This window comes from Labrus mixtus, chromosome 3 (assembly GCF_963584025.1).
Source record: "Labrus mixtus chromosome 3, fLabMix1.1, whole genome shotgun sequence".
Lineage (NCBI taxonomy): Eukaryota > Metazoa > Chordata > Actinopteri > Labriformes > Labridae > Labrus > Labrus mixtus.
The window spans coordinates 32286362-32428212 of record NC_083614.1 but is presented as its reverse complement, the minus strand read 5'-3'; the positions used below and the strand labels follow the sequence as shown (position 1 = coordinate 32428212).

Below are 141851 nucleotides of genomic sequence, written 5' to 3'. Positions count from 1 at the left end.
TCTAGACAAGTCCTCTGCAGACACTGAAACAAAGAGCCGCTGCTTATGTAACAGTGAGTACATTGATGTAAACTGCAGCCTGCTTTTCTTTTTCTGCACAGCATCATCCAGTCAGGTTGGAGAGGTTAACCTTAATCCAATAAAAAAGAAGCAGTGAGTCACTCAGGGAGGATCATCACAGCTGCAGGTTTCTTCTCACAGACACCAGAGACGTTTTAGTCTGCAGCTCTGACCCTGAGAGGACGGGTACAGTAAATCTGTCTCTGCTGTTTGAGCGACAGACGGTTTCTCTGCAGAACAAACTCAGGCTGGAGGAAGAGCTTCACCGATTCCTCGTCTGAGTTCATGTTGGTCCACGCTGCTCTGAGTCGTTTTGAATGTCCGTGACGTCCTCGGCCCTCATCTGCTGTTTATTCAAAATATCTGCAGCAGCTGTTTGTTTAATGTATTCTCTTTTCAGGTTAAGTGGTTATGCAAACACAGCGAGGAGGCTGGAGGAGGGAAGGAATATCCAGAACAAACCTTTAGACGACCTTCAGAAGGTTTTATAAAGAAGATTTGTTCATTTTAGCTTCTTAATCATTGCAAATAAAAAAAAACAATCATAATGTGTGAATTATCCAGAAGAGAAGGGAAAAGTGGAAATTTAGTTTCACTTTAAGATAGAGCAGAGCCTATATTTATGGCTGAAGCCCCAGAATCGTATTTATGTTGGATGGATTCTGCATTGATTTGAAGAGGAACTTTTTGAGAAAACAAGCTCCTTGTTGGAGTCCATTTCTTTGGTTCCTTCAGAAAAGGTCTGCAATAACACAAGACTCCACACTGAGTCAAAAAGCAGAACAACTTCTACAGGAAGCAATGACACCAACTTGTCAACTTTAGCTTATGAGACCCCAAAATGGACTTCATAGCTAAGAAGTAAAGCCCGACCGATTAAACAGCCAGCCGATCATACCCACCAATATTCACATATCCAGTGACTATCGGTTTTGGCTAATTTTATTGCAGTAAACACCGATATTACTGGATATATCCATCAGTCAAATAGCATTTAATTTGAGTTTAATTGTAGTACGCTAGCAGTTCTCTGTCACCAACAGAGGGCACTATATGGATTACAACAAGCATCATCACTCTGCAGAGTGTCGAGAAGTGATGCACGTACATGCTCAGTTACTTTCCAGTTGAGTGACCATCTTGTTTTCATTTTATATCTTTTCCACAAGTGTTTGATAACTGCATTTGAGGAATCAACACAATAAATGTGTAAATCTCTGCGGATGGAGCATAGATCCAAGAAAGATATCGGCCGATATGTCTGTATTTTTTTTCCACCCCAATATTGGTATCAGTCATTCATATCGGTCGGGTTAAGAAGTGACAAATGGACGGACCAGGACTCTTAATCACGACTATATTTATCTAAAAACAATCAGCAGTAACTCGAATGCAGCTCTGTTGTTTTTCAGGGACTTTTCTCATAAGTCAGCATTACTCTGTTAATGAGCCCTCTGCCTGCTTCTCATTTGTCGTCCCCTGGAACCATTAAAACACAAATCAAATCTGAACATTGTGCAAAGTGTTTTGAAGGGATTCTAAGGAGGTTATAAAACGACAATCAGAGAGAGAAAACAGAGTCATAAAAGCAGCGTTAATTGGTTTATGTAGAGATAATGAACCGCAGCAGACGGACCTCGCCTCGACATGTCAAACCTCCACACAGCTAACAGACTAATAATGTGGTTACAGACTGTAAACATATATAACCACAGAGACTCTACATGTGCTGATGACATCATATGTCATTCCCTCAGGGATTAATAAAGGATATAAAAAAAAATACACATAGTGAAGTCATTTGGGGAAGTTTTCTTGGTTAAGTCTAATTTCTGAAGGTCTCTAAATGTTCTGTATTGTTAGACAGTTTATTCCACCTCAGTGCTTCACGGACGCATGATCATCCAAATATTTATTAATCTTACCCGAGGTCAGCTCGCTGTAGCAGCAAGCGCGGTAAATCAGACCCAGACTTCCCTCTCCCCAGCAACGTTTTACAGCTCCTTCTGGGGGATTCTGAGGTGTTTCCAGGCCAGACGGGAAATATAATCCCTCGAGCTAACTCAGGGTCTACCCCGGGGTCTCCCCCCAGTTGGGCGTGTCCGGAAAACCTCCAAAGGGAGGCGTCCAGGAGGATCCTAATCAGATTCCTGAACCACCTCAACTGGCTCCTTTAGATGTGAAGGAGTAGCGGCTCTACTCCGAGCTCCTCCTGAATGTCTGAGCTCCTCATCTCTAAAGCTGAGCCCACACACCCTCCAGAGGAAACTCATATTGATATCTATCAGGGAATAAAATGTGATTATGCTGCCAGTTTGAGTTTGAGAATGATCCTGATAAAAACACGAAAAGAAAGAAAACTGTTTGTTTGTTAAACTTGAGAATAAAGCTTATTGACATGCTTTAAAGTCCTTCACACCAAAGTTTCCTGCTAAATCTGTGCAAATGAATCAAACAGAAACAGTGTAACGCACAGAACACCCACCAAGGGTTAAATCCTCCCCTAACTGCGCTGCAGAGTCAACAGTGTGTCTGTGCATCGGTTATATTTGCACATACTTGAATGAACCACTATGCAGTCATTTAGGGGAAAACTGGCTTTTTAAGCAAATCAGCCTCATTACAAAAGTCGTCATACCCAAACATCGGCGCTAACGGCCACGCTCAGAGTGCAAAAAGTAGCAGCTGCTGAGAGTTGGCGGTAACTGCGCCACAGTATTTATAGTAGATGTGAAGCTCAAACTTTCCAGTGAATAGGAAAACAATTCCACCTCTGTGTGACTTCAAAATAAAAGCTCTATAACTAGGACTTTGAGATTACAGCTCCGTCAGCGTGAGAGTGCAGCTCCATGCAGACTGAAGGCGCAGATAGCTGATGTGTGTTTTTAGATGTTTCTCAACTTAAAACCTACAGAATGATCCTGCAGTGATCGTGCAGCTTCTGTCAAAATACGCAGAAGAGTTAATCACCTGATTCAATCTGTACATTGCATTTGTTTAACACAAACTTTATCTCCTTTCCTGCCACTGTGACTTTTCACTCTCGTTCTACATATCTGAGTTTAAGGAGCTGGATGAGGACAAACAGAACGTGCTGTATGTTGGTATGTGAGGGTTTGGTATGTGAAGTATGACTGAGCCTCTGAGCTGCAGCTCGACAGTAAAAGCCCCCGTTTCTCTGGAGCAACCTGCTCGTCCGCCTTCGACATTCAGGCAGCCTCACAGCAAGAGATAAATCAGTGAATGAACCTCATAAACCTGGAGGATGTCATCTCCAGGACACCTTTAAACCAGGACAGTTAAAGAGAACGATGATGGAACTATGATGAGACAGAGGAGAAGTTTGTCATCCTCTGGCAACAACAGTTTGTTTTTGTTTCAAGTCATCTTTCCGGGCGTGAACTAGAGCGACGATCGCTCACTCCAACGAGCTCCTTGGTGTGTCAGGGCCTTAAGAGACAACAAGGTCGTGTAGTCTGACCTCAACAGAACTTCTTCTTTTGCTCATTTTTCAAAATGTTTTCACTCAAATGTATCGTGCAGTTTTTGCCTACATTTGTGATCAAACACTTAAAGAAAACAGAACCACCTTAGCAGAGGTATGAAAGGTTTCTGCAGTGTTTGATTACAGAGTTTTTGTTAAACGGAGCGTGATCCCCTCAGGCCAAAGAGAGCAGAAGTTTTGTTTCACACAGGAAACATCAGCAAAGTCAGCGAGAGCAGCTTCTGTGTGGGGGCCGTCGTCTGCTCACTGAAATAATCACAGGACTCGATCTGCACGCTTTATCGTTATCACCTCTTGTTGCACAATCTGCACGATCATAAACAACACGACAACATCTCAGTGAGATCTGGGACCAAAGACTGTGAAGTGCTTCTTTCAATAACTCAAACCTTAGAGTCTGATTTATAGTCAAAAATATCTCACTACACTTCATTTAAGCCAAATTGTTCTGACGAGTCCAACAACATCTTATTATTTATTTAAGATATTACAATTGGAAAGAAAGGCCTGAAGTGTCAAAATGTCCGACGATCCCCTACCCACTCATAAAAAGCAGTCCAGGTCTTTTATTCTGCTTTTTATATCCTGACATGTGTTGTGGTGTGTTTGTGGACTCGTGGTAACGAGATGTTTTGGTCTGGATTTTGGAAGAATACACATGGTCAGATTCGAGCACAGGGAGAGTCAAAAATGCACACGTAAACAAAAAGAAAAAGGTGACAAAGAAAGAGCCGAACATGAAACATGACACCGTCTGAAGATGAACACAGTCTCACAGCAGGTCTGGGAAGTAGGCACAAAAATATGAAAGTAGAAGTCTGTGCGTGGGTTTAAAAAAATCCCTTTTTTATGTGCCAGTTGGCGTGAATCCAATGAAATGTCGACTTCACATGGAAACATTGTTCATACCCGGAACAAGAAGAGTTCAGGAGGTTGCACAAGGTGGGTTCATTCCAAGCAGCAACCCCCGGTCTAGAAAAATGAAGCCAATGAGGAAAATCCTGCAGTTCCTCGAGTGTCCACTAGAGGCTGGCTGCAGGAACACAGGAAGTCACATACACACCCATTCTAAAAAGCCTGTTTTTACAGCAGAGATTAACATGTTTACAGCCTGATGTTGATGTTTTTAAACCTTTTTGAACACCTTCTGAAACACGGTGACTCTTAGGGCGCACTAAAACTCCGATACGTGCTTTGGCCCTGGCGCAGTTGGAAGAGATGTGCTTCGGCACGATACAGTTCATGACTCAGACTCGACCGAGCGCCCCTTATGTTTCTCACTCCTAAAAAACACCAGAGAGACCCCACACACACACACACACACACACACACACACACACACACACACACACACACACACACACACACACACACACACACACACACACACACCACCATCCTCCTTCTCTGACATTATTTCCTTTTTGTTTTGCTTACTTCTTTGTTAAGTGGCTGTGGCTCAGTGGTAGAGTCGGTTGCCTCTCAACTGGATGGTTGGGGTCCGATCCCCAGCTCCTGCAGCCACATGTCCGATGTGTCCTTGGGCAAGACACTTAACCCCAAGTTGTTCCCACTGCATCGTCTGCGGCGCGTGAATGTGTATGAATGGATGAGTTAATACTGATGGACTCTTTACTCAGCAGCCTCTACCATCAGTGTGTGAATGTGTAGGTGTGACCTGCGGTGTAAAAGAGCTTCGAGTAGTCAGAAGACGAGAAAAGAAGTATACGAGCTCAAGTCCATTTACCACCTGGTCAGAACTATAACAAACTCGACACCAGAATCAACACCACAGCAACGAACAACAGAAGTCCAAGACCCCCAACGTTGGGACATTTCTCGTTTTCTATTGTAAAAATTTGCAGGCAAACGTTGACAACATTCTGAAGAGGAACAGATTCACTCCTCTCCTTCACAGTTGACTCATAAAACAGATGTAGTGTCAGTGTTTTTTTTCCGGACACTATCAACCGTGAAAATAGCAGAGATCGCTTTGTTTTAAAACATGTGGTATCAAAAAGGTCTTACAAACTTTACACCTCTTGAAACATATGTAAAGTTTACATGCTCCAGAGAGTTCAAACACGGATGAACTGTGGAGGATTCATCGGGTCCGTTTAAAGTGTGAGGTTCAAAGAGGAGCCTCTGTTGTGTGTCGTCAGCCAGGAAACTCTCGAGACACAGAACAAGTTACTGCACGGCAGAAAAATGTCTGACAGAGACACAATGAGTGTGTGTTTGTGTGTGTGTGAGGAGGAGGAGGGGCCTGTGTGTGTGTGTGTGTGTGTGTGTGTGTGTGTGTGTCTTTGGAAAAATATGAGTGTGTGTTCTGTCTCTAATTTCCTTTTGTTAAGAACACACACACACACACACACATAAAGTCCCTCCAGTCATGTGAAATTTAATCCACCACATCAATTAATCAATTAGTCCTCCTGACCTGGTTGTTCACACATGCACCTCACAGCAGGAGACTATCCCTGTCAGACATGGGGGGGGGGGGGGGGGTCTCCTGAGGTAAGACGGACCAGCAGGGTCCTCTATAAGACGCTATAATAAGAATATGTGTCTTTCTATCAATTCTACGTGTAGTTGAACAGAATCTCAATGTGAACTAAAGAGACTAAATACGCTGCCAGACTCGCAGCGTATTTGAAACGGAGCAGAGCGTTGTGGCGCTGCTGGCACGCTCCGCAGACGGACCGCGCTTGCTGTGGAAACACAATACTTGACTGGAGTGGAGGCGTAGTGTGCGGCGCTGACGGGCCGCGGCGTGCACGGACTACGTGGAGCATGAATGAATGAAACATCACAGAATCATTAAAGAGCACTCAGTCCACCCGCAGCACCATAAACATGGAGCCTGCTTCCTGGAGATTTGCTCATTAAATCAGAGACAGAGATAAACACGGGTCGAGGATCTAATGGATGCTCGTCTCTGTGACTTTTATAGAACGAGAGCACACAAACAGCGCAGGGAGACTGGAACAGTAATTGCACTTGGAAAGGTTACACCAACAATCATCGCTCACAGACGCACAGGTCTTACTGCCCTGATGTGATTACACTCTCTCTCTCTCTCTCTCTCTCTCTCTCTCTCTCTCTCTCGTCACTCAGGAGCTTTTTCTGAAACAATAACTTATCCGTGTGTCACCGACCTTTTTATGACCCGCAGAGCCTGTTTGACTCTCGCATACCGTCATACCTGCACGAAGTAAGAAAGTGTGATGACCGCCCAGGGCAGCACTTCTGCAGAAGCTCCTCGTGTTTGTACTCAAAATACAGAGAATGCTACCGTGACCTTTGAAATGTGGGACGGAAAAACCTTCATCAGCACTGAGATCAACGTTTTCAAAGGACAAGAACTGAGGGCGGGGAAAAGCAAGTGGCAACCCATCATGGTTCTGGACCACGCCCATAAAAACTCAAATCAGGGCTGTCAAACAATTTACACATTTATTTTTTGGGCATTTGGGCTTTTTTGTGCCTCTAATGGAGAGATAGGACAGTGGATAGAGTTGGAAAACAGGGAGAGAGAGAGAGTGGGGAACGACATGCGGGAAGGGAGCCTGAGGTGGGATTTGAACCTGGGGCGCCTGCTTGGAGGACCATAGCCGCCATACATGGTGGCGCACTAACCACTGCGCCCCTCAACAGTTAATATTTTTTTTAAATGCCATGTGGACACAGATGTTTCAGATGGCAGCAGATGTTTCAGAGCTTCCTTCCCTTTTATTTTTTATGTAAATTTAGTGGCAGCGTTTTTTGCAGCTCATCAATGCCAGTTACGGCGTGCCAAGTTGTCTGAATGGCGATTGAATGGCAGGACATTTAGCCGTGTGTGCATTGTGTTCAGTCGGTCAGTAAACAACAGGTGGGTTTCCAGTGTCCAGAGTCTGTGCGGCAGCAGCTTCCTCTCTTTGTGGAGTCAGATTTTAAGAGTGAGGGAAAGTTTCACAGTCCCGCAGCTCCTCTGAATATCTGAGCGGTTGTGTAATGGCAGCTGGAGGCAGAGTGACACAGCATGAAGAAGGGCAAGAAACTAAAGACCGCCAGATTCTCTACAAGTGCTGCGATCACGAGCGAGGACTTACAGCTTTGTGGGGAAAAAGGAAACATTCAAACATTTCTTAACAGATGATGTAATGCTGCACTGAGCTAAATATTGTGCTTTGAAAGCGGTTGGAGGGAAAAGACGTTTTTTTTTTTTTTCGGTTGCTTGGTAGTCTTGCAAACACGCAGGTTTCACTTCCTCCCGACTGAAAACACATGCTGCAGCTCAAAACCACAACTCAGTGACTCAGTGTGGTTTTTAAGACGTAGCCGCTTTAGAGACGAGTGCAAGACAACGATGTCACGATGCCAGAATGTTTAACTTTGGTACAGTATCAACACCTGTTTTGTTAACATGGTAACTAAAATATAAGTCTCAGGCTGTTTCTAGTTAACAGCTATGATGGAGTCCCTCCTCTCCTAAGCGCCTGTCCTATGTTAAAGATGTATTTATCTTTAAGTTTCAGCACCTGGAGGAAACCTTTGCCATCCAGCTTGTGTGATCAGGTCACCTATCTGTGGAGATGGTCACCCTGAGCAGGAACCAACCGACCATCACAGCCTGTGTGAAGGAACTTGAGCCCCAAAAGTCAATCCAACACACGAGGTCTTAAAATGAGGCCAAAATAGTTCGCTTATGAATCATTTTTAACATCACAGTCCTAGTCTATCCTGACTAAAAGCATCAGGTTGTAACAATTACATGAATAATGTTTGAACACTGATCGCAGCACCAGCTCACACAGGAGCTTATCCCTCCCTGACCAATCAGAAACAAGCAACAATTTAAGACTTACTGGTACCCATCGAAGTGCATGAGTCACTGAGCTGTCATGATGAGATGAGCTGTGGTTTGAAGGGGCGCTGTTCAATGATGAATAATGCAGAAACTCCACGGAGAAAACAGCAGATGTTTCCTCTCCTTGTTCAAAACGTGGACTACAAACATGAGGCATCACTCTGCCAGGTTCTAAAGCTGCTCAAACGGACAAATATCAAACATCATCACTGTGAGTAACATCTGTAGCATTCGTCATGTAGAGTTCTTGCTCTCTTGGTCCTGCTGACTTTGTTGTTGCTGTTAAGTTTTAGTTTGGAAAATACACCACAAAGACCCATAAAACACAGACACATGCTGCCGTCTATAAACTGCTCGGTGTTTTTTTGGACCAGAGAAGGTAGGCGGTTTTAAGACCCCCCCCCCCCCCCTCACACGGCCGTTTTGGACGCCCCTCGGTTTACCAGATATGAGAGCAGTTATCAGGTCAACAGGTGTTGCAGTGATGGAAGCGGGCAAGAGAAGTGGTTCAGATAGAAGTGATTGTACCCGACCTAAAAAGCCTCTGCATGTTTCTAATAAGCTCCACGAGCAGAAACGTGCTCAAACTAGGATCAATATTGGAGATGCTTTTGAAAAATGGAGAGAGGTTAGAACACAGAAAGGTTTACAGACCCATGCAGAGCTGGATAAACACTGAAGCTTCAGAGTCCACCACATGGCGACCTGTGTGAGCATCGACTCTAGAGAGGAGGGGGGGGAGACAGCTCTCTATGATGTTTAGAATTTAGACTGCAGTACCCATTTTAAACACTAGGGGTCATAGTTACATATTGCTCCTTTAAGTCTGACAAACATTGTAAGAGTTTCTTCATTTTTAGGAAAAATATAAAAGCCCTGATTCACACAATATTTTGCCTTTTTTGTACACTGATATCGGGAAGAGATGTGTAGGCACCAGCTGAACAGCTTCCTGGAGGGTTGATGATGATGATAATGAGTCAGAAATATAAAAGAAAAATGTGACATGGGGCATCTGCCTCCACCTAAACTGCACCGCTGACAGCTCATGAATCATCGAGCAGGATCGCTTCAACCAACCAGCCAGGCACCTACCCAACCCTGAACCCTGCCAAAGAAAATTCAACAAACTCTCCCAAACACACCCACCCCACCCTGAAACCTCCACACACACACACACACACACACACACACACACACACACACACACACACACACACTATTTAGAGCAGCAGACTGAGGGAGAAAAATGTTTCCAGCATGCACAGTGTCACTGCGATGAGTTAGCCCTCCGCTACGCTAACCATCAGCCAGGAAAAACTGACGAGAAAAACATGAAAACACAGACACGACTGAGAGCCAGAGAGGCTTTTACACAGAGAATAAAACAAGATTAAAAACAGCCAAGACAGTCTTTTCAAGGGGAATTCCAGTATATCTCGACAAAACATGAAAAGATACAAAAAGTTGTGCGATTCCATCAGTTACATTTCTACAGCCTGCAGCTGGGAAACAGGCTGTAATGGCATGAGATGTAGTCAAAGTCCGTCCTCTTTAAGTTGTTGTTTTTGCCCCTGACTAGGCTCAGATTGTTGTTCTAAGTGTCTGACAACATTACAGAAAGTTATCCCTGCAGAGATAGACCTCTCAGCAAGGGAAGGATGCTTTTATGCAGCCAGAAACAACAGTCAGAAGCGCTCTCTTCCACCGGCACCAAACTCCATTGAAGAAAACAATCAGCAGGATACTGAAGTTACTGGTCTACAGCCGCTTTCACTGGGAGCCCTTTTCAGACTACGTTTCGGCAACAGCGTCACACATTAGCTAAGCTGTCATCACGTCTTTGTACAATCATGTAAGAGTCAGCGATAGAGTAATATTGGCGTCCTGGACATTCAGATTGAGGCCGGAAATGTCACAGGGGCGTAAATATCGCGGCTTGAAACGGCAGTCAGTGTTTGTGGTATGAGTGTACTGACAACCTGCACTGATTCTAGCCCTTCTTTGATGTCCTGCATTTATATTATATTCTATATATTCTATATATATTATATTTCTATTTTACTGTATATATGTGTATTAGTAATTTGAGTGTTTATTGCATGGCCTTGCGGAACAGTCTTTACATTTCACTGCACATCTGTATGAGCATGTGACAAATACAAATCTTGAATCTATATTTCTTGTGCTTTTTTTTTGATGATGAGGACATATATGGGTCTAAAGTAAAGTCTAGAGTAAGTAGAGGAATAATCTGCAGCCGTGTCGAGGACCGAGCAGAGGTGTGTCCTGTGACATAAAACAAGCAGATACACCGATCGTTTCTCCACGCCACAGGACCAATGTGCCGCAACACAACAAGTTTTCTTTTTTCCCCGTTTACAACACGAGACACTCCTCATGCCCGTTACCATGGCAACAGCGGAGTCCAGCGTCAACCTTCCAGACACGTTTCTGCATTCACGTTCACCTCAGTTGACTTTGATCGAAACCAAAAGAAGAAGAAGAAAAATAAAAGACCTCCAGATTATTCTGCGTTTTCAATCACCTTTGTGGGTTTTTTTCTCTCTCTCTCTCTCTCTCTTTGTGTTCTTTTGTTTTTTTTGTCCTCTCTGCTCTTTTTCCTCAGCTCTCTCTCTGACTTTTCACCTTTTATTTTGTTTGTTTACAACGGTGTGGATTTCCACTGACCCCCCCGGTCTGTTGTTCATCTGACCCAAGAAGCAGCAGCTGCAGCCTTCATCCTGCACACACCTCATGGCTGCTGGAACGCTCTACTCATCAGTTTCCTTAGGTTTGGTTTCTTTCTTTCCTTTAACACGTATGAAATACTTAAAACATGTAAAGATCCAGTCAGTAAGATGTGTAGAGAGTGAAATGATAAAGGTATCTTACTATCTGATCATTAAGGAAACATGCTATGTTGAAGTGCTGGCTTCTCTGACAACAATGCAGCAGCCAGTATGTCCTCCTTCTAACTTTAGATTCTGCTCCTGAATGATCTGGATTTGTTTGGACCAGAGAAGGTAGGCGGTTTTAAGGCGAACCCCCCCACACGGCCGTTTTGGACGCCCCTCTGTTTGTCAGATATGAGAGCAGTTATCAGGTCAACAGGTGTTGCAGCGATGGAAGCGGGCAAGAGAAGTGGTTCAGATAGAAGTGATTGTACCCGACCTAAAAAGCCTCTGCATGTTTCTAATAAGCTCCACGAGCAGAAACGTGCTGTAGAGAGGAGCATCGACTGTAGAGAGGAGGGGGGGGGGGGGGGAGACAGCTCTCTACAATGTCCATTCATGAAAAGTAGAAATATCTCTATGATAATCTTTGCAATAAATTTGAATATTGAACTAAGTTTACCTCTTTAACGATTTTAAAAATGTCTAAAAAGTCAGCTCAGTCTTTAAAGACGAGACTTTTCTTATGGGAACTGGTGCCCTGACTTGTTTTTCTGAAGATGAATCAGCAGACAGAAGAGTAGAAATGGAGAATTATGGAAAAAGAGAAATGGTTTCAAACTTTGTGCGGACATTATCTAAGGAAAGATTGATTTCTTTGAGCACTGATGTGACCAAAACATGGACTATGAATTCAAAACGAACTTACTGGAATTCCCCCACACCTGCTAACTTATCACAAGTAAGATAAACATCTTCAGTAAAATCAACTTAGTGTTGAAATGTTTAAGAGGTGTGGTTTTGAACTCTCTTAATGTTGGCACACGCAGGCCACTGTCCTTTCATGCCCACCTGTTGGCTCTGCACCTGTCTGCTCTACTTTAAAGACTTGTCATCCACCTCAGCAAAAAAAAACATCTTTTGTCGTGTCACAGATCCACCCGTGGACACACCCTGCAGCGGAGGACAAAAGACACAAACATGTCCCTCCACTCTCTCCCGGCTCACCTTTCTCTCCCCGCAGGACTGGAAAGACTCGAGAGACCTGATCAGACTCAGGGGGGAAAAAAACCCGACAACTGCATCAAAAACCTCGTCCTGAGTTTACAATCAGACAGACGAGCCCGCCTGGGGAGAAGGAAAAATGTGAATCTTTGAGGGATTATGTGTGTGTGGAAAGACGAGTGAGAACCGGAGTGACAGGTTCCACATGACAGATTTAGATCTCTGAACGAGCTCAGGTGAAATAACCAGCTGTTAATTTACAGAGAAACTCTCAGCGTGGAGGTGCGAGACACAGAAAACACTCAGATTACTTAGAACATAAAAGTGAGATCCACAGAGCGCAGAGAAAAAGAAAAGCGCGCATCGTGATGATGAATAAAAAAAAATCCAATCATCGCTGACAATCAGACTTAGAGCCCCAGAGCAAAAAACGAGACACAGAGGCGGAAGTTTCCGGTGAAATCGACAGAAACGACCCGGTGTGTGTGTGGAAGGAAACGCGGTTAGAGCGCGGTGAGGACGCGGTGAGAGCGCGGTGCGTCCTCGCCGCGTCGCGAACATATTTAATGGATTTACCTTTGATGTAGTTAGATTTGGTCTCATCCAGCAGACTGGACGCGGAGATCCCCATGGTGCTGCTGCCCGAAGAGGATCCACAGGTAGGCTTTAGTCCACAGGTCTCATCGATCTGAAGCAGCACAGGAGGAGGAGGGAGGAGGACACGCCCTCCTTCACCTCCTCCTCCTCTTCCTCCTCCTCTGTGTGTTACTCAGTGACGCTCACACAGAAAAAAAAAACTGCTCATCTTTCTTCCTCAACCTCAGTCAAAAGGGTTTCCTCATTAAATCCATTTTAAACTTTTATTTGAGTCCAATAAATCCGAAATTATATAAATATGCAACAAACATCCTCTAATGTTTGGATTGGATTAATGGACCTTCTGAAAGGTGCAGAAAGTCTTGTAACAGGGGCGTCTCTAGAGTCTGTTGGGTCCTGATGTAAGGGGGCCTCAGGGGGCCCGTCCAATCAGAGGTCATCACCATGAAGTTACGCAAAATTTAATCAAAAAAAAAAAATGTTTCAAAATATACATGTGCAGACATTTAAAAACCAGAAGAATAGTAAATAAATAACTTGTTCACATTCGAGTAATTTTATATTTACAACAACCACAGTAGCTTCAAATTAGGGGGCGCCGAAAAATAAACAGGATGTTTTAATGTTGTTTCGGTGTCTGACTTCCTGTCCTGCTTGATCTGCTCTGTGGTAAATTTAATGCTCTGGATACAGACTCATTGAATAAAGTGAAAACCACTCAGCGGGGCATCTGGTGGATTTGAACAGTTATTAAGGAGGTTTCCTGTCATTGCAAACTTTGCACATTCATGTTTAGCCCCCGCTGCGGTTCAAAGGTTGTCAGCCCCCTACTGGCCTGTGGCCCCGAGCAGGTGACAGCCTAATTTATTTTTGGGGGTGGGGAGTTTGTTTTTAATGGATTCATTCCTCTCTTATAACCAGCCGTCTAATGACATTCTTAAAAACTTTTTGACTAACTACTTAGTAACTAACTACTATTTTTATCTTATTTTACTTCTTACTGTCCTTTTATTTATGCTCTTATCTTAACTCCACTTCATTTTTTATCTTACTTACTTTGTCTATTTTTGTTTTATATGTATATTTACTTTTTATTTTTATTAATATTATTGTTTTTTTTTATAATTTCTTCACTTGTTTCTTTTCCTGCTCTTACCTTCTTATTGCTGTTCTCTTTTGATTTGCTTTTAGCTCTTTTAGTTTCTTACATCTTTTTAAATCTTTGGTTCCTCTTGGTCTCAGCTCGTGTTGTTGGGTTCTTGTGTTGCCTGGGTTCTTGTGATGGTTCTTGTGATGGTTCTTGTGATGGTTCTTATGATGGTTCTTGTGATGGTTCTTGTGATGGTTCTTGTGATGGTTCTTGTGATGGTTCTTGTGATGGTTCTTATAATGGTTCTTGTGATGGTTCTTGTGATGGTTCTTATGATGGTTCTTATGATGGTTCTTGTGATGGTTCTTATGATGGTTCTTATGATGGTTCTTGTGATGGTTCTTATGATGGTTCTTGTGATGGTTCTTGTGATGGTTCTTGTGATGGTTCTTGTGATGGTTCTTATGATGGTTCTTGTGATGGTTCTTGTGATGGTTCTTGTGATGGTTCTTATGATGGTTCTTATGATGGTTCTTGTGATGGTTCTTATGATGGTTCTTGTGATGGTTCTTGTGATGGTTCTTATGATGGTTCTTGTGATGGTTCTTATGATGGTTCTTATGATGGTTCTTGTGATGGTTCTTGTGATGGTTCTTATGATGGTTCTTGTGATGGTACTTATGATGGTTCTTGTGATGGTTCTTATGATGGTTCTTGTGATGGTACTTGTGATGGTTCTTGTGATGGTTCTTATGATGGTTCTTATGATGGTTCTTGTGATGGTTCTTGTGATGGTACTTATGATAGTTCTTATAATGGTTCTTATGATGGTTCTTGTGATGGTTCTTGTGATGGTACTTATGATGGTTCTTGTGATGGTTCTTGTGATGGTTCTTGTGATGGTACTTATGATGGTTCTTGTGATGGTTCTTGTGATGGTTCTTATGATGGTTCTTATGATGGTTCTTGTGATGGTTCTTATGATGGTTCTTGTGATGGTTCTTATGATGGTTCTTGTGATGGTTCTTGTGATGGTTCTTATGATGGTTCTTGTGATGGTTCTTATGATGGTTCTTGTGATGGTTCTTATGATGGTTCTTATGATGGTTCTTGTGATGGTTCTTGTGATGGTTCTTGTGATGGTTCTTGTGATGGTTCTTATGATGGTTCTTGTGATGGTTCTTATGATGGTTCTTATGATGGTTCTTGTGATGGTTCTTGTGATGGTTCTTGTGATGGTTCTTGTGATGGTCGGGTTCTATATGTCTGTTGGGTATCGTGCACTTTGGGTTCTTTTCTGTTGAATTGTATTTAATTATTTTTAGTATTTTACATTTGTTATGTTCTTGCTGTTGTTTCTGTTCTTCTGTGTTTGGTTTAGTTTGTTCTTGTTTTTGCTGTTTGTCAAAGCACTTTGTAAACCTGTGTTTTTAAAAGGTGATATAGAAATAAAGTTATTATTATTATTATTAATAAAGTTTTTATTAACTCAAACTAAAAGTCCCTGGAAGGACTCTAAACATATCTCTCGGGTTAACAAAAACAAAAAAAAAGTGATACCAATTACTGGATAATTGAAGATTGCTAGGAAATAGGCGATAAACTGAATATTCAAGATTAATAAAAGGTCGTCCTGGTTACAGTAAAACAAACCGACTCCCTTGATAAAATCTGGAATATCAGGAGATAGTAAAAATACCGAATGGTTCTTCTCTGTGAATTATTTGCTTTAGTGATTTTTAAATGTTCTATTTTAATGTTTCTTTTCTTTCCTCTGTCGTGATGCTTTAGATGTCTTGTGTGAAGCACTTTGAAATGCCTTGTTGTTGAAATGTGTTATATTAAATAAACTTGCCTTGCCATCGATCATTAAAATAAAAAGATTGTATCATTTGTAAAAGACCGAGAAGGATCAAACATTTTGACCTCCTCTCTCTTAAAACGCTGAATAAAGACGCACACAGTCTTCACGTTTCACAGAGAAATCAAGCTTTGCAGAAAGACTTTATTCCTTTATTTTACAATTAATAGAAAACAGTGAGACAACGAAGCAGCTGGAAAAAGAAAACATGACGTTCCTAAAGTCATGGATCTTGATCTGAAATAAATAGAAGAGCGGAGGATCAAACGCTCGCTCGCTGCAGGACCAAAGAAAAGCAGAAGATCAGTGCAGTCAGAACTTTTCTTAATGTTTCACACAGACGGTAAAAAGTGGAGCCGAGTCGTCCTCACTCTCTCATATTGTCTTCTCCACGCTCGTGCTGGTGTGCGCGGCGTTGGAGGACGTGGGGACGCTGTACTTGGTGAGGACCGACTTAAACTGCTCCAGCGAGGCGTCGGTTCGAACCCCCGTCGGGTCGAAGTGAGTCCGACCTACCCTGAAGCCGGCCTCGGTCAGGTACTGAATAAACTTGTTCAACCTGCACAGAGAGTTCAGGTAGGTTTGTCACTGGAACACACTGGAGACACAAAGAGGTCAGGGGTCAGAGGTCAGAGGTCACTTACTTTGGCATGTTCATGCCTCTGATGCTGTGGCGGTGGATGCTGTAGTAGAAGGGCGGATGCTCCAGAGACGCATCAGACTTCAGCTTCTTCACCACGTTTCCAGACTCCTCCCCGCTCTTCCTCTTCCCTGCAGAGGAACCAATCAGAGGATTAGAGCCGCACGGAAAACTAGACCTGATAGGATGAAGACGCTCTGCTGAACATTTATCTTAAACTCTAGTAGAGATCCCAGAGTTTAAAAAAACAGAAGAGTTTAGACGTTTAAAGAGGCAGATGAAACATACACAGAGAGTTCAAATCTCATCAAATGAAGAAGAAAACAATGGAGACGTTAAAGGAAGAATGTGCGACTTTTTGATCCAGTAGATGTCGTCTTTGAGCTCCAGCATGAAACCAAAACAAACTGCTGTTAGGCCACGCCTCCTCCATACTGAAGCCTCCGCTCTCCTCCAGAGACACACCTCCAACCACCTCTCCACTCAGGTTCACAGGAAGGAGTTTAGCGCAAGCAGCGGGCAAAAATAATCCTTTTGCTCCAGCTGCGATCACCTGTGTCCTGCATTGTTGTGTTAGCATGCTAATGTTAGCGCTCTTTAGTTAGCTCGTAGCTTAGCATTGCATGTAAACTGACACAGAATGAGCGTGATCTAAAAACTCTGACTAACATCCAAATAATCAGTGAGTATGTTCTTCTTCTTCTCTCTAGTTCTTGACTAAAACAGCTTTTATACACAAGGGGAGGAGCCGGCCGTCCCGTCCATGTAAACACGGCTCTGACAACAACACAGCCAGCGGGACTCGAGCTTCTCCCTCATTGTAGACAGTCAGGACTCAGAGACACATTTACACAGGACAGACTTTATGATATATTGATGTGGAACATGTTTCATTCCTTTAAAGGGGATTCAAAAATCTCTTCAATCGAGGCTTTTCACTGCAGAGCATCTTCATGGTTCAGTGCCTCAGAAGCTACTAGCTACACTGCCCTCTGGAGGACGCTTGTAGAGCTGCAGCTCAGTGCTGTAAGGAGCCGCTCTCTGTATTCTTGTTACTCTGTGATTGGTTGGGGGAGACTGACTGATGCAGAGCGCTGTGAGGACATTAAAGGTCTAATTAAAGCGTCTTCCTCTTTAACAAAAGATGCTCTCTCTTTTCTGTCATGTTATCACACTTGGTCTTTTAACCCCCGATACAAGTAAAAAAAAAAAATGGCCCTGGCTTTAAAAACAATCCTCAGTCAGAAACTTGGAAATCTCAAACTCGACACTCGCTGACTCACAGACTTTTAGACGCGTTCCCCGTTAAGTGTGTGAGGGTTTAATGCCGTCTCACTTTCAGGGCTTTCACACTTGCAGAAAACTCCAGTGTGTTAATGACAAAAAAATGTGACGTCATGATAGTGCGTCCCGTTACTCGAGCCCTCACACTGCGGAACCGGACGCCGTTAAAAGTCTGTCAGGGTTCAGTGCTCGGGATGCAGGACGGAGAGCGGGATCTACCATCGGACTCACCGGACTGATCGGCAGGACCCGACTCCTCTCCGCTCGGTGGCGTCTTAATGACGACGCCGCACTCCGCTGCAGAGAGGAAACAGAGAGTCATCTGTAAACATGAGCACCGTCAACGGATCACAGATGCAGGTGCTGGACGGCGGATTCCTTTACCCTGGTTGGTGAGAGCCGACGACTTGAGCACGGTGCACTCGGACTCACAGATCAGAGTCTTCACGAGCCCCTGGATGTCGTCCATGCTGTGCTGCACGGCTGCTGACAGCATCCTCCTCAGGAAGCCCGTGTTGAACAGGGGACCACACCTGGACACACACACACACACACACACACACACACACACACACACACACACACACACACACACACACACACACACACACACACACACACACACACACACACACACACACACACACACACACACACACACACACACACACACACACACACACACACACACACACACACACACACACACACACACACACAGGGATCTGTGACTGTCACACATTCACATGACATCAAACACTAATGGAACGCCCAGCTGGTGGAGCAAGAAAGTCTTCCTACAGCTGCACGCTACAAAGCTACCTTTTCAATAACGTTAACCATCACTGGAGAAAATGTGCAGAATGTCCCCACAAGGATAGAAAAATCCCTGAAGCATCTCCCTCCCTGCACTCTCCCTGTTTCTCCCCCCCCCCCCTTCTGTGCAGGTAGCTGTGTACCAGCGAGGGTTAACCTACAGGTGTGTTAAATGTGCATGTGTAGCTCGCTAATACTGCACACCTCTGCACAGTTCACTGTCGGATTGAAAGTATCTTAAAGGTTATTTCACGTCTGTTATTTCCTGTTTTTAAGCTGCAGAGTTACAGATACTGGGTCGTAAACTTGCCGATGCAATGACGGTCAAACATTCAAAGATGGACGTACAGTAGACCACGAGCCGTCACACATTTGTTTGTTGCAAGATCTCATCTTTTTTTTGGGGGGCTTTTTGTGCCTTTAATGTAGAGACAGGACAGTGGATAGAGTCGTAAATCAGAGAGAGAGAGAGTGGAATGACATGCAGGAAAGGAGCCACAGGTAGGATTCGAACCCGGGCCACCCGCTTGGAGGCTAGCCTCCATACATGGGGCGTGCACACCAACCACTGCGCCACCAGTGCCCCCAGGAAAAACTGTTTCTATAGGGGCGCCGAATGGCCTAGTGGTTATGACACGCCCCCTAAATGCAGAGGCTGTAGTCCTGGCTGCAGAGGCCGCGGGTTGGAGTGCGGCCTCCGCTCTCTCCCAGCTAACACAATCTGTCTCTCTTCGTCGCCCCCAACATGCAACTAAAAAAAATCTCCACTCAGTGTGTCGTTGTCTAACGTCGCTGTGTGCACAGATACTGAGAGTTTGTTTTTACCATAACGGTCCCAGCTGCACCGCTGTCCTTCCAGGCAGACTCCCGTGACAGTTACAGGGCAGCGTGTCTGCAAGAAAAACACACAAGACGTCGTGGTTACTTTTTCATTTCGTCTTCGACCTGTATGAACGGTAACACCTGCAGCCCCTTTCAAAAACATTTTCTACCTTTCCTTTTATTCATTCACACTAACCACTGCACCACCAGCGCCCCAAACATGTTTTTTTTATTTTTAAAGCAGTTTCAGGATTTTGTTTAAAAACTCAACATCATGTACGTTCTCTTCCCTCAGAGACTCACAGCCCGTCATTTTTTATTATTATTATTTTTCTTATAATTATTTTTTCTTTCTAAATCTTAATTTAATTATCTTTATTCTCTTCGTACCTTTTCTTTGGATTTTTCTTTATTTTATTTCATGTATGTATTCTTGTGTTTAAAAAATGATATATAAAAATGTGTCAGGATGAACAAAACTTGTAATGAAGTAAAACAGTAAAATAAAGTAATGAAAAAAAAAAAAAAAAAGAGAGACTGACCGTCTGTCATGTTTCCCAGTTTCAGGAAGACCCTCTCCTCACACCACTGACAGTGGACGAGTTTACGCAACTTCTTGGCCGACTCGTCCGCCTGCGTCGGCCCTCGGAGGACTCGGACCACCACCAGGACGAAATGCTCCAACGCCACCGCCAGCAGCACCTCGATGCCTTTGTTACAGCGAGCCGCCGCTCTGCAACACACACACACACACACACACACACACACACACACACACACACACACACACACACACACACACACACACACACACACACACACACACACACACACACACACACACACACACACACACACACACACACACACACACACACACACACACACACACACACACACACACACACACACACACACACACACACACACACACACACACACACACACACACACACACACACACACACACACACACACACACACCACAGAGAGGCGGGGATGAAGTGATCGCAGGTTCCACATGAAAAACAGGACGGATGAAATCAAGAACATTCAGGCGGCTACCTGGCCACCGTGGCTACGACCATGCGCGCGGCGAGCTCTTTGTAGTACTCGGTGCGTACGATGTGGCAGCCGTAGTGCCGCAGGGTGACGTTTGGAGACTTGGAGTACAGGGAGCCCGTGTCGGTGGACGTCACAGAGATGATGCCCAGGTTCCGGACGTTTCTGAAGGCGGCGTCCAGGTAGTTCACCGCCGTCCCGTACGGATCCAAGTGACTGAAAGAGTCAAGACGTAGAAGGTTATAAAATCACCGTTTTTAAAAATGTCGGTTCTTTTGTCCGCACCAGAGTTCGTTTCAGCGTTCACACAACCTCAAACCTGGAGGTGGTTTCAAACGGCTCAGGTGTGAATGCGCCCCGCGTGATTAACCGCCCTCGTACTCACATGTAGTCGAAAGACCGCAGGTGCATGATGACGTTGGCGTCCATCTTGGCGACCTCCACCGTGGCGATGGTCGCCCCTTTGACCTCACCGGCAGCGCCATCAGGCCCCCCTCGAGGCGCTCGCGGGCTACCGTCCACCCGCATGTTGTTGAGCTCGCAGTTCTCCTTGATCATCTTGACGCACGTGTCGCTGATGTCGGTTATGGTGACTTTGACGGCGCTGCGGAGGTGCTTCGCCCACTGGAGGCCCATGATCCCTGAGAAACAGACAGGAAGTGTAAATCAGCACGAGAGGGGAGGGGTACATGGAAAACTCTGGTGACTTCAGGCTGTATCGGTAGCTGGAACTCTAAAATAAAAAAACACTCCTTATAGATATAATGTTGAGAAACGACTTCTGGAGGACAGCGTGAAGTCAGACCCCCCTCTGGGTTTGTTGTTCTCGGCTCTGTGTTCACGCTGACAGGACGGCGCCTCCTTCAGCCTCTTTATGTTTCACTCAGAGGCTCAGACATGTTTTTTTTAAGATTTATTTATTGGGCATTTTGTGCTTTTAATGGAGAGATAGGAGGGAGAGAGAGAGAGAGAGAGAGAGAGAGAGAGAGAGAGAGAGGGGAATGACATGCGGGAAAGGAGCCACGGGTCGGATTAGAACCCGGGTCACCCGCTTGGAGGACCACGGCCTCCATAAACGGGGCGCACGCTCCAACCACTGTGCCACCAGCGCCCCAAACATGTTTTTACCTTCTTCACTTGAGCCCCTCCCTCTCTGACTGATTACCCTGCCGCCACGCTGGGGAAGAGAGAGACGGGCCCCCGCCCACTCAGGGTCACAGGGGAACAACTGAGCAACAGACTTTACAAACTGAAGGAGAAGTGAAAAACAAACAGGTAACAACTTTGAGATGTAAAAGGTCACATGAAATGATATCAGAGTTTTGTTTTACGTTCATCAGCACTCGTCTGCTGCTCTTCGTCTCACAGAAACTTGCAGGTGAAACAGGAAGGGAGGAGGGGAGCTGAGGGATGAAGGGGGCGTGTCCAAAGTGAGCGTTTGTTTTGGTCTGAATCTGCTCTGTAGTTACATAGTTAGCCCTTAAAGTAAATGTTTTGTTGTTCCAAAAGTGTTCGAAGTCCAATAACAAGAAACATGAATCTGTGGCACCAGTGGCCCAGCGTGTCTAGTGCGTCCTTTTCTCACCTGTGGCTCCGAAAGCATCGAGACACTCGAGCGGGTTTCTCTCCTCGGCCAGCACGGCCAGCGAACAAAACACCAGCTGCCTGAAACGTAAACACACCAACACACATTCAGCTTCAGGAGGATTTGGGTCATCCCCATAAATCTGCACTTTCATCTTTTGCAGAACGCCTCTCACCTGTTGGGCCTCATCTTGCGGTTGAAGTAGGTGTCGCTCTTCTGCGGGGTGGTGTGGTTCGGGAGGAGCTGCACGTTGGTCCCAAGTTCTTTCATGATTTCAAACGCCTGACCGGACGGAGCTGCGGAAACGATAAGCACATTCAGTCACACACAAAACGACAATCTCAGCATCGCTCCTCTAATAAATTAGTTAACCTCTGGAAGGTGATGATGACAGGTGAGGTAACCGCGCTCGGGCCCGGTTTGGCCTGGAGCCGTGTGAGCGCAGGCCAGAGGCGGACTGGGGAATTAGGGGTGCCAGACTTGATGTCACATTCTTCATCAACATGGGTGGCAAAATGAGTTTTGTAAATGTTAAAGGCACTTTTTCAGATTTTGGTTGAAATTGTCTTTAGGTCCTGACAGAAATTAATAACTCAGGTTCTCTGAAAAAGGAACAAATAGAATCCGTCATCTGTATCAGTTTGTAAGTCTGTAAAAACTTCCACCAATCTGATGAACCAATCAGACGCCTCCCTGTCTCCCTGCTCGTTCTCTACCTCTTGTAGCTCACACTCAAAGAGCGTCACAGTTTATACTGTGAGTTTACGGACCGCTGAATGAGACATGAGACGACGTAGTTTCTACACACTGCAAGAGATGAGCTGAGGTCCGCTTCTGGAGCAAACGGCGCTCGTGCATGTAAGTGAGGGGGCGTGGCTTTAGAGGGAGCACAGAGGGGAGGGGTTGGGTGCAGACGGAGCACTGAGGGAATGCTACTTTCAAAATCATGCTAGTTTCTTTAAAATTACCAACCCTGCCTTTAAGATACTTCTTTTATGTCACGTTTTGCACATCAACACTTTGCTCAAATATAACTCGTAACAGAGACATTCAGCACCTGAACGCAGAATAAGTGCGGCCAGCATAAGTTTTATAATTCTCCCTCAAAGGGCGGCGATATTAGAAGCCTTCCTTGTTTTCTTTTTTTAGCCCGTCCCTTGCGATACAGACACAAAGTATGTAACCAAGTTATCGGTGCTTTAATTACCCGGCTCCTCAATCTGTGCGTCTGAGCTCCCGGAGTAGCTGGCTTCAGTCTCTCCTTTGTTGACGTGTCGTTTCAGGTGGCTGACCATGTCGGTTTTCCGGGCGATGGTGACAGAACACACGACACAGTGGTAGTGAGCCACGTGTCTCCCCGAGGCCTGGAAGGAGGGAATATGGTTCAATAAGTGTGACTGAAGCTAACTGACAGATTAGTGATGTGAGAGTTAAAATCCCACCGTTCAGACGGAGATGTCTCGAGGACTTACGGAGCGGCGAGCGTTGAACTGCTTACTCCTCTAGAATTCATGTGTTTGTCATACCACGATCTAAAATCTGCTTTTAGTGCGATCGAGATGTGAAGGCAAACCAGAGTCTGTGAACCCTGAACTGAGGGGGGACTCTGAGTTTTCAGTCTAAGCAATGGAGGTCACTCAAACCCAAGAAAGAGGGGTCGGCTCCGAGTCAGTTACTACGGTAACCAAGTCTGTGAACCGAACCTGGTCAGGAGCAGATCCTCTCCGTCTCCTCCCTCTTACTCTTGACTAAAACAAACTCAAATCAGCTGCTTTGGAACCAGAGACTCAAGAGTTCCCCACCTGAGACTGAATCAGCTCAGAGGGTTTAGACTGAGAGTGTGTTGAACTATTCTTTCAAATTGAGAATCTTTATCTTGTGTATCTCGTGTTTGAGGTCTCACCTGATCTCCGCTGAGGCTGGGCTTCAGGTTTCTGCAGGGCAGGTGACAGATACACATCCTCTGACCTGTAACAGGTGTAAAAATATGTTGTGATATTATCAGTATTGGACAGACGTCCTGACATTCAGATGGATTAGATACTGTCACCTAGTGTTTAAAACCGGTACTGCAGTCCAAATTCTAAACATCATAGAGAGCTGTCTCCCCCCCCCCTCCTCTCTAGAGTCCATGCTCACACAGGTCACCATGTGGTGGACTCTGAAGCTTCAGTGTTTATCCAGCTCTGCATGGGTCTGTAAACCTTTCTGTGTTCTAACCTCTCTCCATTTTTCAAAAGCATCTCCAATATTGATCCTAGTTTGAGCACGTTTCTGCTCGTGGAGCTTATTAGAAACATGCAGAGGCTTTTTAGGTCGGGTACAATCACTTCTATCTGAACCACTTCTCTTGCCCGCTACCATCTCTGCAACACCTGTTGACCTGATAACTGCTCTCATATCTGGCAAACCGAGGGGCGTCCAAAACGGCCGTGTAGGGGGGTCGACTTAAAACCTCCTACCTTCTCTGGTCCAAACAAATCCAGAGCATTCAGGAGCAGAATCTAAAGTTAGAAGGAGGACATACTGGCTGGCCAAAACCCATCAGTGTTCATCGTTTGGTGTGTAACGACTTGACTGTCTGACCTTCTTTTGGCGTGAACTGGAAGAGCGAAGGTGAGGCAGGACCCGATCGCCTGTCATCACATTCCTACCTTCAAACTCAACGTAGACTTTCCAGTGGAGGTTCTGCAGGTGTCGGCGGAGCTTGTGGCTGTAGCAAGCTTTAAACTTCTCCTCGGGACACAGAGGGCACGACTTACGTCCCGCTGATGACAAAAACACAAAAACACAAAAACACAAAGCTTGTAAGTAACGCTTCACTTATAAACTTTCCCGCTGTCTGGGGCCCTGGTTGTTTTTGGGGTTGATCACCAACAGTTCCAGGTAACGGGTCAGACCGTCGCCCCTTCATGTCTATGTGTTGCTCAACTGAATATTAAAAAAAGAAAGTAGGTCTGTTTACAAACTCAGACAGAGGAGGAAAAGGATTTAATGAAGAACCAAACTCACCGCCGTTCAGGTCAACCAGCATCTCAAAGCCCTCCAGTTTAGTCTGGATGGAAATGTGTCGCTCTGCTTGGAGAAAAAGAGTTGACTTATGTTGTTAATGTGTCAGAGATAAGTTGCCTCTGAAGAGTCAGTGAACACACATGAAGCTGATACACAGAGGCAGCTCTCGGTTCATCACCTGGAGTCGTGGTTGAGGGTTTAGAATCGCTGTCTGAAGCAGCTTCATTCTTCGCCGTCTGATCTGCAGTTTGATCATCAACTGAGGGAGCATCTCCAGCAGCTCCACCTTCACAGAGAGAGAGAGAGAGAGAGAAGGACATGATAAAGGTATCTTACTATCTGATCAGACATTAAGGAAACATGTTGAAGTGCTGGCTTCTCTGACAACAATGCAGCAGCCAGTATGTCCTCCTTCTAACTTTAGATTCTGCTCCTGAATGCTCTGGATTTGTTTGGACCAGAGAAGGTAGGAGGTTTTAAGGCGAACCCCCCTACACGGCCGTTTTGGACGCCCCTCGGTTTGCCAGATATGAGAGCAGTTATCAGGTCAACAGGTGTTGCAGAGATGGTAGCGGGCAAGAGAAGTGGTTCAGATAGAAGTGATTGTACCCGACCTAAAAAGCCTCTGCATGTTTCTAATAAGCTCCACGAGCAGAAACGTGCTCAAACTAGGATCAATATTGGAGATGCTTTTGAAAAATGGAGAGAGGTTAGAACACAGAAAGGTTTACAGACCCATGCAGAGCTGGATAAACACTGAAGCTTCAGAGTCCACCACATGGTGACCTGTGTGAGCATGGACTCTAGAGAGGAGGGGGGGGGGAGACAGCTCTCTATGATGTTTAGAATTTGGACTGCAGTACCGGTTTTAAACACTAGGTGACAGTATCTAATCCATCTGAATGTCAGGACGTCTGTCCAATACTGATAATATCACAACATATTTTTACACCTGTTACAGGTCAGAGGATGTGTATCTGTCACCTGCCCTGCAGAAACCTGAAGCCCAGCCTCAGCGGAGATCAGGTGAGACCTCAAACACGCAAAGCCGTCCGCAGATAAAGATTCTCAATTTGAAAGAATAGTTCAACACACTCTCAGTCTAAACCCTCTGAGCTCTGAGTTGATTCAGTCTCAGGTGGGGAACTCTTGAGTCTCTGGTTCCAAAGCAGCTGATTTGAGTTTGTTTTAGTCAAGAGTAAGAGGGAGGAGACGGAGAGGATCTGCTCCTGACCAGGTTCGGTTCACAGACTTGGTTACCGTAGTAACTGACTCGGAGCCGACCCCTTTTTCTTGGGTTTGAGTGACCTCCATTGCTTAGATTGAAAACTCAGAGTCCCCCCTCAGTTCAGGGTTCACAGAGTCCACCACATGGTGACCTGTGTGAGCATCAACTCTAGAGAGGGGGGGAGGGGGTTCTTAATCTCAATGAGACTTTCCTTCTTTAAATAAATAAATAATAAATACATGTTTTGAGTGTAAGCCAAATGTAGACAGTGGTTGTTTTCTTCAGGTCTGAAACTAAAACAACCTTCTCTTTGTGAATAAAATAAATAAACATGCAGTTGGGCTCTGCTGCGGTCCTGTAGTGCAGCTCCGCGATGAGACCGTGCAAACCGAAACTACAAGTACAACTCAAATCTAACGGTGTGATAATATAACCAGTCTAAAGCTGTACTGTTGAATGTAACAGCTGACGACAACACATTAGCTTTCCTGTTAGCCCGCTGCAGCCATTAGGTAGCTGTTATTGTTGACTATTTAGGCCCTATGGCGGAGCTCCGTGGTGAGGCCCTCGTTTAGTTCAGCACTTACCAACTTAAATTCTGAGTGAATTCACTACACACCAGTGAAAACGATAAAAACTACGATTAACCCCCCTTTTAAAGGTCTCAAATGTGGTGTTTCATCGCGTACGTGCTGGAGTTAACTCACGTTTAATATCGACGTCCTCCTGGTGTAGCTGAGCAGCGTCTGCCTCTTTCAGCTCCGCCATACTGTCTCTACAACAACATACGCAGGAAGAGTTCTGCCGTGCGTAGTTTACGTAAAATGCGTAGTGTACGTAAAATGCGTAGTTCTGAGACGTAAGTGGCTCCTGAATGAAGCAGCAAGCACATAAAAAGTGAGTAAGTGGCAATTTCTACAGGCCAACGGGGAAATGATAAGATATAAGATGTCAGATTAATTGTTTATTAATTGAAAAGAAACCTTTTATTTTGAAGCGGTGAAGTTCTCTTTTTCTACCGGTAAGTGGAAGCAAAGCGTCATAATGCAGACGGGTAACAGCTGCAATGGTATCAACAAAGCCAAACACACTGCACAGTCTTAATATCTATTACATACTATGACACACGACACCTTGACTATTTTCAGACACTAAATATATAAAGTCACAGGAGAGCCTATAAACTAATCTGTAAATTAGAAACAATAGTTGTGAGAAGTAATTTTTTAACTTGTAAATCTCAAACTTGAGGTTAATGCTACTCGAGCGTTAAAACTAAACCGGATCATTTAGGCTGAAGCCTTATTAGGTTATTACACCAAGCCCTTTACTTTTTTTGTCAGCTCCCTTTAAATGTATACAAAGCAGAAAAAGAAAGTAACAGGAACTAAGTATATGTTGTGCATTATATAGGCCTAGCCAAAATCTCTTATCTGGCCTGCTGGTGGTACCTACAGTCTCTAAATGTACTATGGGAGGTAGAGCCTTCAGTTATCAGGCTTGTTCCTGCTACAGTCTCTAAATGTACTATGGGAGGTAGAGCCTTCAGTTATCAGGCTTGTTCCTGCTACAGTCTCTAAATGTACTATGGGAGGTAGAGCCTTCAGTTATCAGGCCTGTTTGTGGTACCTACGGTCTCTAAATGTACTATGGGAGGTAGAGCCTTCAGTTATCAGGCCTGTTTGTGGTACCTACGGTCTCTAAATGTACTATGGGAGGTAGAGCCTTCAGTTATCAGGCCTGTTTGTGGTACCTACAGTCTCTAAATGTACTATGGGAGGTAGAGCCTTCAGTTATCAGGCCTGTTTGTGGTACCTACAGTCTCTAAATGTACTATGGGAGGTAGAGCCTTCAGTTATCAGGCTTGCTCCTGCTACAGTCTGTAAATGTACTATGGGAGGTAGAGCCTTCAGTTATCAGGCCTGCTCGTGGTACCTACGGTCTCTAAATGTACTATGGGAGGTAGAGCCTTCAGTTATCAGGCCTGCTCGTGGTACCTACGGTCTCTAAATGTACTATGGGAGGTAGAGCCTTCAGTTATCAGGCCTGCTCGTGGTACCTACGGTCTCTAAATGTACTATGGGAGGTAGAGCCTTCAGTTATCAGGCCTGCTCGTGGTACCTACGGTCTCTAAATGTACTATGGGAGGTAGAGCCTTCAGTTATCAGGCCTGTTTGTGGTACCTACGGTCTCTAAATGTACTATGGGAGGTAGAGCCTTCAGTTATCAGACCTGCTCGTGGTACCTACGGTCTCTAAATGTACTATGGGAGGTAGAGCCTTCAGTTATCAGGCCTGCTCGTGGTACCTACGGTCTCTAAATGTACTATGGGAGGTAGAGCCTTCAGTTATCAGGCCTGCTCGTGGTACCTACGGTCTCTAAATGTACTATGGGAGGTAGAGCCTTCAGTTATCAGGCCTGCTCGTGGTACCTACGGTCTCTAAATGTACTATGGGAGGTAGAGCCTTCAGTTATCAGGCCTGTTTGTGGTACCTAAAGTCTCTAAATGTACTATGGGAGGTAGAGCCTTCAGTTATCAGGCCTGCTCGTGGTACCTACGGTCTCTAAATGTACTATGGGAGGTAGAGCCTTCAGTTATCAGGCCTGCTCGTGGTACCTACGGTCTCTAAATGTACTATGGGAGGTAGAGCCTTCAGTTATCAGGCCTGTTTGTGGTACCTACGGTCTCTAAATGTACTATGGGAGGTAGAGCCTTCAGTTATCAGGCCTGTTTGTGGTACCTAAAGTCTCTAAATGTACTATGGGAGGTAGAGCCTTCAGTTATCAGGCCTGCTCGTGGTACCTACGGTCTCTAAATGTACTATGGGAGGTAGAGCCTTCAGTTATCAGGCCTGCTCGTGGTACCTACGGTCTCTAAATGTACTATGGGAGGTAGAGCCTTCAGTTATCAGGCCTGTTTGTGGTACCTAAAGTCTCTAAATGTACTATGGGAGGTAGAGCCTTCAGTTATCAGGCCTGCTCGTGGTACCTATGGTCTCTAAATGTACTATGGGAGGTAGAGCCTTCAGTTATCAGGCTCCTCTCCTTTGGAATCATCTACCTAGACTACCAGGGGAACTGGCACCTTGAGCTCCTCTCTCTCTCTCTGTGCATTCACATCATATCACTATCTGTAAATCTTAGTTACTAACCACATATTAACCTTGGAGCTCCTGAGCTCTCACATCTTGTAGGTTCCTCTTGTATATATAACTATAAATGTATATATATATATAGAGAGAGAGAATAAAATGTATTTATTCATTCATGTTCTATACATAGATCAGCAGCAGTCCATTTATGTATTAAATGCTATTTAATAATCCATCTAGAAATAATTTTACTTTTCTTTATTTTTTGTCTCAAAAACAAACATTCATATTTATAACTATTAAATAACATATTTGGTATACGTCATTGTATTTCTCTTAATTAATTCTTCATCATGCTGTCATATCTATTATTCTTTTTATTATAGTTTAATTGTTTTTTCCACTGCTCCTGATACGTCATGTTTGAAGATTAAAGTCCACGTAGATTAAAGCTCCAAAAAGAGGAAACAAACTTAACCACCAATTTATATGAGGTCATACATTTGTTTTCGTTTCAGACAGATGAGGCGTCAGGTTTTCATTCCCCGAAAACGAAACTCATGGCGCGGGAACGAGGAGGGAAAGGCGCGAGTCCGCGTCGCTGTATTCGCGCGGACTCATTCGCTCTTCCTCACACACATCAGAGAGTCACATTTTTCTCTAAATATCCGTCATGCTTCACCCATTTCCTTTAAAGATGTATGACACTGAGGTTCTTCTACAGCTGTTTGACTTCGCTTCCATTCTGCTGAAGGGCGAAGTGCTTCAGCGAAGTCTCGTCTGTTCGCTCCTCTGCACGCTGCGCGACTCCGAGAACGCCCCGCCTCCTAACATCTGCGTAGACTATATATGCGTGCTCGTGAATGTCCTGTTATTTTGTTTCTGCAAACTCAAACTACAGCAGGAATCCGCCAAACTGACCAAACTCATAAAGACTACGGAGAGAACTACAGCTGAAAAATGAGGTGAGGTTTTGATTCTGCATTGTTTACCATGGTAAGAGATCATTATGATGGTTTTGGGTTTTAGGAATTCATGCATCATTGATGTTTTTTTTTGTGTCACAAAGCCACACAAATTTATATTTTGGATCCTTAAAGTCCATGAAGATGTTTTCAAGTCCTTCATTATTTAATTTTTTTTAAACTACTCAGCTTTTTAATAAGTACACTGAAAAAAGAAAATAGTTGGACCAACTTAATTGAATTGTTTCAATTGGTAACACCTAAATTAATTAAGTTCTTTGGAATTAAGTTAATAAGTCCAATTAACACAATTGATTAAGTCAAATGTACTTAATAATTTAATTGTTATCAAATCAACGTTTTGCATTAATCCAATTTAAGATTAAGGCAAGCCAACTTAAAGTTTTCAGTTTTTCCAACTCAATAATTTGCATAACCCAAAAGTAAAATACTGCTCCTTTCTAACCTCTAACTACTCAGATCTTTTTAATAAGTAGAAGCAGCAATTATTCATGACTCACCATGTATTTGTTGACTTATTAGTGGGAATGCTGTAATACAGCATTCCCACTAATTAGCAGGAACTTTATTATTATTATTATACTTCCTTGTTTTTTTCGCCGTGCTTCTACTTCAACCGTTTGTGCTACTTTCACCATTCAACTATCATACTATTCAGCTTCTTCAAGACATGATGGCTATGACTTCACTTTTCAACTACTTTTACTTTTTAAGTTATTTCACTTTTCCCACAAAATTTTACAATTTTTTCCCCCATTCAAATGAATGGGAACATTTTTCACTTTTCCACTTTGGCTCCGTTCCGCCTAGAGACTTCATTTTTGCTTTAAAACGTTCACATACTTTTCCACTACTTTCACATACTCATCTTGCTATCTTTTATACTTTTCAAACTGTACCTCCAACTGTTTTATGATTTTTTAACTGCGTTCACATTTGTTGAATGGGTGTGTGTGTGGTGGAATGTTCAGGCTAGAGTGAGTGACATCATCGCTAGAGTGGGACAGAGTTCTGAGATAGTTTCAAAATCTCCCGAACAAATTGCTCTACTGACCACAATGTTCACCCCACACATATAAATTATAAAGGTAGGGGATACACTGCTCAATAGGGAGATGTTTTCCCCTTTTTTTCATTGTCTGACTGCATCCAAGCAGTCTTTATGCAGTATCTTCTACTTGTTCTACCACTTGTACTACTTTCTTCATCTTCTACTAATACTTCTCCTTCTACTACTCCTTTTACTCCTTTTACTCCTTTTACTCCTTTTACTCCTTTTACTACTTTTACTCCTTTTACTTCTTGTTCTTCTGATTTTACTACTTTTTCTTCTTCTACTACTCTTCTTTTACCATTTCCTCTTCTTCTACATCTACTTTTTCTTCATCTTCTTCTAATCCTTCAGCTGTTTCTGCTAATTCTTCTTCATTCAGCAGTGTTTTGCAAAACATTTCAGCGGTCAGCATTCCCATGCATTTTCCGCAGGTAAATGCAAATTGTCTAGTTTATTACTGTTGTCTGAAATTTTCATATTGCCTGGCCCTTGTGAGTGTCATCGCTCAAAAAGACCACACGAGGGCGTCAGTGTGACTGTCTGATTTATTTCAACACATCAAACAGAGGCGTGCAGCCAGGTGGGACAAACTTGTCTCATCACTACAAGAGGCACAAAACAGCTACAGGCCACGAACACCTGATTAAACATCAGCCAACATTAGTCCAGTCATTCTGGCATTGCGTCACGTATGATGCAGTCGTGCTGTAAACAGTCTGAATGAGTACACAGAGGTTGTGACGTCATACATTGGCTTCTGCCAGGACTTTATTTTCTTTACATGCACTCTGAGAGTAGATTTATATACACTAAGATTTCTTTCTCATTGTCGACTGCACAGCTCCTACATTGCACCTTTTGTACATTTTGTGTTTTTTAAATTGTATTTTCATTTTTAAATTCTATTTGTCCCTGTGAAGGACACTGACATTTTAAGCTTGTGCCACCACTTGTTGCCCGAGTTGTCCAGCAGACTCTGCCGCAGTTTTACACCCCATCCATCATGCTGACCAAAAAGTGTATTTTTCACAAACCAATAAAAGGTCAAAGGTCCCCTTAGGTGGGTCCGGCCCACAGCAGAACAGATTCATGTGTTGGTTTGAAGCAGACTCTTGTGGTGACTCTTTTGTTGGAGTTCGTTATGTTTCCTCTGATAATATGTGATGCACACATCGCTGCAGGAGTCATATTTGTCAACAGAGCCCCCCCAAAACTGCGTTATACCTTTTGTAAACCCTCTGTATAAATCCGTAAGTCCGACCCTGAAGGATGAGTCATCTGTGTTTCATGAAGAAGAAGCTGATGATGTTATTTTATTTTCCTATTCCACAGAAATATCAAATGAACATTGGTGATCTGATCTAAGCCTATCATACTTCAGGGTCCGTTGTATTAACTTAATGATGATATGTTTTGATGTTTTTTTTATTCTCCAGTGCCTCTAAAAGTCAAAGAAATTCTGAGTCCAAGCTGAAGGATCTGCAGTGCCACTTCACCTGGGCTCTCGACCCTGAGAAGTCCCGACTTCTACGTTTAAAGGACAAGCTTGAGGACATCGGCACCGAGAAGGGAAATCTATGGCTGGGCCACATTTACAACCTGCAGGGGTTTATTGAGCATAAGCTGGGGTTAAATGAAGAGGCTAAGAGTTTGTTCCAGAAGGCTACGGAGGCACTCAACAAGCTGAGAAAGGCAGATGAGGGTCCTTGGTTAGTGGTGAACTACGGGAACCTGGCCTGGCTGCACCACCACCTGGGAGATCAAGCAGAGAGTCAGGCTTACCTGTCAAAGGTTGATGCCCTGATGGAAAAATACCCATCTCCATCCCAGGACGACCTCCATCCAGAGATCTGCGCTGAAAAGGCCTGGACCCTGATGAAATTCGGTAAAAAGGTACAGCCGCAGGCTGCAGATCTCTTCGAGAAAGCCATCAGGATGCAGCCGGACAGGGTGGAGTGGAACGCCAGCTATGTCTTAGGTTTAGCGCGTGCCAGTAAGCACAGCGAAAGTGGGGTAGACGCTAACTCCCTGAAAAAAATGGAACGTGCAAAGAATCAGAATCCAAAGAACTTGTACCTCGCTGCTGTCTACCTTATGCAACTTGCCAAGAAAGGACAAAAAGTTGAGGATGAAGCACAGAAGTTGGCAAGTCAGATCTTGAAAAATCCGGTCAGCAGCTACAGCGGTATAAAGCCATTACTGAGACTTTACACAAACTACATATCTGTAGATGAGGCCATTGATTTGGCAGAGGATGCTCTGAAAAAACATCCAGATGAGCGTTATCTTAAGAGATGTGTTGCACTCTGCTACAAGTGGAAGATCGTGTTTTTTTTCAGAGAGAGTCGCCCAAGGCCAGGCATGACAGAGAGGGCAATCAGTCTCCATCGAGAGGTTATTTCTCTTTACCCTAACTCTTCATTCGTCAAGAAAATTGATCTTGCAAGTGTGTACGCAAAGTCAGACAAGGCTAAAGCCGAGGCGATATTCCAGAAACTGCTCCGAAGGGATCTGGAGCCTGCAGAGAAACAGGTGCTTTACAACCGCTTTGCAAAGCACTTATTCTCTGATAAACAGGATTACCAAAAGTCAATGCAGTTCCACATGAGGGCTGCTTCGATAACAGTCGAGTCCTTCTTCCGTGACGACAGCATCGAAGCTCTGAGGAGAACAAAAGACACAACAAAGTGGAACCGAAGGAGTAAAGAAATAGAAGAGTTTCTGGCTAAACTGAAACTGTAGTGTCCTCCAGAAAAATGGAGGTAGTGTATCACCTAAAAAAAGATCAGGAGCACTCGCAAAAATGAAGCTAAGGCGGTTTATGAAAATCATACAATGATTTCAAACAGTGAAGTTTTACAGCAGCCTCGATTAGTTTCAGTGTAATTAAGCTTTCTTTGCAGGGAACGCTAAAATACGATTTTTTTTTACGTTTACAAATCGAGCAATGTTTGACAAATTCATACCGACATGTAACAGGAGTCTCTGCTGGCTGTGTTATTGTCGGTGCCGTGTAAACATGGACGGGACGGCCTTGAATGTCATGCAAGAGTTTTTAGATCACGGTCATTCCGTGTCAATTAACATGCAATGTGAAGCTACGAGCTAACTAAAGAGCGCTAACATTAGCATGCTAACACAACGATGAAGGACAGGTGATTGCAGTTTGAGTAAAGGACAATTTTGTCTGCCGCTTATGCTTAATGGTGTTTAATTACGGTGCGATCCATTTTATAACTCAGTTGTGGGAATGCGAGGGGAGGGGGGTTGGAGGTGTGTTGCTGGAGGAGAGCGGAGGCTTCAGTATGGAGGAGGCGTGGCCAAACAGCAGTTTGTTTTGGTTTCACACTGGTGCTCAAGGGCGACATCTACTGGATCAAAAAGTCATACATTCTTCCTTTAATGTGATGTCCTCGGAACGAAATGCTGGTTAGCATGTTAGCAGTTAGCTACAGGCACTCAGTAGTTTTTGTATTGATCCATTGGGACACTTTTTCTGACCTCCTCCGTCTGAATGTTTCATAAAAGATGATTCCCAGATGTGAAAGTGAAAGGGTGCAGCGAAACATGTAAATAAATTATGAATATGATGTATCCTTAAAACCTGTGTTCATGCATTTTTAAATATTCAAGAATAAGCAACTTTGATTTGGTTAAACTTTAAACAAATTCATGTTAAATTTTAAACACAGCCACATAAATCTGCACTGTGAGTTTGTTTTATGCATTTAAATGACTTGATAGAGTTTTGACCCAAATGGATTTCATGTGGTTTGTGTTCCTGATTGTTTTTACGTCGTCTAATTCTTGACTTTGCTGATAAAAAAAGCTCTCTGAATTTCCTCTGACGTGATGAATATTTGCTTCTTGATAACCCTGCGTTGCTTGGTTTTGCAAAAAGAAGTGAATTTGATGAATATTATTTTTGGATGAAGGTGATTGTGTTCATGCTGTGATCAAATAAACATGTTCACTAATAAAACTTTGAATGTTTGTCTTTGGATGTTACAGTTCTTACAGGAGTGTTGATGTTACATTAAAGGCGCAGTGTGTAAGTTCCACCACCAGGGGGCTCTCCAGCAAAACAATAACAAAAGATGACGTCGAGACTGGAGGGGAATCATGGGAGTGATAATCTCTGTTTCAGCCCTGCTCAGAACAGACTGTTTCTGTGTCTGTACCTTTAAATATGTTAATGAGCTGTGTCTGACCACGCCCCCTCTCTGGAAGGGCTCGGGTGTACTCAGGCTTTCTCGCTCCATGTCCTATTGTTTATGGTGAGAATGCAGACTCAGAGGGCAGAACAAACACCTAGCTGTGGGAGTGTCACCCATCTGGGGGAGGGGCTACTGCCCTTTGTGATGTCATAAAGGGAAAATCTTCAAACGGCCTGTTTGAGCACACATTTTCTGAAAAGTGGAGCAGGCAGAAGACGAAGAGGATGGACTTTTGTCATCATTGGGGGGTTTGTAGACGGACTAGAGACACGTGTTAGAGAAACATGGTGAAGTGGATTTTCCAGAATCCACTTCACCATGTGTGACCTTTAAAATATTAAACTTAAAAGTTAATGTAACAAGATAGTTTTCTCATGAACCTGAGTGTTTTTTTCAGTTTAATCATCGCAGCCAAACAACACCGAGGATAACCTTTGATGAGTCTGTGTTTTGTTTAACAGAAGTATTTGGCTGTAGGTTTCTGTTTCTGTTCCTTGGAAAGTTAAAGTCCTGATTAATGAATAACGAAACCCACACAGGCGGACGCTTGCAGCGCACCTTGTGCAAACACCACACGGGGCCAAAATAGATGAAAGAATGCCAACGAGGTTTTTATTCTTACAGGAAATATTCTCCCAAATTAAGAGGCTGGAATTGAATATCAATCAGAGATAAAACATTAAAACCATAAAAACACATTGAAGTAAACATGAAAATACAAAATCATTCTCGACATCCTTCAGTCGGCCTTCAGGGCGAACACCACGTCGTCCTGGCTGACGTTGAGGCGGACCCGCTGCAGGACTCCGAGGCGGCTCGGCTCCAGCAGGAGGATCCTGCAGGCTGACACACCGCCAGGCCCTCCGACACGCTGATGGGCTGGAGACCCTCCACCCGACACAGAGCCTGGTGCTGCACAAACACCTGACAGACGAAACACAGGGAGAACTCAGCAGGATATAATCAGGAGAATTCACCTGGAGCCAGTGGGAGGGGCCAGTGGGAGGGGGGGTGGTGACGTTTATTCCCTGTGATCGCTGCACGACCATAGACTGTCAATTAAAAACATTATACAGGGAAATACGTTTGGTTAAACTGGTTGGTAACTTGCAAAATCTTTCTTTAAGATCAGTATGGGAAAAAAATTGTGATAAAATTGTGATCGTGATATGATATTTTTTCCATATCGCCCACCACTAATACATTTTTATGGGATTTACCTCCACGTATTCTGTTACTCATGAAGCACTGTTTTTTCTTTTGCGGGGTGACATAAGCCAACAGCTTTATGAAGACCACATACATTTGTTTAGTAATGTTCTTTTCCCAAATTATTTCCTGAAAAATGTCTTTGACCGGATAAGGGGGTACTTGGCTGAAAAAAAATCTGAAAGGGGGTACACAAACCAAAAAAGTTTGAGAACCCCTGGCTTAGACTACCAGGGGAACTGGCACCTTGAGCTCCTCTCTCTCTCTCTGTGCATTCACATCATATCACTATCTGTAAATCTTAGTTACTAACCACATATTAACCTTGGAGCTCCCGAGCTCTCACATCTTGTAGGTTCCTCTTGTATATATAACTATAAATGTATATATATAGAGAGAGAGAATAAAATGTATTTATTCATTCATGTTCTATACATAGATCAGCAGCAGTCCATTTATGTATTAAATGCTATTTAATAATCCATCTAGAAATAATTTTACTTTTCTTTATTTTTTGTCTCAAAACCAAACATTCATATTTCTAACTATTAAATAACATATTTGGTATACGTTGTTGTATTTCTCTTCATTAATTCTTCATCATGCTGTCATATCTATTTTCTATCTTTTTATTATAGTTTAATTGTTTTTTCCACTGCTCCTGATACGTCATGTTTGAAGATTAAAGTCCACGTAGATTCCAAAAAGAGGAAACAAACTTAACCACCAATTTATATGAGGTCATACATTTGTTTTCGTTTCGGACAGATATGAGGCGTCAGGTTTTCATTCCCCGAAAACGAAACTCATGGCGCGGGAACGAGGAGGGAAAGGCGCGAGTCCGCGTCGCTGTATTCGCGCGGACTCGTTCGCTCTTCCTCACACACATCAGAGAGTCACATTTTTCTCTAAATATCCGTCATGCTTCACCCATTTCCTTTAAAGATGTATGACACTGAGGTTCTTCTACAGCTGTTTGACTTCGCTTCCATTCTGCTGAAGGGCGAAGTGCTTCAGCGAAGTCGCGTCTGTTCGCTCCTCTGCACGCTGCGCGACTCCGAGAACGCCCCGCCTCCTAACATCTGCGTAGACTATATATGCGTGCTCGTGAATGTCCTGTTATTTTGTTTCTGCAAACTCAAACTACAGCAGGAATCCGCCAAACTGACCAAACTCATAAAGACTACGGAGAGAACTACAGCTGAAAAATGAGGTGAGGTTTTGATTCTGCATTGTTTACCATGGTAAGAGATCATTATGATGGTTTTGGGTTTTAGGAATTCATGCATCATTGATGTTTTTTTTGTCACAAAGCCTCAACAACAAAAAAATGTCGGATCATTAAAGTCCATGAAGATGTTTTCAAGTCCTCCATTTTTTTTTTTTTTTTTAAGCTACTCAGCTTTTTAATAAGTAGAAGCAGCAATTAAACGATTGGAAATTATACTGCGGTCAAGCCAGCCGCTCCTCGAGTTTACATGGTGAAGTGATCCGCCCCTAAATCTGAGGTTCTCACGTATTCTGATCTTTATGGTAAATGCTCCGGACTCCAGAGCGAGCAGGAGTAACAGACAGAGAAATATGGAAGCGATTAGTGATCAGAATTCAAATGATAAAACTAATTTGAAAATTCAAATGCATTAACAGAAATGCTTTTTAATTTTAAGAATATGAGTGTATTATTTGACTCAAAAATAAAATGATGCTTAATTTATTTAATTTGAATTTTAGTTTTCAACTTCAAAAATGCACATTCTTTGACTGAATTAAAATGAAGAAGAAAATGACATTTGCTTTATCATTTTCAAAAAATGCCCTGCTAAATCTGTATCATAATTCAAATGAAAAAGCTAATTTTAAAATGAAAATACAGTAACAGAAACATGTTTTAATTTTCAGAATATAGGTGCATTATTTGACCTATATTTAAAATGAATATTCAGTCATCCAGTTTGCATTATACTTTTACTCTCTATGTATGCATATTGTATGACATAATTCAAATGAAAACGAAAAGGTCTTTGGCTTTTCGTTTTCAAACTTGCCGTGCTAAAAAGTGATCATAATTCAAACCAACTCGAAAATGAAATGGCAAAGTGGACGGCGCAGGAAAGTGACGTCAGACTCCAGCTCCCAGGCAGGCGAACGTAATGTTTACAGTCTATGAGGCCTGTCACCCGTTCTGCCCGCTCGCCTCTCTCTCTCTCTCTCTCTCTCTCTGCCTCTCTGCCTCTCTGTCTCTGTCTCTCTCTCTCTGCCTCTCTGTCTCTCTCTCTCTCTCTGCCTCTCTGCCTCTCTGTCTCTGTCTCTCTCTCTCTCTCTCTGCCTCTCTGCCTCTCTGTCTCTGTCTCTCTCTCTCTCTCTCTCTCTGCCTCTCTCTCTCTCTCTCTCTCTGTCTCTCTCTGTCTCTCTCTGCCTCTCTCTCTCTCTCTCTCTCTCGCTCTGCCTCTCTGTCTCTCTCTCTCTCTGTCTCTCTCTCTCTGTCTCTCTCTCTGTCTCTCTCTGCCTCTCTGTCTCTCTCTCTCTCTGTCTCTCTCTCTCTCTCTCTCTCTGTCTCTCTCTCTCTCTCTCTCTCTCTCTGCCTCTCTGTCTCTCTCTCTGTCTCTCTCTGTCTCTCTCTGCCTCTCTCTCTCTCTCTCTCTCTATCTGTCTCTCTCTGCCTCTCTGTCTCTCTCTCTCTCTCTGTCTCTCTCTCTCTCTCTCTCTCTGTCTCTCTCTCTGTCTCTCTCTCTGTCTCTCTCTCTCTCTCTGTCTCTCTCTCTCTCTCTGGCTCTCTCTGCCTCTCTGTCTCTCTCTGTCCTCTCTCACACATTGAGTTTTCAGGACAAACAGAGCAAAGGTTTTTACACTGTGAGCTTCAAAGCGGCAGGTGGTCCACGTAACTCACCATCTGGTGTAATGGTAAACTTCAGCCAAACTTCCCTGACCAAACCTCTTGTGACTAACTTTTTAGATCGCTGTGGTTCCCACATTTCTTGGATCCCAGTAGAGGTGGGCGATATGGGAAAAGTATCATATCACAATTTTTTTTTTGGCAAAATCACGATCACAATTTTATCACGATTTTTTTCATACTGTACTTTAGACAAATTTGTAAGTTACTGACCAGTTCAACCAAACTTATTTTCCTGTATAATGTTTTTAAATGCACAAAAACTGCGCTGACAAGTTTAATCTATTTGAAAAACATCTTTGTAGGAGGTCTGGAGGTCTCACCCAGAACATCTTTAGCAACAGAAATGTCTTTCCCTCAATTTGATCAATATTTATGCACAATTTGAAGGTTTTCCTCACCACTTTGAAATTATGATTTAGTTATGTGTCCTCTTTTTATGTTCATCAGGAACATTTTCACACAGTGATGCATTCATTTAAAAACATGTAGACTTCGAGTTCTTGTGTTTCTGTTCTATTAGCCCTGCAGAGTTCCTACAGCTGGAGCTTCATACAGGCTCTGCAGCCTTTGTTGGTTTTTATGACATTATTGTACTAACTTTAGTTTGGTTTATATATAATCAAACATAATACAGAATGTGTTCATTCTGTGACAGATGATCAAAGTAAGTTTTACTGACAGAAGAGTTTAATTCATAGAGGGGGCGGGACATTGTTGATTGACAGACAGACAGTCACCATGATTACTCACTCTCACCTGCCTGCTGCTTTGTAACGTTGTTTAGTGTAATCCCTGTAGGTTCCGTTATCACAACAGGTGAGCTGCGGGTAGAGAGGCTGGATAAGTAACTTATAAGTTAAACTTACAAGTTTTGTTTTCACCGCTGCGGAGCAAAAAAGGAGTGTGATCTAATGTGATAGAATAAACACATTAGCCTGGTTCTACGATCTCTCTGCTTTGGCAGATCGTCAGCAAGTTAAAATCCTTCACGATCTAAGATCGTTATATCGCCCACCACTAGATCCCAGACATGAAAATCACATCAATGCGTTCGGCCATTTGTCCCTTGCTCACAAAATAATTATTTAGCCACCAACTCAATTTAAGCCCTTGAAATGAGCACTCAATAGGGAGACGTTTTCCCCCTTTTCTCATTGTCTGACTGCATTCAAGCAGTCTTTATGCAGTATCTTCTACTTGTTCTACCACTCTACTAATACTTCTCCTTCTACTACTCCTTTTACTCCTTTTACTTCTTGTTCTTCTGATTTTACTACTTTTTCTTTTTCTACTACTACTCTTCTCTTACCATTTCCTCTTCTTCTACATCTTCTAATTTTTCTTCATCTTCTTCTAATCCTTCAGCTGTTTCTGCTAATTCTTCTTCATTCAGCAGTGTTTTGCAAAATATTTCAGCGGTCAGCATTCCCATGCATTTTCCGCAGGTAAATGCAAATTGTCTAGTTTATTACTGTTGTCTGTGCTTTTCATATTGCCTGGCCCTTGTGAGTGTCATCGCTCAAAAAGCCAACATTAGTCCAGTCATTCTGGCATTGCATCACGTATGATGCAGTCGTGCTACAAACAGTCTGGATGAGTACACAGAGGTTGTGACGTCATACATTGGCTTCTGCCAGGACTTGTGTGTTTAAATTTATTTTCTTTACATGCACTCTGAGATTAGATTTATATACACTAAGATTTCTTTCTCATTGTCGACTGCACAGCTCCTACATTGCACCTTTTGTACATTTTGTGTTTTTTAAATTTTATTTACATTTTTTAATTCTATTTGTCCCTGTGAAGGACACTGACATTTTAAGCTTGTGCCACCACTTGGTGCCCGGGTTGTCCAGCAGACTCTGCCGCAGTTTTACACCCCATCCATCATGCTGACCAAAAAGTGTATTTTTCACAAACCAATAAAAGGTCAAAGGTCCCCTTAGGTGGGTCCGGCCCACAGCAGAACAGATTCACGTGTTGGTTTGAAGCAGACTCTTGCAGTGACTCTTTTGTTGGAGTTCGTTATGTTTCCTCTGATAATATGTGATGCACACATCGCTGCAGGAGTCATATTTGTCAACAGAGCCCCCCCAAAACTGCGTTATACCTTTTGTAAACCCTCTATATAAATCCGTAAGTCCGACCCTGAAGGATGAGTCATCTGTGTTTCATGAAGAAGAAGCTGATGATGTTATTTTATTTTCCTATTCCACAGAAATATCAAATGAACATTGGTGATCTGATCTAAGCCTATCATACTTCAGGGTCCGTTGTATTAACTTAATGATGATATGTTTTGATGTTTTTTTTTTCTTCTAGTGCCTCTAAAAGTCAAAGAAATTCTGAGTCCAAGCTGAAGGATCTGCAGTGCCACTTCACCTGGGCTCTCGACCCTGAGAAGTCCCAACTTTTACGTTTAAAGGACAAGCTTGAGGACATCGGCACCGAGAAGGGAAATCAATGGCTGGGCCACATTTACAACCTGCGGGGGTTTATTGAGCATAAGCTGGGGTTAAATGAAGAGGCTAAGAGTTTGTTCCAGAAGGCTACGGAGGCACTCAACAAGCTGAGAAAGGCAGATGAGGGTCCTTGGTTAGTGGTGAACTACGGGAACCTGGCCTGGCTGCACCACCACCTGGGAGATCAAGCAGAGAGTCAGGCTTACCTGTCAAAGGTTGATGCCCTGATGGAAAAATACCCATCTCCATCCCAGGACGAGCTCCATCCAGAGATCTGCGCTGAAAAGGCCTGGACCCTGATCAATTTCGGTAAAAAGGTACAGCCGCAGGCTGCAGATCTCTTCGAGAAAGCCATCAGGATGCAGCCGGACAGGGTGGAGTGGAATGCCAGCTATGTCTTAGGTTTAGTGCGTGCCAGTAAGCACAGCGAAAGCGGGGTAGACGCTAACTCCCTGAAGAAAATGGAACGTGCAAAGAATCAGAATCCAAATAACTTGTACCTCGCTGCTGTCTACCTTACGCAACTTGCCAAGAAAGGACAAAAAGTTGAGGATGAAGCACAAAAGTTGGCAAGTCAGATCTTGAGAAATCCGCTCAGCAGCTACAGCGGTATAAAGCCATTACTGAGACTTTACACACACTACATATCTGTAGATGAGGCCATTGATTTGGCAGAGGATGCTCTGAAAAAACATCCAGATGAGCGTTATCTTAAGAGATGTGTTGCACTCTGCTACAAGTGGAAGATCTTGTTTTTTTTCAGAAAGAGTCGCCCAAGGCCAGGCATGACAGAGAGGGCAATCAGTCTCCATCGAGAGGTTATTTCTCTTTACCCTAACTCTTCATTCGTCAAGAAAATTGATCTTGCAAGTGTGTACGCAAAGTCAGACAAGGCTAAAGCCGAGGCGATATTCCAGAAACTGCTCCAAAGGGATCTGGAGCCTGCAGAGAAACAGGTGCTTTACAACCGCTTTGCAAAGTACTTATTCTATGATAAACAGGATTACCAAAAGTCAATGCAGTTCAACATGAGGGCTGCTTCGATAACAGTCGAGTCCTTCTTCCGTGACGACAGCATCGAAGCTCTGAGGAGAACAAAAGACACAACAAAGTGGAACCGAAAGAGTAAAGAAATAGAAGAGTTTCTGGCTAAACTGAAACTGTAGTGTCCTCCAGAAAAATGGAGGTAGTGTATCACCTAAAAAAAGATCAGGAGCACTCGCAAAAATGAAGCTAAGGCGGTTTATGAAAATCATACAATGATTTCAAACAGTGAAGTTTTACAGCAGCCTTGATTAGTTTCAGTGTAATTAAGCTTTCTTTGCAGGGAACGCTAAAATACGATTTTCTTTTTTACGTTTACAAATCGAGCAATGTTTGACAAATTCATACCGACATGTAACAGGAGTCTCTGCTGGCTGTGTTATTGTCGGTGCCGTGTAAACATGGACGGGACGGCCTTGAATGTCATGCAAGAGTTTTTAGATCACGGTCATTCCGTGTCAATTAACATGCAATGTGAAGCTATGAGCTAACTAAAGAGCGCTAACATTAGCATGCTAACACAACGATGAAGGACAGGTGATTGCAGTTTGAGTAAAGGACGATTTTGTCTGCCGCTTATGCTTAATGGTGTTTAATTACGGTGCGATCCATTTTATAACTCAGTCGTGGGAATGCGAGGGGAGGGGGGTTGGAGGTGTGTTGCTGGAGGAGAGCGGAGGCTTCAGTATGGAGGAGGCGTGGCCAAACAGCAGTTTGTTTTGGTTTCACACTGGTGCTCAAGGGCGACATCTACTGGATCAAAAAGTCACACATTCTTCCTTTAATGTGATGTCCTCAGAACGAAACGCTGATTAGCATGTTAGCAGTTAGCTACAGGCGCTCAGTAGTTTTTGTATCGATCCATTGGGACACTTTTTCTGACCTCCTCCGTCTGAATGTTTCATAAAAGATGATTCCCGGATGTGAAAGTGAAAGGGTGCAGCGAAACATGTAAATAAATTATGAATATGATGTATCCTTAAAACTTTGATTTGGTTAAACTTTAAACAAATTCATGTTAAATTTTAAACACAGCCACATAAATCTGCACTGTGAGTTTGTTTTATGCATTTAAATGACTTGATAGAGTTTTGACCCAAATGGATTTCAGGTGGTTTGTGTTCCTGATTGTTTTTACATCGTCTAATTCTTGACTTTGCCGATAAAAAAAGCTCTCTGAATTTCCTCTGAAGTGATGAATATTTGCTTTATAGATAACCCTGCGTTGCTTGGTTTTGCAAAAAGAAGTGAATTTGATGAATATTATTTTTGGATGAAGGTGATTGTGTTCATGCTGTGATCAAATAAACATGTTCACTAATAAAACTTTGAATGTTTGTCTTTGGATGTTACAGTTCTTACAGGAGTGTTGATGTTACATCAAAGGCACAGTGTGTAAGTTCCACCACCAGGGGGCTCTCCAGCAAAACAATAACAAAAGATGACGTCGAGACTGGAGGGGAATCATGGGAGTGATAATCTCTGTTTCAGCCCTGCTCAGAACAGACTGTTTCTGTGTCTGTATCTTTAAATATGTAAATGAGCTGTGTCTGACCACGCCCCCTCTCTGGAAGGGCTTGGGGTGTACTCGGTCTTTCTCGCTCCATGTCCTATTGTTTACGGTGAGAAGGCAGACTCAGAGGGCAGAACAAACACCTAGCTGTGGGAGTGTCACCCACCTGGGGGAGGGGCTACTGCCCTTTGTGATGTCATGAAGGGAAAATCTCCAGACATTTGTTTTATTTTCTGTTGTTAATTAAAAGTAGTGATTTCAGTCGGGACTTTAACTCTAGATTAAAAATTGATTCAATTAATCCACGCTCGTTTGTTTTGATTTGGAGGCGGACGTGAAGTGACGATTTACGTTTAATTTCACACAGCATTGTGGGTAAAATACAATTAATTTCCTGAAAGCACGCATCCGATCCATACTGCATGAAACCCGGAAGTTAGTATCCATACTGAAATGCTCAGTATACTGCGGTGGACCCAAAAAATGCCTACTGAATGACCATGAGAGTTCAGTGTACTGAAACTCCCTACTGAAAAGTACATACTGAGTACTGAACTGTGGATATTCGGAAAGGGCCCAGGTGTAGGGTAGAAATACAGCGGCAGGGGCCCTTTCCGAATTGTAGCCTCGCGCAGCAGACCCAGCTGCAGTCAGAGAGCAGAGAGGAGACCCACACCACTCTGCGTCCAGACTGCAACGAATGCAATAAGCTTTAGTTTTGTATTTATTTGCTTTGATTACATTGTTTAAGTTGAGAAGTACATTTACAATAAAAGTGCGCTATATGCTACTTTTTCAGTCATTATTGGATTTTGCGTATAATAATGCGATTAATCGTGATTAATCACAGAAACTCATGCGATTAACGCGATTAAAACTTTTAATCGTTGACCAGCCCTAGTTATAATATCTCCGTATTTGCAGCTGGAAGGTGGCCTCCTCCAAACCCAGCCGCCGAAACTTGGCGATGATCGCTCTGAGGAGAAGCTGCTCCTGCACGGACGCACACCTGCAAACAGAAAGAATCGGTCACTTTACCTGCTGCGTCACACCTCCACAAATCAATCCCTGCGTCTTCAACATGCCCAGGATGAAGGCTCACTTGATGGCATTGATGTAGGCGGAGGAAAACATCTCATTCAGCGCCTCCATCACATGACTTTGACCATGTGTCACAGAATAATCACATTTTGGATTATGTTCGAAGTCTGCATGTTTTTAAATGAATGCATCACTGTATAAAAAAAGTACCTGATGAACCCTAAAATAGATTTAAAGACACAAAAGAGCACACAATACTAAATCATTAATTTAAAGTGGTGCATAAAAGCCTACAATTCTACATACAAATTTATCAGAATGCAGGGAAAGACATTTCTGGTGTTAAAAATGTTCTGGGGAGATGTCCAACAACAAAGACAATTTTAAATAGACTAAACTTATAAGCACAGTATTTGTGCAGATATGAGCCACTGTATCCGAATTGCCAAGTACCTACTCAATCTGTCAGTAGGCAGTACCTACTATCCGTGCCGTATACTGTTTAGTACCTACTATTCAGTAGGCAGATATTTGTTCCTACTTCTTCTGATTCAGTCAGTAAGGAAGTGATGTCATTTATGTTTTTTTTTTGTTTTTTTTAGCTTTATTCAAGAAGAGTAATGCTCATATACAGTCAGGTAAACAAAACAATATCACAATGTAAATCAAGTAAGAGGCAGATTAAATAACTAAATAACATACAGATTTCACATAAAGAAAAGTACAAATGAAAGACAGTAATATACAGAATATAAAGTAAAATTATGACATGCCCTCGCACCCCAGTGCATGTCGGGGAACATGGCTAAGCAGCAGGCCGTCCGGTTCGATTTGTGTAAAAGTCGTAGTACTGGCATGTTGAAATAGGCAATGTAATGAAGATCACATAGAATTTTGACTTAGCGCAGTTCAGGCTGGCACTGTCATGATAGCTATGAAATTTGGAGGAAATTGAGCATTGTATATAGGATGTAGTACTTACTGTTTGCTGTAGGGGGCACTATGGTTGAAGTTGACTATTGTTATGTTAATGTGTTCAGAGGCCAACCTTGATCATACAATTTAAATGAGATCAGACAAAGTATCCGAGATGCAGTACCGCCTCTTTCCAGTGGGGTTGCTATGTTAATAGCATAATTGTATTAGGTTAGATATGATCAGGCCAGTACTGACATTGTTCATGTGAAACTTGGTGAAAATCTGACATTGTATATGGGAGGTAGTACTTATTCTTTGCAGTAGGGGGCACTATGGTTAAACTTTATTTATAACTTTATAAAAAAACTTTATAAGGATTATTAGGGCCCGAAGCACTGACAAGTGCGTAGGACCCTCTTGAAACCCTAGGAATTATTATTTTTCTTCTTCCTCCACTTTAAATGTGATTTTGAGGGCCTGAATGTGCGTGAAAACTCACCAAACTTCCACGGTCATCAGGTCTCGCGAATATTTTGGTGGTTTCGTAAAAAAAATTCGCAAAATGGCTCAGTGGCGCCCCCTTGAAATTTTCAAAATGGCCTCCCCATAGAGGGTTTTTTTACGTACACTCACGAAAATTGGTACGCATATTAAGCTTCTCGGGACGGACTAAAAATCATCTTGCAGCTTTTCAAAAAACCCAACAGGAAGTCCACAAATTAAAGTTGAATTTCATAATAATCGCCGATTTCAGCCTTCCTATTTGAAGGATCTTGGCCGAGGGCGCTCATCCGATCGGCGCAAACTCAGTGTCAGTGTGTTCTAGACACGTTCAACATATCCCGTTGTGCTCTGCATGTTATTTCGTCAAAGGGCGTGGCCGTGGTGTGTGTTCAAAGTTTGATATGCATTTTGGCAACTTGCCAAAAAAGTAAATGCTTATATCTCTGCCATGCAGTGTTCAATCATATTAAAATTTGTTATACATGATACAGGACCCGCCCTGAACACATCCATGTTTGAATTTTATTGCTTAGTCACAGCGCCACCTGTTGACAACAGGAAGTTACTTCTACTCAATTAGCATTAGCCATTGCTACACGGTAGCTCAATTTCCCCTCAAAATTGGTGTGGACCATGCTAACACCTTTCAAGCTCAAACGCCTACGTCCAACGCTGTTGCCATACGGACGCGTCGCTCGCCATCAAACAGGAAGTACTTTTTTCACGGGCTTAACATAGTCATACTGTCCTGGAACTTCATACATATGATCCTGGTGGTAAAGTCAAACATTTGATACCGTTTAAATGAGTGGGCGTGGCTTAATGGCTCAGTGGCGCCCCCTACAATATTTCAAACATTCAGCCCCCGCAGCACGTTGAACCTACAATTCTGAATTTTACTATTCCTTTCCAACATGACAAAACCTACAAAAAAGCCTCTTCAACCCACGCCCAAAACTCAAAAGGAAGTCCACAAATCACATCGCCATCAAACAGGAAGTGGCTGTAACTCTTATATACTTTGTCTGATCTTCTTGAAATTATATAGGTATGTTCAGGGTTGGCCTCTGAACACACTGACATTACAATAGTCAATTTTAACCATAGCGCCTCCTACTGCAAGGAATAAGTACTACACAATGCTCAATTTGCTCCATATTTCATAGCTATCATGACAGTACCAGTCTGAACTGCTCTACGTCAAAATTTTCTGTGATCTTCATTACGCTGCCTATTTCAGCTTACCATAGTACGACTTTTACACAAATCGGACTGCAAGGCCTCCTGCTTAGCCACGTTCCGCTGCTGCTGCACTCCCGCGGTCGCAACACACCCCGACATGCACAGGGGTGCGAAGGCCCTTCATCACCGCTTGCGGTTTTAATTTGTTATTATTTTGCTGGAGAGCCCCCTGGTGGTGGAACTTACACACTGTGCCTTTAATGTAACATCAACACTCTAGTAAGAACTGTAACATCCAAAGACAAACATTCAAAGTTTTATTAGTGAACATGTTTATTTGATCACAGCATGAACACAATCACCTTCATCCAAAAATAATATTCATCAAATTCACTTCTTTTTGCAAAACCAAACAACGCAGGGTTATCTATAAAGCAAATGTTCATCACTTCAGAGGAAATTCAGAGAGCTTTTTTTATTGGCAAAGTCAAGATTTAGACGACGTAAAAACAATCAGGAACACAAACCACATGAAATCCATTTGGGTCAAAACTCTATCAAGTCATTGAAATGCATAAAACAAACTCACAGTGCAGATTTATGTGGCCGTGTTTAAAATTTAACATGAATTTGTTTAAAGTTTAACCAAATCAAAGTTGCTTATTCTTGAATATTTAAAAACACATAAACACAGGTTTTAAGGATACATCATATTCATAATTTATTTACATGTTTCGCTGCACCCTTTCACTTTCACATCTGGGAATCATCTTTTATGAAACATTCAGACGGAGGAGGTCAGAAAAAAGTGTCCCAATGGATCGATACAAAAACTACTGAGCGCCTGTAGCTAACTGCTAACATGCTAATCAGCGTTTCGTTCTGAGGACATCACATTAAAGGAAGAATGTATGACTTTTTGATCCAGTAGATGTCGCCCTTGAGCACCAGTGTGAAACCAAAACAAACTGCTGTTTGGCCACGCCTCCTCCATACTGAAGCCTCCGCTCTCCTCCAGCAACACACCTCCAACACCCCTCCCCTCGCATTCCCACGACTGAGTTATAAAATGGATCGCACCATAATTAAACACTATTAAGCATAAGCGGCAGACAAAATCGTCCTTTACTCAAACTGCAATCACCTGTCCTTCATCTTTGTGTTAGCATGCTAATGTTAGCGCTCTTTAGTTAGCTCGTAGCTTCACATTGCATGTTAATTGACACGGAATGACCGTGATCTAAAAACTCTTGCATGACATTCAAGGCCGTCCCGTCCATGTTTACACGGCGCCGACAATAACACAGCCAGCAGAGACTCCTGTTACATGTCGGTATGAATTTGTCAAACATTGCTCGATTTGTAAACGTTAAAAAAAAAATGGTATTTTAGCGTTCCCTGCAAAGAAAGCTTAATTATACTGAAACTAATCGAGGCTGCTGTAAAACTTCACCGTTTGAAATCACTGTATGATTTTCATAAACCGCCTTAGCTTCATTTTTGCGAGTGCTCCTGATCTTTTTTTAGGTGATACACTACCTCCATTTTTCTGGAGGACACTACAGTTTCAGTTTAGCCAGAAACTCTTCTATTTCTTTACTCTTTCGGTTCCACATTGTTGTGTCTTTTGTTCTCCTCAGAGCTTCGATGCTGTCGTCACGGAAGAAGGACTCGACTGTTATCGAAGCAGCCCTCATGTGGAACTGCATTGACCCTTCATGATCCTGTTTATCATGGTATAAGTGCTTTGCAAAGCGGTTGTAAAGCACCTGTTTCTCTGCAGGCTCCAGATCCCTTCGGAGCAGTTTCTGGAATATCGCCTCGGCTTTAGCCTTGTCTGACTTTGCGTACACACTTGCAAGATCAATTTTCTTGACGAATGAAGAGTTAGGGTAAAGAGAAATAACCTCTCGATGGAGACTGATTGCCCTCTCTGTCATGCCTGGCCTTGGGCGACTCTTTCTGAAAAAAAACAAGATCTTCCACTTGTAGCAGAGTGCAACACATCTCTTAAGATAACGCTCATCTGGATGTTTTTTCAGAGCATCCTCTGCCAAATCAATGGCCTCATCTACAGATATGTAGTATGTGTAAAGTCTCAGTAATGGCTTTATACCGCTGTAGCTGCTGACCGGATTTCTCAAGATCTGACTTGCCAACTTCTGTGCTTCATCCTCAACTTTTTGTCCTTTCTTGGCAAGTTGCGTAAGGTAGACAGCAGCGAGGTACAAGTTCTTTGGATCCTGATTCCTTGCGCGTTTCATTTTCTTCAGGGAGTTAGCGTCTACCCCGCTTTCGCTGTGCTTACTGGCACACACTAAACCTAAGGCATAGCTGGAGTCCCACTCCACCCTGTCCGGCTGCATCCTGATGGCTTTCTCGAAGAGATCTGCAGCCTGCGGCTGTACCTTTTTACCGAATTTGATCAGGGTCCAGGCCTTTTCAGCGCAGATCTCTGGATGGAGGTCGCCCTGGGATGGAGATGGGTATTTTTCCATCAGGGCATCAACCTTTGACAGGTAAGCCTGACTCTCTGCTTGATCTCCCATGTGGTGGTGCAGCCAGGCCAGGTTCCCGTAGTTCACCACTAACCAAGGACCCTCATCTGCCTTTCTCCGCTTGTTGAGTGCCTCCGTAGCCTTCTGGAACAAACTCTTAGCCTCTTCATTTAACCCCAGCTTATGCTCAATAAACCCCCGCAGGTTGTAAATGTGGCCCAGCCATCGATTCCCCCTCTTGGTGCCGATGTCCTCAAGCTTGTCCTTGAAACGTAGAAGTCGGGACTTCTTGGGGTCGAGAGCCCAGGAGAAGTGGCACTGCAGATCCTTCAGCTTGGACTCAGAATTTCTTTGACTTTTAGAGGCACTAGAAGAAAAAAAAAACATCAAAACATATCATCATTAAGTTAATACAACGGACCCTGAAGTATGATAGGCTTAGATCAGATCACCAATGTTCATTTGATATTTTTGTGGAATAGGAAAATAAAATAACATCATCAGCTTCTTCTTCATGAAACACAGATGACTCAGATCCTTCAGGGTCGGACTTACGGATTTATACAGAGGGTTTACAAAAGGTTTAACGTAGTGATGGTGGGGCTCTGTTGACACATATCAATCAATCAATTTTTATTTGTATAGCATCAACTCATAACAAGTGTTATCTCGAGACACTTTACAAAATGCAGGTAAAATACCTTACTCTTTGTTATGTTACAAAAGAGCAGGTAAAAGACCTTACTTAATGCTATGTTACAAAGATCCGGCCTATTCATCATGAGCACTTTAGCAAAGCAGCAAAAGTTACAGTAGTAAGAAAAAACTGTCTTATTAAAAGGCAGAAATCTTCGGCCGGATCCCCGGCTCATGACGAAACAGCCTTCACAGGTCTAGACTGCGCCGGGCTTGGAAAGGGATAGGGGGAGAGATGGGATAAGATGCAGGAAGAGGGATAGGGAGCAAGGGGGGGGGGGCAAGCCGTCCATCAACAATCCGGTGGGGAGGGGGGTTGCATATGACTCCTGCAGCGATGTGTGCATCACATATTATCAGAGGAAACATAACAAACGCCAACAAAAGAGTCACCACAAGAGTCTGCTTCAAACCAACACATGAATCTGTTCTGCTGTGGGCCGGACCCACCTAAGGGGACCTTTGACCTTTTATCGGTTTGTGAAAAATACACTTTTTGGTCAGCATGATGGATGGGTGTAAAACTGCGGCAGAGTCTGCTGGACAACTCGGGCAACAAGTGGTGGCACAAGCTCAAAATGTCAGTGTCCTTCACAGGGACAAATAGAATTTAAAAATGTAAATAAAAAAAAAGAAACACAAAATGTACAAAAGGTGCAATGTAGGAGCTGTGCAGTCGACAATGAGAAAGAAATCTTAGTGTATATAAATCTACTCTCAGAGTGCATGTAAAGAAAATAAAGTCCTGGCAGAAGCCAATGTATGACGTCACAACCTCTGTGTACTCATCCAGACTGTTTACAGCACGACTGCATCATACGTGACGCAATGTCAGAATGACTGGACTAATGTTGGCTGATGTTTAATCAGGTGTTCGTGGCCTGTAGCTGTTTTGTGCCTCTTGTAGTGATGAGACAAGTTTGTCCCACCTGGCTGCACGCCTCTGTTTGATGTGTTGAAATAAATCAGACAGTCACACTGACGCCCTCGTGTGGTCTTTTTGAGCAATGACACTCACAAGGGCCAGGCAATATGAAAAGCACAGACAACAGTAATAAACTAGACAATTTGCATTTACCTGCGGAAAATGCATGGGAATGCTGACCGCTGAAATGTTTTGCAAAACACTGCTGAATGAAGAAGAATTAGCAGAAACAGCTGAAGGATTAGAAGAAGATGAAGAAAAAGTAGAAGATGTAGAAGAAGAGGAAATGGTAAGAGAAGAGTAGTAGTAGAAAAAGAAAAAGTAGTAAAATCAGAAGAACAAGAAGTAAAAGGAGTAAAAGGAGTAGTAGAAGGAGAAGTATTAGTAGAAGATGAAGAAAGTAGTACAAGTGGTAGAACAAGTAGAAGATACTGCATAAAGACTGCTTGGATGCAGTCAGACAATGAGAAAAAGGGGAAAACGTCTCCCTATTGAGTGCTCATTTCAAGGGCTTAAATTGAGTTGGTGGCGAAATAATCTTTTTTGTGAGCAAGAGGACAAATGGCCAAACGCGTTGATGTGATTTTCATGTCTGGGATCCAAGAAATGTGGAAACCACGGCGATCTAAAAAGTTAGTCACAAGAGGTTTGGTCAGGGAAGTTTGGCTGAAGTTTACCATTACACCAGATGGTGAGTTATGTGGACCACCTGCCGCTTTGAAGCTCACAGTGTAAAAACCTTTGCTCTGATTGTCCTGAAAACTCAATGTGTGAGAGAGGACAAGTTTTCCTACATTTTTAGGGTAAATTTATATGTGTGGGGTGAACATTGTGGTCAGTAGAGCAATTTGTTCGGGAGATTTTGAAACTATCTCAGAACTCTGTCCCACTCTAGCGATGATGTCACTCACTCTAGCCTGAACATTCCACCACACACACACCCATTCAACAAATGTGAACGCAGTTAAAAACATCATAAAACAGTTGGAGGTACAGTTTGAAAAGTATAAAAGATAGCAAGATGAGTATGTGAAAGTAGTGGAAAAGTATGTGAACGTTTTAAAGCAAAAATGAAGTCTCTAGGCGGAACGGAGCCAAAGTTCCGTAAAGTGGAAAAGTGAAAAATGTTCCCATTCATTTGAATGGGGAAAAAAATTGTAAAATTTTGTGGGAAAAGTGAAATAACTTAAAAAGTAAAAGTAGTTGAAAAGTGAAGTCATAGCCATCATGTCATGAAGAAGCTGAATAGTATGATAGTTGAATGGTGAAAGTAGCACAAACGGTTGAAGTAGAAGCACGGCGAAAAAAACAAGGAAGTATAATAATAATAATAAAGATTTGAATAACAATAGTATTACAGCATTCCCACTAATAAGTCAACAAATACATGGTGAGTCATGAATAATTGCTGCTTCTACTTATTAAAAAGATCTGAGTAGTTTAAAAAAAATGAAATAATGGAGGACTGGAAAACATCTTCATGGACTTTAAGGATCCAAAATATAAATTTGTGTGGCTTTGTGACACAAAAAAAAAAACATCAATGATGCATGAATTCCTAAAACCCAAAACCATCATAATGATCTCTTACCATGGTAAACAATGCAGAATCAAAACCTCACCTCATTTTTCAGCTGTAGTTCTCTCCGTAGTCTTTATGAGTTTGGTCAGTTTGGCGGATTCCTGCTGTAGTTTGAGTTTGCAGAAACAAAATAACAGGACATTCACGAGCACGCATATATAGTCTACGCAGATGTTAGGAGGCGGGGCGTTCTCGGAGTCGCGCAGCGACCTTTAAAGGAAATGGGTGAAGCATGACGGATATTTAGAGAAAAATGTGACTCTGATGTGTGTGAGGAAGAGCGAACGAGTCCGCGCCTTGAGTTTCGTTTTCGGGGAATGGAAACCTGAAGTCTGAAGCCGCCTACAGATCAAAACAAACGAGCATGGATTAATATAACAAATTTTTAATCTAGAGTTAAAGTCCCGACTGAAATCACTACTTTTAATTAACAACAGAAAATAAAACAAATGTCTGCATTATTATAAAACCGTTCTCCCTCTATTTAAATAATGATTTCACTATTTAAATGTGTCTTTATTGGTTTATTTTACTTTATATTCTGTATATTAGTCATTGGGGGATTTGTAGACAGACTAGAGACGTGTTAGAGAAACACGGTGAAGTGGATTTTCCAGAATCCACTTCACCATGTGTGACCTTTAAAATATTAAACTTAAAAGTTAATGTAACAAGATAGTTTTCTCATGAACCTGAGTGTTTTTTTCAGTTTAATCATCGCAGCCAAACAACACCGAGGATAACCTTTGATGAGTCTGTGTTTTGTTTAACAGAAGTATTTGGCTGTAGGTTTCTGTTTCTGTTCCTTGGAAAGTTAAAGTCCTGATTAATGAATAACGAAACCCACACAGGCGGACGCTTGCAGCGCACCTTGTGCAAACACCACACGGGGCCAAAATAGATAAAAGAATGCCAACGAGGTTTTTATTCTTACAGGAAATATTCTCCCAAATTAAGAGGCTGGAATTGAATATCAATCAGAGATAAAACATTAAAACCATAAAAACACATTGAAGTAAACATGAAAATACAAAATCATTCTCGACATCCTTCAGTCGGCCTTCAGGGCGAACACCACGTCGTCCTGGCTGACATTGAGGCGGACCCGCTGCAGGACTCCGAGGCGGCTCGGCTCCAGCAGGAGGATCCTGCAGGCTCCCAGACGCTGACACACCGCCAGGCCCTCCGACACGCTGATGGGCTGGAGACCCTCCACCCGACACAGAGCCTGGTGCTGCACAAACACCTGACAGACGAAACACAGGGAGAACTCAGCAGGATATAATCAGGAGAATTCACCTGGAGCCAGTGGGAGGGGCCAGTGGGAGGGGGGGTGGTGACGTTTATTCCCTGTGATCGCTGCACGACCATAGACTGTCTGCACGCCACCTCTACCATCTCTGTAATCAACCTGCTGCTGCATGTTTCCTGTTCTCCAGGATGTTCTTCTCCACTCTTTAGTTCACATTGAGATTCTGTTATAATATCTTCGTATTTGCAGATTTCTTCAGCCAGCAGCTGTGAGAGCTGCACAGCCTGTTTCAGGAAGTGAAGAGTGATAATCAGCTTTTTCTACACTTGTGTGCGGTTTTTTTTTTTTTTACCTGCTGGAAGGTGGCCTCCTCCAATCCCAGCCGCCGAAACTCGGCGATGATCGCCCTGAGGAGGAGCTGCTCCTGCACGGACGCACACCTGCAAACAGAAAGAATCAGTCACTTCACCTGCTGCGTCACACCTCCACAAATCAATCCCTGCGTCTTCAACATGCCCAGGATGAAGGCTCACTTGATGGCATTGATGTAGGCGGAGGAAAACATCTCATTCAGCGCCTCCATCACATGACTCATCGCCACCAACCCCGTGGCAGAACGGTCGGCGGCCGAATGCTCGCAGATCTCCGTCGCCCTGCGGCAGATGTCCAAGCAGCGCCGAGCGTCGCCCGACAGAGCGGCCACCTGCAGGAGGAGAGGAAGAATGAGTGAACCGAGCGGAGGGAGAGAGAAGGTGTGGAAGACGTCGTGATGATCTCGTACCTTCCTGGAGACGAGCTGCAGAGCGTCCTCCTCGAACGCCTTCACCTTGTTCAGCCTGGACGTGATGATCTGCTGCAGCTGCTTGAAGCTGTACGGCTGGAACGACATCCGGGTCAAACCCTGCAAACACAAACGCACACATTTAGTCCATCAGCGCATCGGGCCGTCTGCAGTAGTTTACAGTTTTATCCAGCAGAGGGCGCGCTCCGCGTTACTTGACCTTTGCATGACCTCTTGACCTCAGTAAATGAAGACGGTAATGTTGTGGCAAAAGCATCGAGTATGATTGAGGAGACGCAGACTGACACGAGGGAGACAGCAGCCCACTGAGACACGGGGTCACTACAAACTCACAACTCTCCAAACTGGCTCGCAAATAGAGCGCCACAGGAATGAGTCCTAAAACCAGGAAGTAAGTTAGCATTTGAGCGCCATGGGGTCTAACGTCTAAAAGTCAACGGGGATTTTGAATGTGTTTGTGGTTAGACGCCTGAAATAAGGTCTGTGGTTAACACAAGCTGAAGAGATGTTGGTGTTTTGTTAGACCACATAAACTACGTTAGGTAATACCTCCACTTGTGAAGTTTGAAGTTTTTACTCGTCTTTAAAAAGGCGGTTGCTAACAAGTGGCTAAATGAGACTACAGTGGTCGTCGGGGACATTAAACGTCATCACGCCGGACACAGAGGACGGGAACTCTCTCACTAGTCGGAGATGTCTCCTGTAGGTTTAATCTTTAGGTTAAGGTGAATATTATGTTAGTAAACTATTTATTAAGCTACGTGGATTAGTTTATCGGAGATTGTCTGAAGCGTAACGCTAGTGACGTCACAATCATCCGACCGCGGCGTAGTTAGCTTGTAGCATAACGTTAGCTTTTTACTTCTGTCGGCCGCATTAACGCTTCAAACATGATAAAAATGGCGTTCATCTGTGAAGATTATCCTGCTGAATAAAACGCCTACGCTTCAGAAACGTGCGTTTGTCACAGAGATTATTTTCTGTAATGATCCAAAATCCAATGAAAACATCCCATAAGCGAAATCTCGTTAGACGCCATGGCGATGCTACTTCCTGGTTGGCCTACAAAAATACGTCATATGGTTTGTTCTCTATATTTGTGTTCTTGTCAGCAGGGGATATTGTGAATAAAAAAAAAGTTAATAGATTTGTGTTTCAGCCGAATAATAAAAAAAAAATAAGTCGGGACCTTTTGGTTTAAAGTTCATTATTGGTCAGCGCGGTACGGGGCAACTGGGTAAGTTTGGGTGCAGCCTGAGTAGATACCAGCTCGATTTCTCGCCTGTTTTCTGTAACAAAACTCGTTCAGCTGTTCCCGAAGATGTAAAGAACCGGAGTTTAGTTTATTTTACATTTAGAACAAGTTACAGCTGACAACGCCGACCAGTCGATGGCGGCGGAAGGTGAAGCCAGTCTCACCAGTCTGCTGGCCACCCTGTTGATCATGATCCTCTCGGGCAGATCCATGGTGTTGGCGATGGTCAGCACCACCAGGCGGGCGTGACGCCGCGTCGGCCAGTCGAACAGGTTGTACATCACGTTCTGCTTCCTGGTCCATAGCAGGTCCAACTGCAGGAAACGAAAAGGTTAAAGAGGGTCAACAATAATAATGACACATAAAAAAAGCGTCTGAAATCTTCAAGAAACACAAAAGTAGTAAGAAATGGATGCCACGGTAGACGAGTAGCTCCTGCGTCCAGCGAGGTTAAACTGATGATGTCATCGCAGGAGAGTGGCAGCTCGTTTTTTTACTTGAAAAGAACGCACTGTGAAACGGTTCTTACCTCGTCCACCAGCAGCACGGTGCTCTCCTTCCTGGGTGCAGGGTTACTGAATCTCTTCTCCAGCAGGGCGGCAGCGTGGTCGGCTGTGGCCTTCTGACCTGTCAGTTTCTGCAGAGAGGAGAACGCCAAGTCAGTGAACGCACCGAAAACTTTAAATAAACTGGAGCATAAATTGTCCCTTTAATTAAAAGAGAGAATGTGCAACTCTGTCGCCCCTTGAGCTCCAGCATGAAACCAAAACAAACAGCTGTTTGGCCACACCTCCTCCACACTGAAGCCTCCGCTCTCCTCCAGAGACACACCTCCAACCCCCCTCCCCTCGCATCCAAACAAAGGAGTCAAGCCGGCCGTTAACACTATTTCCACACGTTACGTCCAGACGTCTTTGCTGCTGATCACAGACATCTCCGGTGAAGTGGAGACACGACCACATGTCACAGCTTCCTGAAACACTTCCAAAGCAGCTCAGGTGTGTTTCTCACCTGCAGGATCTGCACGTAGGCCTGGTGAGGGTCGGTCATCTTCATCCCGTTGATCTCGATGAATTGGAAAGGAGGAATCTCGTCCTCGTCGGCGGCGTGCTGCAGGCAGCGCATCACCTCGTGCACCGTGGCTGTTTTCCCGGTGCCCGGCACACCGGAGATGTACATGCACCTGAAACACAAACAACAACAACAGGACAGGTGAGCGAGGACACCTGAGGCAAAGTGAGTTCAACATATCCAGCGTAGACTTTGGTTATCTGTCGTCATGGAGACGAACAACCTGACCACTTTTTCAGAGACTTCTGCATCCACAGTGATGAACACATCCGGTCACATGCAGTGCCGGAATAATCCACCAGGGGGCAGAGAGAGAGCAGCTTATTGTTGGTTAAGGCCTCACATGCTGCCTGACATCAGCACGATGTTCTGGGACTACAAAAATCTGAACGTTTGGGATCCTGTGAAGTCTGAGACCAGGATGGGGATGAGGATCTTACCCTCCCGTGCCGTCCATGACCTTGCTCTCCACGAAGCTGTAGATGTCCTGAAACTCCTGCTCCCTGCAGGGCAGCGACTCGGGCACCGCGGACACGTGCAGCCTGACGACACAAATACACACGTCATTACAAACCACATCGGCAGACTGTTTCACTCCTCCTGGCATGTGCTGCTCCCTCATGCACAAAACTCCAGCCCTGGGCGGCATTGTTCAGATTTTTGCACGTCGGAAATCGCTGAGTCGGGACCTTTGGGATTGTCAACAGGCTGTTGGTTTAAAGCTCATTACTGCTACGGTAAAATGAAGACGTGTATCCAGTTTGCACTCTGGAGCCCTTGTTTTAAAGGCACACAAAACGCCGTCGTCATGGGAACGATTTGCCCTTTTTGCTCAAATCTGCAGCTCCTCTGTGCTCAAATGTACGACAGAGGTGTAAGTAAGAGCACTCTCCGACCTCACTGAAAGTTCTCCTCTTCAAGGACAGGTCCTGGAACTTAAAGAGCGTCACTATGGAGCTCGTTTATTTAAACTGGACGGTTCACATGTTCATATTCAGGACAGATTTTAACCCTTCGATGTCTCATAAATGGAGGTCGTGGTTAAAAGGTGTCATAGTGCGACCTCTAAAGAAATTCTCATAGTTTCTGCTTCTGTCAGCACAATCATCATCAGCGAGTTTTAACTTGTTGGTGGTTATTTTTCTGCAGATCATTTCAGGGTTTTATTCATTTATATTTAAAACTTTTTTCACTAAAAAAGGAACAAAATGTTTTGAGTTGTGACGAAATTCATGAAAGGCAAAAAAAAAAAAAAAAACTGCAAAAACTAAAAAACATTCTCGTCTAAAGACTAAAGGCTCCTTCAGATAGGACGCTGTGCGCTTTGCACGCCGCCTCTCAAACCCATTCATCGTATAGATGTTGCACGGCCTGAGGATCTCATGAGCACACTTCCTACATATTGTGCATCCAAAAAGCAACTTTATGGTCACCTAGCAACTTGCAGCGGTGATATGTGCGTGCACGGCTGCCTCCCGTCTGAAAGGCCCTAAAACATCTTATTGGAAAACTTCTGAGTCGTGATCAGCGTTTTGTAATTTATCATGACGTTCTGATAAGTGTTAACACGTCCTGTAGGGATTTAGATCGGGGGTCAGTCGTCACCGTCTCTCACCTCGTCCTGGCCTCCTCCAGAACGTTCGCTGGCTGCCGGGCCGGCAGAGACCTGCTGGGGATGCTGGGAGTTGCTCGACGAGGAGTCCGCGGCGTTCCGGGCGTGATCTGTCCGAACAGGAAAAAAAAAAAAAACAGATTTGAGGTGGTGATAAAGAAAAAAAGATTCTCTCTGATTCTGCAGCCGCTTGCGGACGTTTACCTTCTTGCTGGGAGTTTTTCGAGGCGTTCTGGTCGAGGAGCGAGTCGTCGTCTTCGTCTTCGAGCTGGGAAGACGACCACGTTTTCTCACTTCTTCTTCGCTATCTTGCACCGACTCCCCCTCCTCGCCATCCTCCTCACTGCTGCTCTGAAGCTCCTTCTTCGATGGAACGAACTCGTCCGAGTCGTCCGCGTCCGAGTCCACGTCCTGCTGCTCTTCCAGATTCCTGATCAGAGAGACACCGAGGATCAGAACCACAAGAAGCCAGGAGGAAAATGTTGATCGATGTTAGAGTCGGCAGAGGAACGTTTGACCTCCTCCTCGTCTGCACTCACAGCTGTTTCCTGATGCGAGACGACGACAGGCAAGCAGACTTCCTCTTCGAGCTCCGCGGCGTGGTGACCGGCAGCATCGGAGAGTCTTCATGGTCCACTTCAGCCCTGAACAAAGACACACAGAAACAAGACCGGGTCTTAAGGATGTGGATTCATCTTTCAGCAGACCGAGTCAAGACCCAGACCAAGACCAAGGCGGGACGAGACCGAGTCAAGACCCAGACCCAGACCAAGGCAGGGCGAGACCGAGTCAAGACCCAGACCAAGGCGGGACGAGACCGAGTCAAGACCAAAACCAAGGTGGGATGAGACCGAGTCAAGACCCAGACCAAGGCGGGACGAGACCGAGTCAAGACCAAGACCACAACCCCCCCCCCCCCATATGTTACATTCAGTATCCTGCATGTGTTTGTACTCACAGCGATCCCAGCGACGGTTCCCTCAGGATTTTGGTCTCTTTTTTCTGAGAAGGAGTGGTAGCTCTGTTTGAAGACACAATGGATCATTAGCCAACATTCAGTGCAGTGATGGACAGTAGCGCCCCGTGTCACCAACGTTTGTGCGCGGAGAAGAAAAATGCTGCACGTCTCTATGACAACAGTCTTTTAAAAATGGCCGCTGCATGACCGACCCCTGCTCCGTTACTTTTTTACTGGATGTTTTATAATTAGAAGGTTTTTTTTTTTTTTTGTCCTTCACTATGAAAAATCAAACGGAGAATGTTTGACCTCCTACTTTGTCTGGACACGGAGCGAGGGCACGATCCCTAAGAGACAAACATACGTTTTGAAAAGAGCGGCGGTGACGTCCCGAGCGCCTTTCTAAAAAAGATTTTCAACTCGAAGCGCTCAGAGCAGGCGCACAAAAAGGCAGAGCACTTGGAAAAAAACGCTCGGTGGACACGGGGCCTGAGGGATCAATAAAACAAAACATTAACCATTTAGTGACCTGATGGTTTATCCTTAAATAGTGTGACTGCAGCTAAACCTTAACCCACCCGTGCAGAGTTAACCTCGAAATGAAAAAGAATAAAACAAACGTCCACCACAAACACACAGGCGAGAACCTCAGGTGCAAAGATCTTCTATTAAAAAGGAAGATGTGCTCCAAGAATCAGACGTTTAAAGTTATAACCAGGCCTCACTTCTGCCCCCTGCTGGCACACTTTCCCCTCGGCGTGGCGGTTCTTCTTCTGGGCGTCTTAACCGAGCCGGTCGGTAACCCCGCCTCCATCACGTCACCCTGCTGAGGACTTTTATCCAACAGCTCCCTGGAAGAGGCAGCAGTGAGGCTGAACTTTTTAAGCTGGATATCCGGTTTAAACTTTTAAAAAGGTGGAGTCGGTTTGTTAACACGACATTCAAACTGGGCCCCTTGCCACCAGAAGCCCCGCCCCCTGGGCTCATCACCACCCCAGAAGCTCAGAGGACAGGGTCTCTGCAGACACAGTCACCAACACACATGTATGGAGGCCCAGAAGGCCCAGAAAAAGCTCCCGACTCTCTTTCACTTTATCTAAAAAAATCTGTATTTGATCCAAGCCGGATGCGTATTTCTACTTCCTGTTTGAATTTGACTCTCTATGTGACTGCGCCCTAGTTCAATCATGACCTCCTAACTCCACGTGATGCCGGGGGGCCACTCGATGTGCGACTGTGTGTGTGTGGGGTTGAACTCTGACCTGGTGGAGTCGTCCACAGATGACGGCGGACTGTCCATCTCGGAGATCTGCAGTCTGTTGATGACGACGGTGGAGGGCTTCATGCAGGACTTCCTGAGGGGGGTGAGGCGGTGGGTGAGGGGCAGAGTGAGAGGGGGAGAGGACGACAGCCGCTGAGCCAACATCACCTCCGACTCCAGATCCTCGTCCAGCAGCTGATCCAGGACGTCGTCCCGACTCATCGTCTTCTTCTCCGGGCCTGAAGGGAAGAGGACGGCGTTATATCAGGACGCTACATGAATCATTTCCATCTTTATCTTTGCTCATACGCGTGATCACTCACTGCAGAGCGCCAGTTTCTTGCGCACGCCGGGCGTTCTCGCCGTGGTGTTCCTCCTCCTGGCGCTCAGACATTTCGAAGCGGACAGTTTGGTGGCCGAGTGCAGCGACTCCGCCTCCGCCGCGTGACAGGGCTTCCCCGCGCTCGCCGTGGCTCTGCTGTACCTCACCTCCCCGGACGCCACCCTGCGCATGACGGCGGGGTCCGGGGTGGGCAGGGCGCGGCGAGCGGGTCCCCGTGACGCCGGAGCTGCTGCAGGCGGGGAGCAGGGAGGGGAGGGGGGGAGGGAGGGTTTGGGAGGGGGAGGCGGGAAGGAGGAAGGAGGAGCAGCAGCAGAGTCCACCAGAGCAGAGTCCACCACCTGGAAGTTCTTAGAGTCCCAGGAGAGCTTCACGTACAGAGCGTCTCGGTCGCCGGCGTCCGGGAACGGAGCCTTTCCATCCACGTGCTTCACCTGCGAGCGACGGGACAGAAACGTTAAAGCGTCAGTTCACCTCGAGCAGGCACACACGTTTACCCACAATCTGGCGAGTTACGCCCTCGCCAAACGGAAAAATTCCAACCCTGCTGGCACGTTTTGTTTTTAATTCAACTTAGACAACGTGCAATTTGTGACGGACTCAACCTCTCCTAGAAACAGGGGGCGGCAAAACTCTCATCACGCAGGTGAGACTGAGGAAGATGAAGATTTATCCGCACTCTTCTCAAACGCCACAAAATGTTTTCACATTTCAAACGTTGACTGGGAACAAGAATGTAAATTAATCTTTAAGACGACACAATCAAAATATTGGAAAGAATTTGCCTGGAAAATTAACATTAACAGGGTTTTCACAACACCAAAAATCACATCAAAATACAATTTAAATCACATCAAAATACACACACATATATATATATATATGTGTGTGTATTTATCAGGAAGAACTGAATGCTGGAGGAAGTGTGGGGATCAGGAAGCAAATCATTTACATATCTTTTATTCCTGTCCTGTGTTGGGAAGGTTTTGGGGGAATTGTTCAGGAGAAAATTACTAATATTTTTAACTTACAGAAACGACTTCGCCCAGTTAATATCATACTTGTTATTGCTCCACCAGGAACAGAGAAGGAAGGGGACAAATATTTGTACACAATAATACGCATAGCTGCATTAAAGCAAATTACACGAAGCTGGCTGGATGATAAACCCCCCCCGTCTATTAATGCATGGAAGTTAACAGTGGAAGATATTAAAGAAATGGAAAGAATGACGTATAGGCTCAGAAACAGAGAAGATGAATTAATGTGTTACTGGAGTAAATGGATAAAGGAAACAGATAAAGTGGAATAATAACAGGTATGTAAATTAAATTATATTAAATTTTGAGAGTAGTATTTACAGTTTTATTTCATTATTTTTTCTTTCTAAATCTTAATTTAATTATCTTTTTTCTCCTCGTACCTTTTCTTTGGATTTTTATTTTATTTCATGTTGTATGTATTCTTGTATGTTTAAAAAATTATATATAAAAATGTGCCAGGATGAACAAAATATGTGATGAATATGACAACTTGTAATGTAGTAAAACAGCCTGCAATAAAGTAATAATAATAAAAAAAAAAAGTATTGCATACAGGAATCCAGTAAAAGCTGGGAGAAAAGGCAGAACGACGCAGACTGGTTCCCTCACCTGCACGGGTCTGAGGATGGACTCGGCGTTGACCTCGTCGTCACAGCTGCGGCCCTGATAGAAGAAGATCTCCTGCGGGTGCGGCTCTCTGCCCAGCTGCTTCAGTTTGTTCGCAGGCACTTCAGACACGCGGACGAACCACTGGACCGTCGCCTTCTTCTGCTTCCCGCTCTCTGAAAACACAGCGAGCGAGGAGACGTTCAGGTGAGAGTCACTGAGGAGGGAACGACGACTTGAGCGTCCCGGGTTAGAGCCCGTTTATTTTTTAAGTGTCCTGTTTTTGTGTGTCCAGGAGAAGAAGCTCTTATGCTGATTCTGAGAAACCAAACCTCCTGCCCCCCCTGCAGGACTAACATAGGTTCTAGGGGGGCAGGGTCTCCTCCATTGTCGCTCCCACCCTCTGGAACTAACTCCCTACATACGTCAGAGACCCCCCCCCCCCCCCCCCCCCCCCTTTTCTCACCACCTTCAAGAAATGCCTAAAAACTCCCCTCTTCAACATCGTCTCTGATTTCATCCTCCTTCTCTCTTAGTTAAGCGTCTTTGAGTACTCAGAAAAGAGCTTTAAAAAAGTCTATTATTATTATTATTATTATTCTACAGGGATATGAAGAACCTGGTTTCTCTGTGTGCAGGTAAACAACAGATCCTAAAGATGATCAGAACCAGGAGGAGACTCGGAACCGGGGTTACTCAGGTCCATGTGAACACACTCAGCGACGTCTCTGAGAGCGACTCACCGTCACCAAACAGCCGGACGACTTTGGCCACGTACGGGTTGTCTTCATCCTCGCCCTCGATGAGGATGTGCTGACCGATGTTAATGATGGTGATCCTCGGGAGACCCTCCACGCTGATGGCCAGAGAGCTGAGACACAGACACAGTTTGATTTTAAACAATGTGCTTCTCATTTGTTTTTCTCTCTCTTTATTAAAACTAAGCATGACAGAAAGCTCTCACCAATTTAAATGTGTCTATGGTAACTTTGGTTCTTTCATGCTCGTGTGACTCGAGTCATTTTCAAGAGACTCGCGCCTCTTGCTCCTGCAGTAATTTGACTGGATGTGCGTTTATATGATTTTTTGAATTTATTAAGTTATGTTTTGAGCCTTTATTAGAGGGGACAGCTGAAGAGAGGAGAGAGAGACGGGGGATGACATGCAGCCAAGGGCCGAGGCCGGATTCGAACCCACGGCTGCTGCAACGAGGACTATAGCTTCTGCACATGGGGGCCGTGACATACCCTACAGGACGCAAACAGGGACGCTATCAGCATCCCGAGTGTGTTATATTCATGTTATTTTCTAAAATTTCTTATTTTTTCTTGACATCTCTCCTAATTTAAATCATTAAATCCGACCTCTTAGTTTATCACGATTAATCAAGTTTGAAATTCCATTATTTCCGATTTAAAAATAAAAAAAATTGTTAGGCTTTTATTGTGTATTTTTGTAAACTGCTTTAAACTGAGAGACTTTAACGTGCCATTTAAATTCAACCCGGCTTTTATTTTGAAATTACCTTCTGGTTAATTAAAGGTTTGAAAAAAATTAATGCATTAATTTCAGAACTTAATTAATCACGACTAACTAGTTAATGCTGACAAATAGAAATCAATATATTATACATATATTATATATCCTAATTTATGTAAATCTCCAAAGACCTGGTCGCTTGTTTCTCTCGCGAGATCTGGCAACATGGACGGTGGGAAGAAAAAACGCTTAAAACAAAAACATAAAAAAGTAGGAAAACTGAGCAAAAAGTAAACGTAATGTAGAAATATATCTGCAGCAGAGTGACGAATAATATCTAAAAAAAAAACCCAATTTGGAATAAAAATGACTGAACTGTCAATTAAATGTGATTAAGTTTGTTTTTAAACTCAGAAAATGTTAAACAATTCAGCAGTAGGATTTATATGTGGACACGTATTATTATTAAATGACTTTAACACGTGTTTATAAAAAATATAGACGCTTAATACTTACTTATAGTCGTATATTTTTAGTTTTCTGTTGAAACTTAAAGATCTTCCACGCCACTCGTAAACTCGCCTTATCCTCAGCCTCGAGGAGTATTTCATCCTGACGTCACGTCCTCCGATTAAACTGTAATTAGTTTAAAAAGAAATAAGCTTTATGTCGGGGATTGAAGCCAATCTGCGCCGTTTATCTGAAGCGAGACAAAAACCAAAACTCTGTAAAAAATGTCTAAACTGCCAACATCATTTCGCGCGAAAAGTGCGTCGTTTCCGGTTGTCTTCTTCTTCGTTATCTTGAATGGCGGGCTGCAAACCGACATAAAAGGTGTTAACGCCACCTACTGTACCGTCCTGGTTTTAACCCCTGACCACATTCCTGACGTCATCACACACAATGTAGTAATTCTAGAGTCTCTTGGAGATTATTCCTCTTCATTTTACTTTGTTGACTTTCAGAAACTCATTTTGGTTTTCAAAGCAATAATGGATGTGACACTTAGCAGGGCAACAACAGTGAGTGCTGTCAGATGGGGCCCCCTTAGGGAGGTTTCCTACTGTCATTTTGGGCCACTGCTTTGGTTTACATTTGTGAGCCCTGAGGGGCCCCTACTGGTCTGGGGCCCCAAGCAGCTGGGGCACACACACACACACACACACACACACACACACACACACACAGAGTCCAGAATAAACATTCAGGAGAATGATGTATAACTCAAAACAAGATATACAATGAAAAACAAGTGTTTTGGGGAAATTCATATGCTGTCAATATCAACCTGTTGCACTGACAGAGTATGAGGTTTTTGTTTTTCAACATCGGTTTTCCTTTTATTCCAGGATTCAGCCCAAAACTTCAATTCACCATCAATGATGAGCCGGAGCCCGGAGTGGGGCGGAGTCAGTACAGGAATGCAGCATATAGACAATGTGTGTTATGGAAAATCAACTGGAGAGATACAACAAGTCACAATATACATGGGTAACACTTTACAATAAGGTACACACATTTTGCATACTTACTGGGAGACGAATGGGAAACTAACCACTAGATATAAACCGGAGTGCATATGTGAAAAGGGCTCTAGGTAACCATTAGTTAACAGGTAGATTTGTGTGGTTTATCCAGCTTTCATTATCCGTTAAATAATCATTAGCTACTCTACAACATGTGATGAAGAAGTAATCCATATCTACCCAGTACGTTTTCTAATGGTTACTTGAAACTTTAATCACGTTATTTTTGCATTTCAGCATGAGCATACAAAAAAAAGTTTGGGTTTGGTGCTACATTACACAAATTTCCTACCAACATAACTTGAACTGCTCTTCTGCTGTTGTTTGTTTGGAGCGACAAGTGGTTCATCCATGCCATGATTGATGATTAGTCTTTCACTGTGCCAAGACACACATGATCAGAAAATGTGCTGCTGTGAAATGTTCTTATTCTCCCTGACACAATAAGTGTATAAAAGGCTCAGACAGTAGGTATCGTTCCTGTTAATTGCTCACGCTCCTCCTGCGTGTTGATGACGTAAGCATCTCAAGCTTTTTGCTTCTGCCTTTTCCTTTTCAGTCGCTACATAACACATGACTGTTGACTATGTTTGAACTGTCTGTATTGTTTAAAAATGATTGTAGATGTATAATGGCTGAATAAAATACTCATACATACATGAAGAATTAAAAAAACCTACAATCTACTAACAGGAATCTCAGATCATAATATAATTTTGTTCTCACAAAAACTCTCAAAAACAAGATTTCCCAACTCATACACAACTAGAAGTTGTCATGAGTTCATTCCACAAAACCAAATTCCAAGTCTGGACGCAGCTCTCAAAGAGAGTGACTGGAGTGAAACTCTCATGAGTGAAAATATAGAAAATGGTTGTGATATATTTGGTTTAAAACTAAATGAAATAATGTCTCCATTTCTGAGAAAGGGAAAACAAAGAAAAAATAAAAGGAATCCACTGCCCTGGATAGATGAAGAATGCAGAAAACTAATGAAAGACAGTATATGTTGCTTAAAATAGCATTAAAATCAGGTCTGACCACAGACAGACAGAGATTTACCTCAATTAGAAATAAAGTAATAAGCACAATGCGGCGGGCAAAGGCAAATTTATTCATGACCATTATTGAAGATGCAAAAGGAAATAACAAAGTTATATGGCAAAATATTAATAAACTAATTGGTAGTCAACCTAAAAATGGCACTGATCATTTTGAAATAAAACTTAACAACGTACCTGTGCAAAATCCCTCAACTATAGCCACTGAAATGAACAAATACTTTATGAATTCGGTTAACGAGATAACACAACAGTTTACCCCCCTAACTGTATACATAACCTTCATAATCCCAATCATGCAGCTTTTAAGAAAGCAGAAATATCTGAAGTAGAGGTGATGAATATTATTAACTCCCTCAAACGGTCAAAATCCAAAGATGTGTCTGGACTCGACACACATTTTTTAAAATTGTATAAATAATCATTAATTGTACCAATTACACATTTGCTTAATTTATCCTTTAAACCAAATGTAGTGCCCTCAGCGTGGAAGCTTGCTGTTATCACCCCAATTTTTAAATCTGGTGATAAAACAGAAATGGCAAATTACCGACCTATCAGTATTCTACCCGTAATCTCCAAAAGAGAAGTGGGTCGCAAAACAACTGAATATACACTTAAATAATGGCCTTAAAATCAAAAGCCTTCTTGATAGGAATGCCTGTGTAGGTGCTGTATTGCTGGACCTCAAGAAGGCTTTTGATACCGTCAACCATACTGTTCTTATCTCAAAATTAACTTGTTACAATTTTTCACAGGAAGCACTACTCTGGTTTGAATCATACTTATCAATTAGAAAACAATGCGTGTCCATCTCTGGCACCAAATCCTCTTACCTTGACTGTCCAACAGGGGTCCCACAAGGCAGTATTTTGGGACCTATTTTATTTACTATTTATATAAATGACCTTCCGGAAGTGTGTAAAAATGTAAACATTCAAATGTATGCTGACGATGCCGTTGTTTTTGCACAGGGCAGAAATACTCATGAAGTCTCACAAATTTTAACAACAGCCATGACCCAAGTGCAAAGCTGGGTCAAAGATTCATGTCTTCAATTAAACGCAAAGAAAACGGTCTGTATGATGTTCACTAAACAGCCAACCAGCCTTCAGCAATCCGGCGTTTACCTGGAAGGTGTAGAGCTTAGTCTAGCTAATGAGTTTAAATATTTAGGCCTAACATTGGACCCAACATTAACATTTAAAAAACACATCAAACAATTAACAAAGACGGTAAATTTTAATATAAACAATTTTAGACAGGTAAGATCCTTTATGAATATAAATGCTGCTCGAATGGTTTTACACTTGATGATTTTTTCACATATTGAATACTGTATAACCACACGGTCACTTTCTGCTGGCACAACACTTAAACCAATACAATCTCTTTTTAAAAAGGCCATAAAAATCTTTGACAAAAAGCCATTTTCGTTTCACCATTGCACTCTTTTAGATAAACATAATTTACTAAATTTCCATAATTTTGTTCATTTTAAAAATGCATGTTTTATATATAAAATTTTGCACAGACTTGCTCCTCCTCCTTTGAAGGACTTTATAAAGCTGAAATCTGCCAGTGGGATCGGCACCAGGGCCACAGCCCGAGGAGACTGTGAGGTCCCATACAGACGCACTACATTCAGACAAACTGTTCTGTCAGTCAAAGGAACTAAATATTGGAATATTCTCCCACTCACAATAAGAGACTCACAAACATATGCATCCTTCAAAACACACCTCAAACAGTGGATAAAAGAAAACCAAGTCTGTGAACACTTTTAACCTTTAACCTCTATTATTGTCTTGTGTCACTTGTGCCTTTGTATTTCATTTGTATTTTATTTGTATTTTATTTGTAATTTGTCTTTCTCTCTTACCTGCCTAGGGACAACAGATGGAAACTAGCACTTCTGCTATAATCTGGCATTTTTACAGCTGTAATTGTTACAGCTGTTCATTCATATGCACTGTCCCAAACAAATAAATAAATAAATAAATAAAATAAATGATCAGTTTGCCAGCGTGCGTGTGTTCGGAAAGGAGAGCGGCAGATTATAAATTCACCGTACTCTGCAACATGATGATGAATCAGTTTATGGACGCCATCTTGTAATACTCTTAGTTTACCAGCAGATGGCGCCTGTGCTACTTGTAAACCCAGACAGTAAAGTGTATGTGAAGTTGTTAATCTGTCTAAAGAGCTAATTTCTTCCAGTTATGTTTGTTGAACTCGAATATTTCTGCCAAATAACTTACTCTAATAATTATAAGGAATATATTATGTTAGAAATGAGTGTTAGTTTTCTATTTAATCTTTGTGCTGGATGTGAACATTGTTATTCATGTCATGTTTGTGACCCTGTATAAACCAGCTCTCTCAGAACGCTCCGTTTTGGTGTGTGTGTCTCTTTAAATGCAATGAGCCCCCCTGAGTTTTCCTAGTAGACATCACTCCTCTGTAGAGAGAATAAAAATGGAGGATCTGCGCAAAAGTTTTGTTCTAGGCTGGGGGTGGAGCCCATGGGTGGAGATACCAGGGGGGGAGGGGAGGGGATTTTTTAAAACCAGAATCCCACTGTGACATCACAAGGAGAGCACATTTGAAACTGAGCATTTTTCTCTGTGTTGTAAGACTTATGCAGAACTCAAACAAAGGACTGGATGGGTTTATTTCACATTTTGTGGGTCAGTAGACTCTCAGGTTACCCAAATATGTGTTCAAAAACACTGAAGAAGTGGATTTTTCATAATATGTCCCCTTCAGGATTTTAAAAATAATTTAGTGTGATAGGCTTTAGCAGAATTAGGACGCTTATGATCCGACGAGGCTTGAATTTCTAGCTCCGTCCTCCCGATAGTTTAGAACTGAAGAAGGTGAAACCACTGAAACAAACAACTTCAAGACGATTTCTTGGTGTGCACACTGTTCATTTATTGGTATAAAGCTTAAACACAGCTTGAGCAAACAGGAGCATCTTAATATATAATTTTCAGGTCACAGCAAATAAATTTTCACATGAACAATGAGGACTTTAAATATCCAAAGTGAAGCACATTCTTATAAAATCCATTAATTCTAAACACTGAAAATACAGCATTGAAAAAACACAACAGAAGCAAAATACATGATAATCACAATTCACACATTTCTTTATTAAGTATTCACCATGACGACCGTGTTTTACAGAGGACGTCACACCTACCAGGAGCTAGGGTGGAAGAATTAAAGGTCACATATTCTCCTCCTCTTCTTCAGTTTAAATAAGTCTCAGAGCTCCTCAAAACATGTGTGTGAAGTTTCTTGTTCTAAATCCACTCTGATCCTGTATTTGATCATGTCTATAAACCCCTCTATTTCAGCCCTGCTCAGAACAGGCTGTTTCTGTGTCTATACCTTTAAATATGCAAATGAGCTGTGTCTGACCACGCCCCCTCTCTGGAAGGGCTTGGGTGTACTCGGTCTTTCTCTCTCCATGTCCTATTGTTTACGGTGAGAAGGCAGACTCAGAGGGCAGAACAAACACCTAGCTGTGGGAGTGTCACCCACCTGGGGGAGGGGCTACTGCCCTTTGTGATGTCATGAAGGGAACTCCGTCCTGAATTAGTAAGTCGTTCCCAACTCTCTCTCTCTCTCTCTCTGGTTTCTAACTCTATCCACTGTCCTATCTCTAAATACACGAATAAAAGCCCCAAAATAAAAATAATTAAGAAAATATTAAAAATAAACCTTCCTTTAATTTATTTCAAATAGTTTTGAATAACAAGAAATGAGTGTTTAGTTAGTTTTTATCCTTATTTTTTGGATGCCCTGGAAGAATTAGCCCCCCTCCTGTTTTTTCATTCTTCTTCTGTTGCTCTTTATTACCACATGAAAGCAAAACACCTTTGTAGAAATTAGATGTTGTTTTTTTTTTTGCTTGGACAAAATTGTTCCCCCTAAATTTGCCTCCCTATCTTTACTGCGTTGGCTCTTGCAGGTTTCTGAGAAACTCCTCTATTTCTCTGCACATTATGCCTCTATCTATAGTCTTCTCCAGCATTCTGATGCTTTTCTTACGGAAGGAAGATATTTCTGGTATTGCTGCTGCGTTCATGTGATACTGTATCGACCTGTGGGAGTCATTTTGATTAAAGTATAAATGACTTGCATATTTGTTGTAAAGCATCTGTTTGTCTTCAGGTTCTGCTGGTTCATTTTTGAGCAGTTTCTGAAATATCTGCTCAGCTTTGGCCTTGCTGTGATGTGACTTTGCATAGATAGTTGCGAGGTCTATTTCCTTTTTGAGTGAAGAGTGAGGGTAAAGAGAGATCAGCTCCTCGTGGAGAGCGATTGCTCTGTCCATCATGCTTTGTTCTGGATCAGGGTCATTTCTGCTTTTATAAACGATCCTCCATCTGTAGCAGAGTGCAACAAATCTCTTCAGATAACGCACATCTGGATGTTCTTTCTGAACTTTCTCTGCCAAATAAATGGCGTCATCAACAGATATGTGGTCTACGTAAAGGTTTAGTAAGGCCCACATGCCACTGCCACTGCTCACATTTCCAGCCAACTTACGGACTTCATTTCGAATGTTTTCTCCTTCATTAGCCCGTTGTTCAAGGTAGAGCGCAGCGAGGTACAAGTTCTTTGGATCCCGTTCCTTGGCTTGTCTCATTTTCTCCAACAGGTCAGGGTCAAGCCTTGGGTCACTGAAGTTTTGGGCATTCTTTAACCATATGACATAGCTGGTGTTCCAATCCACCATGTTCGGCTGCATCCTGGCAGCTTTCTCAAAGTAATCAACCACCAGATTCATGTCCTCTCCGAAGAACATCAGGGTCCAGGCTTTTTCAGCGTAGATCTCTGGATGGAGGTCGTCCTGGGATGGAGATGGGTATTTTTCCATCAGGGCATCAACCTTTGACAGGTAAGCCTGACTCTCCTCTAGATCTCCCAGGTGGTGGTGCAGCCAGGCCAGGTTCCCGTAGTTCACCACTAACCAAGGACCCTCATCTCTCTTTCTCAGCATGTTGAGGGTCTCTGCAGCCTTCTGGAACAAACTCTTAGCCTCTTCATTTAACCCCAGCTTATACTGAATGATCCCCCACAGGTTGTAAATGTGGCCCAGCCATCGATTTCCCTCCTCTGTGCTGAAGTCCTCCATCTTGTCTGTGAGACGTAAAAGTTTCGGCCTGCTGCGGTCCAGGTTCCAGGTGAAGTGGCACTGCAGGGACTCCAGTGTGGTTTGACTCTGAGCAGCACTGATGGAGAATAAAAAACAAACATTTAAACACATCAGCAGCTAGTTTTGACTCTTGTGTTCTTGTTTGTTACGTCTCGTCTCGCCGTGTCTCCTCTACTCTTCTAAACCTGAGCTGTCAATCGCCTTTATTACCCTATTATATAGTCAGATAATTAAGTAAACTTCTCAGATAAATAAAAAACAGACTAAATTATTTGGTGGACATCACTGCATGGGCTCAGGAACACTTCCAGGAGACATAGTCTGTGAACACAGCTCATCTCTGGATTCACAATGTTAGCTGAAACCCTACCATGTGTAGGGTTGCCACCTTCCAAGCAGAAAAATAAGGGACACCCGGCAGCGGGGTGCAACTCAGTAGGGGCCTGACCACCACTGGCCCAACAGTGGGGTGGGGCACCAGTTGTGGTGAATCATGATTTAAAACGTGGTTTTAATGAAGTAATAAGAGTCATACTTAAATTATAATTATTAATTAACACTTTTTTTTTCTGAAATAATTTACAAAAACGCAAAACTTCAGTGTAAAGGCAGATACAGTAATGTATGCACAATTAAATGCACCTAACACGACTTCAGCAGATGATTACTACTAGCTATTTAATTTACAACTGAACTTAAAGTTCAAATAAAGTTATTAACTTAACATTAATTCATTAACAGAGTATTATTGAAGTGCTTTTGACACTGCTGTAACATAGAGAGGAGGATGACAGGTTTTTAATTAAATAAACAGTAAGAATTTAATAGTATTTTTATTAATTTATTCTGTCCTTCTGTCTTTCGTTTTTGTTGTTTTCTCATGAAATCATGAATGATACTATTAATATGGTTTTGAACTATTTTCTTATTGTATTAATTAAGTGTCTACTGTCGATATATTGATGTTGTATTGATGATATCTCGCCCAGGTCATACTGTGAATACAGATTTGGCTAAAATAAATGTCATCTTTTTTTTTTTGTACCGAAAAATATTCACACTATCCAAACTATACTGGAATAACCTATCTATAAACATGGGAGAAAATATATTAAGTAGGCCTACAATAGTTTCCTTTACATTATATTCATTTTCACTGACACTGTCAAGCCAGTCATTACTTTCTACTCACGTCTGTATTTCTGCATCCGTTTACGTTTTAATGGTGCACGGTGCGGGTATCAGAGACACCTGGGCCCTTTCCGAATATCCACAGTTCAGTACGCAGTATGTACTTTTCAGTAGGGAGTTTCAGTATACTGAACTTTCGTGGTCATTCAGTAGGCATTTTTGGGGTCCGCGCAGTATACTGAACATTTCAGTATGGATACTAACTTCCGGGTTTCATGCAGTATGGATCGGATGCGTGCTTTCAGGAAATGAATTGTATACTAACTCCCACAATGCTGTGCGAAATTAAACGTAAATCGTTACTTCACGTCCGCCTCCAAATCAAAACAAACGAGCGTGGATTAATTGAATAAATATAGTCGAGTTAAAATCCCGACTGAAATCACTACTTTTAATTAACAACAGAAAATAAAACAAATGTCTGCATTATTATAAACCCTTTCTCCCTCTATTTAAATAATGATGTCACTATTTAAATGCATCTTTATTGGTTTATTTTATATTCTGTATATTACTGTCTTTCATTTGTACTTTTCTTTATGTACTGTATGTTATTTAGTTATTTAATCTGCCTTTTACTTGATTTACATTGTGATATTGTTTTTTGTTTACCTGACTGTATATGAGCATTACTCTTCTTGAATAAAGATAAACAAAAAAACAACAAAAAAAAAAAAACGGGTGAATGCGGCCTGTTCGGGAAACGTAAATGACATCACTTCCATACTGAATGAATCAGACGAAGTAGGAACAAATATCTGCCTACTGTGTGTGCATACTGAATAGAAGGTACTAACAGTATGCAGCACGGATAGTACGTACTGCATACTGCCTACTGCCTACTGAAAGATTGAGTATGTACTTGAGCGGGAACTAGCCGGCTGAATCGGGCTGAATGATGCTGAGTTCAAGGCATCTTGGAAATACGGGACAAACCGCGTCTCGTATTGATTCAAAACGGGACGCAATATCAAAGTGTAAAATACGGGACGATTCCGTATTTTAAGGGACGGGTGGCGACCCTAACCATGTGTCATGATTTGGTTTTGTATTTGAGTTTCCGTGTTTTATCCCAGTGTTGCTGGTTTTTCCCTTGTGTGTCTCCTAGTTTTGTCTTCAGTGTTTTCTGTTTTATTTTGTCATTTATTATCCTCGTGTATCTCTGTGTTCTAGTGTGTTTTGTTAGATTTCTTGAGTTCTGTGTGTCTTTAGTGTTTCATGATTTAGTTTGTAGTTGTCCTCAGTGTTTCTTGTATTCCTGCCTCTGTGTGTTTCCCAGTGTGTTTGCCCTGATTGTCTTCACCTGTGTCATTAGTCTCACCTGTGTCTGATTACCCCATGTCTATTTAGTCTCTGTGTTTCTTCCCTTCTGTGGCAGTTCGTTGTATGTGTTTGTCGGTGCGTATGTTATGTCAGTGTACCGGTGGCTCCCTGTTTTTGAGCCCTGTGTTTTTGTTGAACTTGTTGAAGTAAGTTTTTGTTTGGCTTTTTGTTAAAATAAATAGTTTAGTTAATTCTGCACTTGGGTCCACACCTCCTTGTTTTTCAATTGTGACACCATGCAAAGCACAAGCTGTATATAAACCAGATCCAGAAACATTGCTGGCTCTCCTTGGGCCTGAGGTCGTTTAAAATGGACTAAGTCGAAGTGGAACACTGTCCTGAGGTCTGACAATTTGAAATCTTTTTAGAAAAAATGGACGCTGCATCCTCCGGGGCTAAAGAGGAGAGGGACCATCTGGCTTGTTATCAGCGCTCAGATAAAAAAAAAAAACAGCACCTGTGATGGTATGGGGGTGCATGGGTAAACTACACATCTGTCAAGGCTCCATTAATGCTGAACCATACATACAGGTTTTGGAGCAACATATGCTACCAAATAGAAAACCTCTTTTCTGGGAAGGCCTTGTTTATTGCAGCAGCATAATGTCAAACCACATTCTGCACAGTGACAACAGAATGGCTCATAAGTCAAAAGCCTCATTTCCACCTAGCGGTCCGGTCAGAGGTCTGCACCTCCAAGGTCGCCCATCGGGGCCAAAAATCCAAAACAGCATTGAAATAACTCTCGAAATCTGCAGGATATTTAATCTTGCCGTGTTTTCTGTTTGTCCTTTATTACTGCTGTCAGACGGAAAGTGACGGTTCTTTTAACCAATCAACGGACTGCGGTTTGTCTCGCTCCAACCTTCAGGGTCGGATTGGTACACTTGGCACCTAATGTGGATCTAATGTGTTTGGATTAAATCTTTTATTGGATGTAAACTGTTGGGACTCAGTTTGATGGATTATTATGATCAGGAGAGTTCAGTAAACCTTCAAACGGTTAAAAGGTGTTGTTTGTTTGTCGGTGGTCTGACAGATGGGTAGATTGTGACTGCTGTTGTGGTCTGACCTGCACACACTGGGCCGTTTGAGTAACAGGGTCAAATATGCTGGTGCATGACCGTTTATGTTTTCATAATTACACAAAATTACCTGGCAATTGTCTGTTTTGTCTTATTTTGTAGTCTGCAGCCCCTTCTTTCTTGACAACAACACAGAGTTCAGACCAGGAGGCAGAGCTGCAGTCTTAAACGCTTCTCTGCGCCTCCCTTAGATCTGTCTCCCAGTCACTATAGCTGTAATTCGAACTGTAGTTATACTACAGGTACTGTGTTTTTATAAGTCATCCAAACGTAGAAAAAAAAGGCGTAAATCGTCAAAATCTCATTAGAATCAAAACTACGAATACGATTTTGCAAAAAAATCAGAATATTCACTGCAGACTTTTGAACATTAGTCCTTAGCATCCAAATCTCGTTTAGTGAATGATCTGATATCAGATCAGCATATTGATTTACTTTGTTTGACTGAAACCTGGCTGTGTCGAGATGAATTCAAATTCAATTCAAATTCGAATTCAAAAAACTTTATTTGTCCCCGGGGGGCAATTCAAAGGCACACAGAGCAGTAAATTAACAACAGTGCAAGTAAACAAAACATTTTAACCTAAATATAAAGTGTCAATTTAAATACAACTTAAACTTAACTTAAAAATACAAAATATAAAACAGTAGATATAAGTGGACAGTGATCGGACTAACAGATGTAAACAGACCTATGTGCAGTAAACGAGAAATAAATATATATATACAGAGCTATGTGCAAGTAGGCAAATACTAGATGATAAGTTACTAAGGTGCATGGTGAATAATAATGGAACAACAGAACTAATATATACAATATAACTGTAAGGTAAAAATGAGATAAATAAAGTGACCGTAGTGCGCTGATGGATAAGAACAACAGGAATAAATTAACCAGAACTGTATGAATACTGATATAAGATGGATAGAATAAAGTGATGTAATGCATGAGACCAGATAAAGCAGAGGCAGTTAAGGTGCACGGCAAATATAAAGGAAGTAAAAAAGCAAAGTTCACGGCTGAGAGTCTGCATTGGGTGAGAGGTGTTGGTGTCTGTTGGGGGGTTAGGAGTTGAGGAGCTGGACAGCCCTGGGAACAAAGGTTGCTCTTCTCCTCTGTGTCCTGCAGCAGGGACAGCGAAGCTGGCGTCCTGAGGGGAGCCACTCAAACGCTGACTATCTGTAAATCTCAGTCACTAACCACCTACTTTCCTGGGAGCTCTTGAGCTCTCTTAGGCTCCTCGAGATCGTTGGTTGACGGCCTGCCAGAACAACCCTCCCCCCCACCGGATTGTTGATGGACGGCCTGCCAGAACAACCCCCCTCCCCACCGGATTGTTGATGGACGGCTTGCCTCCCCCCACCCCCTTGCTCCCTATCCCTCTTCCTGCATCTTATCCCATCTCTCCCCCTATCCCCTTCCAAGCAGTCTAGGCCTGTGAAGGCTGTTTCGTCATGAGCCGGGGATCCGGCCAAAGATTTCTGCCTTTTAATAAGACAGTTTTTTCTTACCACTGTAACTTTTGCTGCTTTGCTAAAGTGCTCATGATGGATAGGCCGGATCTTTGTAACATAGCAATAAGTAAGGTCTTTTTACCTGCTCTTTTGTAATGTTAAAAGACAAAGAGTAAGGTATTTTACCTGCTTTTTGTAAAGTGTCTCGAGATAACACTTGTTATGAGTTGACGCTATACAAATAAAAATTGATTGACTGATTGATTGATTCTTTGGTTAGTATTATGTATCCGTTTTGCCCCCTCCCCTCTGCCCTTTTGTACAATTTCCAGTGGGAGAGGTGGGTGTCCATTGTTTTGCCTAAGTGAGAGAAACAATTAAACAAGTCATCATAGAATAAATTGTTATTCCAAGTCTAGAAGACAAACAGTTTAATGACGTGGTTAATCTCTTATGTTGCAAAAACAACTACAAAACATTTGACGATTAGTCGACGATGTAAATCCGTTGGGGGGACAGGCCTACTGCAGAGTGGTAAACATGACCCTGTCACAACTTTTTTTAAATGTGTTACTGGCATAAAATATAAAATGGGCACATCATACTTTTCCAAAAAACATTGAAATGTCTCAGTTTCAACAGTTGTCTGTGTTATTTTCAATTAATCAATTTTTATCTTATCATTTTACACAACGTCCGACTTCTATTGAACCATCAATCAATCAATCAACTTTTATTTGTATAGCGTCAACTCATAACAAGTGTTATCTCGAGACACTTTACAAGAAGCAGGTAAAATACCTTACTCATTGTTATGTTACAAAAAGCAGGTAAAAGACCTTACTCATTGTTATGTTACAAAAAGCAGGTAAAAGACCTTACTCATTGTTATGTTACAAAAGAGCAGGTAAAAGACCTTACTTATTGCTATGTTACAAAAGAGCAGGTAAAAAGACCCTACTTATTGTTATGTTACAAAAGAGCAGGTAAAAGACCTTACTCATTGTTATGTTACAAAAGAGCAGGTAAAAGACCTTACTCATTGTTATGTTACAAAAGAGCAGGTAAAAAGACATTACTTATTGTTATGTTACAAAAAGCAGGTAAAAAGACCTTAGTCATTGTTATGTTACAAAGATCCAGCCTATCCATCATGAGCACTTGTGGGGTTGTTTGTTCTTACCATGTACTTCCTGTGCAGAGGTTTGCGCAGAGGCCTCTGGTAAACAGGATATGGGCTTGGTGCGATCTGAACAGCGATATTTCAGCAACTGTCGCAGTTTTATTTTAACACATGAGCACAATACATTTTCCATTACACATTCCACCTCTTCAATAAAACCCCCCAGAAAAATCAGTCGTAATGATGATTACTTAAAAGGAAACACAAATTAAAATCATCCCTCACCCTGCACACTCAAAAAGACCACATCATCACCTCAAACTGGCCTTTGAATACTCGCTCTCTCAACAATAAAAGCCTCATTCTCCATGACTTCATAACCGACACCAATAATGGACTCCCTTTTTCTCACCGAAACCTGGCAAAATGCCATGGACTATTCCTCACTAAACTAAACCACAAACACAGGATACACATACATCGACAAACCCCGTCCCGATGGACAGGGTGGTGGTGTTGCTGCTGTTTACAGGAAGAACATTCAAACTAGCACCATTCCCAACCCTGCAGTTGACTCCTTAGAACACATTGTTTTCAAACTCTCTGGTCCTACTCCCCTGGTCACTGCTGTAATCTATCGCCCCCCCCAAACCAAACCCTTCTTTTTTCAGTTATTTATGACTTTCTTACCCAACTCTGCTCAATTTCAACTTCTGTTTTGCTCCTTGGGGATTTTGACTTCCACATCAATGACAAATAGACTGCGAAATAATTCCTGGACCTACTTCACTGCCTCAACTTTCACAACAGACACATTCTGGACTGGACACAATCCATCAACTGTCAAGTCTCAACCTCAACATCTCCAACCATCTGGTTATAAACATGGACATTGACATCCCTCTTCCCTCTCCAAAGCTAAAACAAAAAATCTCCTTCAGAAACGTAAATTCAGTCGACCCCTCAGCTTTATCAGCCTCTATAACCAGCAAAATCCCCCCCCTCCCTCTGAACTCATCACTTACTATAACAACACACTCTCCTTCTGTCTAGATCAACTGGCTAAACTTAAAACTAAAACTCTCTCATTCACACACTTTGCACCCTGATACACTCTCAAACTCCATAAAATGAAATCCCACAAACGCCAGCTGACTACCTCAGACAATACAAAGAAGCTCTCAGCGCAGCCCGGTCCACCTATTACTCACACCTAATCCACTCAGGCTCATCCAACCCCAAGGCTCTCTTCTCTACAATAAACAAACTCTTCAAGCCCAGTGACAACACCTCTTCCTCCTTCACAGTTGACAAATGCGATGCTTTTCTTTTATTATTCCAATCCAAAACTGACACCATTTACAGCAGCTTCAACACTCTCACTGTCCCCTCTTCATCCCTACCCGCATCCCCCCGCCTCATCACCCAACCTCTGTGTCAGTTCTCCCCTGTGTCCCCAAATGAGCTATCCATCATCACCACTAGCATTTACCACCACTAAGTCCTCCACCAGTACTCTCGACCCCATCCCATCAAGTCTTGTCAAAAACGATCTCCCGGCCATCTCGCCACTCATAACCTCAATCATCAACTCCTCCCTCTGCTCTTGTTCAGTACCCAAAACACCCAAACTGGCAGACGTCACCCCCATCCTCAAGAAACCTGGACTCAAAACCGACAGCATGTGAAACTTCCGCCCCATCTCCAACCTCTGCTTTCTGTCAAAAATACTGGAACGTGTTGTCTCCTACCCAGATCAAATCCCACCTCTCCTCCAATAACCTGTTTGAACCATTCCAGTCAGGCTTCCCAGCACAGCACAGAAACAGCTCTCCTCAAAGTCACCAACGACCTCCTCAACATCCTCAACATCCTCGGCCTCACTGCAGCCCCTGACACCATCAGCCACAGTATTCTTCTATCCAGCTTAGAACACTCACTCAACATCACTGGCACTGCTCTTTCCTGGTTAAAATCCTACCTCACCGACAGACAACAGTTTATCAAAATCCATCTTTAACTTGTTTTTATTAATATTAGCTTAATGTGATACACCTGATACCCTTCTGTTACTAAAGATGATCATCCAAAGTCCTTAATAAACTCCAAAACATCTAGGACTCTGCTGCACCCCTTCTCACCCACACCCGATCCAGTGAACACATCGCCCCTGTCCTACATATCTCCACTGGGTCCCTGTCCTGTACCGTATCCAATTCAAAATCCTTCTCCTTACACATAAAGCCCTAGACCACCAGGCCCCCTCCTACCTCACAGCTCACCCTCACACTCCTGTACGCAGCCTCCATTCTTTAAAAGCCAACCTCCTGTCTCCCCCACTTAGAACCAAGCGACGAACCCGGGGGGACAGAGCCATAGCTGCCCCCCTCCCTCTGGAAACTCACTCCCTACACACATTCAACACTGCACTGACCCTTCTACATTCAAATCACTGATCAAAACTCACCTCTCCAAACAAGCTTTTAATCTATGATTGTGATGTGTGTTCTGTTTATCTGTAGCTGCACCTTTATGTTGTTTTATTTATGATTTGTGTGTAATGTTGTAATGTCTCTTAGTCTGTCCTTACTGTTCTGATCCTTCTGTCTTTTTAACAAATGTACAGTGTCTTGAAATTGAAACTCATAAATAAAATGTATTATTATTATTTTACCCCAGACAAACAAAAAGTCACAAAAGCAACAAAGTGAGAAAAGTAAACGTGTGAAACACTAAAATAATGAAGCTAAAGGGGAAGAAAAAGACAAATAGGAAAGAGTTTGGAATTAATAAATTAGAAACATGTAAACATTCGTATGCAAGTCAGATACTCACCTCATCTTTCTGCTGTTTCTTCCTCTCAGATGTTTCCTCTTGAAGTTGCTCTCTGGTTACAGTCGCTCCAGGTTCAGCTCTCTAGTGTGGATGACGTGATGTGCAGTAGCAGCTTTAAATGTCCATGATAGAGGCGTGGCACTTTCCTTATCAGCAGGATGTTATGTGACTTTCCTTTCCTTTCTTAAAAATTAAAAATCAAAGCCTCAATATGTTGTCAGTTTTGGTGCGCTTTGGCGCCATCTGGAGGTCTCTGAGTGCAACTGCAGTGTCATAAAAACGGTCACGCCTCCCCCTCTGACACCACGTGCATTTGTTGACAAACAAAGGGTGAGGAAGCCGGCAGAGACGCTGTGAGAAGATGAGGAACCACGCAGACTCAAAAGGTACAGTAATATTACCAGATTTTGATGGAGCCTGAGTGTCTGCAGCCCGTTGTCCAGTTTGTTTATTCAACTGTTACCATGACAACTATAGGTCGTGGGTAAATGGCTACATAGATCGGTTTGTCAGGTTACAAACTTTTTGGAGACAAAAGTAAAGCTGCTAAACGTGAGACAATGATGACGTCACCGGTAATGATGCAGCTGAATCTGTAATAAATGATGTCTGCAGGGATGTTCATTCTGCCGTATTACAGACTTGTTAGGCAGTAGTATAACCAGTTTGCAACCCTATGTAGAAAGTTACGTTATATAACGGTCTGTTTGTGCATTGCTGATGTAACCCCGTGTGTTCTGGCTCTGTATTTACAGACAAATTAACAGAAACCGATGAATTGTGTTGTGAGCCGGGATCAAACATCTCCCCTGATAAAAGAAAAAACGCGTGATTTAGGAGAGACAACGGGGTTTCCTATTGCGCGAGACGCTAGCTTAACATTCAGTACATTAGCCGTTAACATTCACGACTAATGAATAACTTTATGAATATTATTCAAAACTCTGCAGAACTGATACGGGATGAGTCGAATATGATCAGTAACTGAAAACCACAGTTTGATTTCATCTAAACAACTAAAAATATACTTTAAAATGTGTTTATCGACGGAGCGTGAATCATCATTAACCTACCGCCGACCAAGCTGTCAACGGCTCTGACCACATTCCTCCGTCATCACACACACTGTGGCAATTCTAGAGTCTCTTGGGGATTATTCCTCTTCATTTTACTTTGTTGACTTTCAGAAACTCATTTTGGTTTTCAAAGCAATAATGGATGTGACACTTAGCAGGGCAACAACAGTGAGTGCTGTCAGATGGGGCCCCCTTAGGGAGGTTTCCTACTGTCATTTTGGGCCACTGCTTTGGTTTACATTTGTGAGCCCTGAGGGGCCCCTACTGGTCTGGGGCCCCAAGCAGTTGGGGTACACACACACACACACACACACACACACACACACACACACACACACACACACACACACACACACACAGAGTCCAGAATAAACATTCAGGAGAATGATGTTTAACTCAAAACAAGATATACAATGAAAAACAAGTGTTTTGGGGAAATTCATATGCTGTCAATATCAACCTGTTGCACTGACAGAGTATGAGGTTTTTGTTTTTCAACATCGGTTTTCCTTTTATTCCAGGATTCAGCCCAAATCAATTGTATATATACAATACAATACAATATATAATTGTATTGTTTAAAAATGATTGTATATGTATAATGGCTGAATAAAATACTCATACATACATGATCAGTTTGCCAGCGTGCGTGTGTTCGGAGAGGAGAGCGGCAGATTATAAATTCACCGTACTGTGCAACATGATGATGAATCAGTTTATGGACGCCATCTTGTAATACTCTTAGTTTACCAGCAGATGGCGACTGTGCTACTTGTAAACCCAGACAGTAAAGTGTATGTGAAGTTGTTAATCTGTCTAAAGAGCTAATTTCTTCCAGTTGTGTTTGTTGAACTCGAATATAAGATAAAATAAGATAATCCTTTATTTATCCCACAACAGGGAAATTTACAGTGTTACAGCAGCAAAGAGCAAAGATTGCAAACAAAACGTGAACACAGTACAATTTAAATATAAAAAGAAAAAATTAAGAATGTACAAAAAAATAGATACTAAAAAATAGATTTAAAAGATAAAAAATAGATCAGCTATTTGACAAAAGTGTAGTCTGTAATATTCAGTGTAACACAGACACAGCACAGTGGTTTGATCAACATAATATAACATTAATATAACATTATTATTGCACAAAGTCAGAGTGAAGTTTTCGGTTGTGTGTGTGTTTTGTGATCTACTGGGAGCAGGCTTGGTTAAACAGTCTGACTGCAGCAGGAAGGAAGGACCTGCGGTATCTCTCCTTCTGACACCGCGGGTGGCGAAGCCTGCCGCTGAAGGAGCTGCCCAGAGCTGTTACAGTTCCATGCAGGGGGTGGGAAACGTTCTCCATCAGGGTTGATAGCTTTGCCATCATCCTTCTGTCTCCCACCACCTCAACAGGGTCCAGGGGGCAGCCCAGGACAGAGCTGGCCTTCTTCACCAGTTTGTTTAGTCTGTTCCTGTCTGCAGCATTAGTGCTGCTGCTCCAGCAGACCACTCCGTACAGGATGGCTGATGCCACCACAGAGTCATAAAAAGTCCTCAGGAGTGCTCCCTGCACACCGAAGGACCTGAGTCTCCTCAGCAAATGAAGTCTGCTCTGGCCTTTCTTGTAGAGAGCTTGTGTGTTATTAGTCCAGTCCAGCTTATTGTTCAGGTGAACACCCAGGTACTTACTGTATAAGAGTCCACTATGTCAATGTCCTTTCCCTGGATGTTCACCGGTGTGGGAGAAGTGGGTCTGCGCCTGCGGAAGTCCACCACCAGCTCTTTGGTTTTACCCGCGTTGATCTGGAGGCAGTTCCGCTGGCACCAGTCCACAAAGTCCAGGTTGAGTTCTCTGTACTCCCCCTCGTCCCCATCAGTGATGAGGCCGACAATGGCAGAGTCATCAGAGAACTTCTGCAGGTGACAGTTAGGTGTCTTATGGGAGAAGTCTGCAGTGTACAGGGTGAAAAGGAAGGGAGCCAAGACGGCCCCCTGTGGGGCCCCTGTGCAGCAGATGACCCGGTCAGACACACAGTCCCGTGTCCTCACAAACTGTGGCCGGTTGGTCAGATAGTCCAGGAGCCAGGATGTGAGGTGCAGGTCGACTCCTGTGTGTTCCAGCTTGTCCCTCAGAAGCATGGGCTGTATGGTGTTGAAAGCACTGGAGAAATCATAGAACATGATCCTCACAGTGCTCCCAGCCCTCTCCAGGTCTGAGAGAGATGTCTGCGTGAGGTAGATGACAGCATCATCCACCCCGATGCCTGGCCGATAGGCGAACTGCAGTGGGTCCATTGATGAGCTCACCAGGGGGCGCAGATGGTGAAGGACCAACCTCTCCAAGGTCTTCATCAGGTGTGACGTCAGTGCCACTGGCCTGTCGTGGTTGAAGTCCTTGGGGCGGGATATCTTTGGCACCGGTACCACGCAGGATGTCTTCCAGAGCTCTGGTACTCTCCCCAGTTTCAGGCTCAAGTTGAACATGTGCTCCATAACCCCACAGAGCTGGTCTGCACAGGATTTGAGGAGCCTGGAGCTGATGCCGTCCGGACCAACTGCCTTTCTGACCTTCAGCTTCCTCAGTTCTCTGTTCACCTGGGCTGTTGTGAGTGACAGGCTGGAGCAGGGGGGCTGTGTGCTGGAAGGTGTGGGGGTGGTGATGGGGTTGATGATGGGGGAGCAGAGAGTGATGTGCAGGGGGGTGAGGTGGGGGTTGTGCAGTCAGCAGCGGGGGCAGACGGTGGTCGTTGCAGCAGAGTGGAATGGGTAGGGGGAGGGGTGGATGGCTGTTCAAATCTGTTAAAGAAAGTGTTCAGGTCATTCACCCACTCCTGATCCCTAACCAGTTCAGTGTTGGAGTCCTTGTGACCTGAAATGGTTTTCAGGCCTTTCCAGACTCCGCTGACATTCTTCTGCTGCAGCTGTTCCTCCATCTTCCTCCTGTAGATGCGTTTCCCCTCCCTGATCTTCCTCTTCAGCTCTCTCTGCACAGTCTTCATCTCCTCCTTGTCTCCTGACCTAAAAGCCCTCTTTTTGTCCTTGAGGAGGACCTTTATTTCAGGAGTAATCCACGGTTTGCTGTTGGCAAAACAACGTACAGTCCTGGTGGGTACGGTGTGATCCACACAGAAATTAATATAGTCTGTAATGCAGTGTGTGAGACTGTCAATGTTCTCCCCATGGTCATCACAGAACACTTCCCACGCAGTTGTCTCAAAACAGTCCTTAAGAGCCTCTTCCGTCTCATCGGACCATCTTTTAACAGTGCGGGTGACAGCTGGTTGTCTGTGTACCAGAGCTTTGTACACAGGCAGGAGGTACACCAGGTTGTGATCTGATCTTCCAAGGGGAGGGAGAGGAGATGAGGTGTATGCCTCCTTGGTGTTGGCATAGAAAAGGTCCAGTATTTTATTGTCTCTGGTGTGGCAGGTGACATATTGTGTGAAGGTGGGCAGGGTAGAGGAAGGAGAGGTATGATTAAAGTCCCCAGTAATAAGGAAGAGGGCCTGTGGGTGCTGTGTCTGCAGCCTGTTTGTTAATGAGTGCAGGACATCACACGCCGAGCTGGCATTAGCAGAGGGGGGAACATACGCAGCTATCGCTATAACATGCGAGAATTCCCGCGGCAGATAGTAAGGTCTCATGCTAACAGCTAGCAGTTCAATTTCCTTACTGCAGTGTTGTTCTTTGATAGTGATGTGCCCCGGATTACACCATCTATCGTTCACAAACACCGCCAGCCCTCCTCCCTTCCTCCTACCGCTCTCCTTTGTCCTGTCAGCCCACATCAGCTGAAAACCATCCAGCTTAGCATTTGAGTCCGGTGTTAGCTCCGTTAGCCAGGTCTCCGTGAACAGCATTAGGCTACATTCCCCATATTCCCTCTGATGCCGGGTTAGCACCGCTAGCTCGTCCATCTTATTGGGAAGAGATCTTACATTCCCGGTGATGACCGAGGGAAGGACGGGTTTGAAACGTCTCCTCTTGTTCACTTTACCCCGGCGTGGCAACCCCGTCTCCGTCTCCGTCTCCTCAGCTCGCGGGGAACATCGGGTCTTTCGCCGGTTAGCTTCGCAGTGCTACGGAGGGCTAACAGCTGATCGCAGGTGTAAACAATAGAGCCACTGCTACACGAGACCTCCGCGGTCCAAGATGTAAACAGTAGGTTGAAAAAACAGAAATACCAGTGCAAACTCAACAAGAGTTGTGTCCATCTTGTGGTAGTGGATTATGGAAGTAATAAACAAAAATAAGCTAGAAAAAAGTAAGAAAAAATAAGGAAAAAACCCTGGAGCTGCTGTAACATGCGACCACTCGTGCGGCGCTCGTACGCCGCTGCTACTATTCAATATAGAATATTTCTGCCAAATAACTTACTCTAATAATTATAAGGAATATATTATGTTAGAAATGAGTGTTAGTTTTCTATTTAATCTTTGTGCTGGATGTGAACATTGTTATTCATGTCATGTTTGTGACCCTGTATAAACCAGCTCTCTCAGAACGCTCCGTTTTGGTGTGTGTGTCTCTTTAAATGCAATGAGCCCCCCTGAGTTTTCCAGGTAGACATCACTCCTCTGTAGAGAGAATAAAAATGGAGGACCTGCGCAAAAGTTTTGCTCTAGGCTGGGGGTGGAGTCCATGGGTGGAGATACCAGGGGGGGAGGGGAGGGTAATTTTTTAAACCAGAATCCCACTGTGTCATCACAAGGAGAGCACATTTGAAACAGAGCATTTTTCTCTCTGTTGTAAGACTTATGCAGACCTCAAACAAAGGACTGGATGGGTTTATCAGGTTACCCAAATATATGTTCAGAAACACTAAAAGTGGATTTTTAATAATGTGTCCCCTTCAAGATTTTAAAAATCGTTTAGTGTGATAGGCTTTAGCAGAATTAGGACGCTTATGATCTGACGAGGCTTAAATTTCTAGCGCCGTCCTCCCGATAGTTTAGAACTGAAGAAGGTGAAACCACTGAAACAAACAACTTCAAGACGATTTCTTGGTGTGCACACTGTTCATTTATTGGTTTGAAGCTTAAACACAGCTTGAGCAAACAGGAGCATCTTAATATATAATTTTCAGGTCACAGCAAATAAAATTTCACATGAACAATGAGGACTTTAAATATCCAAAGTGAAGCACATTCTTATAAAATCCATTAATTATAAAAACTGAAAATACAGCATTGAAAAAACACAACAGAAGCAAAATACATGATAATCACAATTCACACATTTCTTCATTAAGTATTCACCATGACGACCGTGTTTTACAGAGGACGTCACACCTACCAGGAGCTAGGGTGTAAGAATTAAAGGTCACATATTCTCCTCCTCTTCTTCAGTTTAAAAAAGTCTCAGAGCTTCCAAAAACATGTGTGAAGTTTCTTGTTCTAAATCCACTCTGGATGCAAGGGGCTACTGCCCTTTGTGATGTCATGAAGGGAACTCCGTCCTGAATTAGTAAGTCGTTCCCGACTCTCTCTCTCTCTCTCTCTCTCTCTCTCCTGTTTCTAACTCTATCCACTGTTTCTAACTCTATCCACTGTCCTATCTCTAAATAAACGCATAAAAGCCCAAAAATAAAAAATAATTAAGAAAATAATTAAAATAAACCTTCCTTTAATTTATTTCAAATAGTTTTGAATGACAGGAAATTAGTTTTTAGTTAGTTTTTATACTTGGCCCCCTCCTGTTTTTCATTCTTCTTCAGGATTCTTTTGCTCTTTATTACCACATGAAAGCAAAACACCTTCGTAGAAATTAGTTGTTTTGTTTTGCTTGGACAAAATTGTTCCCCCTAAATTTGCCTCCCTGTCTTTATTGCGTTGGCTCTTGCAGGTTTCTGAGAAACTCTTTTATTTCTCTGCACATTATGCCTCTGTCTATAGTCTTCTCCAGCATTCTGATGCTTTTCTTACGGAAGTAGGATTTTTTTGGTATTGCTGCTGCCTTCATGTGATACTGTGTCGACCCGTGGTGCTCTTTTTGATTAAAGTATAAATGATCTGCATATATGCTGTAAAGCATCTGTTTGTCTTCAGGTTCTGCTGGTTCATTTTTGAGCAGTTTCTGAAATATCTGCTCAGCTTTGGCCTTGCTGTGACGTGACTTTGCATAGATAATTGCGAGGTCTGTTTCCTTTTTGAGTGAAGAGTGAGGGTAAAGAGAGATCAGCTCCTCGTGGAGAGCGATTGCTCTGTCCATCATGCTTTGTTCTGGATCAGGGTCATTTCTGCTTTTATAAACGATCCTCGATCTGTAGCAGAACGCAACACATCTCTTCAGATAATGCACATCTGGATGTTCTTTCAGAACTTTCTCTGCCAAATCAATGGCGTCATCAACAGATATGTGGTCTATGTAAAGGTTTAGTAAGGCCCACATGCCACTGCCACTGCAGCACAGAGTGCTCACATTTCCAGCCAACTCACAGACTTCATCTCGAATGTTTTCTCCTTCATTAGCCCGTTGTTCAAGGTAGAGCGCAGCGAGGTGCAAGTTCTCTGGATCCCGTTCCTTGGCTTGTCTCATCTCATGTCTCAACAGGTCAGGTTCCAGCCTTGGGTCACTGAAGTTTTGGGCGTTCTTTAACCATATGACATAGCTGGTGTTCCACTCCACCATGTCCGGCTGCATCCTGGCAGCTTTCTCAAAGTAATCAACAACCAGCTTCTTATCCTCTCCTAAGAACATCAGGGTCCAGGCCTTTTCAGCGTAGATCTCTGCATGGAGGTCGTCCTGGGATGGAGATGGGTATTTTTCCATCAGGGTATCAACCTTTGACAGGTAAGCCTGACTCTCCTCTAGATCTCCCATGTGGTGATGCAGCCAGGCCAGGTTCCCGTAGTTCACCACTAACCAAGGACCCTCATCTGCATCTCTCAGCTTGTTGAGGGTCTCTGCAGCCTTCTGGAACAAACTCTTAGCCTCTTCATTTAACCCCAGTTTATACTGAATGAACCCCCACAGGTTGTAACTGTGGCCCAGCCATTTATTTCCCTCCTCTGTGCTGAAGTCCTCCATCTTGTCTGTGAGACGTAAAAGTTTCGGCCTGCTGCGGTCCAGGTCCCAGGTGAAGTGGCACTGCAGGGACTCCAGTGTGGTTTGACTCTGAGCAGCACTGATGGAGAATAAAAAAACAAACATTTAAACACATCAGCAGCTAGTTTTTTTTGCTTTGAAGTGTGCTATGTTTGGATGTTTACTGTTCATCTCCCATGAAGAAAAGATGTTTTAAAGGAGCAATATGTAACTCAGACACCTAGTGTTTAAAATGAGTACTGCAGTTAAAATTCTACACATTGTATGGTCACAAATTAGACGACACTTTGGGTGGCTTTCCCTCTCTAAAGCAATGCTCATCTGTAATAATCACCTTTTTATACCAGCTATGATTGACCCACGATTTACATCTTTGGAGAGGAATGGCCTGCGCTGTCTGGGTGACTTGTACATTAATGATGTTTTTGCCAGTTTCGAACAATTACGTTCTGCATTCAATTTAAATAGCTCCGACTTTTTTTGATATTTTCAGCTCCGTGATTTTGCTAGGACCCACTCACCGGCATTCCCTCAAGTTCCAAACCTCAGTGGCATTGATCTGGCACTCAAGGCAAGAGTCTTGCCCAAAGGTCAGGTTTCCTACCTTTATGACCTCCTGTTCACAACTAACGAGTCTGCGGTAAATAAGATCAAGGCTGATTGGGAAATCGAATTACAAACCAACCTTTCTGAGGATTTCTGGAAAAAGGCTCTTGGGGCTGTTAATTCATCTAACACTAACACCTCCAGTCTGGTTAAGAAGGCTCATCAACGCCTCTTTTTCCTGAGGACACTGAAGAGACACCACCTGTCTTCAGCTGTACTGATGAACTTCTACCGCTGTGTGATCGAGAGCATCCTGACCAGTAGTGTCACAGTCTGGTACGGAAACTGCTCTGTCACAGACCGTAAGGCGCTACAGCGGGTGGTAAAAACCGCCCAGCGTATCACAAGGTGTCCACTTCCTGCCATTGAGGAAGTCCAAAGAAAACGCTGTCTGCGGCGAGCTCACAGCATCCTTAAAGACTCCTCCCACCCTGCCCACAGTCTGTTTACCCTCCTGCCCTCCGGTAGGCGCTTCAGAAGCCTCCGGACCAGAACCAGCAGACTGATCATTCAGTCTATGGCGCTGTGCGAGTTTCGACTAGCAGTAGTGGTCTGTCTTTATTCGTCTGTTTTCTAATGTCGTCAGTGTATAATCGACCAGAAACAACCTGATTTATATCTCACTGCTCGTCCCGGACCAGGTATGATCACTGGCAAATTTCTTGAAGTATGTGCAGATCAGTTATGTGATGTTTTTACAGATCTTTTCAACTTGTCACTTACTGTGCACAAGGTCCCCAAGCTGTGGAAGGATTCTATTGTTGTACCTGTGGCTAAGAACAAATCTCCCAAAGAGCTAAATGACCTGAGGCCTGTGGCTCTGACTTCAGTAGTAATGAAGACTTTTGAACAATTGGTCAAAGGAGTTCTGACCAATCATGTTCAGGGCCTGCTTGACCCGATGCAATTTGCATATCAGGCAAACAGAGGTGTGGATGATGCCACTATTACTCTATTTAACTATTTATATAAACATCTTGAGGGTACAAAAACACATGCGAGGCTTTTATTTGTAGATTTCTCCTCAGCTTTTAATACAATCCAACCCCACATTTTAGCAAAGAAACTGCTGTCCCATTTTAACCTTGATGCTGGGTTGGTGAAATGGATCTTGGACTTTTTAACTTGCAGGTCTCAGTCAGTCAGGGCGAATGGTGCCCTATCCGAGAAGCGGCTGTCATCCACAGGCTCACCACAGGGGTGTGTCCTGTCCCCTTTATTGTATATTTTATATACAAACGACTGTAGGAGCACCTATGACAACAGGCATCTCCTGAAGTTTGCGGACGATACTGTTCTAATCAGTCTGCTCCAAGATGGAGAGGTCGATCATGGGCCTGTTGTGAAGGACTTTGTGGAGTGGTGCGACCACCACTTCTTAAAGATCAATGTCAAAAAAACAAAAGAGATGGTCATTGATTTTCAGAAAATCTCCCACTCAACCTTCCCGCCTATGATCAAAGGTACACCTGTGGAGAATGTTGAGTGTTACAAGTACCTGGGCACTGTGATTGACAAAAACTTCACTCCCCTTCACCCTCACACTCCTGTACGCAGCCTCCATTCTTTAAAAGCCAACCTCCTGTCTCCCCCACTTAGAACCAAGCGACGAACCCGGGGGGACAGAGCCATAGCTGCCCCCCTCCCTCTGGAAACTCACTCCCTACACACATTCAACACTGCACTGACCCTTCTACATTCAAATCACTGATCAAAACTCACCTCTCCAAACAAGCTTTTAATCTATGATTGTGATGTGTGTTCTGTTTATCTGTAGCTGCACCTTTATGTTGTTTTATTTATGATTTGTGTGTAATGTTGTAATGTCTCTTAGTCTGTCCTTACTGTTCTGATCCTTCTGTCTTTTTAACAAATGTACAGTGTCTTGAAATTGAAACTTATAAATAAAATGTATTATTATTATTTTACCCCAGACAAACAAAAAGTCACAAAAGCAACAAAGTGAGAAAAGTAAACATATGAAACACTAAAATAATGAAGCTAAAGGGGAAGAAAAAGACAAATAGGAAAGGGTTTGGAATTAATAAATTAGAAACATGTAAACATTTGTACGCAAGTCAGATACTCACCTCATCTTTCTGCTGTTTCTTCCTCTCAGATGTTTCCTCTTGATGTTGCTCTGTGGGTACAGTCGCTCCAGCTTCAGCTCTCTGGTGTGGATGACGTGATGTGCAGTAGCAGCTTTAAATGTCCGTGATAGAGGCGTGGCACTTTCCTTATCAGCAGGATGCAGTTTCATTTCTTAAGAATTTAAACTCAAAGCCTCAATATGTTGCAGGGCTCTCAAGTGTGAGTGTGTGTGTGTGTGTTTGTGTGATTATGGTTAGTGTTGTTTATTGTAGGTGTTAGTGGCAGGTTTTGAGGCCTTCAGCACAGGGGTTGGTGGCTCCCATTTGAAACACTGTGGTTCCAGGCCAGCCATTTTGACTGTCATGATTGGCGAAAGTGTTCCATTCAGTGCCAAGCTGTTTCTTGTTTTGGTCTTGTTTAGGCCGACCATGGAGAAAACCCTCTCTGCGTCCGCATTTGAGTGTGGGAGCACTAAAACTAATGCTGCTATCTTAGATAGCCTCCCAAACTGGCTCAAACCGGTCACCTTTGAAAAAAAGGAACCAACTATTACTCAAATGTTTTGCTTTTATTATGTCAATTAATTATGTGTATGTCAGGTGGCGCCAAATATTTCTTACCTTGCTCTTGGCTGAGGACATGCTCCCCCAAAACTCCTCAACATTAAAGGTGGTGGGATCTTGGGGCATGGGGATCTCCATGAGTTGATACTCCAGGAACTCCTCACTCACCTTGTCCTGTTCCTGTGGCCCATGGAAAGGAAGTAGTTCCTGAAATCTAAAAAGAGCAGAGGCTGAGGCTACTGGCAGGTGGAGGTGTGTGGGAGAATGCCAGATAATCCTGCTAATGGCCTTTCATGCTGAGAGACATTAGGGTGTGGTGTGAGCAGTGCAAAGCCTGTCAGACTCGCAGGTCCCTGGATCTCTGGTTGACCGCCCTCTGCAACGGGTGGCCGCAGATATTCTGGAACTGCCTGTGACATCTCGGGGGAATAGGTGCGTGCTGGTTGTGGAGGATTATTTTACTAAGTTTGTTAATGTGTACGCCCTTCCAAACCAGACTGCTCACACGGTTGCTCACTGTCTTTTTGAGGATTGTGTTTTGGTGCATGGAGTCCCTGAGGTCCTGCACACCGACCAAGGCCGCCAGTTTGAGGCGGACGTGATTCAGGGTCTCTGTCAGATGTTGGGGATCAAGAAAACGCGCACCATGGCATACAATCCGAAGTCGGACGGAATGGTGGAACGCCATAATCGTACTCTGATTGACCAGCTTGCTAAGATGTTGCTCTCTCGTGGGGGCAAATGGGACAGTTATTTAAAACAGGTCGCCTTTGCATACGTGGTATGCATGGTCGGGAGGCGCGTGTCCCTGCTGATGTGCTTGTGCCTGGTGTTGTTTCAGACTCTCGGGGGGCTGGATCTCTGCCATGGTATGTGTCATCCATGGTGGATGGACTGAAGGCTGCTTTCTCAGTCGCCAGGCTCAATGCTGCAGAGGCTCATGAGAGAAAAAAACTGTATTATGACGCTGATGTTTGCCACCGTGCCTATGAGGCGGGAGAGATGGTGTGGTTGAATAATCCCACTGAGAGCCGCACGAAGCTGGCGCCACATTGGAAGGGCCCATACCGGGTCATGGAGGCATTGGCGTCTGGAAGTGAGGCTGCACTGACTTACCGCATCAGCAACCCTCTGGACTCTCTGGAGAGGCCTCAGGTGGTTCACCATGACAGGCTGAAACGTTATACTTTGCCAGTGCCTACAGGGACTGTTGGTGGCTCCCCTCCTACCCTTAAAGTATCTCCTCTTTTGTGGGTTTCGCCACTCCTGTTGTCGCCGCAAATGGTTGAGCAACAATTGGCTGGGGGTGTGGACATGAGTCTGTATGGGGAGTTTTCAGGGCCTGAACTAGTGCAGTCACGCAGGGGGCGTGTCCTGCGACCACCTTCACGTCTTCAGGATTTTGTGAGGTTCTGAGTTTGATGCTTGGTGTTTGTTTCCCTCTTTCTGGGATGTTTTTTTTTTCATGTGTTTTTGCTGATCATGTTAAGTACATTTGGGTGACAACTGTGATACAGAGGGGTTTTTTCATGCTCAGGTTAAATTCTGCTAGGGGACTGTTTTGAGAGGTTTCCTGTTGGTGCCTGTGCCAATGTTTTATGTGAAACGGGGACGTTTCAAGTTGAGGGGGGGACGTATGTAACAGATTGTTGTGTTTGTTATATGTACTGTATATCTCATTCGCTTTTAGAGTGAGGTGTCCCTAAAGGGTTACCGTAGCTGCCGTAAAGCAGTTGTTGTTGTTGTTATCCTGTTACACCGGTACACAGGTGTGTGTGTGTAATAAAGTGGAAGCCGTGGATAAAGAAGCTCCCCGCCTATGTGCCGTTTATTGTTTAAGTGTATCCAGTCCAACGAACCCAGAAAGCTCGGTTACAGAGGTAAGAGAAAAGCTTTGTGAATACGGGTCCTGATCTAGGACTAAAAAACAGGTGTCAGAATAGCTGCTGAAATTAGCAAGAATTCAACTGGCTGGCTAGTTCACACACTCTGGTCAAACTGTTAGCTAATATTACTGATTACCAGCTGACTGGACACAATATTCCCCAACATACAGAAATCAAATGATGAGATGACTTACTGTAATAATATGATATGGTCCTCTTCTCCATAGACTGTAAATATAACGGTCCTGTCCCACGTCGATCAGTCTGTACTTCAGCGAGCGTCTGAATCAAAATGTCATTGGCGTCTTCTTTGTAACCAGAATGTAGCGTTGTTGTAGCAGGAATATCTAAATCTTACCCGGATACAGCAATGCTATTTATTGATTGGCTGTTGGGGTAGCTATATATATATATTTTTTGATTAGCTGGTGCGTGGCAAGCTCCTTCTGATCTCTATGGGAAACCCCCTTGATTCCTATCTGTTCCATTGTTAAAAAAAATAGCGGCGCAACTTGGTGGGCGTTATCCTGGTAATTTATGTGTGAGAAATACAAGGTGTGGCGTGTGAGCGTGTGAACAAGTTGAAATGTGTGTCTCTCACTCCCAATGCGTGAGACTTGAGAGCATTGATGTTGTCAGTTTTGGTGCGCTTTGGCGCCATCTGGAGGTCTCTGAGTGCAACTGCAGTGTCATAAAAACGGTCACGCCTCCCCATCTGACACCACGTGCATTTGTTGACAAACAAAGGGTGAGGAAGCCGGCAGAGACGCTGTGAGAAGATGAGGAACCACGCAGACTCAAAAGGTACAGTAATATTACCAGATTTTGATGGAGCCTGAGTGTCTGCAGCCCGTTGTCCAGTTTGTTTATTCAACTGTTACCATGACAACTATAGGTCGTGGGTAAATGGCTACATAGATCGGTTTGTAAGGTTACAAACTTTTTGGAGACAAAAGTAAAGCTGCTAAACGTGAGACAATGATGACGTCACCGGTAATGATGCAGCTCAATCTGTAATAAATGATGTCTGCAGGGATGTTCATTCTGCCGTATTACAGACTTGTTAGGCAGTAGTATAACCAGTTTGCAACCCTATGTAGAAAGTTATGTTATATAACGGTCTGTTTGTGCATTGCTGATGTAACCCCGTGTGTTCTGGCTCTGTATTTACAGACAAATTAACAGAAACCGATGAATTGTGTTGTGAGCCGGGATCAAACATCTCCCCTGATAAAAGAAAAAACGTGTGATTTAGGAGAGACTACGGGGTTTCCTATTGCGCGAGACGCTAGCTTAACATTCACGACTAATGAATAACTTTATGAATATTATTCAAAACTCCGCAGAACTGATACGGGATGAGTCGAATATGATCAGTATCTGAAAACCACAGTTTGATTTCATCTAAAAAAATACTTTAAAATGTGTTTATCGACGGAGCGTGAATCATCATTAACCTACCTCCGACCAACCTGTCAACGGCTCTGACCACATTCCTCCGTCATCACACACACTGTGGCAATTCTAGAGTCTCTTGGGGATTATTCCTCTTCATTTTACTTTGTTGACTTTCAGAAACTCATTTTGGTTTTCAAAGCAATAATGGATGTGACACTTAGCAGGGCAACAACAATGAGTGCTGTCAGATGTGGCCCCCTTAGGGAGGTTTCCTACTGTCATTTTGGGCCACTGCTTTGGTTTACATTTGTGAGCCCTGAGGGGCCCCTACTGGTCTGGGGCACACACACACACACACACACACACACAGACTCCAGAATAAACATTCAGGAGAATAATGTATAACTCAAAACAAGATATACAATGAAAATCAAGTGTTTTGGGGAAATTCATATGCTGTCAATATCAACCTGTTGCACTGACAGACTATGAGGTTTTTGTTTTTCAACATCGGTTTTCCTTTTATTCCAGGATTCAGCCCAAAACTTCAATTCACCATCAATGATGAGCCGGAGCCCGGAGTGGGGCGGAGTCAGTACAGGAATGCAGCATATAGACAATGTGTGTTATGGAAAATCAACTGGAGAGATACAACAAGTCACAATATACATGGGTAACACTTTACAATAAGGTACACACATTTTGCATACTTACTGGGAGACGAATGGGAAACTAACCACTAGATATAAACCGGAGTGCATATGTGAAAAGGGCTCTAGGTAACCATTAGTTAACAGGTAGATTTGTGTGGTTTATCCAGCTTTCATTATCCGTTAAATAATCATTAGCTACTCTACAACATGTGATGAAGAAGTAATCCATATCTACCCAGTACTTAGTGGTTTTCTAATGGTTACTTGAAACTTTAATCACGTTATTTTTGCATTTCAGCATGAGCATACAAAATAAAGTTTGGGTTTGGTGCTACATTACACAAATTTCCTACCAACATAACTTGAACTGCTCTTCTGCTGTTGTTTGTTTGGAGCGAGAAGTGGTTCATCCATGCCATGATTGATGGTTAGTCTTTCACTGTGCCAAGACACACATGATCAGAACATGTGCTGCTGTGAAATGTTCTTATTCTCCCTGACACAATAAGTGTATAAAAGGCTCAGACAGTAGGTATCGTTCCTGTTAATTGCTCACGCTCCTCCTGCGTGTTGATGACGTAAGCATCTCAAGCTTTTTGCTTCTGCCTTTTCCTTTTCAGTCGCTACATAACACATGACTGTTGACTATGTTTGAACTGTCTGTATTGTTTAAAAATGATTGTAGATGTATAATGGCTGAATAAAATACTCATACATACATGAAGAATTAAAAAAACCTACAATCTACTAACAGGAATCTCAGATCATAATATAATTTTGTTCTCACAAAAACTCTCAAAAACAAGATTTCCCAACTCATACACAACTAGAAGTTGTCATGAGTTCATTCCACAAAACCAAATTCCAAGTCTGGACGCAGCTCTCAAAGAGAGTGACTGGAGTGAAACTCTCATGAGCGTGGAAGCTTGCTGTTATCACCCCAATTTTTAAATCTGGTGATAAAACAGAAATGGCAAATTACTGACCTATCAGTATTCTACCCGTAATCTCCAAAAGAGAAGTGGGTCGCAAAACAACTGAATATACACTTAAATAATGGCCTTAAAATCAAAAGCCTTCTTGATAGGAATGCCTGTGTAGGTGCTGTATTCCTGGACCTCAAGAAGGCTTTTGATACCGTCAACCATACTGTTCTTATCTCAAAATTAACTTGTTACAATTTTTCACAGGAAGCACTACTCTGGTTTGAATCATACTTATCAATTAGAAAACAATGCGTGTCCATCTCTGGCACCAAATCCTCTTACCTTGACTGTCCAACAGGGGTCCCACAAGGCAGTATTTTGGGACCTATTTTATTTACTATTTATATAAATGACCTTCCGGAAGTGTGTAAAAATGTAAACATTCAAATGTATGCTGACGATGCCGTTGTTTTTGCACAGGGCAGAAATACTCATGAAGTCTCACAAATTTTAACAACAGCCATGACCCAAGTGCAAAGCTGGGTCAAAGATTCATGTCTTCAATTAAACGCAAAGAAAACGGTCTGTATGATGTTCACTAAACAGCCAACCAGCCTTCAGCAATCCGGCGTTTACCTGGAAGGTGTAGAGCTTAGTCTAGCTAATGAGTTTAAATATTTAGGCCTAACATTGGACCCAACATTAACATTTAAAAAACACATCAAACAATTAACAAAGACGGTAAATTTTAATATAAACAATTTTAGACAGGTAAGATCCTTTATGAATATAAATGCTGCTCGAATGGTTTTACACTTGATGATTTTTTCACATATTGAATACTGTATAACCACACGGTCACTTTCTGCTGGCACAACACTTAAACCAATACAATCTCTTTTTAAAAAGGCCATAAAAATCTTTGACAAAAAGCCATTTTCGTTTCACCATTGCACTCTTTTAGATAAACATAATTTACTAAATTTCCATAATTTTGTTCATTTTAAAAATGCATGTTTTATATATAAAATTTTGCACAGACTTGCTCCTCCTCCTTTGAAGGACTTTATAAAGCTGAAATCTGCCAGTGGGATCGGCACCAGGGCCACAGCCCGAGGAGACTGTGAGGTCCCATACAGACGCACTACATTCAGACAAACTGTTCTGTCAGTCAAAGGAACTAAATATTGGAATATTCTCCCACTCACAATAAGAGACTCACAAACATATGCATCCTTCAAAACACACCTCAAACAGTGGATAAAAGAAAACCAAGTCTGTGACCACTTTTAACCTTTAACCTCTATTATTGTCTTGTGTCACTTGTGCCTTTGTATTTCATTTGTATTTTATTTGTAATTTGTCTTTCTCTCTTACCTGCCTAGGGACAACAGATGGAAACTAGCACTTCTGCTATAATCTGGCATTTTTACAGCTGTAATTGTTACAGCTGTTCATTCATATGCACTATCCCAAACAAATAAATAAATAAATAAATAAAATAAATGATCAGTTTGCCAGCGTGCGTGTGTTCGGAAAGGAGAGCGGCAGATTATAAATTCACCGTACTCTGCAACATGATGATGAATCAGTTTATGGACGCCATCTTGTAATACTCTTAGTTTACCAGCAGATGGCGCCTGTGCTACTTGTAAACCCAGACAGTAAAGTGTATGTGAAGTTGTTAAGCTGTCTAAAGAGCTAATTTCTTCCAGTTATGTTTGTTGAACTCGAATATTTCTGCCAAATAACTTACTCTAATAATTATAAGGAATATATTATGTTAGAAATGAGTGTTAGTTTTCTATTTAATCTTTGTGCTGGATGTGAACATTGTTATTCATGTCATGTTTGTGACCCTGTATAAACCAGCTCTCTCAGAACGCTCCGTTTTGGTGTGTGTGTCTCTTTAAATGCAATGAGCCCCCCTGAGTTTTCCTAGTAGACATCACTCCTCTGTAGAGAGAATAAAAATGGCGGATCTGCGCAAAAGTTTTGTTCTAGGCTGGGGGTGGAGCCCATGGGTGGAGATACCAGGGGGGAGGGGAGGGGATTTTTTAAAACCAGAATCCCACTGTGACATCACAAGGAGAGCACATTTGAAACTGAGCATTTTTCTCTGTGTTGTAAGACTTATGCAGACCTCAAACAAAGGACTGGATGGGTTTATCAGGTTACCCAAATATATGTTCAAAAACACTGAAGAAGTGGATTTTTCATAATATGTCCCCTTCAGGATTTTAAAAATAATTTAGTGTGATAGGCTTTAGCAGAATTAGGACGCTTATGATCCGACGAGGCTTGAATTTCTAGCTCCGTCCTCCCGATAGTTTAGAACTGAAGAAGGTGAAACCACTGAAACAAACAACTTCAAGACGATTTCTTGGTGTGCACACTGTTCATTTATTGGTATAAAGCTTAAACACAGCTTGAGCAAACAGGAGCATCTTAATATATAATTTTCAGGTCACAGCAAATAAATTTTCACATGAACAATGAGGACTTTAAATATCCAAAGTGAAGCACATTCTTATAAAATCCATTAATTCTAAACACTGAAAATACAGCATTGAAAAAACACAACAGAAGCAAAATACATGATAATCACAATTCACACATTTCTTCATTAAGTATTCACCATGACGACCGTGTTTTACAGAGGACGTCACACCTACCAGGAGCTAGGGTGTAAGAATTAAAGGTCACATATCCTCCTCCTCTTCTACAGTTTAAATGAGTCTCAGAGCTCCTCAAAACATGTGTGTGAAGTTTCTTGTTCTAAATCCACTCTGATCCTGTATTTGATCATGCCTATAAACCCCTCTATTTCAGCCCTGCTCAGAACAGGCTGTTTCTGTGTCTATACCTTTAAATATGCAAATGAGCTGTGTCTGACCACGCCCCCTCTCTGGAAGGGCTTGGGTGTACTCGGTCTTTCTCTCTCCATGTCCTATTGTTTACGGTGAGAAGGCAGACTCAGAGGGCAGAACAAACACCTAGCTGTGGGAGTGTCACCCACCTGGGGGAGGGGCTACTGCCCTTTGTGATGTCATGAAGGGAACTCCGTCCTGAATTAGTAAGTCGTTCCCAACTCTCTCTCTCTCTCTCTCTCTGGTTTCTAACTCTATCCACTGTCCTATCTCTAAATACACGAATAAAAGCCCCAAAATAAAAATAATTAAGAAAATATTAAAAATAAACCTTCCTTTAATTTATTTCAAATAGTTTTGAATAACAAGAAATTAGTTTTTAGTTAGTTTTTATCCTTATTTTTTGGATGCCCTGGAAGAATTGGCCCCCCTCCTGTTTTTTCATTCTTCTTCTGTTGCTCTTTATTACCACATGAAAGCAAAACACCTTTGTAGAAATTAGATGTTGTTTTTTTTTTTGCTTGGACAAAATTGTTCCCCCTAAATTTGCCTCCCTGTCTTTACTGCGTTGGCTCTTGCAGGTTTCTGAGAAACTCCTCTATTTCTCTGCACATTATGCCTCTATCTATAGTCTTCTCCAGCATTCTGATGCTTTTCTTACGGAAGGAAGATATTTCTGGTATTGCTGCTGCCTTCATGTGATACTGTGTCGACCCGTGGGAGTCATTTTGATTAAAGTATAAATGATCTGCATATATGCTGTAAAGCATCTGTTTGTCTTCAGGTTCTGCTGGTTCATTTTTGAGCAGTTTCTGAAATATCTGCTCAGCTTTGGCCTTGCTGTGATGTGACTTTGCATAGATAGTTGCGAGGTCTGTTTCCTTTTTGAGTGAAGAGTGAGGGTAAAGAGAGAGCAGCTCCTCGTGGAGAGCGATTGCTCTGTCCACCGTGCTTTGTTCTGGGGAACTACTGCTTTTATAAACGATCCTCCATCTGTAGCAGAGTGCAACAAATCTCTTCAGATAACGCACATCTGGATGTTCTTTCTGAACTTTCTCTGCCAAATCAATGGCCTCATCAACTGATATGTGGTCTACGTAAAGGTTTAGTAAGGCCCACATGCCACTGCCACTGCAGCACAGAGTGCTCACATTTCCAGCCAACTCACAGACTTCATCTCGAATGTTTTCTCCTTCATTAGCCCGTTGTTCAAGGTAGAGCGCAGCGAGGTGCAAGTTCTCTGGATCCCGTTCCTTGGCTTGTCTCATTTTCTCCAACAGGTCAGGGTCCAGCCTTGGGTCACTGAAGTTTTGGGCATTCTTTAACCATATGACATAGCTGGTGTTCCAATCCACCATGTCCGGCTGCATCCTGGCAGCTTTCTCGTAGTAATCAACAACCAGATTCATGTCCTCTCCGAAGAACATCAGGGTCCAGGCCTTTTCAGCGTAGATCTCTGGATGGAGGTCGTCCTGGGATGGAGATGGGTATTTTTCCATCAGGGCATCAACCTTTGACAGGTAAGCCTGACTCTCCTCTTGATCTCCCATGTGGTGGTGCAGCCAGGCCAGGTTCCCGTAGTTCACCACTAACCAAGGACCCTCATCTGCATCTCTCAGCTTGTTGAGGGTCTCTGCAGCCTTCTGGAACAAACTCTTAGCCTCTTCATTTAACCCCAGTTTATACTGAATGATCCCCCACAGGTTGTAAATGTGGCCCAGCCATTGATTTCCCTCCTCTGTGCTGAAGTCCTCCATCTTGTCTGTGAGACGTAAAAGTTTCGGCCTGCTGCGGTCCAGGTTCCAGGTGAAGTGGCACTGCAGGGACTCCAGTGTGGTTTGACTCTGAGCAGCACTGATGGAGAATAAAAAACAAACATTTAAACACATCAGCAGCTAGTTTTGACTCTTGTGTTCTTGTTCGTTATGTCTCGTCTCGCCGTGTCTCCTCTACTCTTCTAAACCTGAGCTGTCAATCACCTTTATTACCCTATTATATAGTCAGATAATTAAGTAAACTTCTCAGATAAATAAAAAACAGACTAAATTATTTGGTGGACATCACTGCATGGGCTCAGGAACACTTCCAGGAGACATAGTCTGTGAACACAGCTCATCTCTGGATTCACAATGTTAGCTGAAACCCTACCATGTGTAGGGTTGCCACCTTCCAAGCAGGAAAATAAGGGACACCCAGCAGCGGGGTGCAACTCAGTAGGGGCCTGACCACCACTGGCCCAACAGTGGGGTGGGGCACCAGTTGTAAAACGTGGTTTTAATGAAGTAATAAGAGTCATACTTAAATTATAATTATTAATTAACGCTTTTTTTTCTGAAATAATTTACAAAAACGCAAAACTTCAGTGTAAAGGCAGATACAGTAATGTATGCACAATGAAATGCACCTAACACGACTTCAGCAGATGATTACTACTAGCTATTTAATTTACAACTTAACTTAAAGTTCAAATAAAGTTATTAACTTAACATTAATTCATTAACAGAGTATTATTGAAGTGCTTTTGACACTGCTGTAACATAGAGAGGAGGATGACAGGTTTTTAATTAAATAAACAGTAAGAATTTAATAGTATTTTCATTCATTCATTCTGTCCTTCTGTCTTTCGTTTTTGTTGTTTTCTCATGAAATCATGAATGATACTATTAATATGGTTTTGAACTATTTTCTTATTGTATTAATTAAGTGTCTACTGTCGATATATTGATGTTGTATTGATGATATCTCGCCCAGGTCATACTGTGAATACAGATTTGGCTAAAATAAATGTCATCTTTTTTTTTTTGTACCGAAAAATATTCACACTATCCAAACTATACTGGAATAACCTATCTATAAACATGGGAGAAAATATATTAAGTAGGCCTACAATAGTTTCCTTTACATTATATTAATTCAGTATACTGAACTTTCGTGGTCATTCAGTAGGCATTTTTGAGGTCCACGCAGTATACTGAACATTTCAGTATGGATACTAACTTCCGGGTTTCATGCAGTATGGATCGGATGCGTGCTTTCAGGAAATGAATTGTATACTAACTCCCACAATGCTGTGCGAAATTAAACGTAAATCAAAACAAACGAGCGTGGATTAATTGAATAAATATTTAATCTAGAGTTAAAGTCCCGACTGAAATCACTACTTTTAATTAACAACAGAAAATATAACAAATATCTGCATTATTATAAAACCTTTCTCCCTCTATTTAAATAATGATGTCACTATTTAAATGCATCTTTATTGGTTTATTTTATATTCTGTATATTACTGTCTTTCATTTGTTCTTTATGTACTGTGTGTTATTTAGTTATTTAATCTGCCTTTTACTTGATTTACATTGTGATATTGTTTTTTGTTTACCTGACTGTATATGAGCATTACTCTTCTTGAATAAAGATAAACAAAAAAAAACGAACAAAAAAACGGGTGAATGCGGCCGGTTCGGGAAACGTAAATGACGTCACTTCCATACTGAATGAATCAGACGAAGTAGGAACAAATATCTGCCTACTGTGTGTGCATACTGAATAGAAGGTACTAACAGTATGCAGCACGGATAGTACGTACTGCATACTGCCTACTGCCTACTGAAAGATTGAGTATGTACTTGGCAATTCGGATACAGCCCTGCAGACATGTTTCCTTCTGACTCCTATGACTTTCTCTCACACAATCACTGACGAGCTCTCATTGCTTATGCCAAAAAAGAACCAAACAAACCAACGGACGCTCCGAGGAGGCGGGAACTAGCCGGCTGAATCGGGCTGAATGATGCTGAGTTCAAGGCATCTTGGAAATACGGGACAAACCGTGTCTCGTATTGATTCAAAACGGGACGCAATATCAAAGTGTAAAATACGGGACGATTCCGTATTTTAAGGGACGGGTGGCGACCCTAACCATGTGTCATGATTTGGTTTTGTATTTGAGTTTCCGTGTTTTATCCCAGTGTTGCTGGTTTTTCCCTTGTGTGTTTCCTAGTTTTGTCTTCAGTGTTTTCTGTTTTATTTTGTCATTTATTATCCTCGTGTATCTCTGTGTTCTAGTGTGTTTTGTTAGATTTCTTGAGTTCTGTGTGTCTTTAGTGTTTCATGATTTAGTTTGTAGTTGTCCTCAGTGTTTCTTGTATTCCTGCCTCTGTGTGTTTCCCAGTGTGTTTGCCCTGATTGTCTTCACCTGTGTCATTAGTCTCACCTGTGTCTGATTACCCCATGTCTATTTAGTCTCTGTGTTTCTTCCCTTCTGTGGCAGTTCGTTGGATGTGTTTGTCGGTGCGAATGTTATGTCAGTGTACCGGTGGCTCCCTGTTTTTGAGCCCTGTGTTTTTGTTGAACTTGTTGAAGTAAGTTTTTGTTTGGCTTTTTGTTAAAATAAATAGTTTAGTTAATTCTGCATTTGGGTCCACACCTCCTTGTTTTTCAATTGTGACACCATGCAAAGCGCAAGCTGTATATAAACCAGATCCAGAAACATTGCTGGCTCTCCTTGGGCCTGAGGTCGTTTAAAATGGACTAAGTCGAAGTGGAACACTGTCCTGAGGTCTGACAATTTGAAATCTTTTTAGAAAAAATGGACGCTGCATCCTCCGGGGCTAAAGAGGAGAGGGACCATCTGGCTTGTTATCAGCGCTCAGATAAAAAAAAAAAACAGCACCTGTGATGGTATGGGGGTGCATGGGTAAACTGCACATCTGTCAAGGCTCCATTAATGCTGAACCATACATACAGGTTTTGGAGCAACATATGCTACCAAATAGAAAACCTCTTTTCTGGGAAGGCCTTGTTTATTGCAGCAGCATAATGTCAAACCACATTCTGCACAGTGACAACAGAATGGCTCATAAGTCAAAAGCCTCATTTCCACCTAGCGGTCCGGTCAGAGGTCTGCACCTCCAAGGTCGCCCATGGGGGCCGAAAATCCAAAACAGCATTGAAATAACTCTCGAAATCTGCAGGATATTTAATCTTGCCGTGTTTTCTGTTTGTCCTTTATTACTGCTGTCAGACGGAAAGTGACGGTTCTTTTAACCAATCAACGGACTGCGGTTTGTCTCGCTCCAACCTTCAGGGTCGGATTGGTACACTTGGCACCTAATGTGGATCTAATGTGTTTGGATTAAATCTTTTATTGGATGTAAACTGTTGGGACTCAGTTTGATGGATTATTATGATCAGGAGAGTTCAGTAAACCTTCAAACGGTTAAAAGGTGTTGTTTGTTTGTCGGTGGTCTGACAGATGGGTAGATTGTGACTGCTGTTGTGGTCTGACCTGCACACACTGGGCCGTTTGAGTAACAGGGTCAAATATGCTGGTGCATGACCGTTTATGTTTTCATAATTACACAAAATTACCTGGCAATTGTCTGTTTTGTCTTATTTTGTAGTCTGCAGCCCCTTCTTTCTTGACAACAACACAGAGTTCAGACCAGGAGGCAGAGCTGCAGTCTTAAACGCTTCTCTGCGCCTCCCTTAGATCTCTCTCCCAGTCACTATAGCTGTAATTCGAACTGTAGTTATACTACAGGTACTGTGTTTTTATAAGTCATCCAAACGTAGAAAAAAAAGGCGTAAATCGTCAAAATCTCATTAGAATCAAAACTACGAATACGATTTTGCAAAAAAATCAGAATATTCACTGCAGACTTTTGAACATTAGTCCTTAGCATCCAAATCTCGTTTAGTGAATGATCTGATATCAGATCAGCATATTGATTTACTTTGTTTGACTGAAACCTGGCTGTGTCGAGATGAATTCAAATTCAATTCAAATTCGAATTCAAAAAACTTTATTTGTCCCCGGGGGGCAATTCAAAGGCACACAGAGCAATGAATTAACAACAGTGCAAGTAAACAAAACATTTTAACCTAAATATAAAGTGTCAATTTAAATACAACTTAAACTTAACTTAAAAATACAAAATATAAAACAGTAGATATAAGTGGACAGTGATCGGACTAACAGATGTAAACAGACCTATGTGCAGTAAACGAGAAATAAATATATATATACAGAGCTATGTGCAAGTAGGCAAATACTAGATGATAAGTTATTAAGGTGCATGGTGAATAATAATGGAACAACAGAACTAATATATACAATATAACTGTAAGGTAAAAATGAGATAAATAAAGTGACCGTAGTGCGCTGATGGATAAGAACAACAGGAATAAATTAACCAGAACTGTATGAATACTGATATAAGATGGATAGAATAAAGTGATGTAATGCATGAGACCAGATAAAGCAGAGGCAGTTAAGGTGCACGGCAAATATAAAGGAAGTAAAAAAGCAAAGTTCACGGCTGAGAGTCTGCATTGGGTGAGAGGTGTTGGTGTCTGTTGGGGGGTTAGGAGTTGAGGAGCTGGACAGCCCTGGGAACAAAGGTTGCTCTTCTCCTCTGTGTCCTGCAGCAGGGACAGCGAAGCTGGCGTCCTGAGGGGAGCCACTCAAACGCTGACTATCTGTAAATCTCAGTCACTAACCACCTACTTTCCTGGGAGCTCTTGAGCTCTCTTAGGCTCCTCGAGATCGTTGGTTGACGGCCTGCCAGAACAACCCTCCCCCCCACCGGATTGTTGATGGACGGCCTGCCAGAACAACCCCCCTCCCCACCGGATTGTTGATGGACGGCTTGCCTCCCCCCACCCCCTTGCTCCCTATCCCTCTTCCTGCATCTTATCCCATCTCTCCCCCTATCCCCTTCCAAGCAGTCTAGGCCTGTGAAGGCTGTTTCGTCATGAGCCGGGGATCCGGCCAAAGATTTCTGCCTTTTAATAAGACAGTTTTTTCTTACTACTGTAACTTTTGCTGCTTTGCTAAAGTGCTCATGATGGATAGGCCGGATCTTTGTAACATAGCAATAAGTAAGGTCTTTTTACCTGCTCTTTTGTAATGTTAAAAGACAAAGAGTAAGGTATTTTACCTGCTTTTTGTAAAGTGTCTCGAGATAACACTTGTTATGAGTTGACGCTATACAAATAAAAATTGATTGACTGATTGATTGATTCTTTGGTTAGTATTATGTATCCGTTTTGCCCCCTCCCCTCTGCCCTTTTGTACAATTTCCAGTGGGAGAGGTGGGTGTCCATTGTTTTGCCTAAGTGAGAGAAACAATTAAACAAGTCATCATAGAATAAATTGTTATTCCAAGTCTAGAAGACAAACAGTTTAATGACGTGGTTAATCTCTTATGTTGCAAAAACAACTACAAAACATTTGACGATTAGTCGACGATGTAAATCCGTTGGGGGGACAGGCCTACTGCAGAGTGGTAAACATGACCCTGTCACAACTTTTTTTAAATGTGTTACTGGCATAAAATATAAAATGGGCACATCATACTTTTCCAAAAAACATTGAAATGTCTCAGTTTCAACAGTTGTCTGTGTTATTTTCAATTCATAAATTTTTATCTTATCATTTTACACAACGTCCGACTTCTATTGAACCATCAATCAATCAATCAACTTTTATTTGTATAGCGTCAACTCATAACAAGTGTTATCTCGAGACACTTTACAAGAAGCAGATAAAATACCTTACTCATTGTCTGTTAACATTACAAAAGAGCAGGTAAAAGACCTTACTCATTGTTATGTTACAAAAGAGCAGGTAAAAGACCTTACTTATTGTTATGTTACAAAAAGCAGGTAAAAAGATCCAGCCTATCCATCATGAGCACTTGTGGGGTTGTTTGTTCTTACCATATACTTCCTGTGCAGAGGTTTACGCAGAGGCCTCTGGTAAACAGGATATGGGCTTGGTGCGATCTGAACAGCGATATTTCAGCAACTGTCGCAGTTTTATTTTAACACATGAGCACAATACATTTTCCATTACACATTCCACCTCTTCAATAAAACCCCCCAGAAAAATCAGTCGTAATGATGATTACTTAAAAGGAAACACAAATTAAAATCATCCCTCACCCTGCACACTCAAAAAGACCACATCATCACCTCAAACTGGCCTTTGAATACTCGCTCTCTCAACAATAAAAGCCTCATTCTCCATGACTTCATAACCGACACCAATAATGGACTCCCTTTTTCTCACCGAAACCTGGCAAAATGCCATGGACTATTCCTCACTAAACTAAACCACAAACACAGGATACACATACATCGACAAACCCCGTCCCGATGGACAGGGTGGTGGTGTTGCTGCTGTTTACAGGAAGAACATTCAAACTAGCACCATTCCCAACCCTGCAGTTGACTCCTTTGAACACATTGTTTTCAAACTCTCTGGTCCTACTCCCCTGGTCACTGCTGTAATCTATCGCCCCCCCGAAACCAAACCCTTCTTTTTTCAGTTATTTATGACTTTCTTACCCAACTCTGCTCAATTTCAACTTCTGTTTTGCTCCTTGGGGATTTTGACTTCCACATCAATGACAAATAGACTGCGAAATAATTCCTGGACCTACTTCACTGCCTCAACTTTCACAACAGACACATTCTGGACTGGACACAATCCATCAACTGTCAAGTCTCAACCTCAACATCTCCAACCATCTGGTTATAAACATGGACATTGACATCCCTCTTCCCTCTCCAAAGCTAAAACAAAAAATCTCCTTCAGAAACGTAAATTCAGTCGACCCCTCAGCTTTATCAGCCTCTATAACCAGCAAAATCCCCCCCCCTCCCTCTGAACTCATCACTTACTATAACAACACACTCTCCTTCTGTCTAGATCAACTGGCTAAACTTAAAACTAAAACTCTCTCATTCACACACTTTGCACCCTGATACACTCTCAAACTCCATAAAATGAAATCCCACAAACGCCAGCTGACTACCTCAGACAATACAAAGAAGCTCTCAGCGCAGCCCGGTCCACCTATTACTCACACCTAATCCACTCAGGCTCATCCAACCCCAAGGCTCTCTTCTCTACAATAAACAAACTCTTCAAGCCCAGTGACAACACCTCTTCCTCCTTCACAGTTGACAAATGCGATGCTTTTCTTTTATTATTCCAATCCAAAACTGACACCATTTACAGCAGCTTCAACACTCTCACTGTCCCCTCTTCATCCCTACCCGCATCCCCCCGCCTCATCACCCAACCTCTGTGTCAGTTCTCCCCTGTGTCCCCAAATGAGCTATCCATCATCACCACTAGCATTTACCACCACTAAGTCCTCCACCAGTACTCTCGACCCCATCCCATCAAGTCTTGTCAAAAACGATCTCCCGGCCATCTCGCCACTCATAACCTCAATCATCAACTCCTCCCTCTGCTCTTGTTCAGTACCCAAAACACCCAAACTGGCAGACGTCACCCCCATCCTCAAGAAACCTGGACTCAAAACCGACAGCATGTGAAACTTCCGCCCCATCTCCAACCTCTGCTTTCTGTCAAAAATACTGGAACGTGTTGTCTCCTACCCAGATCAAATCCCACCTCTCCTCCAATAACCTGTTTGAACCATTCCAGTCAGGCTTCCCAGCACAGCACAGAAACAGCTCTCCTCAAAGTCACCAACGACCTCCTCAACATCCTCAACATCCTCGGCCTCACTGCAGCCCCTGACACCATCAGCCACAGTATTCTTCTATCCAGCTTAGAACACTCACTCAACATCACTGGCACTGCTCTTTCCTGGTTAAAATCCTACCTCACCGACAGACAACAGTTTATCAAAATCCATCTTTAACTTGTTTTTATTAATATTAGCTTAATGTGATACACCTGATACCCTTCTGTTACTAAAGATGATCATCCAAAGTCCTTAATAAACTCCAAAACATCTAGGACTCTGCTGCACCCCTTCTCACCCACACCCGATCCAGTGAACACATCGCCCCTGTCCTACATATCTCCACTGGGTCCCTGTCCTGTACCGTATCCAATTCAAAATCCTTCTCCTTACACATAAAGCCCTAGACCACCAGGCCCCCTCCTACCTCACAGCTCACCCTCACACTCCTGTACGCAGCCTCCATTCTTTAAAAGCCAACCTCCTGTCTCCCCCACTTAGAACCAAGCGACGAACCCGGGGGGACAGAGCCATAGCTGCCCCCCTCCCTCTGGAAACTCACTCCCTACACACATTCAACACTGCACTGACCCTTCTACATTCAAATCACTGATCAAAACTCACCTCTCCAAACAAGCTTTTAATCTATGATTGTGATGTGTGTTCTGTTTATCTGTAGCTGCACCTTTATGTTGTTTTATTTATGATTTGTGTGTAATGTTGTAATGTCTCTTAGTCTGTCCTTACTGTTCTGATCCTTCTGTCTTTTTAACAAATGTACAGTGTCTTGAAATTGAAACTCATAAATAAAATGTATTATTATTATTTTACCCCAGACAAACAAAAAGTCACAAAAGCAACAAAGTGAGAAAAGTAAACGTGTGAAACACTAAAATAATGAAGCTAAAGGGGAAGAAAAAGACAAATAGGAAAGAGTTTGGAATTAATAAATTAGAAACATGTAAACATTCGTATGCAAGTCAGATACTCACCTCATCTTTCTGCTGTTTCTTCCTCTCAGATGTTTCCTCTTGAAGTTGCTCTCTGGTTACAGTCGCTCCAGGTTCAGCTCTCTAGTGTGGATGACGTGATGTGCAGTAGCAGCTTTAAATGTCCATGATAGAGGCGTGGCACTTTCCTTATCAGCAGGATGTTATGTGACTTTCCTTTCCTTTCTTAAAAATTAAAAATCAAAGCCTCAATATGTTGTCAGTTTTGGTGCGCTTTGGCGCCATCTGGAGGTCTCTGAGTGCAACTGCAGTGTCATAAAAACGGTCACGCCTCCCCCTCTGACACCACGTGCATTTGTTGACAAACAAAGGGTGAGGAAGCCGGCAGAGACGCTGTGAGAAGATGAGGAACCACGCAGACTCAAAAGGTACAGTAATATTACCAGATTTTGATGGAGCCTGAGTGTCTGCAGCCCGTTGTCCAGTTTGTTTATTCAACTGTTACCATGACAACTATAGGTCGTGGGTAAATGGCTACATAGATCGGTTTGTCAGGTTACAAACTTTTTGGAGACAAAAGTAAAGCTGCTAAACGTGAGACAATGATGACGTCACCGGTAATGATGCAGCTGAATCTGTAATAAATGATGTCTGCAGGGATGTTCATTCTGCCGTATTACAGACTTGTTAGGCAGTAGTATAACCAGTTTGCAACCCTATGTAGAAAGTTACGTTATATAACGGTCTGTTTGTGCATTGCTGATGTAACCCCGTGTGTTCTGGCTCTGTATTTACAGACAAATTAACAGAAACCGATGAATTGTGTTGTGAGCCGGGATCAAACATCTCCCCTGATAAAAGAAAAAACGCGTGATTTAGGAGAGACAACGGGGTTTCCTATTGCGCGAGACGCTAGCTTAACATTCAGTACATTAGCCGTTAACATTCACGACTAATGAATAACTTTATGAATATTATTCAAAACTCCGCAGAACTGATACGGGATGAGTCGAATATGATCAGTAACTGAAAACCACAGTTTGATTTCATCTAAACAACTAAAAATATACTTTAAAATGTGTTTATCGACGGAGCGTGAATCATCATTAACCTACCGCCGACCAAGCTGTCAACGGCTCTGACCACATTCCTCCGTCATCACACACACTGTGGCAATTCTAGAGTCTCTTGGGGATTATTCCTCTTCATTTTACTTTGTTGACTTTCAGAAACTCATTTTGGTTTTCAAAGCAATAATGGATGTGACACTTAGCAGGGCAACAACAGTGAGTGCTGTCAGATGGGGCCCCCTTAGGGAGGTTTCCTACTGTCATTTTGGGCCACTGCTTTGGTTTACATTTGTGAGCCCTGAGGGGCCCCTACTGGTCTGGGGCCCCAAGCAGTTGGGGTACACACACACACACACACACACACACACACACACACACACAGAGTCCAGAATAAACATTCAGGAGAATGATGTATAACTCAAAACAAGATATACAATGAAAAACAAGTGTTTTGGGGAAATTCATATGCTGTCAATATCAACCTGTTGCACTGACAGAGTATGAGGTTTTTGTTTTTCAACATCGGTTTTCCTTTTATTCCAGGATTCAGCCCAAATCAATTGTATATATACAATACAATACAATATATAATTGTATTGTTTAAAAATGATTGTATATGTATAATGGCTGAATAAAATACTCATACATACATGATCAGTTTGCCAGCGTGCGTGTGTTCGGAGAGGAGAGCGGCAGATTATAAATTCACTGTACTCTGCAACATGATGATGAATCAGTTTATGGACGCCATCTTGTAATACTCTTAGTTTACCAGCAGATGGCGCCTGTGCTACTTGTAAACCCAGACAGTAAAGTGTATGTGAAGTTGTTAATCTGTCTAAAGAGCTAATTTCTTCCAGTTGTGTTTGTTGAACTCGAATATAAGATAAAATAAGATAATCCTTTATTTATCCCACAACAGGGAAATTTACAGTGTTACAGCAGCAAAGAGCAAAGATTGCAAACAAAAAGTGAACACAGTACAATTTAAATATAAAAAGAAAAAATTAAGAATGTACAAAAAAATAGATACTAAAAAATAGATTTAAAAGATAAAAAATAGATCAGCTATTTGACAAAAGTGTAGTCTGTAATATTCAGTGTAACACAGACACAGCACAGTGGTTTGATCAACATAATATAACATTAATATAACATTATTATTGCACAAAGTCAGAGTGAATTTTTCGGTTGTGTGTGTGTTTTGTGATCTACTGGGAGCAGGCTTGGTTAAACAGTCTGACTGCAGCAGGAAGGAAGGACCTGCGGTATCTCTCCTTCTGACACCGCGGGTGGCGAAGCCTGCCGCTGAAGGAGCTGCCCAGAGCTGTTACAGTTCCATGCAGGGGGTGGGAAACGTTCTCCATCAGGGTTGATAGCTTTGCCATCATCCTTCTGTCTCCCACCACCTCAACAGGGTCCAGGGGGCAGCCCAGGACAGAGCTGGCCTTCTTCACCAGTTTGTTTAGTCTGTTCCTGTCTGCAGCCGTAGTGCTGCTGCTCCAGCAGACCACTCCGTACAGGATGGCTGATGCCACCACAGAGTCATAAAAAGTCCTCAGGAGTGCTCCCTGCACACCGAAGGACCTGAGTCTCCTCAGCAAATGAAGTCTGCTCTGGCCTTTCTTGTAGAGAGCTTGTGTGTTATTAGTCCAGTCCAGCTTATTGTTCAGGTGAACACCCAGGTACTTACTGTATAAGAGTCCACTATGTCAATGTCCTTTCCCTGGATGTTCACCGGTGTGGGAGAAGTGGGTCTGCGCCTGCGGAAGTCCACCACCAGCTCTTTGGTTTTACCCGCGTTGATCTGGAGGCAGTTCCGCTGGCACCAGTCCACAAAGTCCAGGTTGAGTTCTCTGTACTCCCCCTCGTCCCCATCAGTGATGAGGCAGACAATGGCAGAGTCATCAGAGAACTTCTGCAGGTGACAGTTAGGTGTCTTATGGGAGAAGTCTGCAGTGTACAGGGTGAAAAGGAAGGGAGCCAAGACGGCCCCCTGTGGGGCCCCTGTGCAGCAGATGACCCGGTCAGACACACAGTCCCGTGTCCTCACAAACTGTGGCCGGTTGGTCAGATAGTCCAGCAGCCAGGATGTGAGGTGCAGGTCGACTCCTGTGTGTTCCAGCTTGTCCCTCAGAAGCATGGGCTGTATGGTGTTGAAAGCACTGGAGAAATCATAGAACATGATCCTCACAGTGCTCCCAGCCCTCTCCAGGTCTGAGAGAGATGTCTGCGTGAGGTAGATGACAGCATCATCCACCCCGATGCCTGGCCGATAGGCGAACTGCAGTGGGTCCATTGATGAGCTCACCAGGGGGCGCAGATGGTGAAGGACCAACCTCTCCAAGGTCTTCATCAGGTGTGACGTCAGTGCCACTGGCCTGTCGTGGTTGAAGTCCTTGGGGCGGGATATCTTTGGCACCGGTACCACGCAGGATGTCTTCCAGAGCTCTGGTACTCTCCCCAGTTTCAGGCTCAAGTTGAACATGTGCTCCATAACCCCACAGAGCTGGTCTGCACAGGATTTGAGGAGCCTGGAGCTGATGCCGTCCGGACCAACTGCCTTTCTGACCTTCAGCTTCCTCAGTTCTCTGTTCACCTGGGCTGTTGTGAGTGACAGGCTGGAGCAGGGGGGCTGTGTGCTGGAAGGTGTGGGGGTGGTGATGGGGTTGATGATGGGGGAGCAGAGAGTGATGTGCAGGGGGGTGAGGTGGGGGTTGTGCAGTCAGCAGCGGGGGCAGACGGTGGTCGTTGCAGCAGAGTGGAATGGGTAGGGGGAGGGGTGGATGGCTGTTCAAATCTGTTAAAGAAAGTGTTCAGGTCATTCACCCACTCCTGATCCCTAACCAGTTCAGTGTTGGAGTCCTTGTGACCTGAAATGGTTTTCAGGCCTTTCCAGACTCCGCTGACATTCTTCTGCTGCAGCTGTTCCTCCATCTTCCTCCTGTAGATGCGTTTCCCCTCCCTGATCTTCCTCCTCAGCTCTCTCTGCACAGTCTTCATCTCCTCCTTGTCTCCTGACCTAAAAGCCCTCTTTTTGTCCTTGAGGAGGACCTTTATTTCAGGAGTAATCCACGGTTTGCTGTTGGCAAAACAACGTACAGTCCTGGTGGGTACGGTGTGATCCACACAGAAATTAATATAGTCTGTAATGCAGTGTGTGAGACTGTCAATGTTCTCCCCATGGTCATCACAGAACACTTCCCACGCAGTTGTCTCAAAACAGTCCTTAAGAGCCTCTTCCGTCTCATCGGACCATCTTTTAACAGTGCGGGTGACAGCTGGTTGTCTGTGTACCAGAGCTTTGTACACAGGCAGGAGGTACACCAGGTTGTGATCTGATCTTCCAAGGGGAGGGAGAGGAGATGAGGTGTATGCCTCCTTGGTGTTGGCATAGAAAAGGTCCAGTATTTTATTGTCTCTGGTGTGGCAGGTGACATATTGTGTGAAGGTGGGCAGGGTAGAGGAAGGAGAGGTATGATTAAAGTCCCCAGTAATAAGGAAGAGGGCCTGTGGGTGCTGTGTCTGCAGCCTGTTTGTTAATGAGTGCAGGACATCACACGCCGAGCTGGCATTAGCAGAGGGGGGAACATACGCAGCTATCGCTATAACATGCGAGAATTCCCGCGGCAGATAGTAAGGTCTCATGCTAACAGCTAGCAGTTCAATGTCCTTACTGCAGTGTTGTTCTTTGATAGTGATGTGCCCCGGATTACACCATCTATCGTTCACAAACACCGCCAGCCCTCCTCCCTTCCTCCTACCGCTCTCCTTTGTCCTGTCAGCCCACATCAGCTGAAAACCATCCAGCTTAGCATTTGAGTCCGGTGTTAGCTCCGTTAGCCAGGTCTCCGTGAACAGCATTAGGCTACATTCCCCATATTCCCTCTGATGCCGGGTTAGCACCGCTAGCTCGTCCATCTTATTGGGAAGAGATCTTACATTCCCGGTGATGACCGAGGGAAGGACGGGTTTGAAACGTCTCCTCTTGTTCACTTTACCCCGGCGTGGCAACCCCGTCTCCGTCTCCGTCTCCTCAGCTCGCGGGGAACATCGGGTCTTTCGCCGGTTAGCTTCGCAGTGCTACGGAGGGCTAACAGCTGATCGCAGGTGTAAACAATAGAGCCACTGCTACACGAGACCTCCGCGGTCCAAGATGTAAACAGTAGGTTGAAAAAACAGAAATACCAGTGCAAACTCAACAAGAGTTGTGTCCATCTTGTGGTAGTGGATTATGGAAGTAATAAACAAAAATAAGCTAGAAAAAAGTAAGAAAAAATAAGGAAAAAACCCTGGAGCTGCTGTAACATGCGACCACTCGTGCGGCGCTCGTACGCCGCTGCTACTATTCAATATAGAATATTTCTGCCAAATAACTTACTCTAATAATTATAAGGAATATATTATGTTAGAAATGAGTGTTAGTTTTCTATTTAATCTTTGTGCTGGATGTGAACATTGTTATTCATGTCATGTTTGTGACCCTGTATAAACGAGCTCTCTCAGAACGCTCCGTTTTGGTGTGTGTGTCTCTTTAAATGCAATGAGCCCCCCTGAGTTTTCCAGGTAGACATCACTCCTCTGTAGAGAGAATAAAAATGGAGGACCTGCGCAAAAGTTTTGCTCTAGGCTGGGGGTGGAGTCCATGGGTGGAGATACCAGGGGGGGAGGGGAGGGTAATTTTTTAAACCAGAATCCCACTGTGTCATCACAAGGAGAGCACATTTGAAACAGAGCATTTTTCTCTCTGTTGTAAGACTTATGCAGACCTCAAACAAAGGACTGGATGGGTTTATCAGGTTACCCAAATATATGTTCAGAAACACTAAAAGTGGATTTTTAATAATGTGTCCCCTTCAAGATTTTAAAAATCGTTTAGTGTGATAGGCTTTAGCAGAATTAGGACGCTTATGATCTGACGAGGCTTAAATTTCTAGCGCCGTCCTCCCGATAGTTTAGAACTGAAGAAGGTGAAACCACTGAAACAAACAACTTCAAGACGATTTCTTGGTGTGCACACTGTTCATTTATTGGTTTGAAGCTTAAACACAGCTTGAGCAAACAGGAGCATCTTAATATATAATTTTCAGGTCACAGCAAATAAAATTTCACATGAACAATGAGGACTTTAAATATCCAAAGTGAAGCACATTCTTATAAAATCCATTAATTATAAAAACTGAAAATACAGCATTGAAAAAACACAACAGAAGCAAAATACATGATAATCACAATTCACACATTTCTTCATTAAGTATTCACCATGACGACCGTGTTTTACAGAGGACGTCACACCTACCAGGAGCTAGGGTGTAAGATTTAAAGGTCACATATTCTCCTCCTCTTCTTCAGTTTAAAAAAGTCTCAGAGCTTCCAAAAACATGTGTGAAGTTTCTTGTTCTAAATCCACTCTGGATGCAAGGGGCTACTGCCCTTTGTGATGTCATGAAGGGAACTCCGTCCTGAATTAGTAAGTCGTTCCCGACTCTCTCTCTCTCTCTCTCTCTCTCCTGTTTCTAACTCTATCCACTGTTTCTAACTCTATCCACTGTCCTATCTCTAAATAAACGCATAAAAGCCCAAAAATAAAAAATAATTAAGAAAATAATTAAAATAAACCTTCCTTTAATTTATTTCAAATAGTTTTGAATGACAGGAAATTAGTTTTTAGTTAGTTTTTATACTTGGCCCCCTCCTGTTTTTCATTCTTCTTCAGGATTCTTTTGCTCTTTATTACCACATGAAAGCAAAACACCTTCGTAGAAATTAGTTGTTTTTTTTTGCTTGGACAAAATTGTTCCCCCTAAATTTGCCTCCCTGTCTTTATTGCGTTGGCTCTTGCAGGTTTCTGAGAAACTCTTTTATTTCTCTGCACATTATGCCTCTGTCTATAGTCTTCTCCAGGATTCCGATGCTTTTCTTACGGAAGTAGGATTTTTTTGGTATTGCTGCTGCCTTCATGTGATACTGTGTCGACCCGTGGTGCTCTTTTTGATTAAAGTATAAATGATCTGCATATATGCTGTAAAGCATCTGTTTGTCTTCAGGTTCTGCTGGTTCATTTTTGAGCAGTTTCTGAAATATCTGCTCAGCTTTGGCCTTGCTGTGACGTGACTTTGCATAGATAATTGCGAGGTCTGTTTCCTTTTTGAGTGAAGAGTGAGGGTAAAGAGAGATCAGCTCCTCGTGGAGAGCGATTGCTCTGTCCATCATGCTTTGTTCTGGATCAGGGTAATTTCTGCTTTTATAAACGATCCTCGATCTGTAGCAGAACGCAACACATCTCTTCAGATAATGCACATCTGGATGTTCTTTCAGAACTTTCTCTGCCAAATCAATGGCGTCATCAACAGATATGTGGTCTATGTAAAGGTTTAGTAAGGCCCACATGCCACTGCCACTGCAGCACAGAGTGCTCACATTTCCAGCCAACTCACAGACTTCATCTCGAATGTTTTCTCCTTCATTAGCCCGTTGTTCAAGGTAGAGCGCAGCGAGGTGCAAGTTCTCTGGATCCCGTTCCTTGGCTTGTCTCATCTCATGTCTCAACAGGTCAGGTTCCAGCCTTGGGTCACTGAAGTTTTGGGCGTTCTTTAACCATATGACATAGCTGGTGTTCCACTCCACCATGTCCGGCTGCATCCTGGCAGCTTTCTCAAAGTAATCAACAACCAGCTTCTTATCCTCTCCTAAGAACATCAGGGTCCAGGCCTTTTCAGCGTAGATCTCTGCATGGAGGTCGTCCTGGGATGGAGATGGGTATTTTTCCATCAGGGTATCAACCTTTGACAGGTAAGCCTGACTCTCCTCTAGATCTCCCATGTGGTGATGCAGCCAGGCCAGGTTCCCGTAGTTCACCACTAACCAAGGACCCTCATCTGCATCTCTCAGCTTGTTGAGGGTCTCTGCAGCCTTCTGGAACAAACTCTTAGCCTCTTCATTTAACCCCAGTTTATACTGAATGAACCCCCACAGGTTGTAACTGTGGCCCAGCCATTTATTTCCCTCCTCTGTGCTGAAGTCCTCCATCTTGTCTGTGAGACGTAAAAGTTTCGGCCTGCTGCGGTCCAGGTCCCAGGTGAAGTGGCACTTCAGGGACTCCAGTGTGGTTTGACTCTGAGCAGCACTGATGGAGAATAAAAAAACAAACATTTAAACACATCAGCAGCTAGTTTTTTTTGCTTTGAAGTGTGCTATGTTTGGATGTTTACTGTTCATCTCCCATGAAGAAAAGATGTTTTAAAGGAGCAATATGTAACTCAGACACCTAGTGTTTAAAATGAGTACTGCAGTTAAAATTCTACACATTGTATGGTCACAAATTAGACGACACTTTGGGTGGCTTTCCCTCTCTAAAGCAATGCTCATCTGTAATAATCACCTTTTTATACCAGCTATGATTGACCCACGATTTACATCTTTGGAGAGGAATGGCCTGCGCTGTCTGGGTGACTTGTACATTAATGATGTTTTTGCCAGTTTCGAACAATTACGTTCTGCATTCAATTTAAATAGCTCCGACTTTTTTTGATATTTTCAGCTCCGTGATTTTGCTAGGACCCACTCACCGGCATTCCCTCAAGTTCCAAACCCCAGTGGCATTGATCTGGCACTCAAGGCAAGAGTCTTGCCCAAAGGTCAGGTTTCCTACCTTTATGACCTCCTGTTCACAACTAACGAGTCTGCGGTAAATAAGATCAAGGCTGATTGGGAAATCGAATTACAAACCAACCTTTCTGAGGATTTCTGGAAAAAGGCTCTTGGGGCTGTTAATTCATCTAACACTAACACCTCCAGTCTGGTTAAGAAGGCTCATCAACGCCTCTTTTTCCTGAGGACACTGAAGAGACACCACCTGTCTTCAGCTGTACTGATGAACTTCTACCGCTGTGTGATCGAGAGCATCCTGACCAGTAGTGTCACAGTCTGGTACGGAAACTGCTCTGTCACAGACCGTAAGGCGCTACAGCGGGTGGTAAAAACCGCCCAGCGTATCACAAGGTGTCCACTTCCTGCCATTGAGGAAGTCCAAAGAAAACGCTGTCTGCGGCGAGCTCACAGCATCCTTAAAGACTCCTCCCACCCTGCCCACAGTCTGTTTACCCTCCTGCCCTCCGGTAGGCGCTTCAGAAGCCTCCGGACCAGAACCAGCAGACTGATCATTCAGTCTATGGCGCTGCGCGAGTTTCGACTAGCAGTAGTGGTCTGTCTTTATTCGTCTGTTTTCTAATGTCGTCAGTGTATAATCGACCAGAAACAACCTGATTTATATCTCACTGCTCGTCCCGGACCAGGTATGATCACTGGCAAATTTCTTGAAGTATGTGCAGATCAGTTATGTGATGTTTTTACAGATCTTTTCAACTTGTCACTTACTGTGCACAAGGTCCCCAAGCTGTGGAAGGATTCTATTGTTGTACCTGTGGCTAAGAACAAATCTCCCAAAGAGCTAAATGACCTGAGGCCTGTGGCTCTGACTTCAGTAGTAATGAAGACTTTTGAACAATTGGTCAAAGGAGTTCTGACCAATCATGTTCAGGGCCTGCTTGACCCGATGCAATTTGCATATCAGGCAAACAGAGGTGTGGATGATGCCACTATTACTCTATTTAACTATTTATATAAACATCTTGAGGGTACAAAAACACATGCGAGGCTTTTATTTGTAGATTTCTCCTCAGCTTTTAATACAATCCAACCCCACATTTTAGCAAAGAAACTGCTGTCCCATTTTAACCTTGATGCTGGGTTGGTGAAATGGATCTTGGACTTTTTAACTTGCAGGCCTCAGTCAGTCAGGGCGAATGGTGCCCTATCCGAGAAGCGGCTGTCATCCACAGGCTCACCACAGGGGTGTGTCCTGTCCCCTTTATTGTATATTTTATATACAAACGACTGTAGGAGCACCTATGACAACAGGCATCTCCTGAAGTTTGCGGACGATACTGTTCTAATCAGTCTGCTCCAAGATGGAGAGGTCGATCATGGGCCTGTTGTGAAGGACTTTGTGGAGTGGTGCGACCACCACTTCTTAAAGATCAATGTCAAAAAAACAAAAGAGATGGTCATTGATTTTCAGAAAATCTCCCACTCAACCTTCCCGCCTATGATCAAAGGTACACCTGTGGAGAATGTTGAGTGTTACAAGTACCTGGGCACTGTGATTGACAAAAACTTCACTCCCCTTCACCCTCACACTCCTGTACGCAGCCTCCATTCTTTAAAAGCCAACCTCCTGTCTCCCCCACTTAGAACCAAGCGACGAACCCGGGGGGACAGAGCCATAGCTGCCCCCCTCCCTCTGGAAACTCACTCCCTACACACATTCAACACTGCACTGACCCTTCTACATTCAAATCACTGATCAAAACTCACCTCTCCAAACAAGCTTTTAATCTATGATTGTGATGTGTGTTCTGTTTATCTGTAGCTGCACCTTTATGTTGTTTTATTTATGATTTGTGTGTAATGTTGTAATGTCTCTTAGTCTGTCCTTACTGTTCTGATCCTTCTGTCTTTTTAACAAATGTACAGTGTCTTGAAATTGAAACTTATAAATAAAATGTATTATTATTATTTTACCCCAGACAAACAAAAAGTCACAAAAGCAACAAAGTGAGAAAAGTAAACATATGAAACACTAAAATAATGAAGCTAAAGGGGAAGAAAAAGACAAATAGGAAAGGGTTTGGAATTAATAAATTAGAAACATGTAAACATTTGTACGCAAGTCAGATACTCACCTCATCTTTCTGCTGTTTCTTCCTCTCAGATGTTTCCTCTTGATGTTGCTCTGTGGGTACAGTCGCTCCAGCTTCAGCTCTCTGGTGTGGATGACGTGATGTGCAGTAGCAGCTTTAAATGTCCGTGATAGAGGCGTGGCACTTTCCTTATCAGCAGGATGCAGTTTCATTTCTTAAGAATTTAAACTCAAAGCCTCAATATGTTGCAGGGCTCTCAAGTGTGAGTGTGTGTGTGTGTGTTTGTGTGATTATGGTTAGTGTTGTTTATTGTAGGTGTTAGTGGCAGGTTTTGAGGCCTTCAGCACAGGGTTTGGTGGCTCCCATTTGAAACACTGTGGTTCCAGGCCAGCCATTTTGACTGTCATGATTGGCGAAAGTGTTCCATTCAGTGCCAAGCTGTTTCTTGTTTTGGTCTTGTTTAGGCCGACCATGGAGAAAACCCTCTCTGCATCCGCATTTGAGTGTGGGAGCACTAAAACTAATGCTGCTATCTTAGATAGCCTCCCAAACTGGCTCAAACCGGTCACCTTTGAAAAAAAGGAACCAACTATTACTCAAATGTTTTGCTTTTATTATGTCAATTAATTATGTGTATGTCAGGTGGCGCCAAATATTTCTTACCTTGCTCTTGGCTGAGGACATGCTCCCCCAAAACTCCTCAACATTAAAGGTGGTGGGATCTTGGGGCATGGGGATCTCCATGAGTTGATACTCCAGGAACTCCTCACTCACCTTGTCCTGTTCCTGTGGCCCATGGAAAGGAAGTAGTTCCTGAAATCTAAAAAGAGCAGAGGCTGAGGCTACTGGCAGGTGGAGGTGTGTGGGAGAATGCCAGACAATCCTGCTAATGGCCTTTCATGCTGAGAGACATTAGGGTGTGGTGTGAGCAGTGCAAAGCCTGTCAGACTCGCAGGTCCCCGGATCTCTGGTTGACCGCCCTCTGCAACGGGTGGCCGCAGATATTCTGGAACTGCCTGTGACATCTCGGGGGAATAGGTGCGTGCTGGTTGTGGAGGATTATTTTACTAAGTTTGTTAATGTGTACGCCCTTCCAAACCAGACTGCTCACACGGTTGCTCACTGTCTTTTTGAGGATTGTGTTTTGGTGCATGGAGTCCCTGAGGTCCTGCACACCGACCAAGGCCGCCAGTTTGAGGCGGACGTGATTCAGGGTCTCTGTCAGATGTTGGGGATCAAGAAAACGCGCACCATGGTATACAATCCAAAGTCGGACGGAATGGTGGAACGCCATAATCGTACTCTGATTGACCAGCTTGCTAAGATGTTGCTCTCTCGTGGGGGCAAATGGGACAGTTATGTAAAACAGGTCGCCTTTGCATACGTGGTATGCATGGTCGGGAGGCGCGTGTCCCTGCTGATGTGCTTGTGCCTGGTGTTGTTTCAGACTCTCGGGGGGCTGGATCTCTGCCATGGTATGTGTCATCCATGGTGGATGGACTGAAGGCTGCTTTCTCAGTCGCCAGGCTCAATGCTGCAGAGGCTCATGAGAGAAAAAAACTGTATTATGACGCTGATGTTTGCCACCGTGCCTATGAGGCGGGAGAGATGGTGTGGTTGAATAATCCCACTGAGAGCTGCACGAAGCTGGCGCCACATTGGAAGGGCCCATACCGGGTCATGGAGGCATTGGCGTCTGGAAGTGAGGCTGCACTGACTTACCGCATCAGCAACCCTCTGGACTCTCTGGAGAGGCCTCAGGTGGTTCACCATGACAGGCTGAAACGTTATACTTTGCCAGTGCCTACAGGGACTGTTGGTGGCTCCCCTCCTACCCTTAAAGTATCTCCTCTTTTGTGGGTTTCGCCACTCCTGTTGTCGCCGCAAATGGTTGAGCAACAATTGGCTGGGGGTGTGGACATGAGTCTGTATGGGGAGTTTTCAGGGCCTGAACTAGTGCAGTCACGCAGGGGGCGTGTCCTGCGACCACCTTCACGTCTTCAGGATTTTGTGAGGTTCTGAGTTTGATGCTTGGTGTTTGTTTCCCTCTTTCTGGGATGTTTTCTTTTTCATGTGTTTTTGCTGATCATGTTAAGTACATTTGGGTGACAACTGTGAGACAGAGGGTTTTTTTCATGCTCAGGTTAAATTCTGCTAGGGGACTGTTTTGAGAGGTTTCCTGTTGGTGCCTGTGCCAATGTTTTATGTGAAACGGGGACGTTTCAAGTTGAGGGGGGGACGTATGTAACAGATTGTTGTGTTTGTTATATGTACTGTATATCTCATTCGCTTTTAGAGTGAGGTGTCCCTAAAGGGTTACCGTAGCTGCCGTAAAGCAGTTGTTGTTGTTGTTATCCTGTTACACCGGTACACAGGTGTGTGTGTGTAATAAAGTGGAAGCCGTGGATAAAGAAGCTCCCCGCCTATGTGCCGTTTATTGTTTAAGTGTATCCAGTCCAACGAACCCAGAAAGCTCGGTTACAGAGGTAAGAGAAAAGCTTTGTGAATACGGGTCCTGATCTAGGACTAAAAAACAGGTGTCAGAATAGCTGCTGAAATTAGCAAGAATTCAACTGGCTGGCTAGTTCACACACTCTGGTCAAACTGTTAGCTAATATTACTGATTACCAGCTGACTGGACACAATATTCCCCAACATACAGAAATCAAATGATGAGATGACTTACTGTAATAATATGATATGGTCCTCTTCTCCATAGACTGTAAATATAACGGTCCTGTCCCACGTCGATCAGTCTGTACTTCAGCGAGCGTCTGAATCAAAATGTCATTGGCGTCTTCTTTGTAACCAGAATGTAGCGTTGTTGTAGCAGGAATATCTAAATCTTACCCGGATACAGCAATGCTATTTATTGATTGGCTGTTGGGGTAGCTATATATATATATTTTTTGATTAGCTGGTGCGTGGCAAGCTCCTTCTGATCTCTATGGGAAACCCCCTTGATTCCTATCTGTTCCATTGTTAAAAAAAATAGCGGCGCAACTTGGTGGGCGTTATCCTGGTAATTTATGTGTGAGAAATACAAGGTGTGGCGTGTGAGCGTGTGAACAAGTTGAAATGTGTGTCTCTCACTCCCAATGCGTGAGACTTGAGAGCATTGATGTTGTCAGTTTTGGTGCGCTTTGGCGCCATCTGGAGGTCTCTGAGTGCAACTGCAGTGTCATAAAAACGGTCACGCCTCCCCCTCTGACACCACGTGCATTTGTTGACAAACAAAGGGTGAGGAAGCCGGCAGAGACGCTGTGAGAAGATGAGGAACCACGCAGACTCAAAAGGTACAGTAATATTACCAGATTTTGATGGAGCCTGAGTGTCTGCAGCCCGTTGTCCAGTTTGTTTATTCAACTGTTACCATGACAACTATAGGTCGTGGGTAAATGGCTACATAGATCGGTTTGTAAGGTTACAAACTTTTTGGAGACAAAAGTAAAGCTGCTAAACGTGAGACAATGATGACGTCACCGGTAATGATGCAGCTCAATCTGTAATAAATGATGTCTGCAGGGATGTTCATTCTGCCGTATTACAGACTTGTTAGGCAGTAGTATAAGCAGTTTGCAACGCTATGTAGAAAGTTACGTTACATAACGGTCTGTTTGTGCATTGCTGATGTAACCCCGTGTGTTCTGGCTCTGTATTTACAGACAAATTAACAGAAACCGATGAATTGTGTTGTGAGCCGGGATCAAACATCTCCCCTGATAAAAGAAAAAACGCGTGATTTAGGAGAGACTGCGGGGTTTCTTACTGCGCGAGACGCTAGCTTAACATTCAGTACATTAGCCGTTAACATTCACGACTAATGAATAACTTTATGAATATTATTCAAAACTCCGCAGAACTGATACGGGATGAGTCGAATATGATCAGTAACTGAATACCACAGTTTGATTTCATCTAAACAACTTAAAAAAATACTTTAAAATGTGTTTATCGACGGAGCGTGAATCATCATTAACCTACCTCCGACCAAGCTGTCAACGGCTCTGACCACATTCCTCCGTCATCACACACACTGTGGCAATTCTAGAGTCTCTTGGAGATTATTCCTCTTCATTTTACTTTGTTGACTTTCAGAAACTCATTTTAGTTTTCAAAGCAATAATGGATGTGACACTTAGCAGGGCAACAACAGTGAGTGCTGTCAGATGGGGCCCCCTTAGGGAGGTTTCCTACTGTCATTTTGGGCCACTGCTTTGGTTTACATTTGTGAGCCCTGAGGGGCCCCTACTGGTCTGGGGCCCCAAGCAGCTGGGGCACACACAGACACACACACACACACACACACACACAGAGAGTGCAGATTAAACATTCAGGAGAATGATGTATAACTCAAAACAAGATATACAATGAAAAACAAGTGTTTTGGGGAAATTCATATGCTATCAATATCAACCTGTTGCACTGACAGAGTATGAGGTTTTTGTTTTTCAACATCGGTTTTCCTTTTATTCCAGGATTCAGCCCAAATCAATTGTATATATACAATACAATACAATATATAATTGTATTGTTTAAAAATGATTGTATATGTATAATGGCTGAATAAAATACTCATACATACATGATCAGTTTGCCAGCGTGCGTGTGTTCGGAGAGGAGAGCGGCAGATTATAAATTCATCGTACTCTGCAACATGATGATGAATCAGTTTATGGACGCCGTCTTGTAATACTCTTAGTTTACCAGCAGATGGCGCCTGTGCTACTTGTAAACCCAGGCAGTAAAGTGTATGTGAAGTTGTTAATCTGTCTAAACAGCTAATTTCTTCCAGTTATGTTTGTTGAACTCGAATATTTCTGCCAAATTACTTACTCTAATAATTATAAGGAATATATTATCTTAGAAATTAGTGTTTGTTTTCTAACCAGAATCCCACTGTGACATCACAAGGGGAGCACATTTGAAACGGAGCATTTTTCTCTGTGTTGTAAGACTTGTGCAGAACTCAAACAATGGACTGGATGGGTTTATTTCACATTTTGTGGGTCAGTAGACACTCAGGTTACCCAGATATATGTTCAAAAACATTGTACAAAAAAAGTGGATTTTTAATAATATGTCCCCTTCAGGAGTTTAAAAATAATTTAGTGTGATAGGCTTTAGCAGAATTAGGACGCTTATGATCCAACGAGGCTTGAATTTCTAGCTCCGTCCTCCCGATAGTTTAGAACTGAAGGTGAAACCACTGAAACAAACAACTTCAAGACGATTTCTTGGTGTGCACACTGTTCATTTATTGGTATGAAGCTTAAACATAGCTTGAGCAAACAGGAGCATCTTAATATATAATTTTCAGGTCACAGCAAATAAATTTTCACATGAACAATGAGGACTTTAAATATCCAAAGTGAAGCACATTCTTATAAATCCATTAATTCTAAACACTGAAAATACAGCATTGAAAAAACACAACAGAAGCAAAATACATGATAATCACAATTCACACATTTCTTCATTAAGTATTCACCATGACGACCGTGTTTTACAGAGGACGTCACACCTACCAGGAGCTAGGGTGTAAGATTTAAAGGTCACATATTCTCCTCCTCTTCAACCAGTGTAAATAAGTCTCAGAGCTCCTCAAAACATGTGTTGGGCCACGCAGGCTTAGGACAGTCTGTGCCTTTGAGTTATTTACTGAGATCACAAAGAGGCCTAAAAGGACTCTTTATCCCAGAATCCCCTGCGATACTTCACACCTACGTGTGACGTAAAGGGGGGACCGGAACCTGAGGTAAACCCACAGGCAGCTCCAGTCTTTAAAAGCAATCACCAGGCGTCGCTTCCTTCTCTTCAAGTGTGGTCTGCCGACACCAGAGGATACCCTCTCCAACAAGATGGACTCCAGCATTCGAGACAAAGCCTTTCCTCCTCTTGGCTTACAGAGGTTAAACTCCAGAGCTGATCTCCTAGCTCAGTATAGGTAGCTCTTCACATGCTGAATTCAAGCATCAGAGGATTCAGCTGACTACTTCCATGGCATATTTTTAGGAGTTTTGGGCGCAATCAGATGCTATCAGGTTCGAGCAAAAAGAAGAGTTTCTTTCCTTTGATTTTTCGTAAGACGTCATTGAACGCAACTGGACAGGAGCGCTGAAGGAAGCCCACTGATCCCTGAATCCACAAGGACACATAAAGAACTCGACTCCTGCAACCAGAAGACCCTATAGAGCAACGCTCTGGTCAAAGATCTGAATCCCGCTACCCTCTTCCTACATCTGTCACGAAGGAACCCTGCCTGAATCTGATGATTCAACATTCAACAGAGTGACGATCTAACCAGCTTTGCAACAATCACCAGGAGTTACCCCAAGTAAGAGCTTTGGTCTGGGCAGAAATAGTTTCAGAAATAGTTATGTTTCTTTTATAACCACTGATAATTATGCATCATTGTTGACGACATGTCACATTCTGTTTATTATCTGTTGTAAGCTGCTGCATTTGTTTTATTGTGATGAACTGCTGTGTTCACCTATGTGTGTAATGCTATGCTAGTTTACCTTCAGTCAACGGCTTTTACAATCAGAAAGACCAGTGTACCCACCGTTGAATCAACGTCCGGCCACTGGCTTTCTGGTGTTTAAGTAACAGTTACTGAACTCAGCTCAGAGAGCTCAAACTATTTCAAAAGGCAGCCACATGGCTTCTTTTGTTGTCCACCATTTTGTCCACATGTGACGAAGCCACATGGTGCATTGTCTCTCTCCGCCATCTTGTTTTCTCTCTCTCTCTCTCTCTCCTACACACACACACACACACACACATTTACACCTCATTCACAAGGTTTGCTTGATAATGTTTGTTTGCTTAGATTAGTTTATAATAGTTATTTGTTTGATTAAGTTCATCGATTTTGGATTGATGTTGCTTTGTTTAAATAAATTCTGTTATAATTTAAGAGAGCAGTTGTTTGTGATTACTGGTGTATTTACATTGTGATATAAGCTGGGTGCGAAGGCTTTGTGTACGGATTTCATGCCTTCAATTTATTAAATATAGTTATTAATTATTAATAATATTAGTAATTAAATAACTCATTTGAGACTGATTTGAGTGATATTTTGGTTATATTTCCCTGAGTACAGGGTGGTGCCCCAAAACGAGATTAAACATAGTTTAATGATATTTTATTTATATTATTAATAATTAGAAATAATTATTAAAGAATATAACCAAAGTTGACTTGATACAACCCCAACACATGTCTGTGAAGTGTCTTGTTCTAAATCCACTCTGATCCTGTAATTGATCATGCCTATAAACTCCTCTATTTCAGCCCTGCTCAGAACAGGCTGTTTCTGTGTCTGTACCTTTAAATATGTAAATGAGCTGTGTCTGACCACGCCACCTCTCTGGAAGGGCTTGGGTGTACTCGGTCTTTCTCGCTCCATGTCCTATTGTTTACGGTGAGAAGGCAGACTCAGAGGGCAGAACAAACACCTAGCTGTGGGAGTGTCACCCACCTGGGGGAGGGGCTACTGCCCTTTGTGATGTCATGAAGGGAACTCCATCCTGAATTAGTAAGTCGTTCCCAACTCTCTCTCTCTCTCTCTCTCTGGTTTCTAACTCTATCCACTATCCTATCTCTAAATAAATGAATAAAAGCCCCAAAATAAAAATAATTAAGAAAATAATAAAAATAAACCTTCCTTTAATTTATTTCAAATAGTTTTGAATGACAAGAAATTAGTGTTCAGTTAGTTTTTATCCTTATTTTTTGGACGCCCTGGCAGAATTGGCCCCCCTCCTGTTTTTTCATTCTTCTTCTGTTGCTCTTTATTACCACATGAAAGCAAAACACCTTCGTAGAAATTAGATGTTGTTTTTTTTTTTTTGCTTGGACATAATTGTTCCCCCTAAATTTGCCTCCCTATCTTTACTGCATTGGCTCTTGCAGGTTTCTGAGAAACTCTTTTATTTCTCTGTCTTTATTCTTCTCCAGGATTCTGATGCTGTTCTTACGGAAGGAAGATATTTCTGGTATTGCTGCTGCCTTCATGTGATACTGTGTCGACCCGTGGGAGTCATTTTGATTAAAGTATAAATGCCTTGCATATATGTTGTAAAGCATCTGTTTGTCTTCAGGTTCTGCTGGTTCATTTTTGAGCAGTTTCTGAAATATCTGCTCAGCTTTGGCCTTGCTGTGACGTGACTTTGCATAGATAGTTGCGAGGTCTATTTCCTTTTTGAGTGAAGAGTGAGGGTAAAGAGAGATCAGCTCCTCGTGGAGAGCGATTGCTTTGTCCATCATGCTTTGTTCTGGGGAACTACTGCTTTTATAAACGATCCTCCATCTGTAGCAGAGTGCAACAAATCTCTTCAGATAACGCACATCTGGATCTTCTTTCTGAACTTTCTCTGCCAAAACAATGGCGTCATCAACTGATATGTGGTCTGTGTAAAGGTTTAGTAAGGTCCACATGCCACTGCCACTGCAGCACAGAGTGCTCACATTTCCAGCCAACTCACGGACTTCATCCCGAATGTTTTCTCCTTCATTAGCCCGTTGTTCAAGGTAGAGCGCAACGAGGTACAAGTTCTCTGGATCCCGTTCCTTGGCTTGTCTCATTTTCTCCAACAGGTCAGGGTCCAGCCTTGGGTCACTGAAGTTTTGGGCGTTCTTTAACCATATGACATAGCTGGTGTTCCAATCCACCATGTCCGGCTGCATCCTGGCAGCTTTCTCGTAGTAATCAACAACCAGATTCATGTCCTCTCCGAAGAACATCAGGGTCCAGGCCTTTTCAGCGTAGATCTCTGCATGGAGGTCGTCCTGGGATGAAGATGGGTATTTTTCCATCAGGGCATCAACCTTTGACAGGTAAGCCTGACTCTCCTCTTGATCTCCCAGGTGGTGGTGCAGCCAGGCCAGGTTCCCGTAGTTCACCACTAACCAAGGACCCTCATCTGCATCTCTCAGCTTGTTGAGGGTCTCTGCAGCCTTCTGGAACAAACTCTTAGCCTCTTCATTTAACCCCAGCTTATACTGAATGAACCCCCACATGTTGTAAATGTGGCCCAGCCATCGATTTCCCTTCTTTGTGCTGAAGTCCTCCATCTTGTCTGTGAGACGTAAAAGTTTCGGCCTGCTGCGGTCCAGGTTCCAGGTGAAGTGGCACTGCAGGGACTCCAGTGTGGTTTGACTCTGAGCAGCACTGATGGAGAATAAAAAACAAACATTTAAACACATCAGCAGCTAGTTTTGACTCTTGTGTTCTTGTTTGTTACGTCTCGTCTCGCCGTGTCTCCTCTACTCTTCTAAACCTGAGCTGTCAATCGCCTTTATTACCCTATTATATAGTCAGATAATTAAGTAAACTTCTCAGATAAATAAAAAACAGACTAAATTATTTGGTGGACATCACTGCATGGGCTCAGGAACACTTCCAGGAGACATAGTCTGTGAACACAGCTCATCTCTGGATTCACAATGTTAGCTGAAACCCTACCATGTGTAGGGTTGCCACCTTCCAAGCAGAAAAATAAGGGACACCCGGCAGCGGGGTGCAACTCAGTAGGGGCCTGACCACCACTGGCCCAACAGTGGGGTGGGGCACCAGTTGTGGTGAATCATGATTTAAAACGTGGTTTTAATGAAGTAATAAGAGTCATACTTAAATTATAATTATTAATTAACACTTTTTTTTTCTGAAATAATTTACAAAAACGCAAAACTTCAGTGTAAAGGCAGATACAGTAATGTATGCACAATGAAATGCACCTAACACGACTTCAGCAGATGATTACTACTAGCTATTTAATTTACAACTGAACTTAAAGTTCAAATAAAGTTATTAACTTAACATTAATTCATTAACAGAGTATTATTGAAGTGCTTTTGACACTGCTGTAACATAGAGAGGAGGATGACAGATTTTTAATTAAATAAACAGTAAGAATTTAATAGTATTTTTATTAATTTATTCTGTCCTTCTGTCTTTCGTTTTTGTTGTTTTCTCATGAAATCATGAATGATACTATTAATATGGTTTTGAACTATTTTCTTATTGTATTAATTAAGTGTCTACTGTCGATATATTGATGTTGTATTGATGATATCTCGCCCAGGTCATACTGTGAATACAGATTTGGCTAAAATAAATGTCATCTTTTTTTTTTTGTACCGAAAAATATTCACACTATCCAAACTATACTGGAATAACCTATCTATAAACATGGGAGAAAATATATTAAGTAGGCCTACAATAGTTTCCTTTACATTATATTCATTTTCACTGACACTGTCAAGCCAGTCATTACTTTCTACTCACGTCTGTATTTCTGCATCCGTTTACGTTTTAATGGTGCACGGTGCGGGTATCAGAGACACCTGGGCCCTTTCCGAATATCCACAGTTCAGTACGCAGTATGTACTTTTCAGTAGGGAGTTTCAGTATACTGAACTTTCGTGGTCATTCAGTAGGCATTTTTGGGGTCCGCGCAGTATACTGAACATTTCAGTATGGATACTAACTTCCGGGTTTCATGCAGTATGGATCGGATGCGTGCTTTCAGGAAATGAATTGTATACTAACTCCCACAATGCTGTGCGAAATTAAACGTAAATCGTTACTTCACGTCCGCCTCCAAATCAAAACAAACGAGCGTGGATTAATTGAATAAATATAGTCGAGTTAAAATCCCGACTGAAATCACTACTTTTAATTAACAACAGAAAATAAAACAAATGTCTGCATTATTATAAACCCTTTCTCCCTCTATTTAAATAATGATGTCACTATTTAAATGCATCTTTATTGGTTTATTTTATATTCTGTATATTACTGTCTTTCATTTGTTCTTTATGTACTGTGTGTTATTTAGTTATTTAATCTGCCTTTTACTTGATTTACATTGTGATATTGTTTTTTGTTTACCTGACTGTATATGAGCATTACTCTTCTTGAATAAAGATAAACAAAAAAAACAAAAAAAAAAAAAACGGGTGAATGCGGCCTGTTCGGGAAACGTAAATGACGTCACTTCCATACTGAATGAATCAGACGAAGTAGGAACAAATATCTGCCTACTGTGTGTGCATACTGAATAGAAGGTACTAACAGTATGCAGCACGGATAGTATGTACTGCATACTGCCTACTGCCTACTGAAAGATTGAGTATGTACTTGAGCGGGAACTAGCCGGCTGAATCGGGCTGAATGATGCTGAGTTCAAGGCATCTTGGAAATACGGGACAAACCGCGTCTCGTATTGATTCAAAACGGGACGCAATATCAAAGTGTAAAATACGGGACGATTCCGTATTTTAAGGGACGGGTGGCGACCCTAACCATGTGTCATGATTTGGTTTTGTATTTGAGTTTCCGTGTTTTATCCCAGTGTTGCTGGTTTTTCCCTTGTGTGTCTCCTAGTTTTGTCTTCAGTGTTTTCTGTTTTATTTTGTCATTTATTATCCTCGTGTATCTCTGTGTTCTAATGTGTTTTGTTAGATTTCTTGAGTTCTGTGTGTCTTTAGTGTTTCATGATTTAGTTTGTAGTTGTCCTCAGTGTTTCTTGTATTCCTGCCTCTGTGTGTTTCCCAGTGTGTTTGCCCTGATTGTCTTCACCTGTGTCATTAGTCTCACCTGTGTCTGATTACCCCATGTCTATTTAGTCTCTGTGTTTCTTCCCTTCTGTGGCAGTTCGTTGTATGTGTTTGTCGGTGCGTATGTTATGTCAGTGTACCGGTGGCTCCCTGTTTTTGAGCCCTGTGTTTTTGTTGAACTTGTTGAAGTAAGTTTTTGTTTGGCTTTTTGTTAAAATAAATAGTTTAGTTAATTCTGCACTTGGGTCCACACCTCCTTGTTTTTCAATTGTGACACCATGCAAAGCGCAAGCTGTATATAAACCAGATCCAGAAACATTGCTGGCTCTCCTTGGGCCTGAGGTCGTTTAAAATGGACTAAGTCGAAGTGGAACACTGTCCTGAGGTCTGACAATTTGAAATCTTTTTAGAAAAAATGGACGCTGCATCCTCCGGGGCTAAAGAGGAGAGGGACCATCTGGCTTGTTATCAGCGCTCAGATAAAAAAAACAGCACCTGTGATGGTATGGGGGTGCATGGGTAAACTGCACATCTGTCAAGGCTCCATTAATGCTGAACCATACATACAGGTTTTGGAGCAACATATGCTGCCAAATAGAAAACCTCTTTTCTGGGAAGGCCTTGTTTATTGCAGCAGCATAATGTCAAACCACATTCTGCACAGTGACAACAGAATGGCTCATAAGTCAAAAGCCTCATTTCCACCTAGCGGTCCGGTCAGAGGTCTGCACCTCCAAGGTCGCCCATGGGGGCCAAAAATCCAAAACAGCATTGAAATAACTCTCGAAATCTACAGGATATTTAATCTTGCCGCGTTTTCTGTTTGTCCTTTATTACTGCTGTCAGACGGAAAGTGACGGTTCTTTTAACCAATCAACGGACTGCGGTTTGTCTCGCTCCAACCTTCAGGGTCGGATTGGTACACTTGGCACCTAATGTGGATCTGATGTGTTTGGATTAAATCTTTTATTGGATGTAAACTGTTGGGACTCAGTTTGATGGATTATTATGATCAGGAGAGTTCAGTAAACCTTCAAACGGTTAAAAGGTGTTGTTTGTTTGTCGGTGGTCTGACAGATGGGTAGATTGTGACTGCTGTTGTGGTCTGACCTGCACACACTGGGCCGTTTGAGTAACAGGGTCAAATATGCTGGTGCATGACCGTTTATGTTTTCATAATTACACAAAATTACCTGGCAATTGTCTGTTTTGTCTTATTTTGTAGTCTGCAGCCCCTTCTTTCTTGACAACAACACAGAGTTCAGACCAGGAGGCAGAGCTGCAGTCTTAAACGCTTCTCTGCGCCTCCCTTAGATCTGTCTCCCAGTCACTATAGCTGTAATTCGAACTGTAGTTATACTACAGGTACTGTGTTTTTATAAGTCATCCAAACGTAGAAAAAAAAGGCGTAAATAGTCAAAATCTCATTAGAATCAAAACTACGAATACGATTTTGCAAAAAAATCAGAATATTCACTGCAGACTTTTGAACATTAGTCCAAATCTCGTTTAGTGAATGATCTGATATCAGATCAGCATATTGATTTACTTTGTTTGACTGAAACCTGGCTGTGTCGAGATGAATTCAAATTCAATTCAAATTCGAATTCAAAAAACTTTATTTGTCCCCGGGGGGCAATTCAAAGGCACACAGAGCAGTAAATTAACAACAGTGCAAGTAAACAAAACATTTTAACCTAAATATAAAGTGTCAATTTAAATACAACTTAAACTTAACTTAAAAATACAAAATATAAAACAGTAGATATAAGTGGACAGTGATCGGACTAACAGATGTAAACAGACCTATGTGCAGTAAACGAGAAATAAATATATATATACAGAGCTATGTGCAAGTAGGCAAATACTAGATGATAAGTTATTAAGGTGCATGGTGAATAATAATGGAACAACAGAACTAATATATACAATATAACTGTAAGGTAAAAATGAGATAAATAAAGTGACCGTAGTGCGCTGATGGATAAGAACAACAGGAATAAATTAACCAGAACTGTATGAATACTGATATAAGATGGATAGAATAAAGTGATGTAATGCATGAGACCAGATAAAGCAGAGGCAGTTAAGGTGCACGGCAAATATAAAGGAAGTAAAAAAGCAAAGTTCACGGCTGAGAGTCTGCATTGGGTGAGAGGTGTTGGTGTCTGTTGGGGGGTTAGGAGTTGAGGAGCTGGACAGCCCTGGGAACAAAGGTTGCTCTTCTCCTCTGTGTCCTGCAGCAGGGACAGCGAAGCTGGCGTCCTGAGGGGAGCCACTCAAACGCTGACTATCTGTAAATCTCAGTCACTAACCACCTACTTTCCTGGGAGCTCTTGAGCTCTCTTAGGCTCCTCAAGATCGTTGGTTGACGGCCTGCCAGAACAACCCTCCCCCCCACCGGATTGTTGATGGACGGCCTGCCAGAACAACCCCCCTCCCCACCGGATTGTTGATGGACGGCTTGCCTCCCCCCACCCCCTTGCTCCCTATCCCTCTTCCTGCATCTTATCCCATCTCTCCCCCTATCCCCTTCCAAGCAGTCTAGGCCTGTGAAGGCTGTTTCGTCATGAGCCGGGGATCCGGCCAAAGATTTCTGCCTTTTAATAAGGCAGTTTTTTCTTACCACTGTAACTTTTGCTGCTTTGCTAAAGTGCTCATGATGGATAGGCCGGATCTTTGTAACATAGCAATAAGTAAGGTCTTTTTACCTGCTCTTTTGTAATGTTAAAAGACAAAGAGTAAGGTATTTTACCTGCTTTTTGTAAAGTGTCTCGAGATAACACTTGTTATGAGTTGACGCTATACAAATAAAAATTGATTGACTGATTGATTGATTCTTTGGTTAGTATTATGTATCCGTTTTGCCCCCTCCCCTCTGCCCTTTTGTACAATTTCCAGTGGGAGAGGTGGGTGTCCATTGTTTTGCCTAAGTGAGAGAAACAATTAAACAAGTCATCATAGAATAAATTGTTATTCCAAGTCTAGAAGACAAACAGTTTAATGACGTGGTTAATCTCTTATGTTGCAAAAACAACTACAAAACATTTGACGATTAGTCGACGATGTAAATCCGTTGGGGGGACAGGCCTACTGCAGAGTGGTAAACATGACCCTATCACAACTTTTTTTAAATGTGTTACTGGCATAAAATATAAAATGGGCACATCATACTTTTCCAAAAAACATTGAAATGTCTCAGTTTCAACAGTTGTCTGTGTTATTTTCAATTAATCAATTTTTATCTTATCATTTTACACAACGTCCGACTTCTATTGAACCATCAATCAATCAATCAACTTTTATTTGTATAGCGTCAACTCATAACAAGTGTTATCTCGAGACACTTTACAAGAAGCAGGTAAAATACCTTACTCGTTGTTATGTTACAAAAAGCAGGTAAAAGACCTTACTCATTGTTATGTTACAAAAAGCAGGTAAAAGACCTTACTCGTTGTTATGTTACAAAAAGCAGGTAAAAGACCTTACTCATTGTTATGTTACAAAAGAGCAGGTAAAAGACCTTACTTATTGCTATGTTACAAAAGAGCAGGTAAAAGACATTACTCATTGTTATGTTACAAAAGAGCAGGTAAAAGACCTTACTCATTGTTATGTTACAAAAGAGCAGGTAAAAGACCTTACTCATTGTTATGTTACAAAAGAGCAGGTAAAAGACATTACTCATTGTTATGTTACAAAAGAGCAGGTAAAAGACCTTACTCATTGTTATGTTACAAAAGAGCAGGTAAAAAGACATTACTTATTGTTATGTTACAAAAAGCAGGTAAAAAGACCTTAGTCATTGTTATGTTACAAAGATCCAGCCTATCCATCATGAGCACTTGTGGGGTTGTTTGTTCTTACCATGTACTTCCTGTGCAGAGGTTTGCGCAGAGGCCTCTGGTAAACAGGATATGGGCTTGGTGCGATCTGAACAGCGATATTTCAGCAACTGTCGCAGTTTTATTTTAACACATGAGCACAATACATTTTCCATTACACATTCCACCTCTTCAATAAAACCCCCCAGAAAAATCAGTCGTAATGATGATTACTTAAAAGGAAACACAAATTAAAATCATCCCTCACCCTGCACACTCAAAAAGACCACATCATCACCTCAAACTGGCCTTTGAATACTCGCTCTCTCAACAATAAAAGCCTCATTCTCCATGACTTCATAACCGACACCAATAATGGACTCCCTTTTTCTCACCGAAACCTGGCAAAATGCCATGGACTATTCCTCACTAAACTAAACCACAAACACAGGATACACATACATCGACAAACCCCGTCCCGATGGACAGGGTGGTGGTGTTGCTGCTGTTTACAGGAAGAACATTCAAACTAGCACCATTCCCAACCCTGCAGTTGACTCCTTAGAACACATTGTTTTCAAACTCTCTGGTCCTACTCCCCTGGTCACTGCTGTAATCTATCGCCCCCCCCAAACCAAACCCTTCTTTTTTCAGTTATTTATGACTTTCTTACCCAACTCTGCTCAATTTCAACACCTGTTTTGCTCCTTGGGGATTTTGACTTCCACATCAATGACAAATAGACTGCGAAATAATTCCTGGACCTACTTCACTGCCTCAACTTTCACAACAGACACATTCTGGACTGGACACAATCCATCAACTGTCAAGTCTCAACCTCAACATCTCCAACCATCTGGTTATAAACATGGACATTGACATCCCTCTTCCCTCTCCAAAGCTAAAACAAAAAATCTCCTTCAGAAACGTAAATTCAGTCGACCCCTCAGCTTTATCAGCCTCTATAACCAGCAAAATCCCCCCCCTCCCTCTGAACTCATCACTTACTATAACAACACACTCTCCTTCTGTCTAGATCAACTGGCTAAACTTAAAACTAAAACTCTCTCATTCACACACTTTGCACCCTGATACACTCTCAAACTCCATAAAATGAAATCCCACAAACGCCAGCTGACTACCTCAGACAATACAAAGAAGCTCTCAGCGCAGCCCGGTCCACCTATTACTCACACCTAATCCACTCAGGCTCATCCAACCCCAAGGCTCTCTTCTCTACAATGAACAAACTCTTCAAGCCCAGTGACAACACCTCTTCCTCCTTCACAGTTGACAAATGCGATGCTTTTCTTTTATTATTCCAATCCAAAACTGACACCATTTACAGCAGCTTCAACACTCTCACTGTCCTCTCTTCATCCCTACCCGCATCCCCCCGCCTCATCACCCAACCTCTGTGTCAGTTCTCCCCTGTGTCCCCAAATGAGCTATCCATCATCACCACTAGCATTTACCACCACTAAGTCCTCCACCAGTACTCTCGACCCCATCCCATCAAGTCTTGTCAAAAACGATCTCCCGGCCATCTCGCCACTCATAACCTCAATCATCAACTCCTCCCTCTGCTCTTGTTCAGTACCCAAAACACCCAAACTGGCAGACGTCACCCCCATCCTCAAGAAACCTGGACTCAAAACCGACAGCATGTGAAACTTCCGCCCCATCTCCAACCTCTGCTTTCTGTCAAAAATACTGGAACGTGTTGTCTCCTACCCAGATCAAATCCCACCTCTCCTCCAATAACCTGTTTGAACCATTCCAGTCAGGCTTCCCAGCACAGCACAGAAACAGCTCTCCTCAAAGTCACCAACGACCTCCTCAACATCCTCAACATCCTCGGCCTCACTGCAGCCCCTGACACCATCAGCCACAGTATTCTTCTATCCAGCTTAGAACACTCACTCAACATCACTGGCACTGCTCTTTCCTGGTTAAAATCCTACCTCACAGTTTATCAAAATCCATCTTTAACTTGTTTTTATTAATATTAGCTTAATGTGATACACCTGATACCCTTCTGTTACTAAAGATGATCATCCAAAGTCCTTAATAAACTCCAAAACATCTAGGACTCTGCTGCACCCCTTCTCACCCACACCCGATCCAGTGAACACATCGCCCCTGTCCTACATATCTCCACTGGGTCCCTGTCCTGTACCGTATCCAATTCAAAATCCTTCTCCTTACACATAAAGCCCTTAACCACCAGGCCCCCTCCTACCTCACAGCTCACCCTCACACTCCTGCACGCAGCCTCCATTCTTTAAAAGCCAACCTCCTGTCTCCCCCACTTAGAACCAAGCGACGAACCCGGGGGGACAGAGCCATAGCTGCCCCCCTCCCTCTGGAAACTCACTCCCTACACACATTCAACACTGCACTGACCCTTCTACATTCAAATCACTGATCAAAACTCACCTCTCCAAACAAGCTTTTAATCTATGATTGTGATGTGTGTTCTGTTTATCTGTAGCTGCACCTTTATGTTGTTTTATTTATGATTTGTGTGTAATGTTGTAATGTCTCTTAGTCTGTCCTTACTGTTCTGATCCTTCTGTCTTTTTAACAAATGTACAGTGTCTTGAAATTGAAACTCATAAATAAAATGTATTATTATTATTTTACCCCAGACAAACAAAAAGTCACAAAAGCAACAAAGTGAGAAAAGTAAACGTGTGAAACACTAAAATAATGAAGCTAAAGGGGAAGAAAAAGACAAATAGGAAAGAGTTTGGAATTAATAAATTAGAAACATGTAAACATTCGTATGCAAGTCAGATACTCACCTCATCTTTCTGCTGTTTCTTCCTCTCAGATGTTTCCTCTTGAAGTTGCTCTGTGGGTACAGTCGCTCCAGGTTCAGCTCTCTAGTGTGGATGACGTGATGTGCAGTAGCAGCTTTAAATGTCCATGATAGAGGCGTGGCACTTTCCTTATCAGCAGGATGTTATGTGACTTTCCTTTCCTTTCTTAAAAATTAAAAATCAAAGCCTCAATATGTTGTCAGTTTTGGTGCGCTTTGGCGCCATCTGGAGGTCTCTGAGTGCAACTGCAGTGTCATAAAAACGGTCACGCCTCCCCCTCTGACACCACGTGCATTTGTTGACAAACAACGGGTGAGGAAGCCGGCAGAGACGCTGTGAGAAGATGAGGAACCACGCAGACTCAAAAGGTACAGTAATATTACCAGATTTTGATGGAGCCTGAGTGTCTGCAGCCCGTTGTCCAGTTTGTTTATTCAACTGTTACCATGACAACTATAGGTCGTGGGTAAATGGCTACATAGATCGGTTTGTAAGGTTACAAACTTTTTGGAGACAAAAGTAAAGCTGCTAAACGTGAGACAATGATGACGTCACCGGTAATGATGCAGCTCAATCTGTAATAAATGATGTCTGCAGGGATGTTCATTCTGCCGTATTACAGACTTGTTAGGCAGTAGTATAACCAGTTTGCAACCCTATGTAGAAAGTTACGTTATATAACGGTCTGTTTGTGCATTGCTGATGTAACCCCGTGTGTTCTGGCT

At 43.0% G+C, this 141851-nt stretch overlaps 10 protein-coding genes and 3 long non-coding RNA genes across 20 annotated transcripts in view; 3 read left to right on the top strand and 10 right to left on the bottom strand.

The window, feature by feature from the left end:
• LOC132972089 (uncharacterized) overlaps window positions 1-11635 on the top strand; it is a 473300-nt gene extending 461665 nt beyond the window's left edge. Inside the window, exon 3 of the long non-coding RNA XR_009672855.1 lies at window positions 11271-11635. This is a non-coding gene — a long non-coding RNA (uncharacterized LOC132972089). The remainder of the gene's footprint in view (window positions 1-11270) is intronic.
• Window positions 1-13064, bottom strand: part of niban1a (niban apoptosis regulator 1a) — a 35894-nt gene extending 22830 nt beyond the window's left edge. The window contains exon 1 of the mRNA XM_061034960.1: window positions 12893-13064. Coding sequence (XP_060890943.1) covers window positions 12893-12947 — 55 coding nt within the window. The 5' untranslated portion in view covers window positions 12948-13064. The remainder of the gene's footprint in view (window positions 1-12892) is intronic.
• Window positions 13065-15969: 2905 nt separating this feature from the next.
• On the bottom strand, window positions 15970-27117 carry trmt1l (tRNA methyltransferase 1-like). Of its 2 annotated transcripts, none has more exons than XM_061034970.1 (16): window positions 27021-27117; window positions 25264-25371; window positions 25086-25151; window positions 24728-24841; window positions 23977-24041; window positions 23281-23437; window positions 22249-22369; window positions 22074-22153; window positions 20874-21129; window positions 20492-20704; window positions 19969-20159; window positions 19430-19496; window positions 18173-18321; window positions 18020-18085; window positions 16509-16635; window positions 15970-16423 (listed from the first exon to the last, which is right to left on the bottom strand). In XM_061034970.1, exons 1-16 carry the CDS (start codon window positions 27079-27081, stop codon window positions 16240-16242), a joined length of 2025 nt encoding a protein of 674 aa, XP_060890953.1. In that variant the 5' UTR covers window positions 27082-27117; the 3' UTR covers window positions 15970-16239. The 2 variants fall into 2 exon arrangements, with proteins under 2 accessions (XP_060890953.1, XP_060890954.1); XM_061034971.1 differs by having other exon boundaries at window positions 25086-25148.
• Window positions 18374-19404, bottom strand: LOC132972092 (uncharacterized). Its single transcript, XR_009672859.1, has 2 exons — window positions 18766-19404; window positions 18374-18677 (listed from the first exon to the last, which is right to left on the bottom strand). It is a non-coding gene; the product is annotated as an uncharacterized LOC132972092 (long non-coding RNA).
• Window positions 27118-30244: 3127 nt separating the features above from the next.
• Window positions 30245-35438, top strand: LOC132971873 (interferon-induced protein with tetratricopeptide repeats 1-like). Of its 3 annotated transcripts, none has more exons than XR_009672820.1 (3): window positions 30245-30370; window positions 32882-34664; window positions 34888-35438. XR_009672820.1 is itself a non-coding variant. In XM_061034641.1 (2 exons), exons 1-2 carry the CDS (start codon window positions 30366-30368, stop codon window positions 34185-34187), a joined length of 1311 nt encoding a protein of 436 aa, XP_060890624.1. In that variant the 5' UTR covers window positions 30245-30365; the 3' UTR covers window positions 34188-34849. The 3 variants fall into 3 exon arrangements, 1 of the variants encoding a protein (XP_060890624.1); XR_009672819.1 differs by lacking the exon at window positions 34888-35438 and having other exon boundaries at window positions 32882-34239; window positions 34354-34849; XM_061034641.1 differs by lacking the exon at window positions 34888-35438 and having other exon boundaries at window positions 32882-34849.
• A 2446-nt stretch (window positions 35439-37884) lies between these two features.
• LOC132971872 (interferon-induced protein with tetratricopeptide repeats 1-like) lies at window positions 37885-44610 on the top strand. Of its 2 annotated transcripts, XR_009672818.1 has the most exons (3): window positions 37885-38084; window positions 42090-43874; window positions 44098-44610. XR_009672818.1 is itself a non-coding variant. In XM_061034640.1 (2 exons), exons 1-2 carry the CDS (start codon window positions 38080-38082, stop codon window positions 43393-43395), a joined length of 1311 nt encoding a protein of 436 aa, XP_060890623.1. In that variant the 5' UTR covers window positions 37885-38079; the 3' UTR covers window positions 43396-44610. The 2 variants fall into 2 exon arrangements, 1 of the variants encoding a protein (XP_060890623.1); XM_061034640.1 differs by having other exon boundaries at window positions 42090-44610.
• Window positions 44611-48735: 4125 nt separating this feature from the next.
• Window positions 48736-54315, bottom strand: LOC132971871 (interferon-induced protein with tetratricopeptide repeats 1-like). The gene is made up of 2 exons (XM_061034638.1): window positions 54173-54315; window positions 48736-51296 (listed from the first exon to the last, which is right to left on the bottom strand). Exons 1-2 carry the CDS (start codon window positions 54175-54177, stop codon window positions 49991-49993), a joined length of 1311 nt encoding a protein of 436 aa, XP_060890621.1. The 5' UTR covers window positions 54178-54315; the 3' UTR covers window positions 48736-49990.
• Window positions 54316-55034: 719 nt separating this feature from the next.
• orc1 (origin recognition complex, subunit 1) lies at window positions 55035-66640 on the bottom strand. 2 transcript variants are annotated; one of them, XM_061034636.1, is made up of 18 exons: window positions 66328-66640; window positions 65076-65203; window positions 64336-64508; window positions 62667-63117; window positions 62345-62582; window positions 61808-61933; window positions 61083-61145; window positions 60664-60768; window positions 60329-60554; window positions 60128-60234; window positions 58953-59054; window positions 58453-58624; window positions 57971-58078; window positions 57606-57755; window positions 56166-56285; window positions 55918-56087; window positions 55737-55824; window positions 55035-55378 (listed from the first exon to the last, which is right to left on the bottom strand). In XM_061034636.1, exons 1-18 carry the CDS (start codon window positions 66420-66422, stop codon window positions 55184-55186), a joined length of 2817 nt encoding a protein of 938 aa, XP_060890619.1. In that variant the 5' UTR covers window positions 66423-66640; the 3' UTR covers window positions 55035-55183. The 2 variants fall into 2 exon arrangements, with proteins under 2 accessions (XP_060890619.1, XP_060890620.1); XM_061034637.1 differs by lacking the exon at window positions 61808-61933.
• Window positions 66641-71310: 4670 nt separating this feature from the next.
• On the bottom strand, window positions 71311-112538 carry LOC132971836 (interferon-induced protein with tetratricopeptide repeats 1-like). 2 transcript variants are annotated; one of them, XM_061034611.1, is made up of 4 exons: window positions 112180-112538; window positions 102169-103535; window positions 89172-89396; window positions 71311-72038 (listed from the first exon to the last, which is right to left on the bottom strand). In XM_061034611.1, the coding sequence occupies exons 1-2, from the start codon at window positions 112182-112184 to the stop codon at window positions 102242-102244; spliced, it is 1299 nt and encodes a 432-aa protein (XP_060890594.1). In that variant the 5' UTR covers window positions 112185-112538; the 3' UTR covers window positions 71311-72038; window positions 89172-89396; window positions 102169-102241. The 2 variants fall into 2 exon arrangements, with proteins under 2 accessions (XP_060890594.1, XP_060890587.1); XM_061034604.1 differs by lacking the exons at window positions 102169-103535; window positions 112180-112538 and adding an exon at window positions 93385-93569 and having other exon boundaries at window positions 89172-90767.
• LOC132971866 (interferon-induced protein with tetratricopeptide repeats 1-like) lies at window positions 72046-82963 on the bottom strand. Its single transcript, XM_061034633.1, has 2 exons — window positions 82584-82963; window positions 72046-73647 (listed from the first exon to the last, which is right to left on the bottom strand). Exons 1-2 carry the CDS (start codon window positions 82586-82588, stop codon window positions 72360-72362), a joined length of 1293 nt encoding a protein of 430 aa, XP_060890616.1. The 5' UTR covers window positions 82589-82963; the 3' UTR covers window positions 72046-72359.
• LOC132971859 (interferon-induced protein with tetratricopeptide repeats 1B-like) lies at window positions 101191-122399 on the bottom strand. The gene is made up of 2 exons (XM_061034627.1): window positions 118738-122399; window positions 101191-101918 (listed from the first exon to the last, which is right to left on the bottom strand). The coding sequence occupies exon 1, from the start codon at window positions 120357-120359 to the stop codon at window positions 119031-119033; it is 1329 nt and encodes a 442-aa protein (XP_060890610.1). The 5' UTR covers window positions 120360-122399; the 3' UTR covers window positions 101191-101918; window positions 118738-119030.
• Window positions 122400-123142: 743 nt separating this feature from the next.
• On the bottom strand, window positions 123143-126391 carry LOC132971868 (uncharacterized). Its single transcript, XR_009672816.1, has 3 exons — window positions 125595-126391; window positions 123572-123728; window positions 123143-123477 (listed from the first exon to the last, which is right to left on the bottom strand). It is a non-coding gene; the product is annotated as an uncharacterized LOC132971868 (long non-coding RNA).
• A 4360-nt stretch (window positions 126392-130751) lies between these two features.
• LOC132971867 (interferon-induced protein with tetratricopeptide repeats 1-like) lies at window positions 130752-141262 on the bottom strand. 2 transcript variants are annotated; one of them, XM_061034635.1, is made up of 2 exons: window positions 141109-141262; window positions 130752-132087 (listed from the first exon to the last, which is right to left on the bottom strand). In XM_061034635.1, exons 1-2 carry the CDS (start codon window positions 141111-141113, stop codon window positions 130809-130811), a joined length of 1284 nt encoding a protein of 427 aa, XP_060890618.1. In that variant the 5' UTR covers window positions 141114-141262; the 3' UTR covers window positions 130752-130808. The 2 variants fall into 2 exon arrangements, with proteins under 2 accessions (XP_060890618.1, XP_060890617.1); XM_061034634.1 differs by lacking the exon at window positions 141109-141262 and adding an exon at window positions 139310-139513.
• Between the last annotated feature and the right edge of the window lie 589 nt (window positions 141263-141851).

Excerpts from the sequence above, each read along its gene's own strand:
- trmt1l (XM_061034970.1), bottom strand. The coding sequence starts at position 27,081 with ATGGCGGAGCTGAAAGAGGCAGACGCTGCTCAGCTACACCAGGAGGAC. Across the intron at positions 24,842-25,085 it reads GCTGGTTGACCTGAACGGCG|CGGGACGTAAGTCGTGCCCT; the intron begins GTGAGTTTGGTT and ends TTTTGTCATCAG. Across the intron at positions 18,322-19,429 it reads GTGCAGCTGGGACCGTTATG|GTGTGGTCCCCTGTTCAACA; the intron begins GTAAAAACAAAC and ends GTGTGTGTCCAG.
- orc1 (XM_061034636.1), bottom strand. The coding sequence starts at position 66,422 with ATGAAATACTCCTCGAGGCTGAGGATAAGGCGAGTTTACGAGTGGCGT. Across the intron at positions 61,146-61,807 it reads TGTGCCAGCAGGGGGCAGAA|AGCTACCACTCCTTCTCAGA; the intron begins GTGAGGCCTGGT and ends GTCTTCAAACAG. Across the intron at positions 57,756-57,970 it reads CCGTGCTGCTGGTGGACGAG|TTGGACCTGCTATGGACCAG; the intron begins GTAAGAACCGTT and ends CGTTTCCTGCAG.
- LOC132971836 (XM_061034604.1), bottom strand. The coding sequence starts at position 93,554 with ATGAAACTGCATCCTGCTGATAAGGAAAGTGCCACGCCTCTATCACGG. Across the intron at positions 90,768-93,384 it reads AGAAACAGCAGAAAGATGAG|TGCTGCTCAGAGTCAAACCA; the intron begins GTGAGTATCTGA and ends ATTCTCCATCAG.
- LOC132971859 (XM_061034627.1), bottom strand. The coding sequence starts at position 120,359 with ATGTTTGTTTTTTTATTCTCCATCAGTGCTGCTCAGAGTCAAACCACA.